The sequence below is a fragment of the Pleuronectes platessa genome, chromosome 12 (genome assembly GCF_947347685.1).
Source record: "Pleuronectes platessa chromosome 12, fPlePla1.1, whole genome shotgun sequence".
NCBI classification, from domain to species: domain Eukaryota; kingdom Metazoa; phylum Chordata; class Actinopteri; order Pleuronectiformes; family Pleuronectidae; genus Pleuronectes; species Pleuronectes platessa.
In genome coordinates, this window is record NC_070637.1 from 21,748,060 (window position 1) to 21,889,467 (window position 141,408).

A 141,408-nucleotide genomic window follows, 5' to 3' on the forward strand; every position below is an offset into this window, starting at 1 on the left:
GAGCAATATAATACAGCATAATACTGTTAAACTACTAATACTACTATTACTATAAATAATAATACTAATACTGTTATGATAAAAAAAATTGAGAATTAAATACGTTTAATGGTTTAAACACTTACTAACAATGAATGATATATTTATTGTGTGTTTTACGAATATGTTATATATTGTTTGATATTATTATAAATGTTTCAGTCAGAGACTAGGGAAGTCATTGTAATGTTTGAAATGTATCATGAATCAAAGCTAATAAAACATTTAAACCACATAAAAGACAGAGAATTAAGTAGAAAAGAAACTTCTTAACAATCATTACACTTTTTAACCACTAGGAGGAGCGGTTGGCACAACTGATCTCCAACTCCAGGTTTCTTGATGTGTCTAATATTTCCCTTTCCCTGTGTAAATGCAGATCTGATACAAACAGGATGAGTTGTGTCTGTGCCCGTGAGTCCCTGCTTTAACTGTGATATACCATTAGGTCTCATGCAGTCTGCAGGAAGACAGAGTGCTGTTTGTCTGTCTCCCAGCGTCTGACCCCGGACTGGTCTTAGTTTCTGTCCTGAGGTCTGGAGACAGCTGCAGGGCGACGCTGCCAAAGTGAGCAGCAGCTATCATTGGTAACGTCCCCGCAGCATTGATAATAGCAGCGTTGCCTTTTAGCGAGGGAATCATTCAGCCTCCATCAACAGGCTTAAAGGTCCAGAGGATAACACAGCAACGGGAGTTCATGTTGCACCGAGACTTAGAGAAATGAAAGTTTTATTTGTCAGTCTATTTCTGGTGCTGCCATTAGATCCAGATCCCCGCCTCCATTGATTATTGTGTTTAACATTTTAAAAGAAGCTGATTTGTTGTGGTGGTTGTATATCTTGTCACTCCATCAAGCTCGTATTTTTTATATTCAGGATACCTACCAGCGCAGCCAAATTACATAAGTATTCAGAGTGGATCGACTCCTTTCCAATCCGCCTGCAACACAGCTAAGGGGCTGTGGACAGTGTGCCTGAACACAAGGTCGTTTGGACTTAAACTGTACTTTCTTGTAGTTAACAAATACATGCTACCCGACTTGAAACAAGGGAGAGGTCTCACACAGTCCACGATCAAATGATAACCCCCTAACCCTCCAAGTCTGAAGATGTCTCACACAGCATCCCAATATATCTCCCTCCACTGGCGTCACCCATTCTAACAGCACATCCATGAATGGCTAGAATTGCTGTCACTCTCTATGTTTCATGTAGTGTGTTCACATCCTATTGGATAGTTAAGCCTAAAGTATGCATTCCTACATCACATTGTGTCCTTACATCTTGCCACTGGTGAAATACAAAAATTAAAGACGGTGAGAGGTAAAGATGGTTTTTATACCTCTCTGGAATTTAATTTGAGGTATTGGTGTCCCTAAGATGATATAATAGTGGTTTAAAGTTTTTAAAAAAGCTGCAATTTGTATATCCATGTCCTCTCTTATGCCTCTCTCTGGAGCTGCAGACAGAACAGGCTGTTTTCGCATGCCTCATTAATTATTTATGAACCCCTCCTCTGATTGGCTGACTGAACTTGGAGTGACACGCGACCAGGCCTATCACCGGTCTCATTCTAGGGCATTGACGATCTCTCTGGTAAACACAGCTGAAAGACACGTGGTTATGTTTGGATACAGCTGTAGAAATCAAGCCACATATTCACAGTCAGTTACACCAGTATGTTTCTAAATGGCAAGTCACATCGACTGATGTTTGTTCAAGTAGTAGCAGTTGGCTAATGTAGGAATAAGTCAAGAGTTTCAATATGGAGTTTCAATACGGAGTTTCAGTCCGGAGTTACAGTCCAGAGTTTCAAACCCGAGTTACCGAGTTACTTTCTGTGTCCATCACACAACGCTGAACCACTCGCACTAACTTACGGTCCATGCCATCAAGTGCAGACCATACAGTGAAAATGTTATGTATATCCAATTAAAGTTGCAAACATGGCTTACCCTTCCTGTTTCCGGTAAGTAGCGCTATCACTATCATTAAATACAGACTAAAGCCTGAAACATGCTTCTGCGACTGCGTCTTTTCACGCCGCTGTGGCGCAAGACTCGTTGTCATTCATGCTTCCCCAACCGTTGCGCGTCTTACAAAGCAATTCCGCGCCAGAACACTAGGCGGAGTAATGCTTTTTGTCGAAGACGACCTGAGAGACGCCTTCTTTCTTCTTCATCGATTGTTTATTTACATAGCTACTGCGGCTCCTTGTAGCCTTTTTCAAGCGGACAAATACGCCAGTCAGTGACGGGTTATACAAGTGGACATACTTGTTTCTGCCTGTATTATGGGGCATGAAACCGGAAATGCAGCTCCAGAAGGGATGTAGAGCAGACCAATCACAGCCTTGCGGGCTGAGTGAGCTTGCGGAGCTTTGCCGTAAATTTTAGAAAAGGGGGTCGACACCCGTCAGCACGTAAGGAGGGATACATAAGCACGGGAGCAGGGATACATTCTGTTGTCTTGGAGTTTTAATTTTCTTTCTTGGAGAATTGCTACGTATTCTCCACATAGGCTTGAGTGGAGAATACGTAATTTACCCTCGACACCCGACATTTACCGGAGCTAACAGCGGAGAAGTTCTTCAACATGGATGACATTAAATTAATCATTGAAGTGGAGAAGTAACTTGAGTTGTTGATTCTCAGCATATGTTGTATAAAGACAACACCAAAAAAGACACATGTTGGAACGCTGTTGCAGTTAATGTTGGAGCAACAAGTAAGTATATGCTTGAAAAAAATGATTAAATGCCGTTTTTACTGCAGGCTGATAGCAGCAGAAGTATGTGATATTATTAGTAATGCGCGGCTCTTTGGCGTCGCTTCCGCGTCCGGTGTGAACCCGGCGTAATAGATCTGTTCAGGTCAGTTTTTTTAGAAGGGTGAGCAATTTGGGGCTGATTGGACAATGCACAGTGGAAGAATAATTCTAATAAGTCTTCTTTGGCGAAGGATCAACCTTTGCCGCACCTCAATGCTTACATGGTTTGAGAAAAAGTCCCAATTCTGACCGTGAAGGTCTTCTGACTTGTCTGAGCTCATTTGAGCGATATATTGTAAAGCAGGAGCAGTGCGTCAAAGTATAAAACATGTCACTTCCTGTTGCCAGTAGGTTGCGCTGTGACGATGAGTCAATATTAACATATGGCTCTGATCAGGGCGGCACTGTGATTGTGTGAAAGAGGTTTGAGGCTGATCGGACAATGCACAGAGGAGTTATAATAAATTCCTTTTTTTGGGAGAATCGTCGAACTTTGACGACAAGCCCCGGTCACACCTTGTGACATAAGTTGTGTCTCTGGCTGTGTGTGGGAGAGCCCCTTGGCATGATCTACTGCCACGATCGGTTAAAACAGACAGAATTGCTGCATTTTAGGGGGCGCTGTTGATCCATTTTTCCACAACCATTTCTTATTGCTTAAGGATAGGTAGTCCTGACTCAAGTTTTAGAGTATTTTCAAGCCTTCAAAAATCGTTTTTAATCAAAAAAAAAAAGCAATAGGGCACTTTCGGTACTCAGTCCCTGTTTAATTTCATTTTAAGAAATAAAACCTGCACCATCGGCTGTATGTAAATAGATCTGCACACAATGTACAAAATGCAAACAATAAAAAGTGACAGTATATTGTAGAACTGTTAGAGGACTCACTGATGAAAGGAATAATGCTGAAGCTCCAGAGCCATACTACAGACGAAACAGGTGGTTTAGAATAGGCACTACAGCCCTTCAAACTTGAATGTTCATTTGTACCATTAAAAATATATTTCTAATTTAATGTTAAATGATGGCTTCAGCCCAAACATGGTAACTATATAATTAATAAATTATTATCAATTAATAATAGTATGCATGCATTACTGCACATATAATTATATGCATACAACAAAATGACCAAAGCTATGATTTGAAAAGTAAAAAAATGTCATTGTGCCCTTCAAGTCTTAGAGAAAAGATATATCAACTTCTTTGTCTTTTTATTCTTCTTTTTTCAGTTTATTGGCAGGTCGTCAACGTCATAGTGCTCTATCATCCTATACTGTGTTGGTGCAACGCAGATCAAAGGTCCTATTCCACCTTGGATTCTGGAACTTTTGATAATGTCGTAAAGACATCACTTAGACAATATCAAAGGCATCACCATGTCACATTCAAAGAGGAGGAATGACATCAAAAGATTTAACCTTGATATCCACCTGTCTATATACTAGACAAAGATAGATGGTGTTATGAGGTGATAGACTTTGCCGAACAAAGGCTCAAGTTAGCAGAGTTGACATAGTTCCAAGATTCCTCAGAACCCCTCCTGAAAAGATTACAAGGATGCCTGCAAAACAATCAACCGAGAACCTGTTCCACAGAAGGAACAACATCTCCTGTGTGAAACCACCAGACAATAAGGTAAACTTAATTCATAGCCTACTTGTAAATATTTAATACAACCTATTAACATGATAGTTTGAAGATATAAGATATTCAGATAATTTATTAGTTACACAAATTCCCTCTGTTTTCTGCACACTCAACCTTCATTGATCAACTAGAACTTTCAAAAAATCCAATTGGATTTCGGTTACATCCAGCAAGCTCATGCAGAATCTGGCACTAGGGTCCAGCGGAGACTCCCACTGAGGCAACCAATCATGCCTTCCCTGCAGAAAACACGAAATAGGAAACCTTCTGACGAAAGATTACCCATGTCCTCTGAATGTAAGTTTGTTTTCAAAATCCTGAGTTCTGTCTTCTCTGATTTCCTTATGAGAACATGAAAATGGTGATCTTTTTCCCCCATGTGCAGATGTTCTGAGGAATTTCGTGCCATATTTGACAAACTATGAGCAGACAGAGATCAGTAAATACAAACAGGTATGGTACCTGGGAAAGAGGACAACAGACAAGATTAGGTGCAGCACCCAGGATCCACAGTTATTCAACTTTGGCTTCGACACTGAGGAGGGACTGTACAAGGCAGTAAGTGCTCAAATCTTAACTGTACAAAATCAAACTATTGATCCATTCAATATACCGAAAAAAAATTTCATTGTAAATTTTTTGTTTTACAGTCAATTTTCATCATTTGTTTTACAATTATTTTAAACATCCCAGCATATCACTTCTGAAGCAGTATATACATGTTTAATCATTTGTTTTTTGTACTTATGGATATGCTTTTATTTATCTTTAATCCACAGATTGTCAATGACCACTTGGCCTACCGCTATAAAATCTTGGCAGTTATTGGAAATGGCTACTCTGGAGAGGTTCTCAAATGCTATGATTATAAGACCAAGCAGTTTGTGGCCATCAAAGTCTTTCGAAACAAAGACAGGTAAGGCAATGGAAAGCCAAGTCACGATGATGAAGGTCATCAGCGATATGTTTGAGTTAATTAAATGTTAGAATATGTTGTTATTTCTTTTAAAAACACAGTTGTTTTTACAGTTTCTCACTGAAACACACACAGTTACTTTTTCTCAGCTCTCAGGTGAATCTCATGTTCTTTTTGTGGTTAAGCTCAGTACAAATTGGTTGATGGACTTTGAATTGGTTATAGGACTGATAGGACTTGTAACAGTCCCTACAATATTCAGCACTCCCTTGATTTCTTGAGTGGTGGGATCCTTGAAGAAACTGTTTGTGTCCTTTTCTTTTTGTCATGCAATGTTTTATATCTTTTTCTTAGCATACTGATAGTATATCCGCTCCCGCCCCTTGTGATGCCTTTCTCCAAGGCACTTCTCTCCCCAAGCCATTCGCTTTCATGCTGCCTTTTTTTAGGGGTTGTTGGTAGTAATCCTGTGAATGTTTCATTATGAAATTTTCTATCCTGTTGCTGTAAATCAGGACGCTCAATTTTTCCAGCGTCTTCTCTGCTGGCCCATGGAACAAACACATCCAGAATGTTTTTCACGTCAATATGACTGTTGTCAAATTATCTTTGATGCTGGACTTCAGCCACTTCACTTGTGGTCTGTGGCCTTGTATCCTCTTCTCTGTAGAAGTCTGTGCCTGGCTGGGTTCCTGCTCTGGTGTCGATTGTAAAATTTCTACTGATTAGTGAAACTAATTAGTAGTATTACTATGGAGAATAATATAAATGTGTATTGCATGCACAGTTTCTGCGTGCATGCCGCCTGTGGAAACAAACAAAAGTACCACTCTTATAAGGCGGGAACTCGTGCTTTTGTTGTATATAATACTTAAAAAGGTTTTTCATGTCATATAGTCACACATATTATTCTCTGTGGTTTTTCAGCGTTCTTAAGCTGGCAAAGTCGGAAATGAAGGTTTTGAAAGCCCTGAAAGAGAGTGACAAGGATAACTCAGCCAACATCGTCCACATGAAGGAGCACTTCAACTTCCGCCATCACCTCTGCATCACTTTTGATCTCTATGAGTAAGTTCAGAACACATATTGTTCTCTGTGCAGTGAAATAATAAGCAATAAGCTTACCTCTCACATTCATTTTCAGTGGAGACCTGTATAGGGTGATGAAACGTAAGGACAAGCATCAAGTCACAGAGGACGAGCTCAAAGGGTACACTGTAGCCATCCTGAAATGTCTGCAGCTGCTCAGAAAGAAGAATATTGTCCATGGCGACCTAAAACCGGTAGGAATAATAGTTCAGACCTTGTAAAGTTATTTTAGCCACACTTCAACTGTTTCTAAAGAAGAAACAAGACAGAAAAAGTTTACCTATCAATGGCATCCATTGAGTACATTTACTGAAAGAATGTTCTTGCACCTGAACCCACTATATGTAATGGAATAGGTGTCACTACATGGAAACATGAGACACATTAGAGCAGTGTATGGTCTATTGACATTATGTGTTGTATTTTGCCCAAGGGGGGAGGCAAAGCTATAAAATGTCCAACATATAATGATTAAAAGTAAATCATACTGCAGAGGCTAACATTGCTGTGGTATACTGTTCAATTATTCCATGCATGTACTACAGTCTAGATAGATACTAGATAGACAAAGATGACAAAAAAGACGTGCAAAACATGAATGGGGCAGCTTTTGAAATACTTCATCTGTCCATAAATACAAAGTTAAAGAATAATTGTCCCTGTGTGTTATTTTTCAGGAAAACGTCCTGGTCCGCAAAAAGAATGATGAGAGGCAATCAGCAGTCATTGACTTTGGAGGGAGCTTCTTTACGACTGAAAGGGGTGAGAGAAATTTTGTAATGTTACAAAGTGACTAAAAATAAGACAATAGACAATAAAGACAACATTAATAAACATTTACCTGCATCTTCCTCCACAGATAAACCTCAAGTGTTCACTCTGAGCTACATGTCTCCAGAGCTGCTGCTTGGTAAAAAGTGCAGAACGGCCATTGACATGTGGAGCTTGGGTTGCATCGTAGCTGAGCTCCACCTCAGTCAGCGTCTCTTCAAAGGACCTGACACTCATTCCATCTTCAGCAGCATAATGGAGGTAAAATGCATCATTATTCCTTCCATTCAAATTGTTATCATATTCTTTTGACAAACGTGGAACTTCTATAAATGTTTGAATCGAAATTATTGCAGTTAATAGGTGTCCCTCCAGAAGAGCTGCTGGAAGGCTCGCCCCAAAGGAAAAAGTTCTTTGGTAAGCAAAAGAAACTTGTACTTTAATCTTCTCCTAGCTGCTTTTTCACATAATGTTCTCAGCATTGTAGGACATTGTAAAAATCACCTGCTAACCTCTCCTGGTTTTGCAGACTCTAATGGGAACCCAAGACGGATGGAAACGACACAAAAATTGAGGACCTCTGTGGCCAAAAAGCTGAAATCTAAGGATGCCGATTTCATCGATTTCATTGAAAGCTGCCTTGAGTAAGAACACTCTCAGAAACATGCATGAGGTTGTCATTGTGAAGATAGGCCTTTAAAGCAACACTATGTAAATTGTATTGAGCAAAAACGCCCTCTACAGCCACATAGGAAGATTAATTTGGTCTGGCCTTGTGTTTTTCATGTGGTTTCAAGGGGTTTTTATGTAGAGGGGAAAAAAACCAAGGCTATCAATATGTTCACCAGAGCTCTGATTGTAATCCAACTCACTGAACTGAAACACAACTGAACAGTGGATATTACTCATGATATAAACAAGGTTGCATAGTGATACTTTAAATATAACATTCGTGTTAATATAGAATTCGTATCTCATCCATCCCAAATTAGAATCTCTTCATTATGTGCATGAATCTCATTTTTTAGATATGATCCAAAAAAGCGCATGACACCAGACCAAGCCTTGCGCCATCCATGGATTGGGAAACTCTTCGAACCGAAAACAAGTTCTCGATTAAGTAAGTCCTTACTGCTTTCACACCTACAGCACTTAAATATGTCAGCAGCGGTTCTCTAGGGGGTGAATCCTGACTTAGTCATGCCCTGACTTTGTTAGTACCAACAGCAGGAAGACTTTGTCCAGTTCTGAGGTGTATGAACAAATATATGAAAACTGACATTCACACATAAGTGACGAGCATATTGATGTTGTAAATGCTGTGCCTAAGTGTTTTTAGATCAGTGTTATCTTAGTCTAATAGAAATACAATGTTTATTTACCCTTTCTTGTCCACTTCAACTCAGGTGATAAAGCGTCCATCTGCACAAAAATACCCATCATGCTGAGAAGGGAGAAAAGGGAACCCTTAAGGCTGCAGCCAGTCAAAAGTTTTTTATCGCCAAAGCCCATCTTTCAAAACAATCGTCAATTTCAACAAAGGGGATGCTATTGCTAGCATGGCACCTTGAGCACCAGAGTTTCCTCTTCCTTGGGCCATGGCCCAAAGTTATTGGCAGATGCCCAACAACTGGAGCCACAAACCAGCCAGCAAGACCACTTCGCTTGACTTGGAACAGAACATGATGTCAGGATTATGTCAAGTAGATGGACCCAGCAGCAGAGATGTTTAACAAAGCGTATTTAATCTAAAAATCAGAAACAAAACAAAAGCACAAGGAAGCTTACACGAGGCTCAGGAGATCAGGACAGGGCAGGACAGGAACGCAGAACAGAACAGCAACTTGGAACATAATCCACCAGGACGACCAGAGGAACAAGAACAAGCACAAGTACAAGAAACACTGGAGAAAAACAGGAAGCTAAACAGACAATCTGACAGAGGACAAGGGGAAGGACAGAGGCTTAAATACACACAGGGAAGGCAGGGGTAATTGGCCAAAGGTGCGACACATGAGGAGTTAGAAAGACAATCACCAAGACAGGAAGTGAAGACAGAAACAACCCACAAGGAACAGAGACTACAAAATAAAACAGGAAACAGAAAACACAGAGGCTGAAATAAGCACCTGGCGCTCAAAGGCAGAGTTCTGAGGCTCAGAAGGGCGGTCAGGAGCCAAGCACGGGAGCTCCTCAGGCGGGTGGTCCGAAGACCGGTCAGGGGCAGAGGGCAAGAGCTCCCACCTCAGCCCCGGACGTGGGGCAGGAACTGGAGCTGGCACCGCGAGGATCTCTGACGCCGGAACCAGAGTGGCGTCTGCCGGGACCCTCCGGCGTGGGACAGGGACTGGAGCTGATACCGCAAGGACCTCCGACGCCGGAACACAGGGGACGTCAGCCAGGAGTCTCCGGCGCGGAGCAGGGACCAGAGCAGATGCAGCGAGGACCTCCGATGCCTGAAGAGGAGAGACGCCAGCCGGAAGCCTCTGGGGCCCCGGAAAACGCAGCTCATCAACCAAAATTCTAAATAAAAAACTTGATCCTGAAACTAACTAATCTCCGCTGAGTCCATATCTTGGTCGGATTGTACTGTCAGGTTTATGTCAAGTAGATGGACCCAGGAGCAGAGATGTTTAACAAAAAGCGTATTTAAACTAAAAGAGACTTTAACTGAAAACACAGAGGCTGAAATAAACAAACTAAACTGACAGAACATGACACATGATAAGGGAACTTTCCCCCCTCTCGTGGACTGGTAACAAAACCAGGCTTATTATGCTAGGCTATGGACAGGGCTGTTTAAATTCTACCAGTGTGATGTTAATAAGTTTGATTTGTAGGGACGAAAAAATCGACTCAGTAACGAATCGCGATTCTTTTGAATGGCAATTATTTTATTTATTTTAGACATATATTTATTGGTTTTATACGGGGCGATATATGGGGGGAGGACCAACCTCACCACAGAGCATGTTGTCCAGCTCTTGTTTTTGCACAAGAATCTAAACATACAGTGGGGCAAAAGTATTTAGTCAGCCACCAATTGTGCAGGTTCTCCCACTTAAAAAGATGAGAGAGGCCTGTTATTTTCATCAAACCTCAACTATGAGAGACAAAATGAGAAAGAAAATTCCAGAAAAGCAAGGGCTCTTGCGCTTACGGGCCCGTGAAAATGCAGAAGCATGTTTCAGGCTTAAGTATTTACTCTGAGGTCTCTACGATGACAGGCTAGAATGTCTCCGGACCCAGAGGAGCTGGCACGACACAGCCTCAGCCATTAGAGACAAACCAGAACAAAGGGCATTGTCCACATGGAGTGAATCAAATGATTTCTGAAGGTAATTGAACTATTGCCATCGAGGTAAAGTCCCAGCCCTGCCTGCTTGTGTGGTTGTGACCCGACATAAGGTTAGTATTGACCTCAGACAGATGAAACAGTTTGAGTTGGATGTTCTGGATGTGAACCCCCCCCCCCCCCCCTCGATCCGAAGAGGAGCAGCACAGCAGCAGAGGTGCCGCTCGGATCCTATTTTTGGAGGAGCTATCAGCAACCCGGTGGCACAGGTCTGAGTGACAGGACAAGTGTTCTGCTGGACCCTCCCCTCGCTCTTTTGGAGCAGACATTCCTCAGTGTAAGCAGACACAGACCCTCCCTTCAGTGCCATCATATTTCTCTCTCCTTCTACCCCCCCCCCCCCCCATCTCTCTCCCCTTGGCTGTGATCGTTGGCCCCACTGCGGGAATGGGTGGGTGCACAGCAGTGTGTGTGTATGTGTGTGTGTGAGGGTGTGAGTGTGGGTGTGTTCAGGTGTGAGCGTCGGCCTCGGAGCTGCACTCAGAAAGAGAAGTCTGCAGCCGGACAGCGTGGCAGGCAAAGAGCAGGACAATCAGAGGGGGCCCTGATCGGTGACCATGGGGCCAAAGCACTGAAGGGCCCCCCAGACGAACAATCCACAAAACCAAAGAGGAACGGACAATAAACAAGATTAAGAAGAAACGCTTTTTGAAAAAAGACAGAGGAGAACAATGGTTGCAGAGGAAGTGATAATTTCCCTAGCCGGGGGAGCGCCATGGGGGTTTCGTCTCCAGGGAGGCGCGGAACATCAGAAACCACTTCAGGTGGCGAAGGTAAGACGCAGCAGGTTGCACCGAAACAGACCGTCCATGGTTTGCTGAGCTGGAAGCGAAAAGTCAAACGCTGCTTTAGATTCAGTCTGGTTCATGAGAGGTGATGCATCAGCTGAGATATATTAAGGTGGGAGATTTAAGGAGCTGTGAACAATGTTGAAATGGAATATTGGCGACTACACCGGTTGGTCTGCGGCCTGAATATGAGTCATGATCTGGTTTGAGAACTTCACGCAGGAGCGCGCTGGTGATTGATGGATGAACTTTAAACTTCAGTTGGGAATGTAGGACGACGCTGTTGCAATATCTGCTAATTATTTCTGCTTAACCTATTTAACTGGATAAAGCCCAAATCCATGGTGAAATCAGAGATTTACGAGAGGTGCTTTGAGTGGTTGAATGTATGTGCTACTGTCTATATCATGAGGGGCTTATGGTTACTTTACACCTATCAACCATGACCGAGACCTGATTTAGGCCCCTGAACCTGTGCATGTCACTGCAGGTGTCATGTTTAAACTACAGGTTCCCTGAGATTCATTATTACTACAGTAGAAACACACAGGTGAGCAAGACATATCATGAAAACCTCTTGTTTCAGGCTAAACTCAAATCATAGGCTCTGGCTTTGTGAGCGTTACAGACTACTTTAATTTGTACTTAAATATTTAATTTAATTACGTTCACAATGCTCATCAAACCTTTTCACAGAGAGATATTATTTCTCAATATACTAGTTCAGGTGCACCCACACATTATTCACACGTGAATGCACACACACACACACACACTTTTTAGTAATTGTCGACTGGGCAGAACTACATTTCCAGGTAGCTATATTTGGTTGAGAAGCAGCGGGGTGTGTGTTTCAGCCCAGTGCTCAAAAATCGACTTCATACACTATTTCTGTACATGGACGTCTCACGCCATAAAATGTAGATTCATACAGCGAGTAAATCCTGATTTCTAAACCTCTGTTGTGCTTGATATTGTTTAGTAGTTGAGTAATCATAAATAAATTACCCTGAGGTTTGAGTCTTTGGCCTTTAAATGTTTTGTACCCCCCCCCCCCACACACACACACACACTGTACAGTAATATTGTATATTGTTGTAGAGTGTTATAATATATTTGGTATCTTCAGGCCTGTTTTTTGTATTTAACACATTCAGCCTGACAAGTTTTGTATTGTCTAAGATTGTCAAGAATAAAAACGTATCTATACATTATAATCATTCAAGATATTCATATTCTACAAATTCATTTTCGGTAAACTAAAAGTTTCTGCTTAGTTTCCCATTTACTGGACAAGGGAGAATCTTAACTGGCTAAGAGGCTAATTTTCATTTATTAATCAAACAATTAAATGTGCCATAAATTGCGTTAATTTTACATTTAATACTGCCACCAGGAAAACAGTAGCCAGCTCCTCATCAACAGAAAGTTCCCTCTATAAAACGCTAATCCTACATCTAGTTGACTTGTGAAGAACGCGGTGGCACGCACACGAGAGAGCCACAGGACACGAATCACCTTCACCGCAGTGGACAGAACAACGTGCTCCTTCACCCCTGCGAGCAGGAAGGCGTGATCCTGTCAGGTCTTAAACTATATACCGTCCCTAACAGGTGGAGCAGTTCAGGGCTCCACTGACAGAGCCACTGTGTCAGTGCGTGTGTGTTTATTTATACAAGTTTGTGTATTTTTGTGTCGGCCGATGCCATGTGTGTGTGTGTGTGTGTGTATGTGTGTGTATGCAAGCATGTAAGGGTATTATTACTGTTATGACTTGTAACCACAAGGTGATTGACTGAATAAATAGCTGACATCCTGGACCACCGGCAGGCACAGGCCACTTTGAAAGGATTAGCTAAATGGGGAAGTGGGGATTTCATTACAGGGAAACCAGAATAGCTGGAAATAAAAGTTATTCGGCAAAAACAAAGCCAAAACACTTCCTTATCTCCAGAAAGATCACATACAATGAAAATCCCGTCACAGAGTGGGATCAACACAACACCTGCTTTCAATGTTTTTTAGAGGACTTGTTGACGTGGCTAACACAGACACCGTGGTCCTGACAGACCTCTGGCACAAATAGCAGAGCACCAAATGAAGATGGCCGCTGGCTGGCATTTCCCTGTACAGTGCATGAGAGCCCTACTTGAGCTGCAATATGTGGCGTATGTCCACAGCAAGATCAAGCTGTCAGGACAAAATCTGCTCCCTGTCAATCACTATCTCAAAGCTGAGGGAAATGATAAAATAAAACTGTGGGGAGATAAAGTGTTGATGTTTGCATGATCTGGCTGTAACTCTTCATATCAGAGAAATCGATGTCAGACTTATCGTAGCTCTGAAACTTGACAACATCGAGCCTTGAATCCTTTTTTTGATCCGATTTGAAACTTGCAAGTAGAAACATGAAACTTTCACACTTTGATAGGATAAAATAGAAAATAGAAATAGAAATACAGCAGCATCAAGCCTCAATAGAATCATACTTTATTCATCCCAGTGTTTTGCAGGGTTTTGGTATTGGTAGTATGTAAAACACCTTGATCTGCATTCAGCTGTGAAGGACACACAACCCATTGGGCCTTGGCTTGTCCTCAAGGCCTGGAGACATGACTTGAAATGTGTCCTTGAGACATGAGAGACTTAGAAGTTTCTTGAAGATCTTGAAGAGTTGTCTTTGACACCATTTGTGTAACTTTTTGCCTATGAGACAGTTTGAAACTTTGCCTTCTCCTGCTTGTACAGGTGCGTAAGCGCAGTAAGGCGTGCAGGGCGGGGCTACGGGAGGGTGACGAGCTGGTGTCCATCAATGAGGAGCCATGTGGGTCACTGTCTCACGCCCTGGCCATGAACCTCATCGACAGCTCCACTGGGATATTACACATCCGGGTCAAAAGGTCAGGAAGAGAAATCCACAATTAATTAATCTCAGCCACAAGTCTGACTCAATACATGCAGTATTTTACTATATACATATGTTTGATAATATAATATTCAAAAAATAAATCAGAACATTTGAGAACTTATAAGGTCCAAGGGCCATTTGGTCCCAACTATATTGTAAAGCCTCTGTCTTTTTGCAGGGCGCCTGTTGGTTTTCAGTCTGTGGTGCTTGTGACCCGTGCCCCATCTCCCCGAATAGACAAAGAGTACCGTGCTGCTCTGCGCGCTATGTCACCCTCCCACCTCCACCAGGCATCTGTCCGTGAGATCCACCGCAGCCGCTCCTCCCTCACCAGTGGCTTGACATCTCCACCTGGTAGTGAGGCCTACTATGGTGAGACTGACAGTGATGCAGATGTGGCGGGCTATGAGAGGCAGCGCCGGCAGAAACGCCGCAGCCCCAGCAACTCCAACCCCGGCAAGCCCACAGGACGAACCTCTGCTGAGGGCGGGGAGACATCAGAGATGAGCGGCTACGACAGTGCTCCAGATGCACACATTTACCCCCCGTTGTTGGACGGTAATGGAGGAGGTGGGCTACCGGGGGTGGCAAGGAGGGAGGTGATTTACCAGCCTCCTGTTCCTGGATTGTGGTCCTCCCAGACATCCACTGAGACCTCCTCCATCATCTCCTCAGCAGATGACCAGGGGCCACGGGACGGAGGGCAAGAGGAGGACAGTGGCTTCCTAGAGCCATCCAACGTGCCACTGGTGTCCCCTGAGAGGGCAAAGGAGGCTATGATGCTGAGCTCCCGCAGCCAACTAGTGCCTATGGTTGGTCCTCTGAGTAAACCCCTTGACGAGGAGCTCACAACAACCTACGTGGAAAAGGCAAAGCAAGCCAGTAAGTAAAGCTGAGGACCTGGTATGGTTTATTATATTTACCTTAGGCTATGTGGGATAAAAACTCCAGTGATCAAACTAGCAGCACTGAAAAACATCCACAACTGCTTTTAGGTATCAAGTGGCAAAGCAGAAACACTCTCATTTCCCAACTCCCCCTAATTGTTTCTCTTGTTGGTATTCTATCATGCTATTTTATAATATATTTATGGAAGAGCTAAAATATGATACATTTTTTAACATTCAGTTTGACAATTCACAAATAACATCCCAAATGTGTCGCTATGTTTCTGTCAAATGCACGAACATAGAGAGAACTGCCTCAATTGACTTGGAAGATGAGGCTGTAAGTCACAGATATATAAAGGAAGTCATGTCTTACTGTTTGAAGAGAGGTCAGATGTGTCAACAATATTGTGATGCAGCAACAAATACTGGCACTGACCAAGTATTCTTTTGTGATCTTGTCCATCATTGATGATAGGCCCACAAAGTCAACAGGCTCTCCTAAATTTACTCTTGTAAATCCCCCTTGCCATCACTGAGTGTAGTTTGAGTATTTTAATGTCCTACTTAGGAACCAAATTAAGAACTCTCTTCAAGTGGCAGTCCATATCTGCGTAACAGAATTAGGGTGCCTATGATAATCTCCTTAATACCACAACAGGTCAAGGATAAGTTGTGGCTGCCCTTTGAAGTTCTCCTTCCAGTCACCTACACCATGCAATTTTCCACTACCCCTGCAAATATTTTCAGTTAAGCTAGATGTCAGAGTACGTAAGCCTGTGCAAATTTAACCCACAACCTAGATAATGTGAGAAGCTGAAAGCTTGTTTGGAATTTTCCTGCAAGTGCTCCTGCAGCAAGATATGAGTTGAATACCTGTTGAAGGCATGGGGTTAAGGACAGATTTACATGCTCATGCTCATGCTCAAGACAGTTCTTGGTTTAAATGTTAAAGCTGTAAATTCAGACTTCTCTGACCTTGCGGTGGTGCTGACGTTATTTTTAATATGCAAGTAAACCTAATATCTATTGTTTTTTAACCCTGCAGAACTGAACCGAGGAGACACTGGGCAAGACAAACATGTTAAAGAAGCCAAAACCAAGTGTCGAACAATTGCATCCCTGCTGACTGATGCTCCCAACCCTCACTCCAAGGGCGTGCTGATGTTCAAGAAGAGACGACAACGCTCTAAGAAGTATACTCTCACCAGCTTTGGCAGTGTGGATGAGGACAGGTTCCAGGACTCCCAAGAAGAGGATGGGGCATTCCCAGGGAGTGAATCAGAGATTGACGAAGATGGCTTCTCAGCAGTTCCTGACACAACTTGGGATAGTGACTACTTGGATATGCTGGAGAAGAGGGCAACTGCAGGCACTGAGGGTCGTGGGGATGGGGCAGAGGATGCCCCGAGTCCAGGGTTGAATGACACTGCAGGCAAGGGTGCTCAATTGTTTGAGCAACAGAGAAAGAGAGCGGCTGAGCATGCAAAGAAGCTGGAGGCAGCACAGCCTCATGCTCCTCCACAGTTTCAAGTCCAAGACCAGGCTCAGATGTACCAGATGCATCAAGAGGTGCAGGCGCAGACGCAATCAAATCTTCAGCCTCAGCAGATCATACCACCAGGACCTGCAACCACACAACAAGAAGTGTTTGAGGCTTCAGGGCAAGCTGCTGTTGGTGTCCATGGGGTGGCCAACGAGGACCTATCCTACTCCGCAGTTAGTGCAGCTAGCATGGTGATGTCACCTCCACCTGTGGCACACAAACCTGCCACTGCCTCGGTAACTATTCTGACCAGTCCTGCACCACCAGCTGAAACACCATTACCAGATTTACCTGCTAGTAATGTTCTAAACAGAACGGCCCGTCCTTTCACTCCTGGCTTCATCAGCATCCGAGCTGCGACTGCCCCTGTGACGTTCCGACCACCAATCACAAAGACATATCAACGTCCCGCCTCAGCAGCTGTTGGGCCACTGCCATTCTCCACGGCCTCTGAACGAGCCTTTAATGTCCCATCGGTATCATCACAACCCTTCTTTCCTGGTCCTCCATCAATGATGTCCCCACCATCCTCTGTACATCACGGGCACTTTGGTCCAAAGCCAGAGGGTCAAGTTACTTCTCATCCCTCAGCCTTCTCTTCCTCCGTAGAGACAATGCAGTCTGCACCAGTCCCTACATTTCATCAGGCTTCATTTGCAACTATGCCCCGTCTGTCGATGCCTTCCATCCCACCAGCTCCCCAAGCGTTGATGGTTTCAGCCCCTGTTCCTCCAGTACACCAAAATCTTGGTCCAGCTGTTCCATTTACCCAAGTGCCTCCACATCAAGTACCAGTTGCTAAGTCAACTCCACCCCTATTCTCAATGGCCCCTGTAGCTCAAGTAGCAGTGGTCAACCAGCCAGAAGCAATAGCTCCAACCCCTGTACCTGGTACAACAGGTCGCACAGGAATCTTACTCGAGTCTCGGCGTCGTAGTAGCAACAACAAACCTATGTTCAATGTGCCAGAAGTCAAAAAGAACTCCCCAAATCCTGAGCTATTGTCCATGGTGCAGAACCTGGATGACAGGTTCACCCGACACAAATATGGCCAACAACCCACCGAAGATATCTACGATGCTGAAGAAGACACGAGTGCTGAGGCTGGCACGGGCAGGCTACCTCCTCCAGTGGCACCCAAGCCTCGGGTCCTCCAAGAAGTCCCACAGATTCTTAAAGCAGGGGGTAAGGGGGCAGAGCTATTCGCCCGCAGGCAGAGCCGCATGGGTATGTATGTGGTTGACACCCCACTAGAGACCCCTTATCAGCAGGAAGTGACCTTCCACAATGCATCCCGACCCATGGACCCTTCCCTCAATTGTTCCATTCCGTCTCAGTGGAAATATACCCCAAATGTCCGTGCCCCACCTCCCATTGGATACAACCCACTCCTGGGCCCCACCATACCCACAGGGCCCCAGAGGGATGAGAGCAAGCCAGACAGCCGGGGTAGAGCTGGCTCCCAAAAAGACGGCATCCAAGCCCTGGATTTCATGAGAAGGCAACCGTATCAGCTCAACTCTGGCATGTTTAACTATGGGGGCAGTGTTGCAAATATATCAGCCATGCCTTCTTACCAGGCCCAGAGGCAACAGCAGGGTGATTACTCAACAACAATGGTTGGCAGCTCATTGACCTCGCCTAAGCAGGTCCCCCTCAAAACAGCGCGTGTCTATGAGATCAAGCGATTCTCCACACCCACACCCATGTCAGCTCCCTCCCTGGCACCCAAAGTCATTGCACCCCGCTCCTCAACTACCCTTGGTGAACGATTGGTTTACTCCGGCATGACCTCCCCACCTCCTGCTCCTCTCTTTACACGAGCACCAGCCGCTGCCCTGGCTCCAATTCCACCTCACTCGCAACCAGTTGGACTTCCCAATCTCCCAAGATTCTCAGCCGCCCCTGTTGCAAACCATGTGCCCTGTGCAGTCCCTACACCTTACACGCCAGTAGCCTACAGCACTGGGCTCCAGGCAGCCAAGCAGTTCCAGAGTGCCCCTGAGCTCAGCATTCTGGCCTCTTTGCCCCCACTCAAGTCAAACTCAGTGCAGGCGCCCAAACCACGTTTTGTTGCCAACAAGGGGGGCGTACACCCCTATGTCTGGAGGCCCGGGGCAATGTGAGGAGCACTTAAACAGTCACTACCACCCCCTCGGACGTCTTCATGAATTATCATTTTGTGCTTACGTGAGCAGTCATTTATTGTCAAAAACTTAACAATTTTGGTAATTGGTTCATTGTAAAACAGCAATAAAATGCTACAAATGCATTGGCTCAAATTTCTAAAACATGGACATTTTTTGCTTCTCTCTTAGATCATTATAAATAAAATATCTTTGGACTCGTTAGTTCTAAATTCAGCTTTGAATATAAGTCAATGGTGTTATTCAGTACAACATAAAAATACAGTAACCTGTGTTAGAACATGAATAATGGTAATAGCTTATAAATATCATCAATACCTACGTGCTGTTCAAAATGCTGCTCTTCACATTTATTTGGCTACCAACACATTTACTCACACATTTATCCGAGTGATGATGATTGCAGAAACTATAATAATAATAATAATAATAATAATAATAATAATAATAATAACAACCTTAATGTATAGTCCACCGTATGCCTGTCCTGGGAGAGGTTTGTGTAAGGTTACTGGAAATCTCTTTCTACTATTGTAGCAGAAGCACCATCTGAACAGAGCCTGAACTGAATTATTCTTTGAAACTTGAAGGTTCTGAGAGATGAGGAGAAATTAAAAGGTTCTAACAATAGGAATGAAATCACTGAAGATGTATGTTAAAGTATGTTGACAGGTTGTGGCTATAAACCCTTTTCTTTGAACATGTGTTGTGTTATCCAGTAATTCATGATGTGCACAGGATGTTTTTTTAACAACTGTCTGTAGCATTATCATAAAGAGTCTCTAGGGGGGAAAATTATGCATAAGACTGAAATGTATTTAAATGCCTCAACTTGCTGTGGTACTACATGTGTATACACGGTTTAAATGCCATCTTTTTAACATGGGTCACATTCATTAAGTAGCTTTGGTATCGAGTGACACGAGTCAGTCACTCGATACCCAAGCTTCCAAACACCACTCATAGGAACACCAGAGCCTCTTTAATACCAGTCTGATCTTTGCATATATATGTAAATCCTTTAACTTTTATTAAACAAATCACACAGATGAAGGAATGTGTATTTTTGCTTTGTTTTATTGTGATGGGGTGCAGGGGTGAAGTTGAAGAACTGAGTGGCACCGGTGAAAGGGTTCATGGAATGAGAGAGAGGCTGTGGAGGTGGATGTAGGTAAGCCTGATTACGGGATGGGATCTCAGTTGGAGCATTTTAGATCACAGCCCGGAAATGCTCAAGGTCAGATGTAGTAAAACTGAGACTCATGATGGATTGTACATAGTTGTGATTTCCCGCAGCCAGGAAAAATCGAATCAAAAAGGGACGTGGCCAAGAGAGTTTGGCACTTGAAGTTTAATGGAAAAGCTGAAGAAGCTGATAGAAAGAAATATAAGTTTATCTGGAAAAAGGATAAATGTATTTATTGGTTGAATATCCGGAGACACTTGGTGTGTTTCAAGGAAACAAGAAAGAAAAGAATATGTTGTTTTCAGTTGTGGAATTCTTGGGGAGATGCTTTTTTAATTTTTACAATTTTTAAAATATATCTGGTCTTACCGCTTTTTTTTTCTTGTTTTCATATTATTGCTATGAAAAACGTAGTTTGTAGATAAAATCATGTTGATGTGTACATGATATGATAAATACACATTTCTGAATGTAGCTGGATTAAATAACACGTGTGAAAGTGTTTGTTTATTAATGCCGAGCAGACGTTTATACTGAAGAGGAGACAACATTTTTAGAAGAATAAAATTAGATGTGAAGTCTCTCCAGTTGTCTGACTTTACACTGCCTCCTGCTGTTGATTGTGTGATCCTGCACTTTTCTTTATCTGTACAGTCCATGCATGTATCAAATTGTTATATGAATAAATGAGCAGTGCAATAATGAGTCCGTATACTGGTTTTAATTAAACACGCACACACACATACACATTACTAAGTGTTTATGTAAGACCTCATGTTTAATCACAGGTCCTGAATTTATCAATTCTGAGTAGGGTTTTTTTTCACAATAGTTAATAAGGCCAATTTATTATTTTCCAGATTCATAAACTGTTTGATTCATCCAGGTATCTCATCTTTCTAGGCTTCCCTAGTGAGGTTAGTTTTTGGGGTTTCAGGCTTGTTTTGATAAATTAGCCCAATTAGCCTCATTGAGTCAGTATCATTTCTTACATGTGCTCATCAGTTAAGATGCAGAGAAAATCCAAATATGTTCACTTTGGCTGATGTAATTTTTAGGATGTGATTAGAAGAAGAGCAAAAAAACAAGCAGAACTTAATTTCAGGGGTTAAAGGAGCAACAGAAGCATCAGGGGAAACTTTGCAGACAAGCAATTCAAGGCCTTGCCACTAGAGGCAGGTTGAGTAACTTTGCCTTAAACATTATTTCATGTGTGAAACATCACATCCCTCACTTGTGTGTTCAAACCCTTGTTACTGAAGGTAAATGATGCATTATTATCTAGCGGAATTTCTTTAGGTGGCAGATTGAACCTCTTTGAGACGTCCTGATGTCCTGGACTCAGTCTTAGAAATACTTCATGCAAAACAACAGTCTGCATTAGACTGGTCAGTCTCCACTGGACTGCTGCAGTCAGAAGGGCATTTTATTTCCAGCCTCCACATTCTCAGGGTGTCTATATATAGGGCTGCTAATATCCAAACAGAAGAATATTTATAGTGACATTGACATGTTGACAAGTTGCCACTGTAATTGAGAATTTGTTCTTTATTTAACTGCTTTAAATTGTCGTGTCCCTCCACAGTCGACAGGGACTCACACAACACAGAATGGATTGCCTTTTTTGTTTCTTTGTGTAAAAGCCAGTGAGGTCGGATGTAAAAGTGAGAGTCATTCACTAACTAGAAAATGTTCCTTAGATTATTGACGGATCAATACCTGCCCAGATTCCATCTTGCAGGAAAGCACTTGCTCAAATGCTCCAGACCCATGACATTGATACGGTTGGATATGAGATGAAAAACACTGATAAGAACGACTGAAACACAGGATATGTAGGTTTTATGATCATATTTCTCTTTTAAATAAAAACATGCAAATATATGCAAAAGGTTTATGTCAGGGAACAAACTGAGGACAATCAGGACATGTCCTCTACATACTGTCTCAGACTCAGGTGGAGAAGTTCACATTCTATAATTATACATTATTTACCTATTTTGACTGTTTTTAATCCAACACTTTGAGACTGAACTATCTCAACTCTGTGATGGTTTGTCATGAAACATTATTCAGACGATATGAATCTGAGAAAAAGAATCCTTGTGACTCGGGTGATTCTCTGAATGCTTTGAGTGAAATGTCTTGAACTAATGATTTTAAAGTATTAACAATACTTTAATCTAACTTTAAAATGTCCCCCTGCTCTCCAAATGACTGAAGCTCCAGGGAATATACTGTATAAACATGTATTGTCTGTCATTGGCAGTGACCTTTGGATGCTCTCCAGTACTGTGAGACAGCTGTGAGACAGCTCTGTCTTCACATGTCCATCAACGTCCACTCACATGACGCCTGAGAGAAACTGAAAATGTGACAATGTTATGTCAGATTAGAGCAACGCAGGGAGGAGAGGAGCCAGCTCTCAGCCTGAAACACAAACTGGCAAGGCCCCAATACACACACACACATACACATTCCTTAATCCTGCACATGCACTGTGTACACACATACATCAGTCTGTGTATGTGTGTGAGTGTGTGAGTGTGTGTGTGTGTGTGTGTGTGTGTGTGTGTGTGTGTGTGTGTGTGTGTGTGTGTGTGTGTGTGTGTGTGTGTGTGTGTGTTTGTGTGTACCCCCAAAACACCCAAGTCCTTTGAGGTTATCTTATAGCAGAGTTCTGTTCCCTCTGGTTCATTGCTACTAAATATAGGCTTCAGAGCCATCTGTGAGAATGATTTTGCTCCCTTAATATCCCCATCAGCACTTTAAGCTGGCCAACAGAGACTTCTCCTCCCTCCCTCCCCCCCCCCCCCCCCCCCCACACACACACACACACACACTCCTCCAACTCAGATCCCTATTCATACCCCCAAACCTCACCCGCCGCCTCCTCCTCCTCCTCCCGTCTTGACACCAACTCTGCTGCCACCCTCAGCCCTGAGCCTCTGGACGATCTGCCATCTGAGTGCAGGTTGGGTTTGCACTTCTCAGGACTTGGTTCCAGCCACAGGGTCAGAGGCGCTGCGGGATTTGTAAACTTGTGATAAGAAAGTAGCCCCCGGGGTCTCCTCTCGTCTGTTTGATATTTAGAAGCCGGCCTCTCCTCTGTGGGATTACAACAAAATACCGGTGAGTGGACCTGCATCCCATCGACGTGCTTTGTTCTGCTAACCAACCAACAGCTTGGATTTAATGACTGGCTACAACAAGAACGGGAAGAGGCAATAAAGACATGCAACATATTCTCCATGCAGTCCTAAATGTGTGGGTTGTAGCCTGAAAGAAATGACTGAAGACTAAACCATCTAATCAGAGCAGATTATTACTTTGCTTTTGATTCAAATGCTTCTGATTCCACCAATAAATGGCTCAGTGAGTCACTTTGCTGCTTTTAGACTTTCTTAGGTCTTAAAGGGACCAAAGGAATGGGTGAATGTGCTGACCATCCCTCTCTGTGGGCGTTGCCGAGATTTTATATGGTGTCTCCAAACCATGATGGGGGGGTGGGAGGGGGGCTGGCAAACCTGATCGCAAGGCGTCCCTGAGCTTGTAATTATTTAGGGAATTAAAAAAAACTTGTCCAAAAACTCCCTCCGCAGCTGTTCCAGATCTCGCTGGTGTTTTGAAAGAGGTTCCACGCGACCTCGGCTTTGTTTTCTGGAGGTGCTCATTGTGTCCTTAAGGGTTGTGTTCAAGTCCATTTGATAGTCGAATGACGCCATCACACGTCGCTAAAATGTCTTGGCTGGAAACGGCTTTTAAAAATAGCTGCGGGGGGGTTGAGTTTCAGCCAGGGGATGCGATGTGATGTTTTGTCGCTTGACTGTGAATTAAAGACGCTCAGGGGTTTAAGTGCTTTCAGAGAGATTAAAATCACATTAACACATGAGTTAAGGTAAGAAGAAGACTCATATCTTAACACCAGGGAGGTTGTAAGAAATGTTGTCCCACAGTGACTCAGATCTCCACAGAGGGAAAGTATTGCTCCCACTCTCCGTCGCCAGCTTGTTCTTATGAAGGCCGCAGATTGGGGAATATGATCAGATTATATGAATAATGCCAAATGCGACTTCAGAATCCTGAGGCCTTCACTCTTACTGCAGCAGAACAAACCCTGAGACACCAAACAAACAGAAACATGCGTCATGGAGCTATACGTTTCCCTTGGGGCAGACATCTGTTTCACTGGGCAATGTGGGTAATACGAGGGCCCCGACCCTTTAACCTGAAAAATGAGCAGAGCCCCGTGCCGTCGCATTGAGATTCCGTGGATTCACTTTCACAGGCTGCTGATGAGCGTCGGTGTTGACGCTGAAGAGCAATACAGAGAAGTCGGTTGAAAGCTAAAACGAAAACACTCCTGTCACTTGATCCTTAGCGCAGATGATGTTTCCATTCCTTTGAAGAGGCAAATAAAGGGAGCATCATAGTTCAAGATGTTGCATTTAAAACACAATTTACTTATACTTTAACTTGTTTGCTATCAATATCTTTCAGTTCTCTCACATCACCTCCATCCCTGTTGAATATATGTTCAAAAAGTACACGGTCAAATGTTTTAAAGTAGTTTTTGCTCTTTATGTTTGTGCTAGCACCACATTTTTTTCCCCTTTGCCTTCCAGTCATGCCACTGGGAACACCTGCCCCACTGTTCAAGCGGAAAAAGCTCTCCAAGATCATCACCGACCTCTCACACATCACTCAGGATGGTAAGTCTGACAGGAGCTGATGTAAAAATTAAATAACATTTTTCATGTGGTTGTGGTGCCTTGCTCAACATAGCTTCTTTCAAGAATATACACATTATTTGCAACTCTGCAGTAAAATCCAAAACAGCTACATTTATTAAGCTCATTTGTAAATGTTTTAGTTCTTTGGATTTTATTTTCTGTACTAAAATTAAGTCACATCGTTACTGCAGAGGAGACTCATGAAGAAATATTGAAGACATGCTAAAACAATTAGTTTAAACATGTTATTTTACTGTGTAGTCTTCTGAGTATCGTTTTGTTTTCTCGTTTTCAAATGTTGAATCCATGTGTCTGGATGCCCCTCACCTAGAGTATGACTCGGAGCCGGAGGCCTCTGAGTTCGACCTGGGGAACAAGATCAGGAGTCCCAAAGACATCATGCTGGAGGAGCTCTCCCTGTTGAAGAACCAAGGCTCCAAGATGTTCAGGATGAGGCAGAAGAGGATGGAGAAGTTCATCCACGAGAACAACCCCGACGTCTTCTGTAGTGAGTCGATGGTGAGAGCCTGTAGTTCAAGGAGGAAGAAAAATACAAATGACTATAAGATCTTGTCTTGTCTGTAGTTCCCAGTGTGCAGTGGTCTTGACCTCCGAATTCCTCAGGTCTCGGTGAGGGGGGGGGGGGGGGGGGGTTGGGGATGAATCCATGCCATAATGAGACAGATCTGTAGTGGTGGGTTCATGGAGAAATATGCTTGTCAGGCATAATGTCAACAGGCTGAAACAAGGCTCATGAGCACAGACAAATGAATGAGCTGTTTAGAATGTGGAGGTTTACTTGGATAACATTTCTTTCAGGACAACCTCCAGAAGTTTGTTCCCTCTATGGGGGGTCAGATTGGAAGTGACATGATCACCGTCGGTGGGCATTTTGTGAGCAAGCAGACCGGTCATGTGCACTATGGAGCTCTGCAGACTGGAGGAGGACCCCCTGTGCCTCCTCCAAAGCCTGGAAGAAAACATGCAGGAGCTGGAGGAGCTGGAGGTGCAGGTGGTGCAGGAGGTGCCGGAGGAGCAGGCGGAGTAGGAGGTGGTGACCAAGGGAAAGACGGAAAAGACGGAAAAGAAGGTTCTGTTGGGTGGTCTCCATTAAAAGGTTGGTTAACAACATATGCTCTGTGATTATTCGATTTCGTTTGACTGATTAAAACAATAAAGATTTAACTTTATCAAACATTGAAGGAACTTAAAGAAATAATCTGACATTCAGGAGAAATCACTTATTCACGTTCTAGCCGTGAGTCAAGACGACATTTTGTTAAAGATGTAAAGTATCATTTTGTGAACATTAAAAGTAGTTTTATTCACTTTTAGACAAAACCGAGCTAATTGTTTCCCTTGTTTCCAGTATTTATGCTAAGCTACGCTAACTGTCTGCTGGCTGTAACTTCAGGTTTATTGAACAGACATGAGTCATATTGATCCTCGTTTCTGATCCTTAACAATGATGATAACTTACTTACATAAATGATCCTCTAGCCTTGATGTCTCCTCCACAGGAGGTGGATGTGATGATGCAACCAAGATTACTCTGAAGGGCTACATGTCTCCATGGGAGAAGGCCATGAAGGGGGATGAGAATCTGATAGCTACTCTCAAGGCGGGAATGCCCGGCCCCACCGACCGAAAGGATCTGCCCAAGTACAAAAGCTTCAACAGGTACTTTCACTCCGACCAGACCTCGTAGATGCTTTGTGACGGAGAGGAGCTTTAACAATCCTCTCTCCTCTCTTTGCCAGGTTTGCCATGCCCTTCGGTGGCTTCGATAAGGCCAGCCAGTTTATGAAATTCCAGATGCCAGAAGCCGAGGCGACCGAGCCTGAGGCCCCAGTGGTGTACCAACAGGAAATCGGATGCCGGCCTTCCTTCAACCGCACTCCTATTGGCTGGATGGGCAGCAGCGAGCCCAGCAGCATTCACATGGAGAACGATGCGGAGCACTTTGATGGAGAGACCGAAGAGCTGTGAAAAGATATTCATGCTGTGATAACACGCACTGTGCACACACGCAGGCATGAATGCAAGCACACATGTTAGCATGCACACACATGATAGATGAGCTTACAGTTCACTGTTATACTGATGAATTTGAATCTCTCAATGTGGATCTCTGAAAGCGTACAAGATGTATTTGGTTGTAGGGCAAAGAAACAAGTTTAGATCTTACAAGGAGATGAAACATCACACGTCTATTTATTAAATTGACTAGTGGAGTCTAATAACTCCTTTAATTTATCGGAAACGTTTTTGTTCGCGGTGAGAAGTTGCAGATTGTGTCGATGAGGAAAGAATGAATCATGTGAGAAGGATAGATTTATGCTATATTACTGTTGTTCACGCCATCTGTATTTGTTTTTACCCAGTGCCTCTTTTTGTCGTTAAGATTCTCTGATCTTTTGTTGGGCTATGAAAACGCTACAAACCTGTGGAATTCAGGATGCATGCATAGTAAGTTGCTCATTCATCAATCAACACTTTCTCCACAATAAACCATTTAAAATTAATCATGTAACACTTTGAAAATAAACCATGTATCAATCCTCTTGCAGAGAGGTGCAGTGTCAGGAGAAATCATTGTTTGTGTTTGAAAATTCTTATTTAAATAAATGCCTGTACAACCTCCAGCACTTGTTTTGTGTGTTCAAAATTGCACATACTTTGCATGAAATTAAACAAACTGATTTCATGACTCAACAGTGTTACAAAAATAACAAAAATCAAAATAAAAGAAGGAGCCTGGTGTCCAGTAGTTCAGTCGATATATGCTTCATATCTTAGAAGTTGATTAGATGGTTTGGTAGCTCTTCCAAGGAGGTTAGACTGTTTGCGTGATTGCCAGCAGAATTACAACAAAACTACTAAACAGATTACCACAACATCTGGTGGAAGGATGTGTTAAACTCTAATGAGGATTCGGATCAGGGCTGGATCCAGGAACTTCGCTTCACTTTCTTAACCATTGCAGGTTTTTTAATTACCTTCCTTGATGAAAAACATGTTCAGTGGATTTATATCTATGAGACTTTTTCAAATAAAAATCTGGATACCGTTAAAATAATGGTTCCAGGACACTCGAGAGCCATTCTAGTTGCTCCTCAAAGTAATTATAGTTTAAAAGCAGAATACTATAATAATAAGTAATACATTTTTACTTAAAATTGATAAAATTGAATTACTTCCCACCTGTGATTAATTATTCTATATTCTATAGTACCATAAACAGTGGTCAATATTTCCCTGACAGAGGCTGTGTTGTCACTCCGGCCCTGCTGGGGGCGGTAGAGCAGAATGAAGCCAGTGAAGAAGGACTGAGTCCCATGGAAACCACCGTGTTGCTCTGATCCAAACACAGTCAGACAGACAACACTCCCACTGACAGTGACATGAACAACAGTCCGACAGCAGCAGGTACCTCTACACCGTATTCCATCGGTTAGCTAAAGTGGCTAATGTTAGCTAACTCGCAACGCGCCGGTGTTGCCAGATTTGCGTCATAAAACCCTCATCTAACTCGGATTTGTTCACCTTTTTTTTACAAAACTAACTTCGCCGAATTCACCATCAACAGTTTATATTCGAAGTGCAACGTTGAACGACTCGTTAAGTGTCACTGATTTACTTTGATACCGAAGCAAACTTTAAAACTCGATGATTCTCAACCGAGTTCTGGAGCTGCAAGCCGAGCGACCTTTTTCCAAGCGAGTTTATTTAACGACGGACTTCAGAGATGAACTAATGTAAGAAAGTGTCGGTGACTGTGAATCTAACAGTGTCTGTATAGTGTCTGTGAGCTCAGAGGCAGCTGTAGACTACAGACTGCGATCTAGCGTTAAAGGGTTTTAAAGTTAAAATCTGTGGAATAATTAAAAAAGTTCGTAGACGTGAACGATCATAAAATCATAAAAGAAAGTTTCCCTAACCGGTCAAATCAATGAGAACCGATCATATTAGGTCCAACGTGTAGGATTCTGTGTATTTATCTGCAGAAATTAAATATAGTATGAAATATTATGTTTTCATTAGTATATAATCCCCCGGAATTTGGTGGAGTTGTGTTTTCGTTACCTTAGAATTAGCTCTTTTAAGGTCCTGATGAGAGCAGCTCCTCTTCTCTTCAGTCCGCCATGTTTCACAGAAAAACCCATTTCGTCTCAAAGTGGAGCCAGACAATCTCGAGCGCCCCCTGGTGGCTGGCTTCAGTTCAAGTCATTAACCCTGTAGTGTAGACTGCTGAAGAGCGTTACATGTTTTAAAGTTAGTCCCTGGATTAATTCCAAAAGATTTTGCCGGTCTAAACGATGTTAAAGACTTTACTTAGTTTCATGTTATTAGAAACTAATGAAAACATATTCTATATCCAATTTCTGCAGAGAAATACACAGAAACCTACACGTTGGGCTTTAGATTGATCGGGTTCTCATTGATTTGACTGGCTAGGGAAACTTTTCTGTACCATTAGGATAATTTACGAACTATGAAATTTTGTCGCTATTCCAGGGACTAACTTCAAAAACCTTTAACGCTAGATTGCAGTTTAAATCGATATGCTACAGTATTTTTCGCAAAGATCTGAGTCTTCAGATTTGTTTTTCTGCAGCGTTTGGTTTTATTTAGTTATTTGATTAAAGGAAGACATCTTGATTTACAGCTGAGACAGAAGCGAATGATCAAGCGTTATGGCGGCACCTTCTATTTACCGCTGTTCCACACGGGGATCACTACTGCACAGACTCTGGCTTCATTTGTGTGTGTGTGTGTGTCTCAATCATTCTGTCTTATAGGTGCACTATAGCACAGTGATTTTACCTGATGACGTCTAAGTCAAAGGCCCAGTGGTCCCCGCTGCCACGGACAGAGATCCTTGTGTACTGGGTGCTTTCCATTGGCTCACACCTCTACTCCTTCTACCAACTGCACAGGTTCTCCAAAGGTAAGGTGCATGGCCAGATACCAGTCTGTCCGTTTAGTAGAATGAGATCAAATAATAAAGTGAATTCCTGTTTTTGTATCTCAGAGCATGAAGCAGGGCTAGCAAGAGAATTCCAGCTGGAAAAGGGCCTACTAAAGGGTTTTAAAAGGGTAAGTGTCCTAATGTTGCATCTCAACAAGTTTTAATTTGAACTGTTTGTGTCAAAGTTTTAGGAAAGCTTTATTGTCTTTATTAATATACTTTTAAAACATGGCCTTAACTCAACAGGCTTCAGGTCTGTGTTTCTAAAACTAGTTGTTTTGGTTCAGGACCCATCAGACTTTGAGTGGAGCTTCTGGACTCAATGGGCCAAGAAGTCCTTACTGTGGACTCTGACTGGTCATGGCATCTTATCCAGATTCACCAGCAGCTTTTACCCAAAGGTAGGAAGCAGCTGTGAAATATACAGTTGTTTTTATGTGTGAGATATTTCAATTCAACACATTATTCCTGTTTCTCTTACAGCTCAGGGTGCCAGCGCTCACGATATACGGCCTCATGGCAGCCAGCGGCGTGTTGGGGGTTAAAGGTGTGAGTGTGCTGCTGGTGCATCTGGGTCTGACCTTCTCAGTGGCCCTGCTGCGAAAGCCCGCTCTGTCGTGGGGATGTAACCTGCTGCTGCTCTCCACCCTTCACATCCAGCCACTTCAAGAGATCCAGGTGGGCTGCAGTCACAGGATGAAACCGATATAGTAAAAGAGCCTTTCAAAGTAAAGTTAATGCTCTTTGAAGTTGAATCAGTCACATGGGCTGTACAGTCTGTTAATAAACCTTGCAAACACAATGCATTTACAGTCACCATTATTATTTGTTTCCACAGTTAAATTGTTATGTTAATTTAGATTCATCCGTAGTTGCACACACAATATACACAAAAACAAAGTCTGTCAATCAGTTTACCTCTTTTGATAGGTGTCCTATTTGCAGTGAACACAAGAGGGCGCAAGATACTAAAGGGACGTGCAGGTCTATTATTCTCTGGCTGGAGAATTTGAGTGGATTTTTTTTTGTAGACGATACAATCAAGCATATCATTTCTAGTGTTCCCTGATGATGAGACGATGGGAAAAAGCTTATTACCTTCCTCTATGAATTTGGAGATGATCATATTCTCAAAATCAAGCATTTGCTGCAGCCACATGACAGTGAGAGGAACCGCAAATGCATTTTACCTGACACAAGACAATGAATTACAGCCCAAAGAATATTTAAATCTGATTATAGAGACTTGCTTCCATTCACATCTACACTGGCTGCTTATTATGGAAACTGGCTCATCGCATTTCACCACTTTAAGGATGCTGTGACCTGTATCCTCCTCTAAAAACATATTTTAACTGCACAGTGTGGACAATTCAAGTGTAGTGGCAGCAAGGTAACCAAGCTCCAGTTGTTAGAGTCGATTTCAGAATGTGAAACAGACCTGACAGGCCTGTGCATGGTTTACAAAAACTACCTCCTCCCCTCCTGTGCTGTCACCACCCACACACATGCAGCAGCAGCAGCAGCACACAACCGACTACCTGAGTTCAAGCACTACTTCGAAATCATCGATATATTCCCAACGCTGCCGAGCTGAGCTCATTAAAAGTTGTATGGAGGATATGTTCTTGAGTATTTGGAGGAAGTGAATCTAAATTTAGTGCCAGAGTGCCACTATTTATAGAAGGATTCCCCAGAGATGTGGTAAAAATAATTGGCCTCCCCACTGTGTTTCTCAGAGAGGCTGGTACGAGACTGAGGAGGAGTACTATCTGCTGCTCTTCAGCGTAGCCGTCTGTGGTCTGCGCTTCATCAGCTTCAGCCTGGAGCACTGCTGGTGCCCCGCAGGCCGCGGGGGAGTGGTGCAGCTCTGCTGGCTGTTTTCATACACCTTCTATCATCCCTTTTTCTACAACGGACCCATCGTCACGTACAAAGACTACACTGAGCAGGTGAGAGTGACACATAAATTGCCTCTTTTGTTTTTCGTCTGGAGAAGCTGATTGCTGTCTCTAAGTGGGGCTGATCTCAGGTCAGGTTTTTTTATACAGTCGACACACGACTGGTAGTTCTGTTTTCAAAAGGACAGATACTTGAATTTTTCACATTTAAAGAGAAACAACTCCCAATTATTTGGTTTGTTGCTTCTTTTATAAAAACTTGTTCGAGGCTTGTTTTCACATCCCTCTCCTAGAGAGTTAAACGTAGAATATGTTACGTAGCAAAGGGTGATGAATAATTGTGATCCACTACGAGGGAACAATACAAACAATGGAAGGAAAGAACCCCCGACTGGCCAGCAGAGTGTTTTTCCTCCGTCATACTCTGTTTGCTCCGGCAGTGACGCGCAAAGCCTCGGGTAAAGTGGATATGATGCAATTAAAAGGCGATAAAATGAAACGTGGGTTTGTGCATTGTTGAAACGGAATGTGGGTAACATAGGTGAAGTTGTTTTTAGATACCTTAATGAAGAATTGTTACATATCCTCCCTGTAATGTATGAAGTATCAAGTGTTGATTATTGTGGATGAAGATTCCGCCAGCAGCCCTTAGCAACATGTTCACTTTCTCCTCCTGCAGATGCAGAGACCGGCCGAGCAGAGTGACAGGGACGGATCTGCTCTGAGATACTTGGTGCTCAGATCGGGACGGATCGTACTGTGGTGGTGCGTCGCAGAATACATGATCCACGCTATGTACATGCACTCCATCCAGTCTAACGAGACCTACTTAGAAATGATTCCTCCTTGGGCCTTGGGTAGGTATTTAGACTGTGGGTATTTTTAGCTCTCATGCGCAGCACAACATTGAGCTCCAGCTTTAATGTTTCCCCATCACTTCAGACTCACACACACACACACACACACACAAACACTCAACATGTTCACAAGATGCAGACTTTAAAAACATGTCTATCCCACAGGATTTGGTTTCAGATGAGCTGAAAACTGATTTACTCATTGCCTTTGATTCACGATTTAGTTTTTTTATGTGTGGATATATTTTATTTGTAGTTATTTATTCATTAATCTGCTTTTAAAGCACCTTTATGTCTTTGAGAGTTTTGGGAGATTTATGTAATTTATTCAAATCGCTGCTGTGGTCTATGAATAGTCTGATATGTGTGTAAAGCACTTCTTCCTTGGCTTCACAGGCGGTCTGGCCTTGGCCCTCGTCCAGTTCTTCTATGTGAAGTATCTGGTGCTCTTCGGCCTTCCATCCATGCTCGCTACTTTGGATAAACTGATTCCCCCAAAGCTTCCATCTTGTGTCAGCATCATGCACAGTTTCACAGGGATGTGGAGGTAAGATCAGACACTGGAACCCATCCCAGACAGTTACAGTGTAAAGTCCTAACACCGACCTCGCAGACAGAATTCCTTAACGCCTCAGTGGAAAAGCCAGAAAACCTGGAATCCTTGAGGGGAAAAGGCGCATTTACTGTGAAGTGCTTTAAGTGGAGTGCTTTGGCAATCAGATGCTGGGCACAGTGAATTGTCTCATCTTCTGTTATTACTGGCAATCAGTCCACTAGGTCACCTCCGCACCAGGAACATTAAATCTTTCTTTCAGACTCAAAGATAAAATGGTTTGTTCGTTGGCACTGATTCTGAAGCCTTTCACTTTTCAAGAGGTTTGTCGCAGCTTTTCGAAATCGAATCAGGAATCAAATGAAAACATGTTAAAACTACTTAATGCAAAATGTCCACCACAACAACTGTGTCTGAGGTTTAAATAAGATCTCACAATTTGTAAATGAGTATAGGACATAGTCCAACATCATAACAGAAAACAGTAACACTTCTTCACTGTTGGTTTATTTTGGGTTTGTTGTCACCTCACATTTCTTTGCACAAAAAGTGGATATTATAAAATGGAATGTCGAGATGATTTAACACTTTAAAAACAAAGTACAAGACGATGCAAGGTTTACACTGAAGGGGTCACGACTGCTCAAGTGAGTGAACACGTACATTCCAGTGTTTGTTACACAAGGATAAAGAACCTTGGTGAGCAATACCTCAAATATACAAAAGGTTTCCAGCAACACTACAGCATATTCAGGTGTTTACAACAACAAGAGTGTCATTTGTGTTTGCTGGTTAGTTTTTGTGGTCCTCCAGGATGCACATAACTTCCAGACAATGACAAATACTCCCATGCTGCTCTCAGCTTCCAGTTTATTAAGTACACCCAGTGAAAGCTAGTGCAGTCCTACAGTAAACCCTGCATTCATTCAGATGATTATATTACGTTAGTCTTTCAGCTGTATGATCATTTTGCAGGCGATAGTTTGTGGCGCAGGTGTTTCTATTATTTTGTCCACCTATTTATATCCATGAGGGGGGGGCCTAGTAACAGAAACATCCGTGTGTATAATGCAAAACAGAAAAACAGCACCACAAACTGCAGCCTTCAGAATCGATCATTTAATAATTGAAAATAATAAAGCAAATTCATCAGTGGGTACAAAATGCTTAACAAAGGAAAGGCATAAACCAATTAAAGTAATGTGAATGAATTTGAATATCCACAGCTCTAAGCAGTTTAACAAAGATCGATCATTCTAACCTTTTATGAAGGAAGGATTTATAGCCGGACTGTTGTATGAGACTGGAGTAGATTCAGCTACCTGTATCGAATTAATTGGTTAATTAGTTTATGAAAGTTTCAGTGGAAAATGTAATTAAATGGGATGGAATACAAACAGTGCATGATGGAACCAACAGGCTCATGCACACTGTGAAGTCGAGGTTCAGGCTCTGGGTTCGGTGTGGCAGTGACATCACGCTTCCTGTAGACGAGCTGGACCGGCGTGCTGACACTGATGCACTCCAATCCAGCCCGTGTGTGCTGAGCTGGCCGATGCTGACAACATTGATGGAATGCATAAAGCGGTCCACCGACAACATCGACCAATCCGTTCAGGTTTACAGCCTGAGGGGGGGGGCGACGACAAAAAAGCTGGGTTTTCTAATCTTCTTAATGACACAGAGCAATCGCACAAACACACACGCTTCCTACACACTCAGGCCCGGAGCTCAGGTGTGCTGTATTATGTAAATGACCCTTTTCTTTCTATTCCCAGGCACTTCGACGAGGGGCTGTACCGATGGCTCATCAGGTAAGAGCCACTTCACGAGCAGTGGACGGTCTAATTCAAATGTTAATGTGACCAAAAAATGGAAATGTTATCTAAATCGAATAATACCTCCTCTTATATACAAAAATGACTGTCTGGATATATAAATATAACTCCATATGTATTTATGTATATAGTTTTTTATCTATAATAATGGCCACTGTGACTGATAAGGTAGACAGGGTGGTCCACTCACTAGAGGGTTGGTGGTTTGATCAAGAGACTGAACCCCTGACGGCTGCTCAGACAATGTGTGAACAATGTGTGATGGAGAAAAAGGCTGTATGAATGTGTGTGTGTGTGTGTGTGTGTGTCTGTGTGTGTGAATGCAACTTGTATAAAACGGGAGTAGTACTATACAAACACAGTTCTATTTCCATTGTTTTATGTGATATGTTTGGAACAGAATTAGTTTCTCTCATATTTATTGCACCCCCTTTTCTGTGGGACATTGAAATTCTTTATTTTAATTAAAAGTTGCCATTTTTAGCTGCCTGGAGAATTTCTATTGAGGGAATTGTCCATTAATTGTACATTATCCAGGCCTTCTGTCTCCTGATATCTTCCTTATGTCTTTGCTTGGTACAAGAGGTGCTAAGTTTGGGGGAGTTGTATGTTACAAGTGGGCATTACATTTCTATAGTTGTATTTCTATCTATAGATCTAGAGATCGATGTAGATTAAAGTATCTGGAATAACACATGTAATCAAATTCTGTCTCTTATTTACTGCACACTTGTTGTAAGCAGCTCATTTCCCGTTGGGCATTAAATTTGTTGAATATTCTTTTTATTAAAAAAGGTGCCATTCTGCAGCTGCCCGCCCGCATGTGTCCTCATAATGGACAAAGGACGCCACATTTGCATGGAGGCTTTCTCATGATTATGAGGGCGCATGTTGTTGGTGAACAGTTCTTCTGTTGTGCTGCTGCTCCCGCACCCTGGAGAAATGCCTCCTTGTTTAATATGTGCATGTGTAATGGGAGCATTATGTGTCCGCTCACTCGTAGTTTGGACAACGCACGTTATTAGTTTGTCTGCTTTTAATGATGCACACTCGGCTGAATGCAGCCCATCGAGAGTTTATGGTCCACTTGCGAGACGTCAGTTGCTTTGTTGAGGCAACGCTGCAGCTGCACGGTTGTCAGAGAAGAGTGTGATATTCTGAGGAAATGTTCCCTCGTCTTGGTTATTATTTGCTAATGAGTGTGTGAGTGTGTGTCTGTGTGTTGTGTTATTTGGCAGGCATGACGGTGTGCGTGTGTATCTGCCTTTCTTCTAAACTCCTGAAGACGAGTTTAGAAGGAAACATGGCGTCCAAGTGGCTGCACGAAATCTGCCTAAGATCCCAGAATTTAAATTGCAAATGCAAGTTTCTATTTTAATCTGTGGCCCGTTGGAAAGTGTTTTCTCCCGCTTAATGGCATCACTCGCAATTATCGTTCTGCAGATGCAGGATTTGAGTCATGACACCCGTGACACAATGCCCCGCCGCTCCTCCTCGGGAAAGAGCTTCTAAAGAGCTTTTAATGCAGTTCTGAAAATCTGTAGAAATGGTCTGAAGAGGCCTAGATGAGCGTGTAGGTGTTAAATGATGTGCTCCGCATGACTCACTGACACCCCGTCTCTCTGGGCAGATAAGTGGCTCATTCTTCACCATTCCATTACGCTTTTACTGTCTGTACACCACCACTGTGGCTCTCAGGTGCTCTGCTTCACAAACATATGCTGCATATGAGGAGGAGCGTTTGATCCCGAGTCCTGTGAAACGTTAGCTGTTCATAAGTAAGTGGGGGCAGGGATGAGGTCGAGTGGAGCGAGGTCAGCTTTCAGTTTTGGTTCAGTTTGGCCTTAAAGCAAGAAATCTGAAAGATCAAGTGAACTGTGCCTCTGTAAAAGCTCTAACTCCAGTAATAATAGATGCTCGACCGTCTAAAGCCTCATGCATACATACATGCACCTATTTCAAATTCTGTTTAATGCCAATGCATTGTTCTCTCTGTATGACATGTATATAATGTGGAAAAATTATTATATATATATATATATATTTACAGCCTGACTAAAAAAGGAAGAGTTACACCAACAAGGACAAAAATCCATAAAGAATAAATTGTCTGACATTGTTCATCAATCCAAATAAACAATCTTGTTTTGTATCTTACAAAACTGAGAATCAAACTAATTCTAACATAATTCTCCTGTATGGCTGCCCCCCCCCCAGTCAGGTGTTGATTATTCAGGTTTTAATGTATATTCTGATTTACATCTGTTTGAAATCTCTCTGCATCTAAATGATTCACACACACATGGAGAGATGCTCAGTATGTAGAGATATTCTCCTCTAACGCTGGGACCTCTCCATCTGTCTCTGCACCTACAGCACTTTCATCCTCTCACATGGCCCGGCTGCTGGCCACTCTATTTAAGGCTCTGAAAATGCTGGCTCATCTTTCAGGAACATTGATTAGCCACAGGGTGGCTGAGATAATTAGGTCCCAGCTCAGCAACATGAGATGGATTGTGATATGTTTGTTGCTATGTGTGTTGGACTCATGTAGCATTAGAGATGCCCGGTTCCTCGGGGACGGACGAGCGTCTCACGATATCCAAGACAATTTCTCCTCATGACAGGAGCCACATTCTTTACTGATCACTGAGGGATATTATTCACATCAAGGGAGCGAGTATACAGCTGCAATTCTCTGATATACAACACTGTGTTATCTTATTGTACAGCAGCCAAACAACATGCATGTGTTATGTGTTAGATATTGGAGAAAATATTGGAATTTCACACAGCTGTCAATGCTCAGCTAAAGAGCCAAAAACGCTGACATCAGCAACAAACAAACATCTGTCCACTGACAAATCCTGACAAAGAAAAGAGGCTAAAACGTGTGTTAAGGGTTCGGTTCAACTCCCAGGAACCTTTTTGGAATCATTAACCCACTTGAAGGATTATTAAAGCCAATTTGGCAGGATCAGTTTTCCCAGGGGTGCCTCTATTTTTGCCCGTGAACGTCAGATCAATTAAAAATCAATGAACATGACCCTTTATATGACGGGAGTTCTTTGAAACCCATTGGTGCACAGCCGTGTCATTTCCAATCATATGTAATTTTATATTTGCAGCTGTGGTATTTTCCTGTCTTCTTTTTCTGCTTTTAAAATATAACTTGGATTTGTTTTTATTCTGATAGCGGATGTACTTGTGTGTTTCATGTGATATGCTGATGTTTCAGATACATCTATGTGCCGCTGGGAGGTGCACGACACGGCCCTCTGTCTCAGATCCTGTCCACTGGTCTTGCGTTTGGATTCGTCTGCGTCTGGCACGGGGGCCGGGACTACCTGCAGTGCTGGGCCCTGATGAACTGGGCCGGAGTACTGGTGGAGAACGGAGTCAAGTCGCTCTTTGCTTCGTCCTCTATTCACTCCCTTGTTGTAAGTTTGAAACCCAAAGTGTTTACATCAGTGCAGTGCAGCGAGCTGAAAGAGATTCAAGTTGTGTATCGATTTAATTCCCTGATCACTCTATTGATTCAGTTTAGAAAATAATAAATTACTAAATAAATGGGTCACGTCATTTGATTAAATGAGGGATGTTTTCCAGAGATGTGTTCTGTCACATTTAATTTGGGATTGGAAATTAAAAGATGGTATTGACACTAATGACATTATTGATTATGTTAATTGCGAGGGATCAATTCTCTGGGAAGCAAAGCAGTGAGTTCTCAGCATTAACACAGATATCTCATTATTGGAGTCTGAACCCAGTGTAGAAACATACAGAAACTGCATCATAATATTATGTTTTCTTGAAATCTCTTTCCCAAAATAAAGTATACTAATATATCATGATAAACGATGACGACTGTGTAATCGTCCTAGTTTATGGTCACACAGGATTATTGTACTTTGATGTTTTGTTGTTTCTCAGACACAGGAATGAGTTCTCCTTCATTCTACCTGTTTATCCACTGATTTCCCAGGAGCAGTATTTCTCTGCAGCGATGAGAAGGCGCTCGGTCGCTCTCCTCTCTGCCTTCTCCACTGCGATGCTCATCCTCTCTAATCTGGTGTTCCTCGGGGGGGGACACGTTGGCAGAATCTTCTGGAAGCGTGTCGTCATTCAAGGTAAGTTGCCCTCCGAGGCGCTCACTCAATGGGATTTGTGTGCGCCCTTCATTTTGTGGGATTGTTTCAACTGGCTCTCTCTAAATGAGTTACCAGTGTGGACCATCAGTCATTTAGCTGAATTGTGGGGCATCATAGATTTCTCCTCCAGTGATGGCAGCTAAAGATAGTTGGTCCAAAGCAACAGAGAGGCTGTAAATAAAATCATAAATAAAATATCATTAATAAAATATATTACCCTGATTAAAAATGCATCTTCATGCATCTGAGCCGGGAAACTCTCCCTAATACCGAGACATCTGGTTGCCAGAGGAAGATGTCACATGATGAGTCGCCTGAGCTGCACTCAGATCAGTGTTGATACATAATTTCATCATTTCTATCATTTATTATATATTCTATATAATATCCCTGTTGTTGTGTCTTTGTCTTCACCGACTCCTGAGGGACATTTCTGGATCTTGAGCTGCTAAATGCTCCACTGTGGTCACCAGCTAGTCTCTAACCTAATCCATCTGCTGTGTGGTGATTGGCAGGTGGAGTACAGGGGGTTCATCAATTCTATTGGTTGTTGAAAATAGCTGCATCAGCACAGGGAGAAATCCTACTCACACCGATGACCATTAAAACATCCATAAAGATGATTCTGTCAGCCTAGTCCTGGTTTTTCGTTACTAATGTTGTGTATTTGTGCAGCTGTAAATTAGACTTATATCATATCTCTCTCCTTGTGGTTTCCTTAAGGATTGGTTCTGCTGTGACCCCTGAGAAAAAGAGAAACGGTGTTATCTATAAAGTCTGAACACTGCAAAACCAAAGTTGGCTCCATTAGGAGTTCAAGCAGCTGAAGAGTGATTCTGCCGCGGATCCCGTAAACAGCCTCCAGCTGCTCTATCGTTTGACTCTTGTAATTTTCCTCCTAATGATCTGTTGTGAAACGTCTAAATTGGGCTTTTTGATGATGTTGTGGAGTCAGTGTAAAAACAGCAACTCTTATTATTTCCTAATAAGAAAATTCTGTGTTCACATTATTTTTTTTAACTTTATCTGCCAGCCGCCTGTTAACGAGTGAGCCCATGAGAGAACCCTGCTATAGATGATGTTTATCACACATGAGGCACGTGAGACTGGAAAAGTCCAAAAGAATCTGATCTCAGGATGAAAATTGAGATTGGAGAACCCTTGGTGATAAGGCCCGGTGCCGGTGAAGCTGCTGAAAACAAACACACCTGATTTCGACAGTGGGATTTGGACATGCTGTCCAGCTGCTCTATCCAGGAGCCGCTCCTCGTCTGAACGCTCTGGGGATTTACCTGTTGTTGTGAAAAACATCTGACCCAGATTTCTTCCTGCTTCATTTTACATATAATGTAATAATGGAAATTGTCGAGCCCCAATTCTCCAGAGTTCACGTCTGGAAACTGCTTTAATATTTTAACTTGTTGCTCATCTCCCTCTTTCTGTTCTCGACGATCTGGCTTCAAACCGTCGCTGCGTTCTATCTTCAGATGAGTATTTTCTCTTTGCATCTCTTTATGTGACAAATCTGAGCCAGAGCTGCCTGACACAAACCATTCTCCAGTCGTACAGTGACAGTAATCATTTGTGTGAAGCCTGGCAGGCTCGCAGCAGACGGTGCGTTCACATCCTCCTCCAGCGCTCCTGACCCCTTTCACACACGTTATACTGTCGACTCTGCGTAAATAACTTAAGAGAGACCTAAAAAAGAAAAGCAGGGTGTTTGAAAAGACCATCTCCGCTGTGAATTATTCAGAGCGAGAAGCTCGAACCAAACAGAGAATCTCCGTTTGCTTTTATGGTGATTCGCTCGGGCCATTAACGCACTAAAAATAGCGACTGGACGTGGCAGGGCGAGATTCAAATTGACCATTGGAAAAAAAACACTTTTGTAAATTTCCCACTTTTAGTGACTTCTTGCGTTTTTTTTGCACTTTTAAATTTAGATATAATGGATCCTCCAGAAAAGCCCGGAGCCGTTCCTGGTGTCTGTGCAGTGAAGCACCGGGGGGGAAGTCGCGGTTCACTTCATTAACATGAAATCAATGCCTTTAAATCAGCCTGTCGGGGGGGGGTTTAGTGCAGGCAGCAGAGTAATTGCAACCTGACCTCCGGTGAAATGTATAAGAAGAAATACCTAATCACTGCCTGTGTCTACACTTGTGTTTAGTGAGGATTTATAAAGTCTCTCCCACGCAGCCTGATAGTTCTAATGTAAGACCAGCTTCCAGTCACAGTGCTGAGTTGTCTCAGTATTAATGGAATAACTTATCATCACATTAAAGTATAATGGCTGCAGTGAAATCAGGCTGAGTGTTATGGACTCTGGACGTCCTGGGGTGAGAGGAAGAGAAGAACGAGGGAGGAACAAGAGGAACCCTGGATCTGGTTTTCAAGTCCAGACAAGTGAGGTCAGCTCACCTGTGAGTTCAGAGACTGTTGGATCCTTAAAAACTCACAAAAGTGTAAAGGTTAAAAAAAGCTGTGGCAGAGTCTTGTCTTGTATATGTGGGTAATGTAGAAAACGTAAGTGAGTTTCTGAAACTTTGAAGTAGCTTATGATTGCGACAAAGGGCTTTTTCACTTAATAAAAGATGGCGCCTCCACATCTTAAAATCTGCAGCTCCCGATTTTCCAAACCTGTGCCTCATCATGTTGTTACAGCCTCACCTCTTAAATAACAATATCATTATCAGAAAAAAACCTGTTTAAAGTCGAGGGAAAAGGAAAACGAGAGGAGTTAGGACCCTCTTTTCTTTTCTTAATGACCCTCTTATCTAATTTCAGTCGCAAAAATTCATTTAAAACTTGCGTTGTCTCGATTCTATTCGTGACCAATCGATACTTTCACTTCTATACGAACTTAGAAAGTGCAGCTGAGGATCTGCTGAGGTTCTCATCTCCACTCTGTTGGTTTGCTGACAGCAGAAGTTGGATGACTTTTGCTGAGAGAGGATCTACTTCACACTGAGGGTGTTAATGAGATGCACATACCTGCAAAGACAAAGCGCTGGGACGCCTTGGCTCGACGCCGCCGTTTGCCTTGAATGATGAATTCACCCGTCAGGAAATGTTGAATATTTCATACTTGTGCTTGAAATTGTTTCAAATAACGTCTCGTGTGATTGAAGTAGCATTTATAATTCACTTAAATTGACTGGAAACATCATTAAGGCTCTTTTTTGTAAGACAAATGCAAATGAAGAATAATGGACTTTAGCTTGCGGGCAAAAAAATATGAACCATTAAAATATGTCTTTGGAAACCAGAGCCCGGGAAACCTTCCTCTTCTGCAGGCGGGAAACTGACAGTACAGCCAAGCATGAAGCAGCCTGTGTGTGTCTGTTTGTGTGTCTGTGTGTGTCTGTGAATTACATTTTAACATGAATAGAAAAGAATAGACCATTCAACAGCATTGTGGGTGCAGGTGCAGGCTACGGACATAATCTGGAGGCGAGCCAGTCGGGTGGAGGGGGGGGGGTGCAGACAGCTGTTCTTACCTGCCTGCTCGGCCCTTTAAGGAGCAGCTATAAATAGAAAAACCATAACACAACACAACACAATACAGCAGAGAGCTGAGCAAACGGTTTCTCTTTGTGTCTGAAGCTCCTGTGGGAGAACGCAGGGCTCTGTCCATGGCAGCCACCACTTAGCTTTAGGGTTTTAATCTTTCTATATTTATAAACAAAACTTCACAGAAATTATCAGAATTATGGACAATTTGTGTAAATCTAAATATTCCCTGTTAACCGACGTGTGAATCCCTTCTCCTTTGATCTCAGGCTGGTCGACCGTGGCCCCCCCGATGCTCGCGTTCCTCTACTGCTTCGCTCACATCGGACTGGAGTGGACTTCTCAGCCGCCATGAGTCTCCTTGACTTTGAATCGCAGCGGGAGCGACCGGACAAAGCAGAACGAGTCCAGTACCCCCCCCCCCACCCCCCTCTGGCTGGTGGCCACGGAACCCGTCCCGACCTGGCTGAGGTGCAGCGGAGCAGCTGCTTCCCACAAACCTGCAGGACCAAGAGAGAACCGGTCTGCTGGGACTCACAGGATCAGTGTGGAGGGTTTCCTGTAAATGTGATAACTAACTGTGAGAGAACCTGTGAACTCCCGAGCAGTGGTTCAGATAAGTCACATCTTTGTGTTGAGGCGCGTTTTCCACCGAATGAGCTGCACTGATTCACTGTTATTCTGAGAAACAGGAGAATATGGACCTGGAATCAGTCCTGGTTCTGTGACTCTGATAGGATTTTGCTCAGTGGTGAAGTGAGGTGGATAAAATGCATGTTTGCTGTCGTCCTGTAGTTCGGCCACATGACGTGTGTATCCAGAGGCAGAGGAGGCGGAGCAGAGCAGCTGATCAGTGTCTTTCTCTGTTGAGGCTAATATTAGAAGATGTGTTGCTCAGAAGCTTCAGAGAGTTGAATTATCACAGTTTCACAGGAAAGCACAGTTTGGAGCAAGGATTTTTTTTTTTTTTTAAACATTACAATCTGTACTTTGTTTTGCTGATGTGTTATGAATCTATTTGCTCCTTCAAATGTTGACTTGTGTTAAAAATAAACAAACTGTCCATGTGGATACTGTGAGTTCTTAGCTTCTCAGCTCCATCGACAAACTATCTCAGTATCACTCTTCATGAGATAGAAGGTTAGCCTCTGCAGAAGTGTTTGAATAATCAATAAGTTGTTTTAATGCTAAATGTGCAGAATCCTTTCGTGAAGTTTCTCTACTTTACGTGAACTGAACATCTTTTGGTTTTTGGACAAAACACGATTGGATGATGAGAAATGTATTCTATCATTTCAAAGAGATAATAACCAGTGGATAGTGGATTGACTGATAACAATAATCTGGTCAAGACTTTATAGATATGAGATTCAGTTTATGTCCTGATGGGAGAGAAATCTTTCTTATTCTAAGCATTATCATCTGACCTTTAAGATACAAGACATAATCTACCCTGTAAGAGACTGAGTAGTTTGTGAGCTTTAAATAGTTAAACAAGTTTTTGGAATTTATTAGGAAACAGCTTTAAAGAGCTTAATAGTCCAGTTTGTCTTGAGGTTAGAAAGTTAAGTTGCAGAAATCATTTGATCCTTTTACTATTCAAGCTGCACAACAAGCTTCAGGCTGAGTTTGAAGTCAGAGGTTCCATCAGGGAAGTTCCTCATTGACTTTAAAGAACTTGTGTTGCCTCTGGTTCTCTGTTTGTTTGTTGTTCTGCTGCAGCGATTGATTGTTCCCAAGGTTTCTCAAGTTTCTCCATCAGTTCAGATCCATCTCACCTGCAGGAGCAGAGGTGGGTAAACAGCCTGTTTGTCAATAAAGCATAAGAGTATAATGAGGAGGCCTGTTGTTGTGCTTCCATTAGCTGATTCCTGTGCTCGGGATTATCACACCGCTGACACTAAGGAGGATCACTGTGAGCTGGGGTCAGCGAGGAATCCTCTTAAATGAGAACAGAACCCGGGGTTTATCCGACGTGAGACGCTCAGCGGGAGAAAACAACACCTGCTGACGAACCCTTTCTCTGGGAGACGAGCTGTGATCGCTGACGGAGCTGAAACTCACACCGAGGCCGAGGATCCTCACCGGGCTCCAAACAGACATCAACATACAAAATGTTTATTATGAAGAGCACAGTTTGTCACAGTTCATTACAAAGAGTTCCCGTTGTGCTTGTACATTTCTCATCCCGTGACATGTGAGCGTGGAGTCATGTGCATATTACAGAGAACACACATCAGAGCCTGAACTTCAACAATCATTGCAAGGTGATCTGTGCATATAGACCACTTTCCCCCGTTCCCCCCCCGTTTACAATACATATGTTTATAAATACCACTTGTAGTGATGAACCGCTAACGTGGATCAGAAAAGCCTCTGGACAGAATCATTCCAACATAAGTGTGTTACTTGTACAAGGTTTGTAAACTGCCACAGTGTGTAATGGCTGGACCTGTGTGTGTGTCTGTGTGTGTGTGTGTGCTCAGAGAATAACGCTTTCATCTCAACCAATGAGACCACGGCACAGTTTCTGTTACTTTATCATTGAATCAGTCATATGTTTGTTTCTTTACTTTATATTCATCCAGTTTTTGTATCTGCATGAGAAATAGAGAACAAAATGGTTATAATGATCATCTGCTTATAGTGAGATCTCTCTCTCTCTCTCTCTCTCTCTCTCTCTCTGAATGTGAGATTGCACCTACATCCCGTTGCTGTAGTTTATACTCTGCTAATACATATTATATGGTTTAATAACCAGGCAGCTATGAAGAGCTGACCACAAAAATATTTCTGTTTTCAAATCATTCCAGAGAAGAGGTTTAGATATGTCACACTGCTTTTTCCGTAGGTGGGGGGGGGGGGCGATATAATGAAGGCACAGTGTTGCATGCTTCTATAATAAAAAGATATTTTAATATTATCAATGACGTGTAGGTGCAGTAAGGTAAAAGTCCTTTTCACTTCTCTAGATATTTCCTCACTGTTTGTTTGTAAATGTGATTACACAGTTTGACATATTGCTTTCAATGATTTAGTTTCTGCATTTTAGAGTCAACCTCCATCCCATTTTATTAGTAAATTAGTTAAGTTAAGTTAAGTTCCCTTTACCTGATTTGATCTTTTTATAGATTTTCATTATGAAAATAATTTGATCTGGTCTGATCTAAAAAATGTAAAGAATTCGAAGAAGAAGAAAATTACACATTCACATTTAAATAGAACCCATCACAGAATTAAATAAGTTGCAAAATATAATTACAAATATCAATTATGTCATTCATCTGTGTCATCGGTGAAGTGAAACAGCATTTTGTTGTAGATCAAATTAAATTCTCTTCTTAACTTCATGTAACAATCGTGTGAAATTCATTTGAATCAAATAAATAATGATATTCAGTTTGCATTGTTTCAGTAAAAGTTAAATGTTGTTCCTCAATTTATAATGTGGTTAAATTGTGTGACATTCAGAGATTTACAACCGTCACGTCAGCTCCCAAAAGTTAAGCCAAATAATCTGGATCGCCCCCTGGTGGCTGGGTTTAGTATAAATCATAGACCCTGCCTCCTCCTCGTTAGCAGATGGGACGTGCACCACATTATAAAGTCAAATACATTTTTCACAAAGACGCTTTCTGTGATTTTTAGATCATACTTGTCACACTGGTGTTTGTTCAAGTTTTCATCTTTCTGGTAAATTAGTTTTTAATTAATTTGCTGCTATGAAACGGGGTCAAACGTCATGATTGACAGCTGCGGCTGACTCATGATTGACAGCTGAGGCAGACCTATGATTGGTGGGACGTCAATGATCACACCTGCACAGACTCCGACCCCAAATGACTCCAAACTTCAGAAGTGAGAGGAAATGGAGACATTTCGTCCATACAATATATCAAGCTACAGTGCAAACCCACAAACTGATTGATTCAGTGTCGTTGTGAGATATCAAACACATTTTCTTATCAGTTTCCAGTGTTTGCTGAACTCAGTGCTCCGTCAGACTCAGTCTCAAGTGGAACAGTGAAGTGATCATGTAATAATAATGTGAAATCTCCCTCTAACCCAAACCAATCCTCACTTTTGTGATGACAGGCCCATTTATTTTTAGTGGGATGAATTTTTGATGGAAACGAAGGAGACAGAACGTGTCGGAGGATAAAAACCTCTTTTCCTCTCAGCTTGTCTCTTGTCTCGTTGAGAAAGATGGAACGTAGGGAACATAAATTATCCATATGAATAATAAATATTATAGAATAGTGGTTATTGGTGCTTGCCTGTTAAAAGAGTATTTCTACTGTAAACTAAGGATAGAGTCGAGCAGGGAGCAGCAAAGCTTCTTCCAGAGGAGCCTTTGACTTCTGCACAGTTTTATGTTGGTTTAGGAAATAAAATATCATAAATAACTACAGTTTAAATCAGTGAAACAAAATAATACAGTATATGAATGACTCCAATTCATTTATTCTGATATTTATTATTGGCAATCTACATAAACTATCAATCTATGAAACTGTAGTAGATAGTTGATCTGTTCAGAAATTATAAATATTTATTAAATGTTATAACACTTTATTAATTATTGCTAAATACCAGAACCTGGGACTTTAATTAAAGTTTGAAAGCATCTTTTTATTGGCTTATTAGGCTTTTGTTGATTGTTGTTAAACAACTGATGATACACATAGATTTATATATTTATGAGGTGAATCATGTCATCGGAGATTTGAGAGTTTTTGAAAATTGTGGTAAAACAAAGTTTAAATTTCTAAAATGATGTTAAATTAAACAGAAAGTTGTGAAATTTGTAAAATAATAACTTTTGGTGGTTCCTAAGCATTAACTTGAGTAATTAATTGACCTCAGTTACATGTAGGTTTGCATTTCTTTTTATACATTTATTTATCAGGATCAATAAAAAACTAAATTAACCAACAACTACATTTTAATCCAATAACTCTTCACCAAACTTCTGGTTGTAGTTGCCCGTATGTAAAGTAAATGAAATAACTTTCAACTGATGATCAGACAAATTAAGCAATTTGAGGACATTCCCTGAGGCTCAGTGAAGTGGTTGTGATTGATTAATCGAGAAATAATCATTAAATATAAAAGATAATATTGAAGTTGTGTTCATGTGGTCAAGTGGTTTTCTCCCAGTTTGAAGACACATTGAGGGAACATGTGAGAGACCAGTGGATCAGAGGGAGGTTCCTCCAAATAAACAACAAAGAAATCAGGGACTGCATCAAAAACACTTTCACACTTTTGATTCTCAGTTTGACTCTCATATTCTGACGGGATGATTTTCTAACATATTAACTCGTGCATGCTAACGGGTGTAAACATGAACCTCAGTGGCCATCGGAAGGCAGAACTCACCAGTCCACATATCTCGGTTTGCTTCCAAGACCAAACCTCTGATGACTCGTTGACAGCTCGTTTTATTTTGTTTACATAAATAAATTATTTTTTTCAGAAACATGATGCAGAAAATGCATTCCTTACTAAGTTCATGTCAGTGTGTTAAATACGGGGCAGCAGCAGCAGCAGCAGCAGCACCTGCATCACCTAACTGTGCATCACCAAAGCTAAAATGCATGGCTGCCATACAATACATATATTCATATATATAGAGAAAGATATATATCACCCGCTGTAGTGTTTATATAAGAGAATGACAAGATTGCAGAGGAGATAACTGACGGCTGCCACACAAGTTAAAATTGCATTCCCGTTTCTCATGGAGCAGATTTATCCGCTGGTTTATGGAAATGATAAGATCTGCTGAGAGACGTCTTTGAAAAATCAGATTGCTTGGCCGGAGTTATCTGTTGTATAATTCATTATGATCCTGGCAGATGATATAATAAGAGAATTCATCAATGGCTGGAGGAGATGATTCGGAGACTGTTTCGACATCTCCCCTGTCGCTGTGAAATGATGCAAATGACTCGACGCGGCCTCGATTCATAAAATATGCTCCGTCTGCAATTTGCGGCACGCGTCTACTTAATGTGACATGCAAGGAATCTCATACCATAATAAACCAGTGGGTCATGCTGTTTCTATTAGAGCCTTCCGACAGGGACACGACTTCTGTAGAGACTCAAAACCTCAACCAGGTTTTTGGACTCAAGCTAAATTCACACCATTCAAGCTATTTGACCATTAGAGTGCAATGGAAAAATAAATCAAACTTATATACAAGCATTTTCAGTTTTGAACCCCCGAGTGCTCAGTGTTACCAAGCCCAAATCTGGGCCTTGACCTCAACCCGACGGTCCCTCAGTAGCCAACAGGTACGACCCCTACAACACAGGCCGGTGGACCTCAGAGACCACGCTGAGGCCTAATCTAAACGGGTGCACCCAGTGCAGCCTCAGCAATCCAAGTCACTGGATTCTAGCTGAGTTTACAGGAAACTGAAGCCGGATGACTCAGCACGTCCTTTCAGGAGAAGATATCCTCTTTGCCCAGTTCCGGTGAACCGGGTCTGGAGATGTCAAAGAGATGCTGCGGGGAGCCGGCACTCGACGGCCTGGCTTTGAGGAGCTGAAGGGCTTCTGACAGCTGCACCTCCAGCCCGGACATCCGAACGTTCAGGCTCGAGAGGTCCTCCTTCAGCTCCAGCTTGAGCTCCTGGAGCGAGGCCTGCAGCGTTTGCTCCTGGATGGGGTAGAAGGCGTGCCGGGTCTCCGGAGGCTGGACGGGACTGCGGTCCTGCGGCGTCAGGCGGAACTCGCCCACTTTGTCCAGCCGCAGGTCACTTTTGGTGATGCCGCTGTCACAGGAGTCCGTCTTCTTTAGAGACGTCTGTGATTCGTGCACTTTTGTCCGTTCGGGCAGAACCTCCATGGATTCGGCTTTAGACACTTTGGTCCAGTTGTCGGGTTTGGCCATGGACTCTTTGAAACGACCCCACCCTTTGGCTTTAACTGGCTCGGAAAGCCGGCCTCCGATCAGAGAGACGGGGGGCGGCACCTGTAGCTTCACCTTGTCTGTCGGGGGACATTTGGAGGGCGTTGAAGACGAAGGCGATGAAGATGAGGGTGTTGCCGGGCTCTCTGTTACAGTGACGATGCTGCTGGTGGGAATGGCTGTCTTGGCCAGCGGGACGTCCACGTACAAGGGGCCCTTCTCGATGTCGTGATCCTCCGGCTGCGGTTTTTCCGGCGTGGAACGAGCCTCCTTCTGCTGCCGGAAGCGCTGGAAGAGTTTTCGTACCGGGTGGTCGGGTGGCAGGTTCAGAGGGGCTTCGTTTTTACGCCTCTGCCGCTCCTCCTCCTCACGCTTCACATCACTGATCTTTCGGAAGACGATCTACAAGACAGTTTAAACATTAGAGGCAAAAACAAAACCAGCGTTGCAGCAGATCAATCAATCAATCTTCTCTCATTGTCGTTTGTTTGTAATGTGATTAAAATCTTGTTTAGGTAAAAATTTGGATACGAAACCCATTTCAACGTCAGGTGTGACTGGAGCTGTGAAGACACTGGTGTGTGTCTGTCTCACTGTGCGGCGACAATGCCTCAGAATGTGTGTGGTTTGTAAATGTCACTTTAATGAGCTTATTCCCTGAACACTGAGGGAAAGTTCACATCCTGCCCGTGGCTTCAGAGGGTGAAGACACACTGTTCGCTCCATCACCGCACAGCTGCTGATGGACAACTGAGCTCGGGAGCAGCAGCATCACCAGATGTACGACGATTACGATAATTCTGCCCTCTGTACGGTGTACGATCAATAATTCATGATGTGCTATAATCACTTTGAGACAGTGTTATCAGTTGTAATCTGGAGAGTAAAATATGGATCACATCTGTGTTTATGCATCTCTTCTAATGCAAAATCAGATGAAAAAAGGTTTTGTCTCTCGTTCTAAACGGCCTGAAACCTAGTCATACTGTCATTTGTTGTTACTTGTCAGTATAGATATACACAGCGTCTATAACAAGCTACTATATTTCAGCTTGTCAGATTTTATGGTCTCGCTCTACTTCTTGGAAAGGAGGCAATTAAACGTATTTCCATAAATGTCAAAGTATTTCTTTGACTGAATGTATTATGTTTTGGGTTTTCAAGGAAACCCAATTCAAAGTTACAATTGTCTGGGTAAAGGGGCACAGCTTTAAAAAATGAAGTATCTACTATCTGAGTGTAAACATGTATTGTTTATTTTATGATCCCTTTTTGTCGTCTGCTCTTTTCTTGTTCCCGAGTACGACTCTGAAAAGCAATACACATAAAGTCGTTCATCATAAAAAGGTAAGACATCCCACAGCTCCCCTCTTCTCTCGACTCAAACCACTTGAACATATTGTACGTGTGCTGCCTCCTTTCCTTCTCGAGTTGGAAAAACAGATTCACCAGCTCGGTTCCTGAAGGCAGCATTTAGACCCATCCCTGAATTTCCCTGCGGTACTAAATCCAGGCAAGACGAGGCCCCGGTGACTCGAGAGCTGGAAGCAGCAGATGAGATCTGATCTTCATACGAAGGCAATTCAATCTCACCGCTGCTCTCCGGGGGGGCTCACCTCCATGAATGAGCTAATGATTGGTAGCTACATCACAGCTGTTCGTTTCTCAATGATGGACGTGAGAGTGGCTTTCACATACGGTGACGGTTTAATGGAACCGTTGTATGAAGTGTGGTGCGTGTTGTGTAACATGTAGGAGCTCTGGCACCAGGTTTGTGTTTAAAAATTTTAATCAAATTAATCACAGGTTTCTATGGATTAATCATGATTAATCACATTACCGATTTTTTCGGAATATTTTTGTGAAAACAAGATTTATGACATTTAACTTTTCTTTTGTGCTGCAACTCAGCAGTTCTTCAGCAGTTATCATTGCTTTTCCATATGGAACATTAATATAATCTTCATCCTAAACAGAATTCGGGTTCCTTAGCCATTGTGTGGTTGAATAAAACTTTTTTTTTTAAATTAAACAGAAATTATTTGAGCTTCTTAGCCATAGGATGGTTGACGTTTTTTATATTTTTTGTCACACAACCATTAACCACACCATGATACAATCTAATGCCTCTAAAGGCCCTCTTAGCTACTCGGTCTTTAGCCAGTTGGTGAGGCAAACTAACTTGTTCAAATTCTCTGACAGTAAAGCTGACCGCTTCTTTTGCACAATGTGTCCGGCGAGTGAGTCTGGTTTGGCGCATTCCACTTGAACGCCCCTCGCGTTGCGCTGGTTAGGCGGGTATTGCTACGGTGAAACGATAACTTCTCGCAGAGTGTGCATATCACCTTGGTTTTACTGAATGTTCGATCTTTGTTTTTTTGGAACACGATCTTCCCGTCCAGAAGGTCCTCAGGTTCATCAGAATTATCCATGTTGTTTGTTTGTTTGAATGGCAGCTGCCGTCTGACAGCATTAGAGCGGCGACTAGTGCAGAGGCGGCGGAATTGGAAGGTCCTTCTGCGCATGCGTTAAATGCGTTAAAAAAAAAAAACGGATTAATCCTGTAATTTAATCATAACGCGTTAACGCGTTATTTTTCACAGCTCTAGTACGAATATAAGAAATTGTTTAATCATCAACATTAATTTAAGAATGAAGAAAAACTTGGCAGAATAAGTTCATTTCACTTGGGAAATATACTTTTTTCCTTTTTTTGTCCATGAGAAGAAGATCAGAGGAGGAAGAAATACCAAGATCCTTTAATTAAGGAGAAGTACTGAGACTAAAACTTAAAGATACTCGACTCCTTGTGAGAGTTCTGCCTTCAAAACCCGACTCAGATGAAAGTGAACACATCAGGGAGATGCTAAAGTTAGAGGACTTGTTCAAGAGGAAATGTCCCCTGTGAACTATTCATTATTATAAAGTACATTACTTTGTAAAATATTGATATTGATTGATTTATGCAGGTAAATCCATTGGTTCCTTTGGAGGGGCCTGACCTCAAGGTCACGATGTAAGTCTTGGGATGATTAATGGTGAAGGGAAGAAGAAGTAAATATTTCCGATACACATAATCGATATTAAACCATTCTCCAATCTTTGCTGTTATATGTGAAATGTTGCATGTTCTCAGTCCTTCCCTTGCTCGAGGCTACAGGCTAACAGGGATCATGTGTTTACTGTTGCTGCTCATAAGCTTTGGAACAGTTTCCCTTTACAAATACACTCTAATCCTCAGGCTATAGCTGATTCCCTCTGCTTAAGTCTTTGTGCTAAACTAAGCTAGCAACTTCCTGGCTGTAGCTTCATATTTACCCAGCAGGCAACAGACTGGTTTTCAATCTTCTCTTCGAACTCTGAGCAAGAAAGCAAAGTTTATTTTGAAAAAGGACGTTTCTTTAACGGGACCAGAAACAAACGGACAGAAATAAGTTTCTCGGGAGAAAGAGAAGAAGGAAGAGTGTTCACTGAAATCGTCCTCCCACTTTACCACATGATCTGTGGGAAGCACAGTTCAAAACCAGCACAGCAACTGGGACTCAGCACCAACATGAAAACAGGAAGCAGGACGCCCACTGAAGGTTGAAGCTCTTTCGTCCTGAGGCTAATTGAAGAGCCACTCACCCTTTTTCGCAGGTTATAAGTGAGCAGCAGATTTCTGGAGAAGTGGTTGGAGAAGGCCGTGTAGAACTCCAGCACCTTCTGCAGGGCGTCACGCTTGATGACGTGGAGGTCGCAGTAGGTCAGAGCTCGCACGTTGGCACAGGCCTGGGCCAGAGTCACCTCCTTCCAGAAGACGTCCCCGAAGACATCACCTTTACCTGCAGAGACAGAACAAGGAGTAAGACCAGGGGAGAGTTCCAAAAGCATCTGGTTAAAACACAGGGAAGAAATGTACAGATTATTATAGTGTCTTGTATATTCGTTGGAGTAGATCATGTTGGTTCTGTGCTTAAAACTCAATGACAGTCTTACATTTGTGATGCCTATCTTCTGGACCCTCAGACATTCTCGGAGAGTCCTCCAGATGTTTATCTAATTTGCTCTCTACCTTTTTGGGATGACCTTTGACCTAGGGAATTATCTCTGACCAGCTAATGGATGGGTGCAGCAGGAATGTTCTTGACCAATGTGTCTTCATGTTCGGACACAAAGGGGGCCTTTATTTAGTCAAAAGTCCCGTGGGGGACGTCATTTACCTGAAGTCATGGGCGGCACCAACATCCCTATATAAATGTGTGTAAGACCCCCGCACGTCAGATTTCACTATTTGGCTTGTGTATCTCCGGGTTTTCTAGATGCCCGTCTTGATCTGTAGTTTCTTGTAATAAATTTTATTTTACTGAAAGTAGTTGGACCTCGGATTCCTTCCCTCATCATCTACAACTTCGACAACAGTCTGCTGCTTGAAAGATACAACAGCAGCATTAGTAAAAGATAAATGATCAATAAAGCTACTCGGAGACATCAGGGACTATTTTGTCACTTTTTGTTAAGTTATCAGGATGTTTATTAACTCTGAGCCACTGGGAATCTGCCACTTTTAAACAATAGAGGTATCAAGTGAAATCGCAGGTTATGAGCAGATTATCTAAAGTGTGACTGGGAGAGAGGATCTCTTTGATAAGATGTGGGGCCGGCTCCTTACTCCTCTGCTCGATATGATAATATAACTTTGATGCTGATCATCTGAACATCATTTGTGTTTGGAACAGGAACTTGATAGTTTAAAATTTTACTCCTGGACTCTGCTTCTCTTTTTTCTTCAGAAAATGTCTCGACAGATCCTGAATAAACTCTTTTAATTGTCATAATTAAAATTTCAATATAAATGAAATAAATAAAAGAATAAATAAAGAGATAATTTAGCTGACTCATGTCATGTCATTTAGCTAAACCAGTGACTCATGTTTAATCTTGTAATAAGTATTATGACTCAATATATAATTTGCATGTAAATGAACAGTTTCTCACTCTGTATGATATCATCATTAATTAGTTCTTTACTAAAAACATCTGATGACTTGTTTTACTGGATGACGACCTGAACAGGAAGCAGTTACTTTACAGATATCGCAGCTAATAATCAAATTATCATTGATTTCACAGGAGTGACGGAAATCTATCACATTTAGAACTCCTCTACAGTATATTTGTACTGTGGAAGTACTAGTATTTGTCTAATTAACTCCTGTATTGTACGTGATATCCGGTCTTGTTTGTAGTTGGACTTTACACGTTGTTTCTGCTCCACTGTTCAGCCAATGGGAATTTGACTCATAGTGATAACTTCTAAATGGCTTCCGGCTCCATTACGGGCTCCGTCCAGGTCAATGCTTTCCACCTGACAGTCTGGTAATTGTTGCCAAGAGGAACCAGTATCGACGAAAAAAGAGCCAAGATGGTGTCACTGGTTCCGCTCGAGGACGCCATCAATTATTCACTAAATCAATCATTTGGAAAATTAAAAGCAGGGGGTTTTAAAAAGAAAAGGCTCCCGGGACTCAACCGGTCGGGCCAAGAAGAGGAGAGAGATTTATTCTTATCATGTATCGATAAACAAGATCGGCTGTAGGAGCTGGGAAGAGCTTTAGGTTTTGCTTTGGGACATTCTGCTGATTGGTCGCGTGTGGACTGACTCTGGAGGTTCTCACTCTGACATCTGCGCTCCCACCTGAGTGTCTGGAGGAGGCTCAGAGGTCAGTGGGTTCCTGGGAGCAGCTCGTTAGTCCTGCACATCGGCAGCGACTCCCTGAGCATTGAGCTTCGGCTGGTTAGAATGAGCCTGGACGGTCTGAGCTTGACCTGATGTGCTAAATCATTCGTGTGTGTGTGATTATTTCTCTGCACACGTTGACAATGACCTGCAGTCTGAATTGATTTTTGATGAAGATGAATGTGAGGATGGATTCAATAAAGCAAGAATCGGACAGTTTCATGAAGGTATAAAGAGGAAAAAGCTTTGTTCTGCTTCCACCTGAAGCTCAGAGATCTGCTCGTCATCAATTACTCTGTCAAGTTATTTACTGTTACACAACCTCAACAGCCGGATCATTCATTACGAGCCGGGCGATGACCGTAGGATTTTTTCCCGAAATCTAATATCATCTCGTTGGTTTCTGACACGTTGATGGAGCATCAAGCTGCTGCTGCTGTTGGTTTCCTTCATTAGAGACAGATCGACCACACTCCGGATCCCATCTAATTATCTGCTGGGTGATTTGGGTCATAAATGAATGTCTACGTCTTACACCTGCAGGTCATAAGCATCAGCTGCGGTTCAGGTGGATCACAGGTGTAAAGGCTGAATCGTTAAGTTTCATAATAAAATATGGCTATTATATTATATCATAGTTTGAGTTTTACAAAGCTTTTTATTTAACTATCTATTTTCTAATATATTTAAAACTGCACAAAGCCTCCTTGGTTTATTTTTCTCCTTTAATTTTGTCGTTAATATTATATGAGGATTATACTGATGATTGGTGGATTAATAAATTGACCTTGAGAAAATCTATCATAAATTTATAATGTTGAATGAGTCCTTTTACACATTTTTAAAGCAAAACTGACAATATGCTGCTTTCATTGAAATTGTAATGAAATATCTGGAACTGCAGATAATCTGAATACATCACTTTGAAGTTGGTGAAACTCTGATGGACAATTTAAAACTTTTTGGTACATTGTAAGAATCAACGATTTTCCGAGGAAGTAATCAAAATATGAATAAGTTTAGGTTTTTGTAAAGTCGATGAACTTAATGGCTTTATTGATATAATACTTTTAAAGATGAGAGATGTGCTTAACAAAGGAAATTAAAGAATACACAGAATGAAGCTGGACTCTGGTCAAACCGGACACAAGTTCCATCAAAGACGATTCCTTATGCCTTATGTGAACATTCTGAATGTGAAATGTGTTTACTAGATCGAGTTTAAAAGAGCCGATTGTTTTCCACGTGTTTCACAGAGGATTCAGTGTCTGTGACAAACTCTGGTACATATCCTCAGTTAATGACTCAGCAGAAAACGATCCCCAAGCAGCTCAGCCTTCTCTGCAGTCAGAGTTTGTAAAGTGCTGCCACACAGAAAAGTCTCCTCACACTAAAACGTTGTGAGGCGAAACCTTCCTGTTTGACCAGTGCAGGAGGCCAGTTGGACAATGAGATCATAAATTCAGATTTGAGCACAGAGGTGACACAGCAGCACCTCTGCATCTTCAACATTTGATTCTCTGTCACATTAAATCAAACTTTATATTCTGTGAAACTGGAGCAGATCCTTTAACGGCCTGACTCATCATAACATAACCAGAAGTGGTGAATTTCTTCAAAGGGTCTCAAATATCAATTATTTTGCAGTACAAAAACGAAATATATGAAAAAAAAATTGCATCTTGTGTCTGACAGCAGCTGAACTTCTCTCCTGCTACAGTTCGATTGTCTTCTTTCCATTTCAAAGTCCTATTTCATCTGTTACTTGTTCATTTGAAAGGATTACTGCTGGTAGAGGTGTTGAGAACTTCACACAAATCACCAGACCCCAAGAGTCCTGGTTTCTTGAAATTGCTTCAGCACGAAAGAATATGTATTAAATCCTATGAGTCAAAGAGGGGATTAGATTGAGTTCTCATTAAAGCACATGCTGTACTCTCAGAGATACACGTTTAAACCACCAGGATCTACTCACCTAAGATGGCCACCACCTCATCATCCTGGATGACCTCCAGAGACCCGGACACCACGAAGCAGAGGCTGTCCACGCTCTCTCCCCCGTGGTAGATGAGGTCGCCGGGAGCGCAGTGGATGGTTTGAAACTCCATGGCCAGAGCTCTGAGGCAGCCGTCACTGGCCAGCCGGAAAGCCGGGTGCTCTTTGAAGACCTTCCGGTTGAGATGAACACAAATATCGGCTCTCATGTCCTTCGGGCAAATCTGCAACACCTGGAATAGAATCCGAGAGCAGAGAGAAGAGCTGAGGATCCAGGACTCGGGCTCAGCTGGTTCTCTCTCAGGCCTGGTGAGGGGGAGACAGTAAACTGTGGCCTCAGCTGAACTCAAACACGCATGAGAATGTACTGCGTGTGTTTTTCACTGGGAAAGTCTCGATAACCGAACCCTCAGCTGCCCCAGTTTGAATCCAACTCTGTGGGAAGCTATGAGATCAATCCTCTCTCGCTCTGCCTTGTTAACAGCCGTGCACTGGGAAGCCGTTATGCAGAAACGATTTGATTCACTGGGACTCAGAGAATATTGGACTTGAATTCAGAAGCTCTGTCTTGTAGCTCTGTGTTTTGGTTTCTTCCAGCCCCTCAGGGAAATATGTGGAGCTTAAGCTGCTAAATACTCGTCTGCGCTCCCCAGCTCCTTGCTAACGTCCATGTCTGCTGTTCAGTGCTGAGACTCATGTAGTGCCTGCCTCAGAGTACATGCATCATTTTCAGATTCCTGTTTCCTCATAGAGAGAGAAGTTCAGAGAAGTGAAATGAAGAATCATTCACAGCTGAATAGTGTTGAAACGTTTGGGAACAGTTTGTACTTTTCTCTTATTTTTAATTTTGTTTCATCAGTGGATGTTTCTCTGTTAATTCCGGCCAAAACACTAAGTGTGTACTCGTTTTATTTAGTTTAATAAGCTTTCAAATCAAATCCAATCATCCTCCAATTAAATTCTAAAGTACCTTCCTGTTATTGTTCTCGAAGCTTAAATTAACTGTTACGAGAAACATGTTTTTATATTAGAAGCAGCAGATCTGGAGATGGGGGGGGGGGTCAGTGAACAGCTGAAAGTGTCCAGATATGTCTGTGAACGCTGTTGTACTGTGAAGGTCACATGGAAGCTGTGAGCAGGTCAGAGTCCGGCGGCTGAGTGTCACTGAGTGTCACTGAGTGGCAGCATCCTGTTGGAGTGCGTCTAATCACCAGGATGCTCGGCTCGGCCTTTAGAGCGAGTCTCTTTGAGGGCGAATGTCAAGCAGGGAGGGATTAGGAGCCATTTTTAGAGCCTTTAGTGTCGTCTGAAGACACGTGAACGATACACGGACACAAACAGATGAATCCTGGTTTTAATAAAGGCTAAATTTCTAGTTTTAAAGCGAGACATTATTCTATTTACATGATTGTATTGTTTGGAAAGGTGGATTGAAATTGGAATGCAGGGATATTAAAAGCTTTCTGGCTTCACATCAACCAGAGAGCTTTAAATGTTTGAATTTGTTCACACGTTCACATCCTTTCACCATCATCTGGGTTCAGCCGGACGCCTGCTGGTCACTGGTAATTGCCAAAAATTGCCAAACCACTGTCTGCTTTGGATAATAGCCTGTTTCATGTTTTCACAGAATCACTTTATTCCCCCAGAACAAACTGAAAAATGAATTTTATACAAATACCAAAAAGTAACATCAATAAAAGAAAATCCTTGATGTGATAGATATTTCACCTCAGTCTTCTTCATGGTGGAAAGGCTAAGGTGGCTACTTTTTCAGTAGGGCACTCATGACCTGCTCATATTAAAAAATTATTATAATAAAATCCTTGAGAGGTGACACCAGATATTTCAGCCCAACTGGAAACGACAGAACACAAGTAGAAGATGTGTGACGCACCTTTTCGGTGTCGATGCCCCGGGACATGGACCAGGTGGAGGCGATGTAGTCCATGACCCTCTCGCTCAGGCCTTTGGGAACCTGGTAGAGCTTCAGGAAGTCCCGGACGCTGTTGATCATCTCGTGGTATCGGTTCGTGTTGGCGTACATCTGCTGGAAGATCGTGGTCACGTTACCAAAGATGGTGGCGTAAAGCAGGGCTGGAGAGAAGAAGAGACACGGATCATTTCAAACACTGAAACCTCAAGGGAGCATCGACATCAACCTGGTTTTTAGACACTTGTATGGACCTTGTGAGGAAAATCCGAATTTGCAAAAGGATTTAAAAATCTCTTTTTCAGATGATCCAGAGGGTTTTGAAAGATTCATTCAACACCTGACAGTCCAGGGTCACGCTGCAGATTCTAAATTAAACATGAACAGTCTTTAACACGGAAATCAGGTTCTTTCAAGGACATAAAAACCTGGTTTACAAGGACGGACAAAGTAAGACTCAACCTGCTCGATCACGTGGGAAATAAACTTTCATATCGTTTCCAGAAAAACACAAATCAACACATCTCGTGCCAAAGGGGAAAAAAAAAACTATGATTACAGCTTTTTATTGCGTGTAGGCCTCCATTCTCGTGATATTTGTTATCGTGACAGAAGAATGAAAGACAGAATACAGAGGTGCGTCTGCGAGGGGCTCTGGAAGTTGAACTGGTGCAACAGCTGGCGTGTGAGCGCGGATCAAAGCCATCAGATGTCTGCTCTGTGTGGAGCTGTGTTCTCTTGGCACTGGAGCCCTAATTAGCCCTGCTAGGAGCGATGGAGAGGAAACATGCCAGCCACACATTTCAATTATCCTCAGATGATGACAGTAACCTGTGTGTGTGCGATTGAGAGTGTGTGTGAGTGTGTGTGTTTGTTTATTTCCCGGCGCACAATCAAAGTGTTGAAAAACAGCACTGGGAATAATACTAATTAAAAAGCGCTCAAATCTCCCCAAGGGCGAGGAGAACCACAACTTTCATCCTGTTTCATCCCCATCGCTCACTCCTGCTACGAGGGTGTCGAGAGCTGCAGTGAGATTTTTCTTCATCACGCTGAAACACAAAAGGAGGGATGTGTTCTTGTTTTGTTGCATCGTCTCAGCGCCGCACAAATCGCAGACGTCCGACAGATGAAGAGAGACGCTTTGACAACCGCCGCGTTTTTTTTGAAGTCGCCAAAGTTTTTCTGGACGACCACGACTTCCCAGCTCGACTGCAAAAAAAAAACGCTAACTTGTCTGATTGAGCAGAAAAACGCTGTCACAGAGGAAACTCAATCGGTCCCTGAGGAGCTCCAGCTCGTCCCCAACGTTCCTCCTCGACTCGCTGACTTCGCTCGGCATCCAGCAGCCGGCCCCGTTTCACACAGTTGTCAGAAACTCAGCCCCCCCCTCCCCCCCCCCCGGGCCATCAGTTGCTATAGAAACAGGACATACTGTATATATACCTCCCTCCCACGCTTCCCTGTGCCAGCTCTCCCCCCCCCCCAATCCCTCGTCACACTGTGATCTTCTACTGCCAGCACCGATCCACTGCCGATGGTAAAAATAGAACAGTATCAGGGCATCCATATTTGATAGAGAACAGCCGTGGTGGACTACAGTAGATCTCATCTACAACTCAATCCTCCAGAGGCCGTCTGCTTTCTGGATATTTACGCTTCGGGTTGATTTGTATCAAACAATAACAAAATGTAAAACAGATCCAAGCCTGCGGATGGGTTTTAACCAGTCCCCCCCCCCCCCCAACCCCCCGAGAATATATTCATAAACCTGAACAGCCAAAAGGTAAGAGGGGATGGGGGGGGGGGGGGGGGGGACAAGCATCCTCTCATCTCATCTCAGGGTTGAGATTGTGTCTGAATACAGAAAGTAGCAGGGAGGTGAGGAGTGGTTGCAGAGGGAGCACTGAGCTAAATGGATCTGGCGGCGGCAGCTCTTGCTCCGAGGCGCCGCCGCCTGCGTGCAGTCACACACGATGGAGCCGCACCGCACACTGTGTCACGAGACAGACACGCACACAAGACACCTGGTAAATGTTTCATACAGAGAAGTGGAAAGAAGTGCACGCTGGGAAGACCCACCTCTTTTTCTTTTTTTGTGCCGATTAGACGTCTTGTTAAATAAAATATATCTCAGTCACTGTTATTCATGTTTAATGTAAAAGTGGCTTATTCTGGCTGTTGTTGAACCACAATAGTTAAGAGACATTATGCATCATTATTCGAATGTCATTTTAAATAATAGATTTCAGATGTGAGTGTATTTGGAGACTTTTTAGATTCCCGACTCGTCGAGTGGCCTCAAAACGCTCGTTTAGATGCTTTTTATGAGTCGTTTCAGAAATAAACAAAAAACTTGTTTGAGTCACATCTTAATAATTCAGCAGAGTATCACAACAGACTGAGGGAATGAGTCTGATGCCGGCGAGAGTAACAGCTTCTCCTGTGTTGATACATAAGAGAAGACAATGGTGCTGATGAGACTGCAAAAAGAAATGTCTTAATGTCACTTTGTGTCTGTTCGGCACCGCCTCAGTTCTAAAGACTTTGTTCCCCTGGAAAAAACTGAATACACACATGTAGGCTCCTGATGACTTCTGCTTTATCATGTAAAAACTAAACTTTAAGGCTCAGGTCCCAGCTGACGTTTACCTGAAGCTAATTAACCATCTTTTGCTGAGATTTCCATTCTGATGCTCCAATTTCTAACTAAGTTGGTCCTGTCACTTGAATATAAAGCAGAGGCTACATGTAATTATAATGGAGGAGAAAATAAAGCTAACAAAGATTAATGATCCTCCTCACAGGCAAAAAGTTTTGGTTTTACAACTTATATCGAGCTCACAACTGAGCTAAGTGACACAACTGACCAACATGCGACTCCACTTGGATTTTCTCTGCATTGTGTAATTTACTCCCGTTGAGATTTTACTCAATCATTTTATTGATAAAGATTTATTGGCGGGAGAAGATCTCACTGTCCATCTGATGTGAGCTTTGTGAAAGACAGAAAATAATGCATTTTGTTGTTATTGTGTTGTTTTTCAGTGACACCATGATGGTGTAGCTGAAATAAAACCTTCAGTGAGGAGTTCTGACATCGAACTATCTTCAACCCGAGCAGATTATCCCAGGTGAGTTAGAGAGTTTGAAATATTTCTCAACTAATTATCAAGTTTTGCTTTTGCTCCTGGACGTCGGCGGCTCCATGATTCATTTATTCACCTCCTTCGGTGCAGTGTGGTTTTAAAGAGCATAGTTAAACTTCTCATGTTTCATGTATCTGCTGCATTAGAGAGAAGAAGGAGAGACGCCTTCACTTACATCCGATCATCATCATGGCCACGGCGAAGATCTTCTCCCCGTCCGTCGTGGGGGCGATGTTCCCGAAGCCGATGCTGGTCAGACTGGTCATGGTGAAGTACAGGGAGGTGATGTAGACCGAGTCCTTGTTGGGCCCGCCCTCCCACTTCCCCGAGCCGCTGGCGTTGTAGCGGTACGGCGAGCCCGCCGACTCGGCCAGGATGTAGAGCCAGCTGTCCTCCCGCACGATGTTGGTCTCCTCATCGATGATCTCGTAGTCGCCGATGCTGTACCTGGAGCACGGAGGAGCATCATGAGGAGGCTGCAGCTCACACAGCTTGACCACAAGAACCCCTTTCTGGAGGAGAGAGGAATCTATATCTGAAGTTGTGCCATAACTTTAACTCACGACTCGGAGTCTACAGCCAATTTGTTCAACGCCCTGTTGAGTCGGTTATTTATGAAACCTGTGGGTAAGCTTCCTGGGGGGGAAACCTCGGAGATGAATACAAATCTTTCTGAATATAAATCTGGGGAATGTCATGATGCAGCAAAAACTTCAGATTTTGTTTTCAGTTGAAGTTGAAGTTGTGAACACAGAAGAGGAGAGAATTAGTTTTTATCTTTTCTAGACGCCCGGGAGGTAAAACTCGACCCAAGAGAAGAGAAAACACACAAACTAAACAGAATTCTGTGAGATGGGATTTAGATTTTCTTATCACTACCCTGGTGATTATCAAATACAAACAACCGCCTCCGTCAGTCCGTGGCGAGCGGAGAGGGAGGAGGCGGCTGATGGGGGCGGGCCTGGCTATTCGCTGCCGTCACACGAGTTGGACGGTGGCTCAACTTTTCTCAACGCGACACCACCACGACTCCCAGTGTGACCATAGCAAACACAGACACCACACTGGGGGGAGTGGGACTGGTTTTACTGTCGTGTGGATTTTGAAGCAGCAGCAGCCTTATTTAATTAACTGGTTATAATGACTGGGTGAGAGAACCCCACAGGAGGCTTAAATAATGTATATCAGCCCGGATGGTCTCATATTAACACACAAGATTTGAAATGTGTGTTTGTCTTCCTGTGTGTAAATGAAAGTGTTAAGAATTTGTGCTAATCATCAACTATCAGACATATTTTTGTATGCAGGTCATTGTATTGTCGTGATGTGTGTGTGTGTTTCCAAACATAACAAACATGATGGAAACCTTATGCCTCCACCACACTGGCCCCCTGCAGAGGAGCTGATCTGATTAGACTTCACTGCTTCACACATTTACATATTAATGAAGGAAAAAAACAAATTCTCTAGAAAGCGCTGTAACTCTGTCGTGCAGGTTTTTATAGTAGGAAAAAAACACACACACAGGTTTAACACGTGAGCACAAGTGTGTGTTGACAAAAACACCAACAGCTAATTAATCCATTAATTAGGTTAATCAACGACCTCATTACATTACCTGGCTCTGCAATTCATTAATCACACAGTCAGGCACAACGTGTTGGTTTCATCTGTGTCTGTTTTACTCTTCAACAGATGTTAGACTGAGACACATTCTATATATTATCTATATATATCATTTTGAAATGATATTTGAGTTTCAGTTCGAGTTTGGTCACGTTGGCTTTTCTATATAATTGATTTCTTACATTTCACGTGTCTTAAATGATGGAAAACCATCAGGTTGGTGTCGGGTTCAGAGACAAAACTAGGATGTGTACTGGGTTTGTTAGGACAGAAAATTCTGGCCCAAGAGAAAGTTTTTAATCAAAGTTATACAGTGAAATGAAACTATGAATTTGTGATGTATAAACGTACCAGATGCAGGCGAGCCAATGGGCAGCCAGTCCGAAGACACAAACCAGTAGGACCAGCACGGCCGCCCCGTACTCGATGTAGTGATCCAGTTTGCGGGCGACCCGGCCCAGGCGGAGGAGCCGGACCACCTTCAGCGAGCTGAACAAACTGCTGATGCCCTGCGACGGAAAAACCAAAGAGGAGAAAGAGACAGACTTTAAAAACAACATCGAGAAACGACAGAAAGGAACAAAGTTTAAATACAAGTATATTCATTATAAAAAGAGAAACACTCTACGGCCCATTAAACTTTATACAATATTAATAAATAGCATCAAACAAACTTTATACAGCTATGAGGACTTTATAAGTGTTTATTACAGCAACTATAAATTATCATATCTAGAAATATTGCATATTATTACAGATGGTTTGTACTACATTATGATTTATTAAGTTAGAGGTGCCCACAGCAGTTATAGGAGTTATTTGTTTACAACTACATAATTGTGTGTTCATGTACTACATATTAATGCCACATGGAAAGTGTTATCAATTACACTCTCCAGTATATATTTGCAGCACAGTTTCACTCTTTTAGTTCTAATTATAGAACGTTTCACTAATGTTTTTCTTTTATTCCATTTTTCCATCTTCCTCTCTCTCTGGGTCCTTATGCTGCTTGTGTTTCATTATCCATGAGTGACTGGTTTCTGTAACGCTGCAGTTTCCTACTGGGATTAATTAAGCTCTTGCTGGATAATATTAACTTTGATAGCTCTTCATGCAGAGAAATAGGTGCAAGAATTATAGTTATTATTTACAATTAAACTAAATGATTCACGAGAATCTGCCTGAATAATGTTCTTCGTCAACATAAAACCAGCTGTGAACATAAAGTGATTTCCTCCGGTGAGTGTGATGACAGGAAGCAGTTTAAATGAACCAGTTTTTGTGTGATGTGATACGACCACAAGAGCAACACAACAATGTTAACATGCGCCGAGATGATTTAAAAAAAACATTCCCCTGCAATGTGATGAAATTCCACAACACACACATATATATACACAGTATACGTTACATAACCAGCAGCTAAATGTCTGCTCAGCTTAACAGTGCAGTGAAACACCCACTCAGTGATTCAAACAGACAACTGCAATCCCATCAGTCTGCTCTGCTCTCTGCTGGTATTGCGTGTGTGCGTGTGTGCGTGTGTCTGTGTGTGTCTGTGTGTGTGTGTGTGTATGTGTGTGGTGGTAGGAGGGGTATTGATTTTGCTAATGTGCTGTGGTCTGCAGTGCGAGCAGACCTACAACTGCAGCGCTCGCTGTCACTCGATCCGATCAAGCTGCCGGACACCTCGGCTTCACTAAAATCACTTTACCGACCTGAGCTCCAACAACACAATTCAATTAGCACTGCAGTGTGGTGCTGTGGAGCTCTGCTGCTGCAGCTCGACTCACAACGCACGAGTTGAGAGGAAAAGGTGCGACGCTGGATAGATATGGAAAATAAACAACACGTCATTAAAGGAATAGTTCAACATTTTGGCGTCGGGAGGAAGATGAGAGCTCGGCATGAAGACCAGAAAGGTTTTTTTAAAGTTTCTAAATTGTTACAAAAACCTCATTAACTAACACAAAGTGCATCTTACTGGTTTAATCAGTAAACACAGAAACCAACAACAGAAGTCTGAGCTGAGCTAAATGGGCCTGGAGGTGTGAGTCTCTTTTTGGCCATCAGCCCTCATGCAACTTTAATGACGCTGTTGTTCATTCTCAAACTGCGGAACACAATCTGATCGATGTCGTCTCCTGGCAGTGAAAAGCTTTGGCGGTGACATTTGTGACATTTATTTCCTGCATCGATGCGTCGGCCATCGTTCTCATCGAGCGCCGGGGGGGGGGGGCTTAATGCTGGCGCGAGGATAACCGTGGAAAGTGTGTGTGAAGAGATGAGGTCGTTGATGGGGGGGAGAAGTGTGTGTGTCAGTGGTGCATGTGAAAAATGGAAAAACACAAAACTGTTCATCATCATCATCATCATCATCATCATTATCATCATCATCATCATCATATTCTGATCAAACTGAAGCCTACTTGAGTGACAGCTCGGTGGTTCCAATTCTTCCCATCGCGTCCCATGCATGAACAAAGGCGGAAGAGGGAGGGGGGAGGGGGGGGCATGCAAACAGAACAGAGGGATGAAAAAGAAGAAAAACAAATACGAAAAAAAGCACAAGTAAGAGAGAAGACACTTGATCAGTGGTAAGCGATGAATTAAACACATGAGAAAAAAAATCAATAATCAGGCTTTAAAATGAAAAGAAGCATAAAAAAAAAAAAAAAACATTCTGTGTGCTTGTAAACGTGTGCAGTGACCGGAGCATGCAGGCAATCAGCTGTTTGCTCAGCCAATCAGGCGACAGTGTGAAGCGGATCCTTCTCTGCCTTTCGGGTCGTTAGAATCTGAAATGAGACGATAACTCGCAGATTCAGTCTCAAGGTGATGATTTTAAGATTTTGCCGAGAATAACTTTGAGGGCTGCTCCTCGCTAACGATCTTCCACTTCCCAGTGTGTAAAACCTGTTCGGGGGGGGGGGGGGGACAGCCATCAAAGTTATTCATGTCAGTCGTTAAGATCTGTAGAAGCGCCAATATGTTCTAGTGCTGCTTTCTAATGTTGGGCAATTTTTTACCGACCCCTCGTTTGCCCGTGGCCACGGAGTCGCCTCAAAGCAGTTTGGAGCGAATTGGAGTCGCTGAGTCGAGGCAGCAGAAGATGATCCTGAAGGTTCTGATGTCGGTTTAGAGACAATGTGTCCCAAAGCTTATCATAGGCTGCAATGATATGTTCATCATTGGCAATATTATTAAAGTCCAATATGAGCAGGAGGAAGAGTATTGGTTTGAATGTCCGACCTCTGATTTGAACCTGTTTGTCATTCTTATCCCCTACAGAGGTTAAAACTCACTCACTTCTTGTGCTTTCAGTAGTTTCTGTACCTCAGCTGTATGAAACAATATTTGGTATTAAAATAAATTCAGTTTAGGCTTGTTTTTTTCTTTACAGCACTAAAAAGATCAAATAACACCAGTCTGGTCCTTTTTGTAGTCGTTGTTGTTTCTCTTCTTCTGCCTTGTTTTCCTGGCCCTGCTGACCCCTGACTTCTTCTTCTTCTTCTGCTCGGACGCGTGTCAGCGTTTCAGATGCTGAAGTGTTGAAAAACTAGAAAGCACAAAAACGCTGGAGCTGCAGATACGAGCCTCGCTGACCACCGGGCCACAGCGAGACGTGTCCCCTCACACGGGGACGTGCTGCCCGACGGCCCCCGAGAGCCAACGTGCACCGAGCCGCTCGCTGTGTGACACTCTGCACGGTTAAATGCCACCACAGCACTTTGCACGACCACGTCATTGCAACAACACACACACACATCATGAGACACATTCAAGCACACGGAGGCGTCCGCACACAGTGATGCATTGATATAATGAAAACCAGCAAGTGCAGGAACCCAAGGATCCATTTAATCAATGTGTGTGTTTGTGTGTGTGTGTGTCTCTGTGTGTGTGTGTGTTTTCGGAGAAAGGAAATCAGTGATTTAAAGGAGCATTTGGATCAGATTCAGAAGCTGTAGTTGCGCTATAAAGCTATAAAGCTATAAAGTAAGCGTCAGCTGGATGTTTTCTGATTGGATTTCATCAGCAGATATAGAATATTTTAACATGATTACAATCTGAGAGGCCATTTGTTCCCATAAATAAAACTGGAGTTTTACATAGTCGAGCACAAACCTCCGTCGAGGCCGAACAATCTTACACACAAGTGTCTAAATACTTCAATGTATAAAAAAAAAAGGGAGCGGCCTGATAACCTAAATGGTTTAAATGCATTAATCATAAATATCAGCCCACTAAATATGCCTGATTTTCTTCAGATTAAAATTCCCTTAAAATCTAACAAAAAAGTTGAGAAACATCCTTTCACATATGAAGGAAAGTTCCTGAGGTCGTTCACGGAGGCCACATGTTTTTGTTTATCGGCCCTTATCACCAGAAACCTTTGAATCTCTTGGTCTCTCCAGGTCTTCATTCTTCATCTTCTTCATGTGCGGCTCCTCTGTACAACACCTGAAGCTCAGTGCACGTCCGACAGCAGCTCGAGGTTCATGTTAGCATAATCCCCCTTAATGATAAAGCGACAATCACATGTTTTCCCACGATTTAATCCTTGTGTCAGCTGCCGTGAGCTGTCACTGGATTCGGTGCATTAGTGACACAGCTGAGCTCTGAGGAGAGAGCCTCAGTTCAATAATGTAAACGCTCCAGTCCCAATTAAAATGGGCCAATTATCTCAAGATCCGGCCGCAGTCACTCCACCCAACACTCCGCGTCCTGCCTGAGATCAGCACGCACACGTTTTATTATGCTGCTCACTCAAACTCACTTTTTCACTGTCACCATACAAAACAACAAGCAGTGCAGCCGGATCTGATGTCGGGCTGCAGTGGTTATTAAATGTGGTCGAGTGCCTGCATGGAAACCTAATAACCTGCCGGCTCCGCTCAAAGGAATCAGCTCTTCAATCTTAACACAGTTAAAAACATGAGCAGGCAAAGAACAAGTCTGCATTTTTAGGAAGTTACACAAAACTACTGCATCTTTTAACTACAATTTAAAAAAACAACTACACACCAGTACTGGACCTTTGAATACTATTGTGTTGTGTCATTATTTCTAGTTAAGTGTTTATAGTTAAACTTTAAAATATCAATATATTTGCTGATATATTGGCGTTCTCTTTCCGCCCTAATATTGGTATCAGCATCAACCCACAACAATCCATATTGCTCGGGTTCTCATTAGCGCACAACAATTATCTATCACTAAATAAAAATCTATCCGTCCATTATCTACATCACTTGTCCTGTGAGGGTCAGAGGGGAGTGACCCTGAAAGCAGGCTTGGCCAATCCCAGCCGACCCTGGGCGAGAGGCGGGGTAAAGCCTGGACAGGTCGCCAGCCTATCACAGGGCCGACCCACGGGGACAAACCACCATTCACACTCATGTTTACACCTCAATATATAGTCTCCAGTCAACCGGAGTCCATCTGCATGTCCTCGGACTGTGGGAGGAAGCCCGAGCAGAAACTGACTCCACACAGCAAGGCCCACTGACCTATAAATCAACACATGAACTAACGGCTGATTAAATGTCTCTTCAGCTCCATCAATCATCGATTCATCCGCTGATTACTTTTGATTTCGTCTGTAAAGTGTCAGATAAATTGGCATCACAATTTCACAGACTTATTTAATCTGACCAGCAGTCTAACACCCCCCCCCCCCCCCCCCCCCCCCCCAAATATTAGATTTATGATCACGTGAGACAAAGAAAAACAGAATATGGTCACGGTGGAACATGCAGATGATCGGCGTGGAGATTTGACATTGAAGTGATGATTTGATTGAAACGGTTCCTCTGACGCCGTCACTCACCTCGTCCACGTTCTCGAAGGCGTTGATCACGTCGTAGGGCAGACAGGACAGCAGGTCGATGACGAACCAGGTCTTCAGGTAGTTCATCCGAATCAGCTTGGGGTCGGAGATGACCTCGCCGGCGGGCCCCACGAACGTGGTGTGGAAGTTCAGAACGATGTCCACCAGGAAGATGACGTCCACGATGCTGTCCACCACCAGCCACGTCACGTTGTTCTGCTTGGTCTTGAAGGAGACGTTGTAGGGCACCATGATGGCCGTGTAGAAGGTGAGGATGAGGATGACCCAGTCCCACGTGGTCTTGAAGAGGCAGTAGTGCAGGATGATGTGAGGCGGGGTTTTGGGCGTCTCCTGCTTGTACTGAGGGAGGAGATCTGAGCCGAGCTGCAGAACCTGTGGAGAAATGTCACGGGGAAAGTGTAGCGGCTCAGAGGAATGTGTTTTCAGATTCTATAAGTGGAGAAGAGTCAGTGACTGGTTGGTACCTCAGCTAAGCGTGAGTGCTTGTGGACGTTCTCTCCTTGGTGGACCGTGGGCTGCAGCTGCTGTAAGACTCCTCTGCTGCTCGTTAGAGCTCGAGTCAGTCGGGCAAACTTCCCCCAGCCTGAGGATCACAAACACAAACGCTATATGCTCAAGCTTTAGGTTTAAATTTAGAGATGTATTCAGGGAGGCAGCAGGCTCTTCTACACACGTGGGGATTCTTCCTAAGACTGAAGTGTTGTTTTCTTTTTTAAACAACCGGATTTCTCAAACCCTGAGTGTGTCCTCTGCATCACCAGCTTTAAGAGAAGGCCTCAGGTTTGTGTTCGGATAAGTTGAGGATGTCTGACTCGTTTCATCTGAAGAAGATTTCTCATTTAATGTTTTGGGGTCCAGTGGCTTCGTGTCGACACAGTGTGAAACCGACTGAAGAACCAACTGAAAGGTCAAATCATCCCTCAACAGGAGAACTGGGCTTCTACTGGGACGCTGCACATTTCTACTGTGGATGAATTACAGCTGCAGTGGCCTTTTCATATTTACATATGTTTCGCCAAAGCTGCAATAAGTCGTTACAGGTTCTGGATTCTAGGTTGTGAGGGTTTATATTCCAGTTTATATCCTGTGCCATTACTTGTTAAATTCATCACCCTGCTGAGTTTTAAATAAATAACTTTTAATGATACTGATCCATAAAGAATTACCAAATGCAAGTTCACAGATTGAGCATTGCAACCCTGTGGCACAGTCAGACTCAAGATGGACGATTTATTCCACGCATTCTGCTTCTTGTGGAAATCTGCTGCCCTCATTACCCACAATGCAACTCGAGTAGCCCCAGGTAGAGATGAGATCCAACTATTTCATTTTCAAGCTTCAAGTCTTCACACCCGACTGATAAGTGAGTGATTTGAAACCATTTATCAGACTTTGTGCAAACTGGAGCCCAAAAAAAGATTTTATACAACTTCCTCTCATATGCAAGATCTAAATAACAGATTTTCAGGGGGTAGAATCTGTGAAGTTCTCCTCAAAGTTAAAGCCAAACTATTTCAAACCGACCTCATGTGAACATTTGCTGACCTGCTGCTCCTGTGGTGGAGTTTTGCTTTGTCAATATCAGGTCCCTTTATTTCAGCCGCAGGGATTTATTCATATCTTCATAGGAATAAGGTATAACTGCAGCCACTTTCTGTTCCGGCAGCACAGACCCATGCTGGTTCTGGTCGCCCGCAGGCCATGTCGCCTGTGAGAGAGTCTGTACTGACGCCTGCAGCTGTGATGCTACCTGTTGATGCTACGATGACTCTCCACTGTGTGTTTAAAGTTTTGCTCTTTTGCACTCATGTCATGTTCTATTCCAGCCGTCTTCATCAGTTCCTGCAGTTATTCAGTGGAAACATGAATCGTTTCTTTGTGTTTGTGAGCTGATAACCTCCGTGATGTGGGGGGGGGGGTTTGATTGACTGGGTACTTGTCGGAGCAGATGCACAGCGCACAAGGTCGAGCGGTGATTTCCTCCGCCGCTCTCATTTGATGATCTCTGTATGAAAAGCTTGAGATCATTCGATGCCCTTATTTTAATCTGCGGGATGTTGAAGTAACTGCTTCAGAAAAGTCTTCACTTCTGACAGAGGGCGTGAGTCTGAACAAAGGGAACGTGTCGACTCTAACCTTTGGAGGAGTCGTCTTCGATGGGCTGCTTGAAGGCCGTTATGTCGCTGAACGTGCACAGGAACAGGACCACCTTCTCCTGCTCGTTCCGAATGGGCGCGATCTTCACAAAGAACCACACAGGCGTCCCTGGAAGTGACAGAAACAAGAACAACACACATGTTTATCTGAGTGTGCACGTAGCAGACAATCTTGATTGCACAGTGTTAAGTGAAAGAGAAACGTTGTGGAGAGTTTTCCAGTTCCCTGCACCACCTGCAAGCAGAGGGAGGTTCCACCTGCGAGAGCAAACAACCACACAGCCTCACAGTTTATCCGGGGGAAGGTTTTCCTCTGGACTGGCTCTCGACCAATTAGCACATTTCTACAGAGGTAGAAATGTTCTTGGCTGTGTTTGAACTCGGCTCAACATCTCACACGGGCTGTGAATACATTTGCATGACAAGAGAGTGGAACAGCACATTTCTCTCCTTCTCTTACACGCGGCTCACTCGATACTCACTGTTCTTCTTGTACATCAGTATTTCAAACGAGTTCATCTCATAATTCTCGAACGTCAGTCGCACTTTCTCCGTCGTGTCCTTGTCTGTGAGCTCCCCGAACATGAAGCTGGAAAACACAGAGGGAAGTGACAATTTGAATATTTAATAGATGGATTCGTTCTGCCACCAAAAAAAGACAAAAACTGTGTCAATATCTCAATGGGTTTGATTCTAACGTACACTGCCTCCTGAAACTGTGGCATTTATATCATCATCCTGTACTTAACCCTCTCCTTTAATATTAATCTGAATTTTCTAAAAAACAATAAAACTAGAGACCACAAAAGGATAAGCTATCCATCTACAAATTCCAGAAATCTCGGGAACCATTCATTTCATTGGCTTCACACTTGGTATGTATATTGTTATTGTTGGTGTGATTTGAACATGTGATACTTCCTGTGATGAGTAACGAGCATGATAAGGATAAAAATCTAACTTTTAACTTACACTGCCGGCATATTCCAGAAATCTCTCTCTGTCTGTCTGTCTGTCTGTCTGTCTGTCTGTCTGTCTGTCTGTCTGTCTGTCTGTCTGTCTGTCTGTCTGTCTGTCTCTCTCTCTCTCTGGGGTTATTATGTCTCCAGAATCTTTCATCTTATCAGCTTCACACTGGGCAGGTGTATTGAATAGGGCTCAAGGAAAGTGCAGTGTTCAGTTTGGTGCAAGTCGAAGACACGATACTTTCAATATGAATGAACCTTGAATAAACAAAGCAAGGTGATGCTGTTGTGATCGATATCGGCAAAATCCACTGACTCTTCAGTTTGAACAAGCAGGTGAACAGCTCTTTGTGCAGCGGGGTGTGTGGGGGGGGGGGGTTCTATGGAGCAGCCGTGCAGCTCCATCACCGTATGAGTCACTTTTACCGTTTCAGATAGAAAGCTGCAACCAAGCGTCACCACAGGCCAAAGAAACAGCCCCTTTATATCAAGCCTTTAAACTTTGATGTCCACTTAAATATGAATGTATATTTTCTAAAATATCATGAGCTAAAGACTCAGCTAATTTGTGAAGACGGGCTGATTGCTACGTGGATCTTCAGAGAGGTTTACGCTGCAGGAATAGGCTCCATTAAATATGGAGCAGGAGCAGATTAATGCTCATTGAAATGTATCCTGAAAGCATAAAAAAGATAAATGCAATCTGGTCTCTAATTGGCCAAATGCAAAGTACCGCACAAAAACCAATTAAACCCGGAGATGGGTCAAGCAACCATGAGCACATTTAACCGGAGACATTCATCTCACTTTGCTTATGTCTACCACCCCCGGTAGCAGCGTGTTCCAGCGTGAGCTAAATATAACGGAGTTTGTTGTGAAATACAAGAGGAAGGCTAAATTTAATGAGACTGCGTTGTGACACTGCAGAGACTCTTCAGACCAGCGCTCGATGGAGCTGAGAGGGATTTATCTTCAAAGGAGGAAATAAAAGAAACGCCTGGAAAAAAAAAAAACCCTCAATAGCTTTCTTGTCATGCATGAGAAAATTCCCACAGGTCTGTCACTGTATGTTCACGGGATCCAACGCGGAGAAGGAGTTATGCATAATTGAACAGACGTGCATCCAAATAAGAGCGGTTGAAATGGAAATAAACATCTTTGACCCGCGCGCATCCACAGTGAAGGAGGTTGAGCGATTAGAACCTTAAGGAGGAGTGAGGTCAGGTTTTAATGTTTGAGTCACACTCGACATCAAACAGCCACAGTCTGAATGTTTAATGCTTCATAATCATCGAGGCTCGAGAAGGAAGATGAATCTGTAGATTGCTGCTCCGGTGCAACGCAGTTCAAATACCGTTGATATGATTCAAGGTATGAAAAGGACAGGAGGGTTCGCTTTCTCATTTTGCCATCGCCATGCATCCAGCAGCTAACAATAAGATACACTAGGGATATGAGGCTAATGACAAGAACAATTGTGCAAAATGTTGGGATGTGCATTTCTTAGGTTTTAATTATCTTATCATCTGAATTCTGAAGCAGCAAACTGGTCTAATGTGAACCGACAAAAACACTAAGTCTCCTGCTGATTAATTACTGCTGCTAAACTTGTAAATAACTGGGAGTCATTGCCTGAAATGTATTAATCTACTAATTCCAAAACCTTCTGTTGGTTTCTGAATCACACATATCTCACAAACCATTCATCCTAACCCATCATGGACTGGGTGGAACGTGTCTTCTTCTACATCCTCAGATAAACAACAGTGACTTGGTCGCCTTGAGCAATTTGTCTGCAAATTAAAGGCATGACGTTTGTTTTGTTGCTGCAATGCTTTAGATTGAGCTGATTCACGGAGCTTTTATTTTGAAAAACGTTGAACTTGGATCTGCAGATTGTGTCGATTGCTAAACAGACCTCTGAGCAAATCAGGTTTAATTTTATGAAGAAGGTTGTATACTGTAGAATGTCCACTGCAGATAAACCAGGTAGGATGAACACAGAGTTTTCTAATAACAGCACACAAACAATAAAGAAGTGACAGTAGCCACAGTCCAGGCAAACAGGCTGGGTTAGAACGGGCACTATATATATATATATATATATATATAGGTTATACACACATTTAAATACCTACCAAAGATACAATGGAAGATTTTAGGAGTTTTCCTTCCTCTTATAAACACCAGACTCCCCTCGATGGAGCAATCCAATATAAGCCTTAAACTGTCTCACACTGTTAAATGTTTGTATTGGCACATGAACTGAAGCTTATGCTCAGGGAGCCGAGGGTCTGAATCTGTGAGAGCCGCAGCGCCGGCTGTGACACACACCATCTCCCACGGTTTTCAAATCTGGCAGCACCGACTGCTTCTGAGTGATCCCGTTAAAGTAGCGTTTTACTGACGTGTTTATTACAGGTACAATAAAAACACAAGTGCTGAAGGCGTTCGCTCCGATATGAGGACGACTCATTTGAAAGAATTTCTGTTTATCCCCTGATGCATTTTGGATAAAGCACCCGGGAGAGACTGTGTCCACGCTTCCCTGTTCCAGTCAGTGAAGTGGAGGCAGTTTCAGTTTGTACAGGCTGGTTACATCACAGATCTGCGTCTTCGTTATCGGGCTTCTGGTGTCGCAGGAGAAACTAAAATCTGCTGGATTCTCTTTAACGACGGGAATATCATTAGATCCAATGAGGAGTGTTCTCCTCATTTCTGTCAAAATAACCAAGTGTATGGTTTTAACTTCCCCCGCCGAGGGACAGTGAGAGACGCAGTCCAACCAGAGTCTCCCTCTCAGTTACGTCTGGTATAAATAAGGTCTCCTGAGAACCGGAAAGCTGAGCTGCTCACCACGAGTTCAGCCATCCTGCAGAGCGCAACACACACAGCTAATAATCGTTATTCACGTTTGAAACGATAGAGCTGTAAATCAAGTGCTCGGTGGCTCCTCGTGCACCACTTAGGTCCGGTTTGAAACATCCATCTATGGACTGACGTGGAATGTTGCACAGAGCATGAATCCTGCCGACGCCTGACGGTTCCTCTGGTTCCACACTGAGGCTGACATTTTGTGTTATTGAGTGAAATCTACTATCAGACAGGATATCGCACACACACTTATATCTCCCTCGGGATGTATTGTTATAAGTCTGGTGATCACGTGGCATTTTACCTAGTGCCATCATGAAAATGTCCCTTTTCTTCACACTGTCCATTGTCCTTGTTTTTAGGGGCATGGGAGACAGTGTATAACTTTTTTATGTGATTGTATTTTAGCTTGTGTACAGTAAGGCTCTATTTACTAAGAAACACGGATCCCCTACCTGCAGGTGCTGCTTTTCTGCATCACCTCTGCCCTGTGGTACCCAGACAGCTTGCAGAAACCATCATTGCTGTAGACAATGGGCCAGTCCACGATCTGAGCGTTTCCCAGCACAAAGTTGGTATCTGGTTGAGAGTGAAAGGGCAGATAACTTCAGATATTAAGACAGAAGACATGATACAAACACTTTAATCAGAGTTTGAGAAGGGAAAAGAGGCCGAAGTTATTCAAACACCGACAGGCCACAGAAGCATATGCTAGTATAAGTATAGCGAATAAAAAAGTTAAGTATATAACCTTGAGTTTAAAGAGAAAAAAGGTCACCTTCAATAACTTTGCGGAGAAGAAAAGTGCACATGCTGGCACTTGAAATCATTTACAGAGAAGAGAGAAAACATTGACTGTAGCATTAGAGTGATTCAGCGATTCTACCGGGCCCCAATTGTCCCATTTAATATTCAGTAGCAATACGATGGAAGTTGTCCTCACACCACAGCTACAGAACCTCATATCTGATTTGATTATCCTTCATCCTGTGTGTGTTTGTTTTAAAAATGTGCATTTAGCTTGTTATGTTGTCCCTCATCTTTAAAAAGATTCAGTGACCCGGCCGTTAAAGAGCCAACACACACTTTACTAAGATTTTCATTAGTGTCCGTGAGGGTCTACGGCCCGTTACACACTCCACACACACAAATGTGACCCGAGCACCAAGTCTTTGCATCTAAATATCTGCTTACTTGACTTTCTTACTAGGAGATGCTCATTAGCAGCTTGTGTTGTCGTCTTGTGCGCTGCTTGTGTTGAGTGTGTAAAAGGCCTCGTTAGCTGGTTTCTCTTGTGTTTGTTATTTGGTCCAATTTGCAGATTTATTATGATAAAGTACTCCTTCCTGGCTAATACTGTGTACAAATATTAATACCTGCTGTCGTCAGTTTTTTAAATGTCATGGATAACGGAGTAGATTAATTCTTATACTGTGCATTTTGCTTATTCAAATGTCAGCCGGCTTTCGGGTTTGGCTTCGAGCTAAACTTATTCATGGTTATAGTGTGAATAAATAATCAATGACTTGCATGTACATTTTAATTGCCCATGTTGCTTCCATCCTATTTTGTTAACGGCAGCAGTTTTGTAATTAACATTCACATACTGGCACAGACAAGTCTCCAATTAATGGATAACGCTTCTTACATTTTAACAGATGGTTTTATGATGTAACCATTATGAGTAAAACATGCACAGGTGAAGTACATGTAAGAAATAGAATATTCACTGTTCGCATAATTACCTGTTAAAATACCTATACATTTAAATATATATTTCTTATAACTTAATACTAAATCCTGACACACAAGGAGAATTAATGAACTAGTTATTTCATGATATTTAAACGTTTTATGACAGCAGGTATTCATATTTTTGAATGTACTGTAAAGAATACTTCCTCTTAATATCCACTCTCTGTAAATTGGACCATTTAAAAATCAAACACAACTCCCCTTCATTCAGTCTGTGATTCCAGAGCCAATAGGAACCAGGTTGTAACATTGACACTTGACGTGTGTATTGATTGATCGACTACATCAACTCATGCAATGAGAAACACACAAGAAAACATTCCAGCTCAAAGCCTTTGAGGGACATAGTGAGTTAAACTTTTTTTAAGAGGCAGTAAAACTTTGTTCATCGTTCACTTACTGAAAGTTTCTTTATTTTAGTTTCCTCAGAATGGAGTTCTTGAATAGGACGTGAATGAAATTATTCAAAACACAAAATACTTTGTGCTAAATACAGAAGTTATATGAACACGGTCTAATGTTTGAACGTGAGGTTGGTTCTAGTTGACTAATGTCAAATTTGAACCTTCAAAGTGAGCCTATGAGGCTCCAAAAGGGTCATATCGGAAAATACCACAATTATTTCAAGCTAATTAAGCAAATACCTCTTTGATCAAATTAGATTTGATTACTCGAAAATCGTATATCTAAAACGAGGTGCACCGATTTGGTTTGTTTGTCTGTTGGCACCAGGAATCACAATAAATGCAAAGTTTAGTTCCTTAGCAGGGAAGATATTATTGTACATATGTGACACTTATGTTTTTTCTGGAATATTTATTTTAGATTATTTTTAATAAATCGACTTAACTTTAGCAAAAGATATGAAAGAGCAGATATAACGGTTTTAAATGTTTGGGAATCTCAAGGCAAACCACCCTGCTATGCACACACATTACAACAAGGGGATGACGAAACACCGGATACAAAACACACACAGAGATTGTATACCACATGAAAACACACACACACACACAAACACACACACACTAAATAAAAGTTACAGTTAGAAGCATGAGAACACTGACAGAATATAAAGCATAAGACGTTCCATGCCAACGTGTTATTTTACAATGATCAGATGGATGTTACTCTTGTGATCAGAGAACCCTAAAGTCAAAAGCTCTTATCAGAACCGGATTTGTTCGTTTACTTCTGGTGATGCAACAAAATTTGGACAAAAAAAACACATTGACTCAGTCAAGTGCTTTGTAAATTAACAGCATTTGGTATAGAACATTACAAATGAGAAGTAGACTGTACACGAGCAGCACGCCAAACTAAACTTAAGTACCTGTCTGCTTATGTGACAGTGTCCAAACTGAAATGTGTGAAAAGAAAAAGGAGGTTAAGAGAATATACACAGTGAGAAACCTCTGCTGGATGTCAGACAACAAAAAAAAGATGGGAACGTGTCGACCGAGAGAGAGAGAGAGAGAGAGAGAGAAAGAGAGAGAGAGAGAGAGAGAGAGAGCGAGACAGGTAGAGCAAATCAGTAAAGCCTGAATGTTTCCTTCAGGCTCAGAACACAACAGTGAGACAATCTGTTGTGTGATCAACACAACAGGCTGAAGCTGTTCCTGGTTTTAAAGGCACATATTTTTTCTTATATTTTCTATCTTCTGTGATTTTTGTTGTTAACTGTGACATATCGGATACTTTAAATTCTTTGTGTCTTAGACAACTACTTAATTATTAATACGTTTTTGAATGGAAACGTCTTCACGATTCAGGAGATTCACGATCCAGGGGATTTCGGCCCAAACAAGCTTTTCATATTTTCGTTTTGGGTAAAATATTAGTGTGAGTTATAACAGTCATAAACGTTTGATGCAAAAACGTAAAATATGTCCCTCTTAAACCCAGAGGAGTCAAGGTACTGTATAGACAGAAAATACATATACTCGAGTAAAGTATAAGTACATTAAAATCATAAGCACATCAAGCAGACCTCCAGAAACTTAGCATAGAGTCTCGTTTCGATCCATCTAGTTAATTACAGGTCCAATTTTCAAGATTTTCCAAAACCAACAAAAACGTCCTTTGAGGTTTTCGTGGTTTTCTAGCAAACCTCATATTTTGCATGTTAGCTTACTTCGTTATTCCTGGTGAGAGTCCCAGACATGAACCCTGACGACTGGAGCTCGGAGGCAATTATTTGAATGAACGACTGGAAGTTAGATCCAAAGGAACGTGTTATTGTTTGTGAACGCCCCCCCCCCCCCCACCACCACCACCCCACTGTGTCTCTCACAAGTCGCTCCATTGTTTCCCGGTGGCATCCTGCAGATTATAATCCAGACTTCTTTCTAGCTTCAGATGGATTTACTGCTCACTAATCCATGGACCGCCCAAGGTCATGAGAAACACATATCCTTGTGCTTTTGTCTTTAAAGGCCGGATTAGTTTTTCCTTACAAGATGTTATACACTGTGGGGATTTAGATATCACACATTTATCCGAGGGAAGTCCTGAGCTGGGCAGAAGCTTTCAACATGTGCAGCAGAGGCACAAATAAACAGAGAACACACAAAGACACGTGTTGGTTTGTCACGTTCTGGCGGAACAAGCCAAAAAATGAAAATAATACCAAACCCCCATTGAAAAGAGAAAGACATCAGAGCTGGAGCATTTGAACTGGTGCACATCCAGGCCGGTGACAGGAAACAAACACCATCCTGTCTGGTGTCTTAACCCTCCAGTCTGTCCTGTCACCTCCTATCGGGGTCTAACACTGCAGAGAGGTCACATGGTTACTGACATGTCCCCAGCACATGATGGGCCCCCCCATCAGTGTTCAGTCCTCTGATCTGGTTAATTGTCTCCACATCTGGACGCCACACTGAGCACTAATTGGCGTAAATGACATTTGTCCTAGTGGTGTGACTGTTTAAACTACTCACTGTTACTTATGGTCTTTTAATAGCTTTTTCATTTCCAGTTTAAAGCAGAGATGTCTGTGTGCTGAGAGAAAAAACTTTTTTAACTGCCTGAAAATGATTTAATTTGTTTCACCATCGCTCATCAAAATCCTCGGGGTTTGGTGGTTTCACCGGCGAGGCCTCGGCTCAACGTGGTGCAGGTTGTTTTTAAAAAGGGTTCAATGTCCTTTCAATGGGTTTTATCAGCCACACAATTAAAAATGCAGAATAATAAATGAATGGCAGCAACTGAGCACAGCTGGATGTTTGAATAGAAAACTACAACTTCACTTATATCCAGATGTTTGACATTAAAATACATAATGAAAAAGTCTATCAGTTGAATTTCAATGTGTTTGTAGCTAAGTGCTCTCACACTGGAGATCGTGCTCTGACGGATATGACAGTTTGTTTTTTCTTCTAACACAATCTGCACCTTTATATAAAGACGTGAATACGTCAGTGTCCAGACTAGACGTTTCTGCTGTGCGTCATTTTTCAATTAAGACTTCCACTGGTCCCTAATTGTACATTTAATGATTTAATGAACCCAATAAGAAACAGGAGCTTTGTCACGATCTGAGAAACGAATCAACTCAACTAATTGCATTAATTAGATTTACGCGAATGATACGATTGTAAAAACCAACATGCAGCAGTTTTGTTTACTACGTAGTTCAATGTAGAAGATTTAATTAACTTTCTGTTACTAATTATCCTCCGTCATTTTATTTAATTTCCCTTAATTGGTTGACTGGTCTGACTGCCCGGTTCCTGTGCCTCGGGGCTGCTGTGTGAATGTTGGAATCTGAAGTCAGTAGATAAATCCTCCTTCTTACCGTTCGACCGTCTCACGATGTTCTCCAAAAAAGTATTCTGAGGGGCCACAAGTCCTCTGCGGCCCCCCGCCATCCTTCCTCCGGGCTCAGGCGGCAGGTGGCTCTCTGCTGCGGCCGCTCGTCTTCATGGCGTCTCGCTGGATGTGCGGGACCGCGGCGGCTCGTCGCTCCTCTCTCCTCCTCGGATGACGCCTCCTGCTCGGCCTCCTCAGCCTCCTCAGCCCGGCGCGCTGCTGTTGGCGCCTCTTTACGCACCTCATCATCCAGGAGAGGAAAACAACGCCGGGGCGCGGGGGTGGGGGGGGGATAGTCCGGTGCGCCACCAGCAGCCACACCTGGAGCTGCAGCGCCACCTGCTGGACCTAATCACCTTTACACTCACGATTACATCTACTCTATTCAGTTATCTCGTGTTAATAGTTTGTTGGTATGTGTTTTTATAGACTTGTATTTATTATTTATTATGGGGTACTTCATTTGTGTTGTTGTTACTATAGCTTTTAAAATAAACTTTTTTTTGTCTTGTTCTTGTCTGATCAGTCAATTGTGAAGCATCTTTAATTAAACTATAGGAAAGGAGCTGCACAAATAAAGGTAGCTAGGTATCTAGGAGGGTAGGTAGGAAGGTAGTTTAGGTAGGAAGGAAGGAAGGAAGGTATCTTAAGAAGGTAGGAAGGTAGATTAGGTAGGAAGGAAGACAGTTTAGGAAGGTAGGAAGGTAGTTTAGGAAGGAAGGTAGTTTAGGTAGGAAGGAAGTAAGGAAGGTAGCTTAGGAAGGTAGGAAGGTAGTTTAGGTAGGAAGGAAGGTAGCTTAGGAAGGTAGGAAGGTAGTTTAGGTAGGAAGGAAGGTAGCTTAGGAAGGTAGGAAGGTAGTTTAGGTAAGAAGGAAGGTAGCTTAGGAAGGTAGGAAGGTTGTTAAGGTAGGAAGGAAGGTAGCTTAGGAAGGTAGGAAGGTAGTTTAGGTAGGACGGAAGGTAGCTTAGGAAGGTAGGAAGGTAGTTAAGGTAGGAAGGAAGGTAGCTTAGGAAGGTAGGAAGGTAGTTTAGGTAGGACGGAAGGTAGCTTAGGAAGGTAGGAAGGTAGTTTAGGGAGGGAGGAAGGTAGCCTTTACTTTAGTAAACAATGTAAGTATTTCTTCCACAACTAAAATTCAAAGGCAAACATTTTATTTTTGGGTTTTAATAATTTTATGCCACAATTTATTTATTGACGAAATTGTTTTCTAACACTTATTCTATCAACATGAGTTATTGTGTCACATGATCTGGAGCAACATAACAAAGTTTGAGCCTCCAAAGTTTGAGATGTTAACTTTAATTGAATAAGATTATTTCTGTAAATATCCATATTTAACTTTAGTGCCTCAGACTTGTGTGTAGCAGATTAAAACAGTGAATTGTGATGACGTGTGTTGCCAAACTGAAGGAGAGAGAGAGAAGCTCCCTTCACTCGACCCGGGAGCTTTCTGGTTTCTGGAGGATTAATCACTTACAGTCGGGCTCTTGTTTCCCAGAGGAGCAGTGACACTTCTCCATGTGGATTTTGCCCTTTGATTCCTGCAGTAAAGTTCTTACCCTTCCACAGACAGCATTTCCTCCAGCAGCTCATTAATCCTGTTTAATTATTTCTGGACCCTGCAGTGTCCCAGTGACAGAGCTCATGGAAATCAAACTAACAGAACAGAAGTAGTTGGTTTAAGGATTACCGTTGGTTCCTCTGGTTATCTATCTTCTCAGTTTGGTTTCACCTGCTGTCACAGGTGGAAATCAGACCTGTTTTGGTGACACTTTAACTCTACCCCAAGTTTATCATTGATAAAAGGTTTAAAACATTATAAACTTTTGTGTAGTTCTGAGCAGATGTGTTTAATAATGTAATAGTCAACAGTTAATACTCTTCCTGTGGATACATGCAAGTGGAGGCTTGCTTATCTATAGTTTTAATTGTCATCCTGTGCTATATAAATGTCTCCAGACTTTATAGCCTCTGAATGATAGATTAGCCAAAAGTGTTTAAAGTCTGATCTTTGTATCAGGTTCTGCTTTCATATTTCAAACACAAAGCTTTTAAATAACTTCACTGATTGATCCTGGAAAGGTTCTGAAAAGCATGAGGCAATAATGATCCCCCTGGTTCTTCCTTTAGATCTGTGTTAGTGTTGTAATAATTCGGTGTCTGCGGCTTTGAGTGAAGCCATAAACACAGCAGCTCAAATGTCACCAGTCTTAAGGTTTCATAGACGGTCAAACTCCTGCACAATGTCCATCATGAGTCACCGGTTAGCTGCTTGTTTGTCCAGATAGTAAAGAATCACTTTATCACAGGTCCACATGAATCCATAAATGGAACAGGACTATTTACATGGACCTTTAATAAATGTATTCATTCTCACTTCAAAGGCTGAAAAAAAGGATTAAACTCTTAAGTCTCAGATTTATTTCTTATTTTTGTTACCGACAGTCTGAACCTTTTAAATACACACAATTAGGTGAAATACAGCAGAATGTAAGATTAACCCTGTGTAAATCATTTTGCCTAATACTTTGTTTAAGTCAGTTGCTGCAGATATTTTCAAGGTTTTTTCTCCTGCCAGCTCGTGAAATGTCCACAAAAAGATCCAAGTGAACCGAGGTGAGAATACAGCAAGAACTTGATGAGGGCAAAACTTCCCCTGAATGTTCCCGACATTTTCCCGTTGATGTGAACGCGTCTGAACAGAACAATTTCCTGCTGCGTAAAATGTCCAGATCCAATTTTCCAGAAAATGTTTGGAGTTCATTCCTGAAAACAGCTTGAGAAGCTTCCTCCATCAGAAAAACCACAAACTGTTTGCAGATTTGTGTTACGGAGTTAAAAACAGGTCATCGAAGTCTTGACACTTTTTCACGGCAGCCGTTCAGCCGAAATTCTGAGTCCCCTTCACATTGAAAACAAAGCAGAGCTCCCCCTCACACGTTAACAGGTTGTATTGTCACATAAGGACAGTCTTTGTGTGTAGTTTCATCGTTTTGCATTAACTCGACCACGTCTTGGTGATGTTGAGATGACTCAGGTGATCCGTTATGCGCTTGTGTTCTGGGAATTTGGTGAATTTGGCGTCCTTAATCTTGAGCCAGTTCTGGGCTCTGCGCTCGGCGGCGTGGCCGTACTCCTCCTGTGGACTCATGTACGGCCGGCTGATCCAGTACTCGTTCTCAGCCTCGATATCCAGGCGCTTCAGTGTGTTGCGTTTCATCTGCCACGTGATCTGCCGCGGCCGCCGGTACTTTCCGATCCACTGCTTCCCGGAGATGCCTTTCCGCAGCAGGGTGAGGGTGAGGAACATGCTGGCTGGCTATTTCTGAAAAGGTAAACCAGAGGGAACGAGATCAGTGATTGATGAAAGTCAGTCAATATCGATAATGATCACAATAAATGTCACATTATTATTCTTTTAAATTTTAAAGAAGGATTTGGGCTTTGGAATAGGATTGTGAATTTTAACTCTTCATAATGGGCAGAGAATAACAATGATTTAATGACTCTGAGGTAAAATATAACCAAATACTTGTGATATACCTTATGATCCCTGTTCTCATCCACACATTCCACTGCATCGGGCTCGACCATGAGTTAAAGGTCATCCGACTAATAAACTGGACTGAACTTTACGTCCGAGGTCGATTAAGTTACTAATTGTTTACCTTTGGAACAGTGTCGAGTCACAGGATGGTAAAACTTTACCGCCATGCATGACCATGACATCACATCAACCACCTCATCCTTTCATGGTTAAGTGGGTCACTGTATTCAATGTCAATTGTATACAGGAAAAACTGTTTATAGCAGCTATAATCAATACCGCATGAATGAGAGAAAACTGCTTGTTGTGATGGATCAACCGTAAACTGTATTACATATTGATTTCAGACTGTGGACAATTCAAGCTGGAGGTGCTTCTATGTGTTTTTCAGGCCTTTTTACAACAACTGACAGACTTTTTAGATTATCAGTGAGTTCCTTTGTAAGAGCATTGACGATTCAGAGAGAGTCAATTGTAATTTGATTGTAATTTCAATTGATCCGTCAAACTATTTAATTAAGTTATATATATGTATATAAAATATGTAATTGCCTTTGGGGTGCTCATAGTTTTGCAGACAAGGGGGAGATTGGTCAAATAAAAGTGTGTCACATTTACTTTTCATTTTTCAAGACAACCACCATTTGCTGGATTCAGCTTCAATAATGTGATAACTTTGTTTTTCCTGATCTTAATCGCCGTAACTTTAATATTCTGGGATCTTGGACTTTTATTCTGACAAAATACAAACTCTAATGTCGTCACCTGGTGATGTGATATACTGGGGACTGTCTACAACCATTTAGCAGTCATTACCCATTACCTCAGCATGCATGTGTAGGTGATGTGCACTGGTCAGAGCCCATAAACACAACAAACCAGGCATGTGTGGATCTTAACGTTGCATTTTCCAAATTTGCTCCAGAAAACATCTTTATTAATTTCATGATTTGCTCTTTATATTTTAGAGAGGCAGTGAAGCCTTGAGTTGAACTGTGGGGCCCAGATAATTGGACTATGCCCCTGTCACAATAATATTAATAATTAGAATTAGAATAATAATAGCAACAAAATAGAGGAACAAGATACAAGCCTATAAAATCTCCATAATGTGAATGAAACAGTTCGTGTAAACATTCAATCTTTATCTACACATGTTCATCCACATTTTGTATTTGTTTACTTGAGGTAAAGTTGCTCCCAAAGTATAAATATGACCCAGATTTAAAATGACATTGATAGAAAACGTGTGCTAACAGTAGCTTAGCTTTAGCCTAACGGTGCAGACCAAGGGCAGCTCGAGAGGACATTTTACTTTGCTTCATGTTCAGATACAACGAGGCTACGTATCGTTTCCTCACCTCCTCGTCTTCCTGGGATAGATGAGGATCCGCTTCACGCGACAGGAGGAAGAAGCGAGAAGATTTGGATCAGTTTTAAAGACACAAACTGTGGGAAATGTGTCAAGCAGCTGCTTCCTACAAGTCCACTTCCGGGTTAACTACAGGGAGGGAGAAGGCTCAAATGTGTTCAGATCATGGTTCAGATCCGTTCACGGGTATCTTTGAAGGAAATAATGTTTTTAAGAATCCCTCCCTAGAAACGTTGCACTTATATAATTTAATTCACCAATAGCAACACTTCATAAAGACAATATCACTGCATTTGTTCTGCATCCTAAAATTAAATAATAAACAATTTAACAATAATTAATTATAATTATTGGTCTTAAAAAACAGATTCAAACCAATGCAAATCGAATAAATATAGAATTACAGTAAACACAACTCCCTCTCTACACATTTGTGACATCCCATGAAATATCAATATTTATAAAAATAATTATATGTATAATATTTGTTTCAACTGCTTCCTACAAATAGTCCTTAAAGTGGTTTGTTTTTATTTATTTCAATAACATTTTACTACAAGTATTATATTCTTGTTCACTAATGTTAACTTGTCGTGTGTTTTGCAGGGAAACATAAAAATAGATTAAATAAATAAACTATTTGGGGGGAACTTAGTGTGGATGCAGCGTTTATATAAAAGTATATCTGTTCTAATTGAAATAAGCTTTTAAGTTTGCTCTGCTTTTCTGGAGAATCATCTTGTATTGAGTCGAGTCCGGTTGTTTCCATATAAGACAACAGATCAGTTTATCAGAAGCTGCAGACACATGATCCAGGGGAAACGTCACCGGCCACCTCCTCTCTCCTGCTGCTTGGTGTGTTATATAAACACCAGGCACTGGACTCACTGGAGCTCCTCCCTCCGTGCCTGGACTTGTGTCTTCCTCATTCCTCTCAGTTCGTGCACAGCTCTGCCTCCACACAGTCAAGATGTTTTTCCCCTTCACGTTGCTTTCGGCCACCACCTGGACTCTGCTGGCTCTGTGTGTCGCCCTCCTGTTTCTGTGAGTAGTCTCTGGATCAGGCTGGACACAGTCAAGCTGCCTTTATTTATTTACACTCCTACACAGATGAAATGAACTTCTGTGAAGTTGTCCTATCGTCGATCCCTGTTCCTGTAACATACACAACTCTTCCTGTTTTTAAATTGCAGGTTTGGCATTTGGCCTCATAGTTTTTTTAAAAAGCTCGGAATACCCGGACCAAGGCCTCTGCCCTTTGTTGGGACAATGCTGTACCTCAACAAGGTATCACGCGCACACACACACACACACACACACACACACACACACACACACACACACACGCACACACACACACACACACACAAACACATTGTGAGGATGTGTAAATACAATATATGGGATACTGACAGTAAAACATAATTCAAAAGTCTCAGTATCCTGACCCTCACTGCTCCACCTCTCTCTACACACTAGGATTGTGTCTTTTTAAAGGTTTTCACCAAATTTACTGTGTCTCCTTTTTCCTCACAGGGTTTTCATGAGTTTGATCGCGAGTGTCAAGCAAAGTACGGAGATGTCTGGGGGTGAGTCGCTGCTTCATCTTGTCAGGAGTGGAGGATAGGTCACAGGATGAATCTGAGAGCTGATGATATGATTCATGGGACAGAACTTGGACGTGTTTCGATTGCATATCATGGGAAAAAAATCAGATTTTTAGTAATCTTACATTCTTACCCTCGAAATATCCGATTTGTTTTGCCTGTTTATACCTCCTTGTGTAAAACTAAGTCATACAAGTAGAATGAAAGTGGAATCTGATAATCTGTGCCTCTTGTATTAGTGTGTTTATGTAAACGTATGATCTCTGTTATATTTTCTTATTGCAAAATGATCACCTGTAAAGAAACTAGATGGACAGATAAATACTTGTTTGATCCTAAGGGAAATGTAGGGACATTTTAAGTAACTAAAGACCAATAAATGTAATAGAATATTACAAATAAATACCTGAAAATTAGTAGTAGTAGTAGAAATTTAAATAAGCTGAAAATGGAGGTATGTCAGTAAAGTACAAATGAGAATAAACTTCACAGCACTTTGATTTTATTTTCAGTAAATGCTCATATTATATCTCATCTTAAAGAACGGGTTTATTTTGAATGTATAAGATGAAGAAAATACTTTTTTGAAAAAGAATGTGGAAATAGAAGAAGCTTGCTAATCCCAATATATAAATGAGTAAAGTATAATGCAAATATTAAATCAAGTTAATATAATCAATACTAACCAGGGTTTATTCTGAACGTAAACCTGCATCAGAACAATAGATATAATTCTTTCCTTATTATTCCAACATATTTTATTCTCTCTTTGAGACGTGGATTGTTTTATAAGAATACACTCATGTTTGATTTACTATTTTTGTGCAGGTTGTTTGATGCACGCAATCCAGTTCTGATGGTGTCAGACCTGGACATGATTAAAAGTGTCATGGTGAAGGATTGCTACTCTGCGTTCACCAACCGCAGGGTAAGAGACTCACTTCCTTAGAACTCAGCTCACTATCCCACTGCGTCCTCTGCACTTATGTAATAATAATAACAGTAGAGGTGAAAAGCTACTTGTGATAAGATCACGTGTCTGGTGTGGTGCAACAGCCTCTCGGGTTCAGGAGAGGCAGGTTTACAGGGACATTAAAAACAACACGGACAGAGTTCAAAGAAATCGATTCAAAGCCCAATTCAAATCAACTACTGAAAATGAGCAAAAGAAAAACAAACAATTTAAATGAGCAGAATAATAAAAAGAGTTTTCATTTGAAACATATTATACTAAAGCTGAAGTGCAGACAAGGCCGATTAGTAGGTTTCGCTATAGTCAGCTGGTTTGGATTTGAAGTAATGTAGTTTACACTCGCAGGTCTGTGATGGAGGATTACACCAGGAGGAAAACAACAGGAAATACTCTTGACACACACACACACACACACACACACACACACACTGACACACACTCACACAAATTGGAGAAGTAAGACAAAGAATGTTCAACCTCACAAACTCAAGAAAACCTCTCATGTGATCATTGATTTACTTGGATTCACTCTGTATTATACATTCCCACTTTACCCAAGTTTACACTGATTTATACGTACGATAATATTAAATTTACTCATATATATATTTTTGTTATTTTTTGTCACCACATTGGAGACATGTGGTTCTCATTAGAGAAAGTTTGACATGTGTGTTTTGTTGACGACAACACTCCCTTACACCCACACACACACACTGAATATCGCACTTTCCCGATTGAAGGAAACGCTGATTCAGAGTTTCCTCGTGTTCACAGGAAAACCTTTTTGAGGGAGAGATGGACGACGCGATTACAAATGTGAAAGATGACAAGTGGAAGCGGATCCGGAGCACGTTGTCCCCCTGTTTCACCAGTGGACGCCTGAAACAGGTCAGTCCATCACATCTGAGCTGTCTGTACTGTGTGTGTCTGTGTCTGCTGCACACACGGCCCACTCACTGAGAGAAGTATGTGGTGACACAAATTGTGATTTGACGGTTCAGAATATTGCCACTTTCCTTTCCATTCTATTTGTAGTCAATAATAAAAGGTTATAAAGTGTTGCTATAACAAAAGTATAATGATATGTATAATAATAAAGGAGTCACAGGGCAGAGGTTTGTGAATATGGGCTATTCAAGTAAAATTGTATTGATTAACAAGGGACAGAATAGGTTTTCTAAATATATCCCAAATAAAGGACCCTATTTTGAGTATTTTTACTCGGTGGTATTGATACTTTGGTTTGAGTAAATGATATAAGTACTTGTTTCCCGACCGAACATGACACAACCCTTCTTTCTTTAAAGATCTTTCCCATCGTGGCTCGCTACGCGGACCGGCTCGTGGAGAAAGTGGGACAGAAACACGAGGACGAGATGATCGATGTCAAACAGTACGTTATCACTCGGTCATGAATCCACGTCCCGTCTTTAAAAAGTAAAAACAACCTCTCCTTTTGCTTCTGCCTCAGACTGGTGGCACCTTACAGCTTAGACGTCGTGACCAGCGCGTCTTTCGGGGTTGAGTCCGACTCCATGAACAATCCCGACGACCCCTTCATCGTTCACATCAAGAAGATTCTGAACTTCAGACTGTGGCCGATCATGTTAATGAGTAAGTCCTCCTTCCACCTCCGATACCAGCTCGGCCTGGTTTGACCACTCCTCCGGTGAACAGCGCTTTGTCGTCCCCTCAGTGATCTTCGGTGGTCGTCTGGTGAAGCTGCTGAGGATTGAGATAATGGACAGACTCAGTACCGATTATTTCTACAACGTCATCAAGAGATTTAAAGAGCAGCACAGTGCAGACAAGGCCGTGAGTATTTTTACATTACATAACATTACATGTCATTTGGCTGACGCTTTTGTCCAAAGCGACTTACAATTATTACACTCAACATTTATGAGGGGCCATTTAGGGGTTCAGTATCTTGCCAAGGACACTTCGGCATGCAGATGGGGAAGAGTGGGATTTGAACCGGCCACCTTCTTGTTGGAGAACCACCACTCTACCACCTGGGCCATACCGCCCCTATTTCATCTGTCCCAGTGAAAATGAAACTACGGAGAATTAAATAGGTTATGACTAAGTTATATATTATATCTAGTTTATTAGTTTGTTTATCCTACAAAAGCGGCGTGAAACGTCATGATTGACAGCCGAGACAGACTCGTGATTGGTCGAGCACGTATATCAATCAGGCTCCATCCCCTATAGATTGAAACTGTGCAGAGACTTCAAATTATGGCAAAAGCTCAAGATGGCGGCGCCTGTATCATCTTTATTTTAGCTTCCTTTCCGTACAAAGGCAGAAAGTGGAGCTGCTTCGTTCATCTTCATTTACCGTCAACGATTCAGACATATTTCATTTTTATATTTTCAGTCCCAGTTCTCTAAAATGGTGCCTTCTCTAAAATACCATGGTGACATAATATTTGATAATAGAACTATTTTAACACTTATGGATTCAACAATAAGCTGCAGTTTACCATTAACAGAGCCAAGCTAGCTGTTTACTTCCAGTCTTTGTGCTAAATTAAGCTTAAACTGACTACATGAGACTGCAATTCATCTTCTAATCCAACCTTTCTCTCCAAACTGCTCCTTTAAACCCTCGGAATTCTCTTATTATCCACTTATTTCACCAATATTTCTGCCGATTCTCCCTGTGCTGGTCTAGGGGCGATCGGACTTCCTGCAGGTGATGCTTCAAAACGAGATTCCGGACACGGCGATCCAGAACGAGCAGGAGCAGCCCAGTAAAGGTTTGTTTCTCCACAGAGGGAGATTCGTCAGTGGGATCTTACAAAACACATTTTTGGACTTGTGAATGTAACATCTCTGGAACACCTTGTGGGAATGTCTTCAGATTTGGTACAAACGCTCGGTTGGACTCAAGGTGGAACTCATTCGAATTTAGTGGTCCAAGGTCAAAGGTCAAGGTCAGAGTGTCCTGACCGAACATCATTTTAGCCTCTGGGATATTACGTCTTAAGTTTGCCTCAAGGGAACCTCTTCAATCAATCTTCTGATTAGCTGTCACTTGGACTCTAAGATAAACTCATAAGATTCCAGAGGTCAGAGGTCACAGTGACCTGAAACTGGGATTCTAGTGTAATGGATGTTATTTTCAGACATTTCTTGTTGTGAACATTTTGTCTCGTTGTGTTGCAGGTCTTACCGAACACGAGATCCTTTCTCAGGCCTTCATTTTCATCTTCGGAGGCTATGACACCACCAGCACGACCCTCTCCTACCTGTTTTACAGTCTGGCCACCAACCCCGACGTGATGCGGACCCTGCAGGAGGAAATCGATGCCAGCTTACCGAGAGATGTACAGTAATTCATCAGTCTTATATTGTTCTGTGACTTTCGTTTCTTTATTTTTATAAATGAAGCTTGTATTTGTGCTGGTATTTCACCTCTAGGCTCCAGTTTCATACGACGACCTGCTGCGTCTGCAGTACCTGGACCAGGTCATTTCTGAGTCGTTGCGCTTGATTCCCACCGCGCCTCGGCTCGAGAGGATGTGCAAAAAAACCTGCCAGCTCAACGGCATCACCATCCCTGAAGGAACCCTCGTTGGGATTCCTCTGTCCCTGTTGCACAAGGATCCACGTTTTTGGAGCTCACCTGAACTTTTCAGACCAGAGAGGTAAATGTTCATTCTGTACACGATTAACAAGGAGGAGAAAGATCGCTCGCTTTCTTCTTCACTGTGAAACCATCGGCTGACAAATGTAAAAAGCACTGGTTACAAGCATCACTACAGGATACTGGTAAATGCTGGGAAGTTGTGTAACAGGAGATCAAAAGATGAAACAAGTCAAGGAAATGACTCAGTGCTGCAGGAACACAGTGTAACTGGCATTAAAGTATCAAATCAATTGGCTTCTCATTTTAGTTTATTCATAACATAAACTCCAGGTCACTGAAAGAAGATAATTATGACTTTTGTTATTGTATTTAGTGAATGTGGATATTTGTGGTTATAAGTCAACTCAAGACGGACCTTTTTTGTGCAGTCTGATTACGCATCTTTACATCTTAGCCTTTGTTTCACAATCATATCTATATTGATATTTTCTAATACTGTTATTGTATTTTAGTTGTTTATTACAGTATTTACTTATTTTTCCTTCCTTTGGTGTTTCTTCATTTCAAATGTATTGGATTTTTGACAGTGGAGTATTTGATTGTTGAGTTCATCTAGTGTGTTTGTGTGTGTGTGTGTGTGTGTGTGTGTGTAGGTTCAGTAAGGACAGCGGGGAGGAGATTAACCCATACGCGTACATGCCTTTCGGGCTTGGGCCTCGTAACTGCATTGGGATGCGCTACGCTCTCCTCACCTTGAAAATGGTTGTTGTGCGTCTCCTGCAGCATTACACCTTCGAAACATGCAGAGACACTGTGGTAAGAATAACAGCAACACACATACACACACACACACACTCACACACACACATGCACTTTCATGTTCACTGAGACTCACCCTCCTCGTGCTGATCTTAGATCCATTTCTCTTTTTAGATTCCTTTAGAGTACGACTGGAAGCTTCAGCCGAAGACGCCAATAAAACTCAAGTTTGTTCCCAGACAACATTAGTCGGAGAGGAAAGAAGAAATTGTGTCAAAGTTGATGTTTTTTTTTCACCTTTCGCAGCAACTCAAAGGACGACATGTCAAGTGTCATTTAATTCTGCTGAATTTATCAACAACCTACTTTTCTATAAATAGTCTTTCATCTTTATGTCTTTATGATTAAGAAGAACATTTCTCCTTTATTTTTGTATGATTCCATACATAACTTTAAGTATTTTGGTTGAATAAAAATCTAATGCACATTAAATGTACTTGATATCATAGCATCATCTCTTCTGTCTCTCATCTGATGAAACCCTGTTGAATAATATTGTGTTAAATAATTGTATTTGTCTTGGATTGATTGGTGCTTAGTTCAGGGCTTTGATCGGGTTGAGATAATCAGTAAATCCTGTTTACATGTCCGTGTCTTATTCGGACTATCGTTTTAATAATCTGAACATTTAGCTGCATGAGTATTTTAACTAACAGCTTCAGTTTTAAATTTCTAAATAAAAAACAAGTGAAAGTCGACGATCATAACCAGTAGAGTAATGAATGAAAACAGCAAAGACACAGTAATATTTCCAGATCTTCTCTTTAATAACTTTCAAACAATAGTATAAATCTGTTCTGAAGTCTCTGTGACAATTTACCAACAAACAGCTGAAGTCATTCTTTTTTTTTGGGGGGGGGGGGGGTTCTGGGGTTTCCTCATTTACATTCATAGCTCACACATGTGGTGTAATTAGAACAATTTGACAGGACATTTACTATTATCATTAAAACGACTACTACTCAAAGAACGAGGGATTCCATTGAAAATAAGAAATCTGTGATAAACAAATGTCCCTGTAGAAGAACTGAGGAAACACATTATGTGACGCTATGAAGGTTAAAGGAAAAACCTCAGTGTCTGTGTGAAGCAGACAACAGTACAGATACCAGCCACCAGATGGCGCCGACATTAGCAGTAAACAAGCGTGTGAGTCAGTCTGCGTCAGTGCATTCAAAGTAAAGTTTTCACATTCAGATCTACAAAGAAACATTTAAAATGAATCTCGTATCGAGTGAATTAGAAGAATGTGCTGGTTTACTGTGCGTCCTGCTTTAACACTGATTCTGTTTGGTTCGTTTATCAGAAAAATAAAAGTCCTGAAATGTGTCGGACGCTGAATCGAAATCATGTAACTGAAAAACATCCTGAATCCAGGGTTGAGGAGGAAGAAAAGGTTCAACGCTTAAAAGAGATCCAATCGGTTGAGGATAAGGAATATTAAAAGAGAAATAACTTTGAAACGCTGCTAGGGGGGGGAAGAGAACGTGTGTGTGTGTGTGTGTGTGTGTGTGTGTGTGTGAATGTGTGAGATGTGGAGAAGTGTGGCTCAGTTGGCAGGTTGTTGACATCATAGACCGTTTATAAAGATGGACAACATGACACCTTCCCAAAAAGTGAAGCCAAAGTGGCTGGAGGCAGTAAAGGTCATGAACCCAACCTCTGCCATGTTATTGGATGGGACACGGGCCGAATAAAAAGGTCAAAAGTCAATGTACACGTTAAAATACATTGATACCAAAGATGGATTCTGTCATTTGAGGTGCTTCTCATCACACTGATGTTTGTTCAAAGTTTGGTTTTAGAGGAGACGCGTCGTGAATCTGGATAAACAGTGGATGGCTGATACGAACCACTTACTGTATAATACAAGTGTGCAAACACAGGGAAACCGAGAGCAGCACAGGCTCATATACAAACATCTGGGCTGTAAACAAAAGCTTTTGTTTTCTCTAATCAAAGAGAGGAGTATAAAAACTGCACCGCCACAGTGCCCCGCTCTTCAGAAGCTCCACGGAGAGACCACTGCAGTAGAAAAAGCAGCGGCAACGCAAACGTAGACCGTGGGATAAAAAAGTTTAAAGGAATATATTACAAAGCCTTTTTTGAGTCCTGAGTTTATCAAACGTAAACAAAACAGACAAAAAGGCCAGAGTCCATAAAATATCATCGAAATACAATAAAGGATTTAAACAAACAGTTTCCTGCTTGTCGTCCGGTGCTCAGCCGTCCAGGGAAACAGGTAAAATCAACGGAGACACATGTTTGACACCTTTTTGGGACGACACGCATTGTGCAGCACACGTGGTGTTAACAGCATTAAGAGAGTTTGAGATGAGGTGCTGGTCTTTTTGGGAAAAGCAGCATTGTCTTGTAAAACCATCATTTGTTTCTTTAAGGTGATTAAACGAGATTGACACGATGATTTCAATCAGTTCTTCCAACGTAAGTATAACATAAGTATAATCTTTCAAAATAAAAGCTTGACATGAGTTTGTGATGCTTTAAATTAACACCAATGTGCGACATCGCTAACTGGACAGACATGAGGAGTCTGACCTCTGACCTCAGGTCAGTTAAACTTACTGGAGTGAAGACGAAACACTTTGCTTCCCACTTAAAGATGATGAACGCGCTGACCACTGGGAGCGGTCCAGTAAAACCACAGTAGTCCTCTACTGGTGGCCTCTGGGAAGCTTGTAGGTTAAGTACCTTGCTCAAAGGCACCTTGGCAGTTGCTACTAAGAAATAATTCACTATTTTATTTCGCAGGACCCAGAACCTTCTCGGTTATAAAAATCTTCTAACCTTTCAGTCACTGAACTGCAACCTAAATAATTAATGTGATCCTATTATTGGTGAAGGAACAACCGGTTATTAGTTCACAGGCTGATACAGGTTTGAAACTTGTGTCATTAAAGATGAGCTGGAACTGAACCCCTCCCAGGTGTGATGGGGATTTTCCTCCCATTGACTCTGGTCCTGGATCAGTTTATCTGTGTCTGGATATTGAGGCTGATTGTAGTTCTGGTTCAAGTCTCTCCAGCTTTCTGTGGTAGAAAAAGAAGCCTGAGGTCCCGACGCACGCACAGCATTCTGAGGAAAAGGGTTTCAAGTCCAAAATCCACCGGCTCCTTTCAACATTTTACAAACCAAATCATATAGAATTTATTTACCAGCCACAGTCAAATTATACCAGTGCTCGACGAGAGGTGAATTAGATGTTTATTGCATGTTTGATTTGATTGACAGCTCTCTCTGGGCCTTAAAATTCACCCGTGGAAGTGAAGGCTTCTCGCCCGACTGAGCTCAGAGCAGTTGGGCCGTTTTCATACATGAAATCCGTAATAATATCCGTAAAATCGGGTCCAGAAATTTTTGGGACTTTTCCTTTTACATATGAAACACACAGCAGGAGATTGTCCGGAACATTCGGATGGGGGGGGGGGGGGGGGGGGGTTGGTTTTACGGCCCTCACGCTCAAAAGCTCTCAAATGTCATTGTCTTGTGAAGTTTACGTCTTTGTTGTCATCTTCTCCGGCTGCTCTTTTTCTTCCAGTTTCCTGCCTGTCCAGACATTTTCCTGCTGCATTCTCACATGGGCACGCTCAGACATTTAAGGAAGGGGGGACTGGCAGGAGAAGGTCCAGAAAATGTCCGGAGCAACTGACTCTTACATACAAGCACCTCCTGAAAATGTGTCTAAAAGCAGCTTTAGATTATTCAGCTGCAGACCATCTTTAAAACGTGTGACGGGTGGTATGTGTTCCGCCCGTGTCAGAGTTCAAGGTTGAAGTGACAACCTTAGAAAAAAGTCAGAGTTGTGTCCATTAAGACGGGTTATTGGGACGTTTGGTTTGGACTCGTGGTTTTAAGATGAGCCAGACCTGCTCTTCCCTTTCAGTGTTCTCTCTTTCTGGGTTTAGCACCATCCATTAAATAACTGCTGGTAAAATCTACATGTGGCTGGTAAATGTTCCTAAGTTACGAAACACTTTGGTGGAGAAAGAAACCAGCCCTGTTTCCATCCTGCGCGGTAAGATGGCAGGTAAAATAATGAACGAGTCTTGAGGGGGAACCAGTGAATTGTGGGGGGGACGGTGTCAGCTGTGGTCAGCCGTGTTCACTGGGAGACGATCCAGCCTTTAGTCAGCGGCGAGATCTCCTTCCCCCTGAGAGGAGAAACTATTCCATTGCCCTGGATCATTGCAGGGATTTGGCCGATGTTCTTACCCGGAGCAGGGAGCAGTCCAGGACCGGACCGACTGTAGCTGGACTCATCAGCTATTCTGTTTGCTGACCACAGGTCCAGCCCTGTGTTTCCCAGCAGGATTCCCTACCGGCGGGGCTGGTAGCGGGAGTGACGAGGCAAGGAGTTGGGGCTGGAGGAAGATGAGGGCGAGCAGGGCGACATGGAGGCCAGCGAGGCGGAGGCGGCCGCGTCCTCGGCCTCCTCCAGCTCTCCCGCTCCGTGGAGCTCCTGGCTGACGCTGGACTGTAAGGCGGCCGGGGTCAGCCACTCTTTGGGCAGGCAGGTCTGGAGGAAGGGCACGCAGGAGCTGAAGTAGGCCAGACGGTTGACCCAGCGAGGGATCTCCCGGCCACACAGGATCTGAGGAGGAGAGAAGAGCAAAGGAGGAGAAAGAGGAAAATGTTATAAAACAGCTCTGGGTCTGTGACAATGAGTCGATTCATTGATTAGTAAATTAAAAGAGAAATAACATTCATAATGGACTAAAGGCTTAAATAAAACTTCACTTTCCTTTGTTCACTAAACCAAAGCAAACACTTGTTACTTCCTCCTGGTTTGTTCATGTTTTCCAAGTCAGAAGTCGTCTGAGGACATAATCAGACTTTTCTGAGTTCAGCTGAGATTTTAGTCGAAGGAAAACAAATCTGAAACCATGCATGTGTAACTTGAAAATACTTCCTGCCATTCTCTTGTGAGGTGACCCGAGTTTTCCAAACCTCGGGGGAATGATCTGACATTTCCTGACTTTCTGTGCCTTGAAGGAACAAACAGTGGCTCAAAGGACCAGCAGCTTGTACATGAGTTGGTGGGAGGATTGGATTTCTCTCTAACCTTCTGCCTTCAGCCGACCCACACTGTCATTGTGAGGGTTTATTATCACCACTTAGCTCTGTCAGTGCTTTTACAACATCTTGAGACACGTGGTTTCCCAGAAGCTCAGTGAGACAGTTATAATGTACTTTAATCAAAACATCATCACAGACGACAAACGTCTCGCTGAGCCGATGACTTTACGTGTTGCGTCACATCCCAAGCAGCCAACAGATGCTTGTAAACTATGTTATCGTGCAGCAACTGCTCTGTGTCAGCTGGAAGAAGATTCCTCACCTCAGTCAGAGATGAAGTCAACGCATATCACTTAGGCTCATGGACTCAGATGAGCACAGCCACAGCTCGGAGGAGAAATCCTAAATGAGCCAGAGGGAGCTGTGGTTGATCCACAAAACAATCTCCTGGTCTAGAGTTTGGCTTTAGCTGCAGGATTCACACCGGCTTCGTGTTTACACCCGTTTACATTCACAAACTTTCAAATCACCAACATGAGCTGTTCACCGCAGATGAGCAGACACCGAGCAATGACTCTGGATGAAAATCTCGAGACTAGGTGGCAAGAGGAGAGGCATCAATCGACCCTCAGAAGCTGCACATAAACCACGGAAAACTGCCCCTCAGGGAACATCTCTTCATCTCTGCTGCCCTTTAAGGACGCGATTCTTTGTGCAGTGGCATCATCCAGATAATCAACTTACATAATGAGACCGAACCAAAGTGTTAACAGGGTGCAGGGTGTCGATCTGTGTTTCAAACAGACTGAGGACAGAGTCGTGCACGTCACACATGCTCTCTGCACAATTGATCGTCACACTTGATTTTTCAAAGCTGCTGCAACAACCAACCTACGTGTTCCATCCTTTTCATCTCCCCTTTAAGGCAACCATATATTTTAATGAGGTGACAGCAAACATGAAAATTAAATCCTGCAGGCAGAATTGCTCCCCCCCCGGTAAACTGTGTCTCTGTTTATATCATATCACATGTTTGTGCATTTCTCTTTCAGAGTATCTTCAGCTGTGGTGTTTACTGTGTGTGAATATTGTTACTGTGTGTTTGTGTTTGTGTGTGTGTCAGCTGGCTCTGCGTGTCTGGGCTTGTATCAGTGTCCTAATCCCCGTCTCAGTGCTAGATGCTAACTGTAAGACTCCCTCGCTCATTAGTCACACAAGGATAAGCTGCTCGTAAGCACACACACACACAGACACACACACATAGACACACACGCACACACACACACACACACACACACACACACACACACACACACACACACACACACACACACACACACACACACACACACACACACACACACACACACACACACACACGAGTGTAGCGGGGGTTACACATTACTTCATTATTTTGGGGTGTTTTTGGACCTCATGTCAGGTAAGTTCAGTTGAGCCTGCCTGTGTTTGTGTGAGTGCTTGTGTTTTTGTGTGTGTGTGTGTGTGTGTGTGTGTTAATGTGTGTGTGTGTGTGTGTGTAAGTACAACTACCTCAGACAGCGCCGAGGAGAAGTGGTTGCAGTTCTTGTGCATGAGGTGGTAGGCGTTGCCTTTGTACTCCTTCCCCATCTCCTCCACGATCCGCTCCACATCCTCCTCTGTGAAGTCTGTGCTGCCGAGGACTATGGCTTCTCTGCAGAGGCAAGTGTGAACATTGTTACTGACCCACTTCCATCTCTACACAGTTTCACACATGGATTACATGGAATTATTGTCGCACACACTTTAATCTGTGTATTGTATTAAAGGATTTTTTCAGACAAACCTGAGAACACTGTCTTCCCTGTAGGTCCCTTGAGTTTAGTTTAACTTAAACATGAATTTGTTTTTGCCTATATCTTGCATTGTCTTACATTTTCACAACACTACTTGTGTAGTGAAACACAGTAAGAGAGAACAACTGCTGTTTGGCATTCGTGTAAAAAAACCTCCTTAATGAACGTTTTAGAGAAAATAACACAACTTTATATATATATATTCACAACACATTGATCTGTTCAATAAGCAGTTGGAGCGATCTGCTCTGTCTCTTTGAGGAGGGAAACATTTCTTGAATGAATGTTTCTCACTGGTATCAGACCAATATGGTGGATTTCAGCCTGAGAAAGAAACCTGGACATGGAGGCATTTTGTCCTGGATGATCCATACTTATGGTCTAGTGGCCTGCATGGAGACAGCAAGTGTGTCTGAGCACCATGTCTATGGGGGCGTGTCGGTATGTGTGTGTGTGTTTGTGTGTGCCACAGGGCAGATCAACTAGAGCAGAAGTAATACACTGCAGCACAGTAGCTCTGGGTAGACACAGACACACAAACACAGACCCTTGGCTGATAACTGGAACACACAAACGTATTGAACTCACTGTCTCACCACCGAAACACACATAGTTCAACTTCAACACTGCACTCGTGTGCACAAGCACTTTCATTTCTGCAGTTCTTATAAACCTACTTGTTCTCAGCTCAACACCTTTGTTTTGCTCAGATCACACGGGTTTCATTACCTCGTGCAGCCTTTTCTGTTTCCATTTCATTTACTTACATCTTTTCAATATGCTTGACTTTACATGTGCTAATCTTCATATTGAGAAACTGTAAATCCAAAAGTGATTCTATGCATCTGCTTCTATCCCAGTGTCTCTTTCACGTACAGTATCTCATGAGGAGTGAGTCATTTTATTTCTGTTCTGTCTCTTCTGTTCTCACTCCAAGACGAATCAGCTGCCTCACGAAAGGAGAGAAAAAGTGTGAAATTTAAAAAAAAATGTCTGTCACATGCCGATCTCTCTTTCTCTTTCTCGTTCTACTTCTCTCCCGTGTATTTTATTTTATCTCCCTTTCCTCCAGCAGCAGTTAACAGCAGTAGAACTCGTGAGAAGAAGACACATTAACTGACTGGGTTCACACAGAAGCTCTGGAGGACGAGCGTTTGACTCACTGGTCACGTTTAGTTCGGTGATGGCGCTTCCATCAAAATGTTCATCTAATGTGGAGCGGAGGTGATTTACAGACTGTTCTGTTGTCACTGTCAGATTGTGACTCAATACAACTCAACGCAATTACATCCGCTTTAGTCACCTTGTTACTGTAAATGCACGACAACAGGCAGCAGGTCAGTTCTTATCACAACCTTTTATTTTGGAAACATAAAAGGCAGATGAAGAAGAAGTCTGGGTTTCACAGGAGAAACCATCTGATCGACGCTGATCATGAACCAAGGGTTTTCTTGTTTTCATGACATTAACAAAACCCCCCTCCCTGGAGAAGACGTTCAGTCACTGAAGTGCAGGTCCATCCACTCACTGATGAACCGAAAGACTGAATCTTGCAGGCTCACTGACTGCTGACCCAAGTGTGACCTAAGGTATGTGTCTGTGTTAAAATGCTTTGTGTGTACACATGAGTGTCTTTGTCCACAGGGAAACACATCAACAACACAAAAGCAGCTGATGTGTGACAGGCAGGGCGGCTCGCAGCAGCATTATTTCATGATCAAGACGTCTTCTGATGAAATCAACATGAAAACAGGTTTCAGGCTGAAAGTCAAAGTCATATATCTTTCTTCTTAACTCTGGAACCGCAGAATCACACCTAAGCTACACAAAGTTTCACCAAATGCTTCAAACTTACTTGAACTTGAAGGTGTCGCCGAGTTCAGTGGCATCGCCGGGTGTGATCTCAAAGATCCCTGAGAATGGGTACGGGTGTCCGCCATAGGCAAACTCTAAACACACACAACACAAAACAACACATTTGAGCACATTATCAGAAAAACTCATCATAAGCAGTTGACCTGAAATGTGTGGTGTCATATAAATCTGTGTAGTCTTACCTCTTCCATAGATCTCAATCCCTGAGTGGAACACTCCGATTCCCATAGAGCTGGTGAACTCATTGATCCAGTACTGAGACAGAAAGAGACACAAAATAGGATGTTTTCAAATTATTTTTTTTTTATGAGAAGAAAACCAATATTTAGTTTGCAATGACATATAATAATAAAGAAGCTGGATATCCTCTAGTTTAAGAGGCTGCATTAGAAGATATTTGAACTCAATTCCCTATTTTGCTTGAAAAGGGACTGACTCAATTTATTGACAGTTAAAGTACATTCAAGAAGCAGATCACTGCAGAACTAAAATTCTAATTATTTTATATGATGTAACCTCCACTTGGAAACATCTAGAAGACTGTGTGAGCCCCACAGATGGCAGCTCCAGAGCCAATATCCATGTTTGGATCACGCTTGAAATCCCTCGATGGCTTGCTGTGCTGTGCTGTGCCAGCGAAATGCCTCAATGCAAACTTTCATTCAGCAGAAACACACGGTGGAAAAATCCAAACAGGATCCGTGAGCAGAATCGTGTGTAAACAGACTTAATGCAGATCCATAAAACCGAATTAACCTCCACTGCTTATTGTTCGATGACAGCCGCTGTCTCCTTGACACTCGACCACTCTGTGATCTGCTTGAAATAAGATCTGAGAGTCTCTGTTGTTTACAGAAGATCTCTTACACACACACACACACAGACAATAAAAAGACAGGCCCACACACAAACACACAGGACAGAGCGCTAAGAATCAGTGATCTGGGACATGAGCGTCCATCTCTTCAGTACAGACATGCCCTGGCCACAAGGTGATTGGCAAAGTTCGTTTGTATGAAAAATATCTAAATGTGCTGAATTGGTAAAATAATACATACATTACAAACAATATTCCACATTGAGCGACATGAATAGTTCACAGTAATAATGAATGGTGCTGGTCCAGTACCATGCTCGCTATCTTGACCTTTTGCCCTAAGGCAAGATGAAAAGTCTGGGGATCACGTAGGTTATCAAAGTTCCTACTGAGGGGTAAGCTAATTCTCACATTCAAAATAAACTGATCCATTGATCACATAAAAATATCACGTGTGTAAGTCTTTTCAAAGGCTGATGCGATGGAATCTTCTTCAGACAGAATTGAGACTAAAAAGGCGAATCAGAATGAGTAAAGGTTACGGTGAAGTAACTATGATCACTTCCTGTTTCGAATGCACCCACAGATGTACAAACTGTCCCCGGATCATTCTGAGACTGAAGAAATCCCTGGTGATTCTCCGACAGGCTCAGATTAAACGCCACAGTGATCTCCAGTTACAAGAGGACACCAGGTGGAGCGAGGATCAAGTTCTCTGCACAATCAGTCTCCACCTTCTGCCGTTCAGACTCCTACATCTACAATGCAAAACGTATTGAGGAGCCTGACAACCACCGGGAGCCATTTAACACTGTTACTCACACTTCCTGTCTACGTTTACACATGTACAGTATGTAACTGCACATTGTGTGTGTTGGCAGAGCTGCTGGTCTGCAACACACATATCTGCTTTGCATGTCGAGGGTTCAAACATTAACTGTGATCATAAAAGTAATGGGGACACTTAACTGACCTCTGGCTGTATGCATCACATTACAGGCCGAGCAGTTTTAATGACTTATTGAAAGTAAAGCCTGACAAATATATAGAAATATAGATATGAACCCTAATGGACATATCAGTGTTTATGTTTGCTGATATGCACCGATAGGAAAACCTTTATTTTACTAAATAAACGCTGCAGGAAAGATGTACATTTATGTTTACATTTTCTGAATTCACAGTCTATATACTTGGTTGTATTTGTGTTTTTTTTGTGTACCTAATACAGAGCTCTTCCCTGCTGGTTACAGACAATAACAAACTTGTAGGTCTTTAATGTACCTACAAGAGAGTTTATGCTGTCGTACTAAGTGAAGCTGGAGTGAAGAGTCTCCTCTGTGAAGAGAAGCGAACCCAGGATGAGCAGTGAAGTGACTGAAGGAGGAAAGTTAGACAATGGATCAAGGTTTGAATTCCTTAGAGTGGATTTTGCTCACGAGTGAATGAATAAGAAGGTTAAAGAAGGCAGAAAACAGTGCTGAGCTAAAACATGAAAACACTTCATTCATCAGCGGTGGCCTCACGCAGCACTCGTGGGTGGAACTGAAATGGCTAAGTATGGACTAATGTTTCAATAATCCCGTATTTCTCCGGAACAGTCGACACAGAACAGTCTTTATCAACTTGAGGTTGATGCGTCAGTGATCTGTTTCAACAGAGAACATAGTCAGGAGGTGACGCTGTTAACGGGACGGCTCCGTGTTGTAATACCACTACGAGAAAATACTGATGAACAATGAGTCACACTGTGACTACACCACAGTGTTGCATTATAAACCACACTTCACCTCCCATAGTGTAGATGACTGTATTTCAAACGTATAATACTGCAGATACACAGCAGTGCATCCACCACCTTAATGATCCTATAATTTCTTTGGGCAAGTAAATGATAGTGACCCATCACAGACAACAGAGGACCGCTGAGTCACAACATTTCAGGCTGATGTCTCACACAGCTACCTGACCTACATAAAGTCAGATGTGTTAAATAAAAACAAAAGGTTACAATGTCTCCCTCAATCTCTTCTGAGGATTATGTAAACAGTGGAAAATGCATTTCTGACATCCTGCCTGTTTCTGTTTTGTGTTTGTTTCTCTGAGCCAGGGAATTACATCTGTCTGTGTTTAGATCTGCTGGAGCCACAGACACACAGAAGCTGCTTTAGTCAACTGGATTCACAACAGTTGTTCTCAGAGAACAGCTCACGAGGTGGAAGCACAGGCCCACACGGAGGTTGTGACACTCGCCTCTGAGCCTTTTCACCTCCTTTCTCAGACATGACCCTCAGGAAAATACCATAACCCAATTTTTCAGACACATTTCAAGTATGAAGAATGCAGCAGGAGATTTCCTGGGTCCTTCTCAACAATGGGGGGTGGGGTCTGGGTAGAAGGGTAGAAGAATGATGACTAGATTCCACTGCGGAAAAGCAAAGTTGTTTACAACACATTGTTTTTATTCCGAGTTGACAATCTTTGTCTGTGTCTATGGCAACTTGTAATCATCCAGAGACATTTACATTCTTCCAGTTTCGTATTTTATTCAAACAGAGCCACTGGGAAAATGTCAGGGAAAAGCCTCGAGTTCAGTTCCTGTCTGGAAGCAGCTTATGTTTACTCCCAATCCCTCTGAGTGGAGGGTTAGTTAGATACTTGTAATTGCAAAAGCACGCGCTACAGTGTGAGTGAAAACCTCCACGTAGGATGAGTGTGTGTGTGTGTATGTGTGTGTCTGTGAAAACATTTTGGGTAAGCGACTCAGTGAGAAAAAGCGGATTGCTTCCCTATCTGTTCACAACACAGAAGGTTTACCCCCCCACTCCCCCCGGCAAGTGAAATAAGACTTTTATCTTAGCGCTCATTACTTCAAAGCCTGTTAAAAGCAGCATCCTCCACCTCCTCCACCTCCTCCACCTCCTCCTCCTCCTCAGCACAGACGATGAGATGAGTGTTTGTGGGAGCACGGCAGTATATCTACGTGTTAATGAATGAAATTAAGATGGACGAGTGGAGGGAGGGAGACACAGGGAGACAGATGAACGCAGAGGAACCGGGTGCTGCAGTTACATCTATGTAATATATTAAATCATCACAGCGTCAGGTGCTGCATTTCTGGGCTGTAGCGTTCCTCTTTAAGGGATTATCACCGCCGAGAGTGTCGAGCAGGATAATTAGCAGGGGAGATATTTAATGTCTTTAGCGTCACTGCTGCAGCGGGAACATGTAAACTGAAACCAAAGTGACAAACACACAGAATGAGGGAAGGAAACTGGGGGAAAGCCACAAATATTACACCTGTAATAAGATCAAACCACGATTAGGGTCAAAACTGATATAAATGTTATAATCGCAACAGTTAGTTAATTAAACAAATATCACGACTGATAGAAATATACTCAGAAGTTAGACAGAAGTGTGATAAGAGGCTCCCCAGCGACTTTGGCTGGCAATAACAATAATAATAATAACAATAACATTCAAGAATTTGGAAAGTGATATTAAAAACCCTTTAAACTGAATTCAATGCATTTTTAAAATATGATAATACACTATAAACTGTGCTAACGCCTAAACCTCTAGTATGAGTTTCTATTCTACTTCTGAACTGTGCAAGACTTTTAGAATTAGACAGTGCTACATGTTGCTTCATTACACTACACCAGCTGAATCTGTGGTCTCCCACAAACATCACAGTGAAACTACATACTGATTTATCTCATGTGTTTCGTTCAGCCTTGGCACACGTTACCTTGTAAAAGAAATGACTGCTGCAAGTCCCTGACAGATCCCGAGCAGCAGCCACACAACCACACAAAACCTTCCACCAACACAGAGTAACACAAGCCGCCCTAACGTCCAAGCACATATATACAGCAGCCCACGGTGTCCGGCTGGCTGGCAGACAGACAGACAGGTGGCGTGCAGATAATGCTGTCTCATTAGAGCAGCGTACTGAAGCACTCAGAGCTGGCCAGGAAATCCACTTAGCAGAGACGGGAGCGGGACGCAGGAGAGGACTCCACAGAATGGGAATGGTGGATGGAGGAGAGGGTGAGGGGCTGTCTCTGCCGGGGCCTGATATTCCTGAAAGTCACGTGACGTTATTGATCCTCGAATGTAAAGGGGGGGGAAGTTGATGTTTCATCAGTTTTTTTCTGAGTAAGGTGTTTCAGTGTCTTCTTAGAGGGAACAAATCCCACACTGACCAGCATGTCAGCCCCTGCCAACAACCAGGCTGTGCTTCAGCCAGGACTCACCAACACTGCTCACACTCACACAGTGTGAACATCTGATGATGGCACGGGGGGGGGGGGGGGGGGGTCCAGCAGGGTGGGTCCTGACCTCAGACATTATCTCGTCAGTGCAGTTTCCCTGACTTCCTTTTAGCAAAGAGACAGTCACCCAAACCAGTCAGTCAACTGTTCGGTAAGCCAATAACTAGGGCCCCACTCAGACCATGTAAAAGCACTGCATCGTAAAACATGGCCTCCTCATTCACTTCATTAAGACGGCTAAGAAAAGTATGGACTGTCTAAAAAATATATATAATTCTGGCTCAGGTTTTCTGTCGCAAATCCCAGTGTTATATGAAGATACAGCCAGGATTGATTAGCTTAGCATCATGACGTGGGTGGGTGGGTGGGGGTGTCGGCCCCTTATCGCCAAAAGCTCTCAAATCTCATTGTCTTTCCAAGTTGATATCTTCCAGTCTCCCGTCTGCCACGTGTGAGAAATGTCCTCAACACGTCCACTCGCTTGCTGTGATGTTTCCAGAAATGTTCCTTCTGTATTCTCACATGGGCTCTTACTCCCATTTTACCAGAGGGGGCTGGAAGGAAAAGGTTCTAGAAAATGTCCTGAGCAACTGACGTGGACATTTGTGTTCTCACACTCAGCCCCTTATGGAAAGTACAGGGGAAATGTCTAGTCTGAAAAACAGCGATTCAGCAGTAAAGTTTCAGAGTCAGTCCCCCAGCTCTCATTGGAATTGATCAGTGTTTCCGAATTGATTAAACGTTGACGTGAAGAAGATTTGGCCTCATAATCAACTTTTCTTTTCTGTAAGTCAAGTAATCAGCCAGTAGACACAAAAGTCCACTGGTCAGTCAGTGAGCATGAAGCCAATCAGCCACTCCAAACCCCCATAACACGGTCGGCCACTTGTCCGACACTACTCAAGTCTGAGCTCTCTAATCGATTCACAGAGGAAGCGTATAGAGGAAAGACTGAACCAGGAGCAGCCATCATCCCTTTGATTTCACTGAGCACCAGGACGCCACTGCAAACAATCCAACAGTCTGGTTACCACAGCAGCACGGGCAGGAAGAACACAAATATGCATGGGTGTGAGTCGATGTGCAAGCACATGCACAGACCACGGAATTCCTTCACTGAGCAAAATGCGCAATCATTCTCCCACTCTCGCATGCACACAAAGAGAACACACAATGAGCAACTGTAAAAGTAATTTCCATGCATGCGTGTTAGATACGTGTAGCATGTGAAGCTTCTGTTAGAGTGTTTGACGTGTGCAGAGGAAACCCTGCAGCAGTGAACGTGAAGGGAAACCAGAGAGAAAGATAAAAGCTCCTCAGTGGTCTTTACAGAGAAGGAACTAATGTGGACAGCAAGTCAAGTGAAAAGCCAAGAGGAAGTCAAAGAAGGAAGGGGGGGAGGAGAGGAGAAAGGGAGAGAGGGGGAGGAGAGGGAAGAGAGACTGACAAGGGGCCGAAGAAAGGAAGGTATAGAGGAGAGAGACCAGATGGAACAAATGCAGTAACTATATGGTTATATATGACTTTATTGTACCACTATTTTCTACCGATGAAGTGTACAGGTTCTCCCTGTTTAATGACCCTGTAGCCCTCAGTGTTAATCCATAAGAAACAGCCCCCAACGTTACGACCTCAGGCCTCAGATGATATATTGACCATCAGCTAAAAGGGAGCACAACAGCAATAAATCAAATTAAAAATAAACGTAAAGTAACCGGGTCTCTCTCTAAAAGGAGGAGGATCTTCTTATTGATCCAGGAAAAGAAATACATCTTCTCAGGTGTCTCTTGGTGTCTTCTTGACTTTTGAAAGTATTGAGGGATGGAACAAAAGGGAGGTTTTAAAACCCCAAGAAAGCACATCTCCTGCCTAAGCCCTGCCGATTCAAGTCCAGCTGTAAGCGTAGTCTGTCCAACACTGACTCTATGTCAATCAATGATTCATCGACGGATCCATCACTTTCTACCCGCCCCCCCCCTTCTGACTCACCCCTGCGTGGTGACAACACCATGACTAAAATTCTCCTTCTGAAACAGAGACGTGCGTTTCCTCCTCAGGAGATGAGACGATTGGGTGAAATTTGACCTCCACTTGTGGTTTAGCAGCATTTTGGGTTCAAACCCCAGTTTTTTTTCTATGACATCAGGCTGAAAGCGGGTTAATAAAAAACTGACTCTGTGGTGACCACGTTCTGCTGTGAATATTTCACTTGTGCCACTTTGCTGTTTTGGCAACAGCGGATTAGAAAGTAAACCGTGGACCGTTTTGGCTCAATTCCTGATACCGAAACTTGGTGTGTGTGTGTGTGTGTGTGTGTGTGTGTGTGTGTGTGAGTGAGCTAAGGGTTATTTCCAATTTTTAAAAAGCATATTTTAAACTCGTATTTCATGCGTTTGGTCCTTTTAGTGTTTTATCTTTTTAAGTGTTTTGAGGGTAAAGGTGCAATATTCAACTCACTTTTATTCTGCTTTATTATTCTGGCTCTTACACGTTATGTCCTCGTGTACTGTTTTTTTAGAAGTCTGCTACACACTGTGTTGTTCTGCAGCTGCTACTTTGGCCCAAGGAAAACGAATACAAATACACTTTGTGAACAACAAAGTATATTTAATTGGACTTGAGATTGTGCTGCTACAGGATCTGTGTGTTTCAACATCATCTGACACTTCAGGTCACTTTCTGCTGCTGATTCAGCTCCTCGCTGCCAGGTCCCATTGTGTATTTTGCTGCGAAAAGAACAGATGAACCAATCCCCTCAATGTGAAATCAAATGTAAATTAGCCGAGTTATACATCAAGGATAAAGGCCGAATTAAGGATCGACATAAGGTCATTGGTAAACCGGCTTCAGTCTTTAAGTATATTCTTTGTACCTCTGCTTCAGCTTTAAATCACCTGTTTTTTATCATGGATTTTGGCTGAACGTCCGGGGATCGTTGGTATGGCTACGCCAAAACAACACTGAACCGTTGTCCTTTGATAAAGTAGCTAATAATTAATGATAAACACCCATTGGCACCTCTCCACCTACCATATCATAGACGTTTAGGATGATCGGCTCGTTTGCCATCACTGGCAGCGGCAGCTTCCTCCCGCTACGTCCCTTCTTCTCTGCGGGTCTCCCTCCTCCTCACAACCCCCGCTCCTCGGCTCCTTTCCCCCCGTGAGAGATCCGAGCTCTCGCCCTCTCTGAAAATAGACCTCAGTCCTCCACCTTGGTTTTTTCCCGGCGCTTCCCACGACGGATTTTGACAATTCAGCCCCTCAGCCTGGTTTCAAATCGCGGCGGGTCCGAGGATGTGTTCCCACCGTCCAACATCTGACGGGCTTTGTCCGGAGCCTCCCCCGTCTCACAGAGCTCCAGCGGCGGCGGAGGACAGCGGAGCCTCTCGCTTGGCAGGACTGACGGACTCGCTAACCGAGGTCGGGCTGAAAAGGCGGACTTCGCACGGGGGGATGTGTCTTCCAGGAGCCGCGGTGACACGGAGGAGCTGTGATTTCATCTTCACCCACCGAGGACCAAATGATTTAGCAAAGCGACATGACGCGGAGATATTCAACAACGTCTTCCTTCTCCCTTGTTCTCCGCTTGCTAACGGTAGCTCCGGAGCTGGCGGCCGGGGGCAGATGCGGCCGCTGGGGGAACAGTGGTCCGGGAGGGTGGGCGAGCGGAGCGATGACTACCACACTCGATTCATCAACCTGCGGGCATTGTGGGTGATGTAGTTCGTATGATTAAAAAACAAAAAACAATATTCAATAATAATCATAATCTATATCTACACAGCATTTAAAAAATGAGTTTACAAGTAAAGACGAGATGTCACAACCACGTTTAGGTGTTTCAGAAACAAGGTGGTGTTCCAATTAAATATATTAATTATATTTCACATGAAAATTGTTTATAAACACATAATCAGTAATATGACGATAATAATGGAGGGAGATAAGTGAAAAGAAATAGGGAAAACTACTTTTTCAAATGAAATGCATGTCACTTTTATTCTTATCAACTTAAAAGTACATAAAAACAAACACTTGTTTAATGAAGTATTTTATAGCAAGTACCCTACTAAGCCAATATGATATCATTTTAATTCACTGAGCTGTATTTTTATTTGGTTATGTAGCATTTGCTTATAGATGTCAGTCCCATACACATGTTATATTAACCATTAATTATTCTCTGAGAAATCAAGAGAATTTAGTGAGTCGTCCATTATCCGAGTCTTTAGGTTCCTCCCTGACCCAAAACGGAATCATTCCACGAGTCCAAGTTTCGTGGACGTCTGTTCAGTTGTTTCTACAAACAAACACACAGGGCTCCAAATGTCACATCCTTTTTAATGGGGTTTTCCTGACCCATAATACATCTTTCCACTAAATTTTGTGGAAATTTGTCAAAATATTTGTTGGGACATTAAAAATATAACATGAACTACTTAAAATCACCATATTTTAAATCTGAATGGGCAGAAGCTTTGAGACTTGGTCCTTTTCCTTGAGGTTTCCACAGCAGAATTTGACGCACAACAACAACAACAACAATCACCTACAATATATCATATATTGTAAATTTATGTAAAAAGAACCTCTCCACAAAGTCCCTCTTCCTCTGAGACAAACTCATGAACCCCCCTGGTCGTTTTCTCCCAGCAGTTCCATGAGCGTCTCCTGGTTGGAGAACTCCTGCAGTGAAGAGTTCATCTCCTCCAGCAGCTCCTCTCCCAGCAGGAAGCTCTTGACGTCGTGCACGGTCATGCCGATCCGGTGGTCTGTGATTCGGTCCTGGGCGAAGTTGTATGTCCGGATCTTCTCCGATCGGCCTTTGGTGCCAATCTGGAGGAAGAGAAAACTATCACCAACTGTTTGGTCCATTTGTTGACATTGTGTTCTAACTTCTACGATGCTTTGTTTTTGCTTTGCTGCCTTTTCTTTGAGACGGATTATTATTCACACCACTTTTTAGCAGACAAGAAACAAAATTGCTTTTTACAATGTGTTAATTTATTCATTTTGCTGGTTAATTACCTTTTATTTCGATAGTAACTGACAACGACTTTTAGAGATAGCATTATTCATCAGTAACCACTGTATTTGATATTAACTTAAAAGTCTCCACTGGTAGATCAAACTATAAGTATCTAACTGTCTTCACCTGTACTTTACGCTGGTTGTAGCGTTTGCTGGTCACCTCCTCCAGCTTCCTGCTGTACAGCTTTGCTCTCAGGGCCTTCATGGCTTTCTCCTTGTTCTTCAGCTGGGATCGTTCCTGCTGACACTCTGTGACCACGCCTAATAAAACACACACAAAACAACTGTTTTGTGTGGCCATGCAATTTACATGTACAAACTAATCACTGCAAAAGGTCCTGACAACCTGTTTTCTCCAAAATGAATACAGTTTTGTAGGGTTGATTATTTAAATTTACATGAAATACTTTTGTATTTGCTGGATGGAAGTGGGCAGGGATCAATTGAGGTGTATTTGTGTGCACCAATCAGAGCTTGATGTTTCCAAGTTCTAAAATTAGATATTTAGCTGTTTTCCTGGTTGCATTTATTTACAGCACCATGGCTTCCTGTGTCAAGGGATTAATTGGGTACCATTCTTATGTGTATGAAGACAAAAGTCCAACAACATTATAAGTATTCCACTACAAGTTGTTTTACCTGTCGGCAGATGAACTATTCTGACTGCACTGTCTGTGGTGTTGACGCTTTGGCCTCCAGCTCCACTGGCCCTCATAGTATCTATCCGCAGGTCCTTCGGGTTTATTGTGAAAGAGATCTGAAAAGAACACGGAAACAATTATTATTTATTACTAAATTAGCAGAAGCAGAAGAATACAATTCTCATCCATCTGGCTGCATGGTAAATAAGTGTTCAAACACCAATGAGAAAGGAAGGAACCGTTAGAACAGGTGCCCTATTATAACAAATGAGGAAAACTTCCCCAAATATTCCCAAAGTAAGACTTTCTTACGTATTTGTGTAGATTGTTTGTTTCTGATGGACTAACATAGAACAAGCAGTAGCTGCCAAAATATAACAAATACTCCCATCTCAACTAAATAACTCTTTCTACCTTAAAGATCCATCACTTTTTCACTGCAATGATTCCTGTAAGAAAACAACAGATTTTGTCTGTGCCATACATCCATCCTTTTAAACAGTACCTCTGTGGGTTGGGGGAGGACAGCCACAGTCATGGTGCTGGTGTGCATTCGACCCTGTTTCTCAGTCTTGGGAATCCTCTGCACTCGGTGGACTCCACCTTCGAACTTCAATCTCTTGTAGCTCTCTGGGCCACTGATACTGGCCGAGGCGTGACGTAGTCCCCCTGAATGAGGAGGGTAAAGAACACCAATACTGGAATGTTAGTCACTAATTCATGATAGAGGGGATTCTTTAGAGTCTCACTGCAAACTGGTGGACATGACATTTAGTCATTTCATACTTTAAAATAAGTTATTAGTTTATAGGATATCAATATATACACGATATGCTGAATATTGCTGATGTTAGTTTTTATTTATTCAACTAGCTTTTTTTTCCCACACCATATCTTGGAGTGTTGTGTCCCTGAAGGCATTTGAAGGTTTTCTAGTGTTTTCCTCAGAAATTCAATAAATATTTTAAATGAAATAGAAAAAAAACATGGAGGTGAAAACTAAATGCGTGAACGAATAGTTTGTTATGTTTGGATTGAGCTGACCACTGACCTATCTCACTGGTCATGTGCTCCAGGACATCAAAGGACCAGCCGTGATGCTGAGCGAAGCCGTGGTACATGTCAAACACCTTCAGAGGAGAAGAGACCAGTCATCAGGCAAATACACAATTTTTGTATCTATTTTAAAGATTTTTGTTACTTATTTACTCTTCAGGTACTTATAATTATTTCCACACCTCATTAGTGAACAGCATGGCCTCCTGACCCCCAACACCAGCTGTGACCTCCAGTATGAGGTCGCTCAGATCAGCCTCCTCCTCAGGGATCAACAGATCCAGGATCTGATATGTGAAGCAGCAAATGGAAACATCTTCAGTTAGTCATTGACTTAACATTAGTGACGTATAGTGATGTATATTTACAATATCACTGAACTGAAAGGCCTCACTTCTACCTTTTGTCTAAGGTCTTGAATATCGTGCAAGCAGCCGTCTCTTTCCAGCTTCGCCAGCTCTTGAAGTTCAGGGTCTTCATCTTTCGGGAGAAACAATAACGGAAATTGTCGCAAATTACCTAAATGTTTACACCATGGGATCCAACCCGTTCATATATCTGATTGTACTGAACTACTTCATAGCAATAGTAAGTTGTTTTTCTTTTATTTAACTTGCATTATTTCCATCTAGTCAATGTTGCAATATACAATTACAGTACACAGGGATAGAGGACGTTTATCAATGATTTCTGACAACTGCAGCAACAGCAGTGCTTACATTGTGCCGTGGAACAAAGGGCTGTGCCTGAAGCCTAACCTGGGAGGTAATTAAAAGGTTTGTGAGTGCAACCTCTCCTTTACTCCTTTCCTTAATGACTAATATTGACATTGGTAGTTCAGATGGTAACTAAATTTACTGTGTAGGTACATTTTCTGTGTGCTTCCTTCTATAAAGTACAGATTGAGACACTTTGTCCAACCCCTTCATTCAATCTGTGAACTGTCCCTGTGGGACGGCAGCAGAGCAGTCTCACCTCTCAGCAGCGCCTCCGTCTCTGTGATCTCTTTGTGTTTGGTGTCCAGCTCCCTGATGCTCTGGACGAGAGGAGCCAGCAGCGACACCCTGCTCCTCTTGGCCCTCAGCTCCTCCTCGCTGCACCGCTCCTCCATCGCACTGTGGTTCACTAATGTCAGACATTCACTGTACTCTGCCTCCAGCCTCTTCAGGTACTCCTGCAGAGAGCCGCGGGCGAACAGCTCCTCCACCGACAGCAGCCTGGCCCCCAGCAGCGGTGCCCCGGTGTGAACAGTTCTTGCACCACTGAATCGGTGGTGATGAAATCCAACAGTTTGTCTGAGGATGTTTGGTGATTTTTGAACAGGATGTGCCAACCTATTGAAGACACACTCACTTCCTGTGACAAGAAGGGTCACAGCTCTTCTCAGAGCCATCCTACGAGCTGCTTCAGTCTGAGGCTTGACTGTAACACGACAGAAACATGTCCAGGTTCCACCAGCTATATTTTAATAAAATTTCATATTTGGTGGGATCCACGTCTCCAAAAACATAAACAACAACAAGATAAAACTTGAAACTCAGATAAACAGATGTTAATTAGCTTGTTGCTATTGAACAATCGATTTTACAGTAGACTTGGGACTGAACACTTTACTGACAGTTTCCTCTTCATCTAATGAGAGACCTTCAAGTCAGATAAAAAACTGTAGGACGCCTCTCTCACGTTTTTCCTGTCATCGGAAACATCGCTGTGACTAAAACGAACCTGTTTCCTGTCACGAATGTCTGAAAGGTTATTAAACGAGTCACTGACGAGGGTTGTTGTTAGAAGTATTGCTCCTTCACCACCTCACGCAAGGGCGCAGCCATATTGGATCTTCTTCTTCTTCGTCTCTGGGGTTAAACGGCAGCTTCTATCCACGGTGTTGCATTACTGCCATCTACTGGAGATATGTAACTCCTACAGTTTCTGATCATGTCCAATTTCCCTATAATATGATAAGTCTTTTTTAATTCAGTCCATCTTCCGGTCTATTCACATGCCCACTCAAACTTGGAGAGTGAAATAAATATGAGGGAATATGATACAAGATAAAGAAAATAATATAAGACCATAACTTAGAATGCTTACTTTATAAATCCGCAGCTCCCGGTTTTTATATATGTTTGCATTGGTCTTGAATCCCATTCTTCTGCAAAGACAACGATATATTAAAAGGGTTTCAATTGGTAATTTCGATAAAAACTCAGTTAAATTTAAACATATGCAAGAATACCAGAAGTAAAACATTAACTCAGGGCCACTCAGGGCCACTCTAAAAGACGAGGTGTCTGGATAAAGGAGAGATGCAGGACTCAAGGCCTCAGTGGATATTCAGTTTTGCTGATGGATATTTGCACATAAAATACACAGTAAGTGTTGAGCTGTCAGTGGCCTGCTGTGCCCGTCCTGCTCTGTAGTTGTAACTAAAATGACTCCGTGGATGTGTAAATTGGACATTGAATTTAAACAAGGGTCGATCCTGGAAATTTCATTAGAATAATGCAGTATGCTGAGAAGGTGTCAACCCCCCCATGAAAATAAACCCAGCTTCACACTTTCTGTGTCTCCTTGTCTCTGTCTGTCACTGACTTCAGATAGTTTTATAATCTCCTCTACAGTTTCACTTCCTTGTCTCCTTTTTATCTGGCATTGACGTCTGATGGAAATCTGGAGATACAAGAGGCTGGAAACAACAAAGTTATCTACGTGTATTTAATAAGGGGCTTTCTGCAGAAAGGATCAACACAGGGAAACCACAAGGGTCTCAGAGTGAAGATGAAGAACAGTCAAAAACACAGATCTTATATAGGAGGATTTAGGGCTGTCCTTCTGAACCAATCCAGAAAGGATACATGGGTGGGGGAAGGAGAGGAATCTAAACATTAGCAGCTGATTCACATGTGTTTCCTTAGGTGATAAGAAGACATCCACTCCTTCCTTTGATGGGTAATTAAGTAAAAAGTGGTCTCAACGTATTTCAACACTAACAGTGCCGAGCATAAAACAGCTCAAGTCTTAAACATTTGGTGTAGGTAAATACAAGTCATAAAAGTCTCTTACAAGGCTGCAGAAACTTACTATCCGAATACAAAATAGTTTGTCAACCATGTTTAGTTAATTTTTCTACTACAGACGTAAGATATCAAAAAGCACCATATTAGATTCTGGTAATGAGTTGACCGTGGATTTCTTCTGTGGCCTCTTTGCCTATTTACAACAATAAAATTCATGCAATAGTGAGAAGTTTAAATTGAAACACACATTCTAATGTAAACTAAACCAAACTACCACATCCCCCAACTGCCCCCTGTCAGGTTTCAATGAAAGAGTCCCACATTCCGGGCAGAGGTGTGAACTAAACAGTCCTGTGTCTCACAGGCCTTTTAGCATTTGCTTCCCACAAACAGCAGGATTACTGACAGACAAGAATTCAGCTCGGTCTCCTCTTTTTGAGCTTGCCTCGCTTGAATCCCAGTCACTGATACAACATTAAATGATGTTCTTTTAGGAGGATTTTAGTTTCAATTGGAGTATTTGTCCAAAATAACAAGGTGATGTGATCTGAAACAGAGCTATGAAGGATTATACACATTGTTCTATTTACACAGACTGTACTTCACAGTCTCAGGGGAGATGATGCAACACGTAATACGGGAGAAACTTTGAATTACATAAACCATTTTTGACCAATGTAAAGGACAATAAAGTTATGAGTACTTAGTGCTAATTGTAACCTTATCAATGCAACAAAAACTTGGAGACTGAATCCATGTCCCGAACTGAAGTATTTTCAAAAGGACAAAACAACTTTAGAGACAGTAGATAAATAAGTAAGTAAGTAAATGTGGTTTGTAAAGCATCTTTCAAAATCAGAGTTACAAGGTGCTTAGTGTATAAAACAAACATTAAGTTAAAAACCGGAAATCATAGAGTAAAATACAAAAAATATAAGAATTTAAACTTCAGAGAGGGCAAACACAATGGGACAACCAGGAATAGACCAAGTTAAAATACTTAGGAAATAGGTGAGTTTTTGTAAACAAACTTCTTCAAACTGTTGACGGACTCTGCATTTTTCACAACTAAGTGAAGACGGTTCCCACGGGCTAGGAGCCGAGACAGAAAAGGGCCCTGTCACCTTCAGATACGTCATTTATCATGTGGCAAAGAACATTATGGGATAAGTTTCTACATTTTCTATTGCTTTTTACATTCATCCGTCTCTGGGTTTCTTTTTTAGTTCATCTTCATCGGTGAATGGAATATTTTAAGACAAGATAAGATAATTTATAAGTCCCACATTGAGGAAATCTGCTGTATTACAGCAGCAAGACTCAAAATAGGCATCAGTGAGTAGTAAATAACATGCAATACTTAATGTAAGTGATATAAAATATAAAAATATGAATTGAATGAACTATGAAGATACTATCAGGCTTTTGAGTGATAATGATAAAAGTATTTTGCTGTCAATATCATTTATATAAAAAAAATTAGCGTCTCTTTTTATTTGTTTCCGAAACAATAGTTAAAACCATTTCCTATTTTGATATTCAGTTCCTCAATATTTTACTAATAAAGCCTAGAGTGTTCGAAGATTCGTCACTTCCGGATTTGAAGGCTTTATATCTGGTTGGAAAAAACATGGCGGGACTACGTTTATTAGCGTGCTGACGTCACTACCACCGTGCTTCCACCCCGGCTCCCATTGGTCGATGCTTTAAAGGGCCGAACCCCACCGCGCTGTGATTGGCTGGCGCGTTTTTACGCACGGATTTCAAATGCCCAGCAGCGCCTGGCGGATTCTTCATTTCAGCGGCGGAGCATCAGGTCACATCTCCGCTCGGTTCAGCGGGGGAACAGCTCAGGTTTACACCGGATAACGACACCAGTTCACGGTGAGACAGCTCGACACACGGCTCACATCCTCACAAGGCTCCACACTAACCGGGCTGTGGGCGACGGTCGCGAGCGGGAGTGACGGTGCTTGCTAGCTTAGCGCTACTACTAACTCCCGGCGTAAAGCTACGGGAATTGAATGTCTAGTGAACAAATCAACGTTAACTGCTCGTAAGTTAACGACATATTTACCACTGACACGTTGAGTTAACATAAAAAACGGAAGAGCTAGTAAAGAAAGCTCGCTTCGAATTACAAACTAGTGTACGCGCGAAAATGGAGGCTACTACCCGACTCTTTATGAATCCGAATATTGTCCCGTTAACCGCCATTTGATTGAATTACAACAAGAAGCCAATGTTGGAAACACTGACAGATGATTTTAAGGATTTTAGCTTCCTCTCTCCCGCACATTCAACGTCACCGCCGTTAACTTTCCGCCAAATCTCCACCGCCGCGCCAAAACCCGTCGTTTGTTTGGTTAAAGATCTGGCGGCAGAGTGTGTGAGCAAGTCCAGAGTTCATCCGAACATTTCAAATGAAGTCCAGTTGTATACGTGTCGTCTCAGTGTGGGTTTCTACCTGTTTTATAGCTAGCTTTGGTGCTCGGGGGAGCTAAGTTAGCTATGCAATGTGAGGAGCCATGTTGTCAGAAGTCTAACCCCCCCCCCCCCCTTTCTCTCATCTGTCTTCTTAATCCAGGAATCTCCACACATCCTGCAGGGTTCATCCAAAGAAAGCCACAATGAAGTGTCCTCGCTACGACACCACCAGAGTCTGCAACATGGAGAAGAGTGCTGATAATGTGGCTGCTGTCGTGGCCAAGGTGCCACATGTCAAGGCTTCCCCAGTGAAGGAGCCCGTCCCCATCAAACCCCATTTCCCACCTGCACCAGTGACCAGGGTGTTGTTCTCTCTCAACAATGACACCAGGCCGGTCCACAACAAGGAGAACAGCAGCAGCCGGGATCACGACAGGACCCTTGATGAGGGCCTGGAGGACAGTGGTTACCTGTCCCAGCACAACAGCCAGATTGATGAGCACCACGGGGATGAGGAGGACGATCACAGCCAGGGGAGAAGCAGATCCTCGCTGTCGCTCTGTGTGACGCACCAGGAGAGGACGATATCACCGAACAGCTCCCCCGCCAAATGTAAAGCAGGTCACAGGGTGGTGGCAGCTTCCACTCCCGTGGATCGTCCCAGGAGAAGAATACTGTCGTCCACACCCTGTGATAGTCACAGTGACCCCAACCTGCCCATATTGAAGTTCCAGCGGGCTGTGTGTGAAGAGCTCGCCAAGAACTACCGAAAGAATAAGAGGTATATTAACACACCTCTGTATTTTAGCTTGGGCATCAAATGGGTTTCCAGCTGTTCATTGCATCATTTACACTGGAAAGTACAAATTCCGATAAAACCCCTCAGAATCAACAACAGCCGACTCGTACTGTACCTGAGGCTGTTTAGTTTCACAGTGTATCTGTCAGGAAGGCAAACAAGGGAGTTACAGAGGTTTTCCTGTATTTCAGGTACGACTGGAGCATCGTCACTAAGGTGGCCGAGGACCATCTCTTGGATCGGGTGATCGGAGGCAAGATGGGACGGGAGTACGTCGACATGTTTGCAAACCTGCTGTCCAGGAACATGAGATGTATCCTGAGCAACATCCTGGCCCTGCTGGGAGACATGGACCTCATTAGGTACGATAGAAAAGACTCGACTCAGCTGAAATCACAATATTTTTGTGTGTGGTTCCATTGAGACCAAGTCAATACTATAGTATTCTATATCACGGTTGTTTTCTTGTCTATATTCATCACATCTTTACCTTCTCTGACCTTGCAGCTGTAAGAGAGTGAGCAGGACGTGGAGGAGAATCATCAGTGAAGATACCAGTACTACGAACAGGTGTCTGCAGACCGGGGAGTCGCTCAGGGTGAGGAAATACAGACGGCTACTGAAATTCAAGAAATATAACACAGGTTTTTTACAGGAATTCGTTATTGTTGTACCATCATTCAGATGAGAATACAGCCCATTAGCGTAACCTGTGGCCCGTAAATTAAGCCTCATGTTCTGAAACAAAACATGGAGCTAAACAACAGTATATCCAGCTTGTGGTTGCATGAATGCATTTCTCATACTTTGTTTTATTCTTTTTGTAGGAGTCAATGAGCTCCTTGAGTCAAAATGACTCTGGTCTGACGAGGGACGTCGGGGTGTCCAGGGTGGTGCTGTCCTGCATTCAGACCCGGGCCTCCAGCACAGTGTCATCATCATCATCCTCGTCCTCCACAAGTAGCAGGGTCCACAGACGGACCCCCCCCTCTCACAAGGGGAACACGCCTCATTCCGAATGTACACGCTTCACAGAATTCACGAAGGTGTGTTTGGATATCAGGGACTAGAATTGATGATTGTTTATATTGATTGATTTATTCACTTTAGTGTAATGGAAGAAGAGGAATGGCAGGAAATACATTTTAGAGCCGGGGACCATCACGATTGAAAAACTACTTGAATGGTTGCTGATCACTTTCCTATTGGTCTGTGAATTGATAACCTAGTATAGAGGGTGGCCTAATAGCTTTGGTGTGCTATAGCTTTTAAATACAGCTGTAAGAACAATACATTTCAAATTATGGGGAATACAGCCGTGTACAGCTCATTCTTTTAATTTCAAGCCCTAACAAACGTGCACATGTTCTTGTTCCTCTGTCCAGGCGGCCAGAAACCTGAAGCAGCACGAGTCTCTGCGTTGCTGTAAGCGCTGCGGTTCACCAGCGACACACTCCAGCGAGATCCAGCGGGCAACGTGCACACGTCTCAACTGTCTCTTTGACTTCTGCACCTGCTGCCAAGAGACGTTCCACGGCTCGACGCCCTGCCGGACGGTGGAGTCCAGGTCCCACTTCGTCACCTCCAGGGCGACCCCGGTCCTACCGGGTAGTGCTCGCAGCAAGAGGAACGTCAGGCGCCTATGACAGGTTTATTGAGTTTTTATGCATGGACAGTTTTAACTGTGGGGGGGGGGGGGGGGGTTTCTCTGCACTGCCAGTGTTTCGAGTGACTCTGGCTGAAGGACAGCCTGGGAGCCTGGAAGTGGCTTCTGTACGAGCACCATATAGTATTACTCAGAGCCGTGGCTCTACACAACTGAATCCACTGAGTGAAGCACTTGTTTACAAGACAACTGGGACAATCAACCAGAGAAGTGTCATCTGGCTAAAACTGTGGTCGTCTGTGAGCGACAAACAAATCGGATGCCAAAAAAGAAAGAAATGGAGCTTTCAGCTTTCTATTGTAACATTTTAATCATGTTTTAAATTGAAATGGATGTAAATGTATTGTATCGTCACTTTTAGATCGTTTTGTAAGATTATATATTTACTTTTAAATAAATGACGGGAAATATTTTCTGTAAATAGATCTTTCATAAAATTTTAACAGTTTTCCTGTTTCTTTATTTGACCAAGAACCGAAACCAGATATAAAGAAAGTCATGTGGGTTTTTTATTTGACCATGAAAAGGTGATTAGCTGGTAAGAATTGTTCTACTAATGTTAACATTGTCCAGAACAAAAGAAAAATGAGACATTTATTTCATTGATTTGTTAAAAAAATTTGAAACACTCAAATTATCACATTATCCCAGTTTGACAGATCTGATCCTGCACATTCTGCAGTACCACTCAATACCTTGAGTACAGAAATCAATACACAAAAGTGTTAATGTGTGTAAATAGTTTGGCTTTAGATTACCTCATGTCGCTTGAATATAAAATGTAAACCAAATTTCACCATATAATATATATATACTTTTATATATATATTCCTTCTAGATTTCCCAGCAACTAAAGACTTGATCTATCTAATCAAAGGGTAAAAGCAGAGTTTTCATTGTTTTAAATGTCTGTTATCCAACTGTTTTAATTCAAATTAAAACTAAGTTATTTTCCTATTTTGATTATCTGTGTTCGTCCTATTTTTGAAGCACGGCCATTTCAGCCCAGGTCTCATTTATTCCACTAGATGGCAGCGTTGATCAGGTTTTGAATGATAACAGTTTTATTGCAGCCGCAGAGAAAAGCCAACATCACGAGAGATTAAATCAGATAAGAGCAAGTTTCTCTTTCAGCCTCAGTCATACATTGAATCTAAGATACAATCATCTCATTACTAAAGTTCAGAAGATTTGTAGGTAATGTACAAACCAATGCAAAGAATGTTCTAGAAATATATCTAAGTACAGTAGGTGCGGTGAAATACTGCCTGAAGTACTTCATGAAGTATAATTTATCACGTATATTGAAGCTTGCATTCATCGACATATTTCATATACAATAGTACAATTATATATACATTTTACCTGGTTTCCTTTTTATTTCCATTTTGAGGCCCGTCATATAATCCATGTGTAAGAAATATTTAGCTTTATTTATGAGTTAAAGTTTCTCTGTCTCGTGGTAAGATCATTAAATTCCTCCAGACAAATATCCTTCAAATTAAATTGTGTTTATAAAGACTGTGGATCTAAATGTTGAAATCAAATAGAAATACGCTTTGGGACATTTTCATAAACCTCAAGGGGTAAAATTGGATCTTGAAACAAACCCAGCTCAGATCTCTGAGCGAGTACAGTGAGCTGCAGCTTGACTTAGTTCAAGGGAACTTTTGTGTTCTGTAAAAGAAATGCGACACAAAACTTTTTTAATGTTTCACAAGCAGAGTATATAAGGCACAGACTTTTCTTACAGTAAATCAGTGTAAAAACCTTAAAGTTCTTAAGTTATATCTTTATCTATGAAAGGTCATTGACACTCGGGTGTGATGCCCTGTGAGCTGCAGCTCCTGAGGTTCTGACACATCTGAATTTATCTTCAGGAAGAATCTAAAACACTCACCAGCTTTTGGGAAATTCCTCTCAGGATAAAAAATGGCCTCTGCCACTTTCCCCTTAAAAGAACAGTCATCACTTGTTTAGCGGAGTGAAGAAGCTGCGAATAGCATCACTGACCTTCCACTGTTACCTCTGACATTTGCAGTGTGACCCATTTGTCTCCTGTGCGTCCCTCCTGTGGCTGAGCTGCTCTTTGGTGTCTCGTGATGACACATGTAAAAGCATCCGTCAACTCTGGTGCGTGTGTCAGCTGTTGCGTGGGAATGATCCCTGTTCAGCCGGATGTCCTGTTACGTGGACAGATCTCAGGACAACTCTCAGATTGCAGCACAGTGTGTTGAGTTAACACAGAAAGGCCTGATGCCTCCCACTGGTTGTTGAGGCTGCTTGTTAGAGCTCCACAGAAAACACTGTTTAAGTTCTATAGACCAGGATTCACTTGTTTCTCGCAGCAATTATCGCTTGTCTGAGCATCATGTGCAAATTAAAATACTTTCCAGTTTCCTGTGTTTACTAGTTAGGACAGAGCACATAATGAAATGCACGTGGGATTTAAAGGACTCATCGTATGCCCATTTCACCACAGTTGATATGGTTCCTTGGGGTCTTAATGAAATGTCTGTAACATCTTTTGGTCACAATACCACAAGGAAAATTTAAAACAGCACCTTTTTACACTGTCTAAAACAGCCCTCCTCAGATTGACCTGTTTTGAGTGCCCCGCCCCCCTCTCCCCGGAGCCGGTGAGATGAAGGTGGGGGGTGGTCCAAGGCCATGTAGCGATACTATCACGTATTATTGGGTCGTAAACCCATTGGATGCACTCTAGCGTATCGTTTCTGAAATAGAGGAACCACAACAAATCGCGAGAGTTGTTTTTTTCCAGAGTTTTTGGGACGGTAGACATGCCAGATACCCAAATTAACGTGTAGAATCACTACTAAAGTGGAATTTTCATAATATGTCCCCTTTAATATAATGTTTAATGTGCTGCTCTGCCCTGTTACACATTTCTTACACAACAGTCACAATAAAACAGTTCACAGTTTATAACATTTATTATAAATAGCTATATAAAAAAGAAAAATACAAATGCAACCTGACACATAGAACTTGAATTAAGGAAAACATATTTCTTTACGTAAAATATGATAAATGCTTCTTTTCCCTCCTGAATTGTTTGTTAGAAATAAAACATTTGATAATGCAAACTGAAATGCCCATATGTGAGTGATGAATCACAGACATTTGTCCGGGTCTCTAATTTATTTCTTCTTTCTGGTTCATCGCTCTCCATCGTCTTGTTTAATGTACTTATTCTCAAACCTTTTATAAACCAGAGCAGCTCAATGTACAAGTTCACAAGCTACACCCATGTTTATGTCTTCTGCTGAATCTGAAATATGAACAATTGGGCATTAGCTCCTGGTGCTTGCTCATGCAGCAGAAGTAGAAAAACAAACAGCTATGTTAGATTTCTATTGTCATCCAGGGAGGAACAGTAACATAATTACAGATGTAATCAAATCATATAATAAAGATGCCCCTTGTTTTCACATAGTCTTGTTTTCATCCACAGCAGCTACATTTTAAAATCCTGTAAACAAACCTCCTCTTCGTCAATTCAGTACATTTATTCACTTGTATTTGTAAAGAGTCAAATAAGAACATATCTCATTTTAAAGCAATGGCATCATAAGGTCGATCCAGACACAAATGAAGATACGTGACTGTTTTGTCGGCTTTAAAAAAACAACACAAACGATACATGTGTTGGTGTGAAAGCAAGAAGAGCAGCAGGTTCTCCTGTGAGAAAGTGTCACGATGATGGAACTAAATGGACTATTTTGTAACACGTCAGAGCCGCTGATGTCACTGCGGCGGCGGCGGCTGATTAATCTGTGCTGTGGCCTTTCACTCCCTCAGAGACTCAGGATCATTTATCTGGCAGATTTATTGATCGGCTGCTGCAGCGACACACACATCTCCCACCCAGTGAGACCGGCTGCTAATTGTAAAAGGGCTTCCACGTCTCACTCTGTGTGTGTGTGTGTGTTTATAAATTGGTGCACAATGGAGCCTGGAACAGTGACACCTCCTGTGTGGTTGAGGCCTTTAGAGCAACTTGCATCAACATTTTTCCTGAAATGAAAAGCTGGAAATCTTTGTCTGTCTTGCATTTTATCTGCTCAGCATTTGAAGTTCACGCTTTTTCTGTTTATTAAGCAAAAAATAGCTCATTTGTGCCCAAGGAGAGAAGAGGCAGGGCGGGGGTTGGAGGGGGTGGGGGGGGTATGACAGGGCAACTTCCGGACCATGTGAGCATTTATGTGTGTGTGTGTGTGTGTGTGTCAGGTTGACGGTGATCCTGATTCACAGTGACGTCCACATGCCGATCGGCCGCATGTCACCAAAGCTGAACTGTAAAAGCCCTGAAATGAAGCTGTCACTCCATCACCTCCAGGGAAACGGGGGGGGGGGGGGGGGGGGGCGAGCAAGAGGTGAATCAAGTTTTCAAACTGAGAGAACATGAAGTTTATTATCGGCTGTTTCGGACTAAGATGATCCCTCATGTTTTAGTTGAACGATGAACAGGGGCCAGGAGGAGGCTGGGGCCGGTATCCACCATCCAAACCACAGTGAGGCTCAGGCAACATAGGGGGGGGGGGGGGGGGTTCTGGAACATAAGCATGGACCCACAAATGTTTATTTTCCTACGAGATCAATTTGTTCATTTAGGTAGAATTTGTTTTTGGTGATTAGGCAACGTTCTCAGAACCAATATAAAGGATACAGAGCCTAGATTCAGACACACACACACACACACACACACACACACACACACACACACACACACACATCCTGTGGTGATAAAAGGCTGCAGCACTTTCTCTATTTTTACTCCGTTTGGTCCATTAAGATCAGAGCAGTGATGAGAGTTAATGAATGAAGCCGCTCCACAAAACAGGCTGTAATCACACAAATGTCCTGGACACACACACACACACACACACACAAACACACACACACAGACACACACACACCAAACATTGACCAGACGACACATCTATCTGCCTCACTCTGGAACAGTCAATTAAATGTGCACACATAAAGACTCACACAGACATAGACACACACATGTGATAATAACTCATAGTCTTTGGACATATAAGGTTTAATCATGTTATGACCTGCTATTATAATGTATGACTGTACTTTTGTTTTGCAATCTTTAAATTCAGGACTGGATGTGGCAACACTATTTGTCTGTAATTATATAATATAATGAGTTTCTCAAAGGAAAGGGGGATTTATTCAAAATGAAGTATCACATTTTTTAACCCAAACATTACTCTGCCTTAATAAAAATGCGAAAAATTATTTTATTTTATTTCACCTCACAAGCCATCTGATTGAAAGCGATATTTTGCTGAATCAGCACATTCCTTTAAATCTGTCATTCTCGCAGACTGACACATTGGCTTCTAATTATAGGACGAGCTGGTCCTGGTGCAGCCCTGCAGAACATTGCTTATGACATTTATGAGTCAAATATCCGCTGCCATTTTGACACATGTAAACAAAGTGATTCACAGCAGGGAGAGCGAGCAATTAACTTCAATGCTGGAAAGTATTTGTTTGGAGGAAAGAGGATTGGAAACCTGTTTTGTGTTTGGTTTATTTCGGGGGCCTGCCTGACAACAGCAACAACAACTGAGAATATAACGGGTTCATCTGTAGCTTGAGTCTGAATTAACCTCAGTTACTGTGTACATTGTTTTTCAATCCACTAGTTTATACTCATCATATAAATATGAGCCTACATTGCATTTTGGTTTAATAAAGTTGGATTACATAAGCTTTGAGTTTATTATATGGTCAATTATTTAATTATTAGATACAATTGTTGTATATATTGTATATATTATGGGATAATCTTGTATATATGAATATGCGTATTTAGTTTATGTTAAATTCACATTCCACTTGCTTTTAATTCCTACCTCTCCGTGTTTACATGGGGACAAGGACGGTGATCATTTATAAGACATTGCAAGAGAAACTGAAACCTACATATTCCCCACTTTTCTCATAATAAAAGAAGCTCCACCTTGTGTTCATTAGCTCCATATAATGTTAATATTATAACAAATGTGTGAGGCATAGGATGAATAACCAGCGTGTCACTAACTCAGACAGGGAGCAGCGAACAGCACATGTTACAGAGTGTGGTCTGAACTTGGCAGATTGTTTTGTGAGGTCCAATGAGGTTAAATCATCTCTGGTTCTTTCAGGACGGTGGGTTTTATACTAAAGAGAGAAAATAAGAAAAAAACATTTTTAATAACAAGAGTGAACACAAACAGTCCATTCACAACTGAGCCTCTTCCACCACCTGCCTCCTCTTAGCGGAGCCATCACAGAGCAGAGCTGTGGAAACTCTACGTGGTCCGACAGAGAAATCTGCTAATGGTGCTAAACCGTGACGACACGACTGAAAGCATTTCTACATTCGGACCTTTGAACAACCTCACAACCGTCTGAAACTGTGAAAGCGGGCTGAATCCGATTGAAAGGTGGAACAGGAAATGTATTCTGGAGGCTACAATATCGGCTTTAATGTAGTTTAATGTTATTATTCATGTTCTAATTGTACAGAGAGTTTTGTTTCAATAGTTTGAATTATATGCAGTCATTTGTTTTTATTAAAGGCGAATACAGCTCCTAAAACAATGGGCAGCTGTTGTTTTAAGTGATCATGACTCAAATGATGGTCTGTTCTCGGTTCTGGAAATATTTCATGAAGACCTTATGAATAAAAACTGCTTTTAAAACTGAAAACTGGAGAAAATCTTTGAGCAATTGTTTCAAAACCATAAATGTCTTTGATCAAACCAAGTCAACACGCTACTGAGTGTCGCTGTCCGTGGTGCTGAAGTGTTCCAGCTCACTTCTCCTTCTCCCTTCTTCATTTTCCTCAATGAACATTTTATCGAATGTCTAAACAAAGGGAATCAAACAAACAAAGATCCCTTCACCCAGCAGGAAACCTTCCTATTTCAAGACTAAACACCCAGAACAATCAATTTCCTTTCAAATGAAGAGAAGTCGGAGTCCTGAAGTTCAGTGGTTGGCTCTGATGCTTCCAGCTCCACAACCCCTCAAGCTAAACCGTCCACCAGATTCACCCACACTCATCATGTGTCTGAATTGGAGGAAGCCCCCATCAGAGCAACAAATTAGGAAACTGTTTGTAAAGGAATACGGGCCGCTCTCATTGATAAGACTTTGCCGTAAAGTTGTTTTCTTTTTGTTTATATGAAGATATTCGGCGAATATATAATATTTGTTTCACTTTTGGCTGCTCACGTTGTCGATTTGAATGTGATATATGGATCTTCAGTTTCTAAGATTGAACGAAGTATTTTAAGGCCAAAGTAACACATTCAGCAGGGACCCAGAGGTTTTCATCTCAGTGTCACTTAATATAATGTCAACAAATGAAGGTCATTTGTTTCCTTTCGACATTTTGGAAACACTCAGGCTCAGACATTAACCGCAAACTACTGAAATCGTCAAACAATCAGCCAGACAAAACAACTCAGCTTTGAAAAATAAACCAACATCTTTTATTTGGTGAGTGGTGTACATCACTATATGCGCTACAGGCAGGTCTATGCACAGTTATAACTTCTTTGCTCTACATAGTGGATAGTATAAAGTGATTATATGCATTGAAAATGTGTCCTCCTTCCTCCTGTATCTATTTTTGAAATACAAATAACCACATTTGGATCCTCTAACACAACCAACTCAGCATTTAGATCATGATTGCACCATTGAAAATGAATGGAACATTTAACATGACAGATGTCCCATTTAATTGCCCTGTACATTACATTTTAAACATTTTTTTTAACATCCCAAAGAATCAATCAAATGCTCCGTTGTAATTACTGTATATGTAGATGGATATAAGTTTGAAATTTGTCTGAAAAGTAATGGTGCTGTATTGAAAGTTTATGGAAAAATTAGTTGGCAGAAAATGAATCAGAACCCAATCATACAGATGTTCTATGTAAAGTTAATTGGACAGATGTTTTCGATCAGTGCCCTGAAAATAGATGAAATCTCAATCGGTAAAATTTTACCCAAATCTCAAGTCAATCAAATTTGTCCATTGTAACAATTATCTTGAAAACAATGTGACAGATATGAAACGTAATGAAGATGTTTTGGGCTCCATTGAAAGTCAATGGATAATAAAAAAGTCTTATTATCATATTAAGAGTAAATTTGGCCGTGGATCTGTTTCAGTCAGTGATACAATCGTTTGCAGAGTAGCTATTCCAATAAAATAGAATTGTACAAGCATCATTAAATATTAATTGGACAAGTGCTCGACCGAAATTCTACGTAAATATTGACAAGTGATGCTGAGAATCAATCAGACAGAAGTTACAAATTAAACTTCAACAGGTCAAACTAATTTCACTCAAGTTTATTGGAACATTTATTCCATTAAAATTACTCTCAGGAAATATTTCCATTAAAAGTTTATAGTGCAACAATAATCTTGAAACAAAAAGTGACAAATATTACATTCATGTTTTATGTAACTATACTTCTATTAAAAGTTATGGGGCCATGCTCCAGTTGGAGTCAATAATTCATTTTGAAAGCTCATGGGGTCAGCGTCCCATTGAGGAGGAACTGGACATGTCGTCCTCCATTGAAAGCTAATGGAACATTTATGCACAAGAATTCAAATGAATTAAATATTGTTTTCCTATTCAAACAAATGTTGGTCGAGCATAAAACGAATAATCAGAACTAAATGCTGCTCTACGGACATTCAGATGTTTGACTGAAAGATAACGGGACAGATTTCCCTCCTCGGGTTTAACAGGACGTTGATTCCTTACAAAATCTAACAGGGCACAAATGTTTCCATTGAAAGTCAATGGAACAAAGTTGATCTGAGAAATAAAGTAAACTGTGGTCCTGCTGTTCATGTTAACTGTCACCGGACGCCATCTTCTAACGCTGATTGACCAAACTGTGCTTGGACAAACATGTTGCTCCATTCGGCCCTGAAAAAAACTCACTGAGCCATAAGTCTTGAGTGATTAGTATGGTGTGTATATATATACTGTGTATATACAGTGTAAACATGTACGGTGTGGATGGATAGATAGAGAAACACATCATCGTTGGTTCATTCGACTTTGACTGTCCTTTGGATTAACACGGTGTTGTTTTTTTGGAATGGGCGGTTTCATGAGGATGAGCTGAGGTATTCAACGCAGGCCCCTCCTCAAAGTGGCTGCAGGTAAAGAAGAGAAGAGAAGTTATTCATCTGGAACAAATCTCTGACTGAGATGAGATGTACTTATTCAGGATTGTTCAAATGTTAGGGTGTCCTCATGAGTTTGTTAACTTCTTATGATTAATGTGGACATGAATGTGTTTATGTCTCTATGAGGAGAAATCTGAGTTTCAGATTGAGGACATGTGATGGATGTGAAGGTTTTTCTGTGACTTCTCTGAAGAATAGTTAGGACATTGTTTTAGGTTTTAAAGTTCTAATTAGGTTTAAGGAATGTTCTAATATATCAATGAGGTGCATGCTTCTATAAGTAAAAGTGTGTATACGTGTGTGTGTGTGTGTGTGTGTGTGTGTGTGTGTCAGCACCCACCAGTTGAAAGTTGTTTAGGAGGTGATCTACATTGATGTCGTCGTAGCTCTCCTGGAAGGTGTTGGGTTCGTCCCTGGACTCTTCCACGTCGCTGGCTCCAGGGTCCTCCAGGCTGCAGACGAACAGGTTTGGTCCACATTATTTTTTTTTGAACAAAACTTTGAAAAGTATCTCAAACCATCAGGAAACATAAAGAAATGCCTTACAGGCTTAAATCACTCAAACATACATTACAATGATTGATTATCTGCATTTTCTGCAGAATCATTATATCAATGAGCAATTATTTTAAAATCAACTTGTTACTGAATGATACCACGGTTCACAGATAAAGGTCTCAGGGGGACTCGTACCTTCTCTTCCCCGTTAAGACTGAGTTCAGGTATTTCTTGACGGCCATCTGTTTGCGGAAGCGGCTGTAGTTGTCTGTAAAGATGGCGTCTGAGTGACGCTTGACTGGCTCCTCCATCAGCTCGTCACTGCACAGAGGAGAGATCAGGAGGAGGAAAGAGAAGAGTGAAGGTATGAGTGTCACCGCAGGTCAGAGGGCGACAGAGTCAGTGCAGATCAGGATGTGATTCATCGTGAGTATTGTGTGTGTGTGTGTGTGTGTGTGTGTGAGTGTGTCCCTCCTGGCTGTATAAAAAAACATGTAATGACGCAATAATGGCATAAATTAACCTTTAAAATGTTTGGTCGATTACAAAATGCATCATCAAGCAGGTCGGGTCCTTTCATTGTAAATGTCAGGTCATCTCGTCTGACACTAAACATTAAAGATAAAACCTAAACTCTTTCCTACAGCGCAACTTACATTTTCATTATTTATGAACGACAGATTTAAAAGTTTCAAAATGTGGTTTTTAATCAAACACAGTACAGTACCTAAAAATGCCGTTGATGAAATTTGGGGAATCAAATCAGATTTTTAACGTTTGCTTTATAAAGAACTTTGTGACAGTTCATCAAGCTAATTTTTGAATGTTTTGATAGATTTTTTTTCACCCTGGTAAAAGTCTTTCTTCACCGTGTGGTGGAAGGTTAAGGACGGAGGACTTGGAATTTTATGAAACTTCTTCATGTTTTCTACAACAATGAAAATGCCTCATATTAATCACCGTGTCAACTATACTTTTATAAATCATCGTGCATTTTTTTCCCATAACAATAACCCACCAAGTCAAACTACACATGAATTCAGCAATATGCATTCAGATTGACGTCATCAGGTCATTAGAGGAGGAGGCTGACGTTGGCTTCATGGATCTGAAACTATCTCTGAAGCCTCTAAATGTTCTTCTACTCCGGGTTTGTCAGGTCAAACTGTTCAATGTATGAAGCTTAGACCTGGAATTTGACGATATCCAAAAATTACAAACATGATTAACTTGTGACCTAAAAATCTGATGTAGCGATTAAAGCCAAAAATCTGCCAATAAATAAATGAACCCAACTCGAGGTTTTGCTTTTACGCTCGACTCCAAAAGCTAAATCCAGCCTCGTCCCCTGCCTGCCCGTGTCTCCCTCCGCCCTCCGGAGCTCTGCGGACGGGGAAGGTCACCTACCTGACCCGCTTCCCGATCAGAGACTCCAGGTACCTCCGCGCTGAGAGCTGCCCCAGGAGCTTGCTGTATCCGCTGGTGAACAGACCGTCTGCGTGTCTCGTCGGTCTGTACAGCATCACAGGACAGTAGCTGCGTTAAAGTCTGAGCACATTCGATGGATTACAACAGCTGCAGATGCGGAATGGACGCGCACCGGCTCCAGTTCTGTGGATGCCCTGGTTTGTAATCGGACTAGAAGGAGGTTTGGTTTTTACGCAGGAGACTTTTGTACTTATTCATCTAATTCTACTGATTACATGTAAAGTTTTAGCAGGTTTATTTAATAATTAGATACAAAAACAGGCTATTACCTGTATTAACAATCTCTTTTACATATTTTTTAAATAGATTATAGACAGATTATAGAAAGTGAAATACTTTGGCATCAGCTTGACTTAACGAGAATAAAGATACACAATTTAAAAATGAGCTATTTCTGACATTAGTGATAACAACAAGCATTCAAAAAGCTGAATTTGCCGTTTGAATGAACCGGAGCAGAAGTCAAAACCATCCACAGGTCTGGTTATAAAGCGCTCGGTGTTTTCAGTTTTTTCTGTGGTAGAAAGAACACAGGTTTGCCCTCACCTCATGGATGTGTATGGCAGACTCAGAGTCCGGGAGTACAACACACTGCATAGGGCTATTAGGAGAAGCAGCTGGGGGCCGGTCCGTTGTAACATCGCTTTACACCTGAGGGTGGAAACGTTGACTGGTTATTCTCCCTCCAACCTGAACACGATGAGCATTCCAGGTTCTTTCAATCGATGGAAAGAAGATCTGACACTATCCTCTCCCCAAGAACCCTGTGGCTTTTATACATTATCTTACAACAGTCAGGTCGTAAACAACTGGTGATTTGCTCTGCAGCAGAAAGAAAGAGTGGTTTAGACCCGAGGAGCCGTTTGGAAATAGATTCAAACTTCCTCACTGGCGCTGATGTTTGAACGCAGAAAATAATCCAATGCGTAATTACGCACGGCTCGGTCCTGGGCTAAACATTTTATCACACTTCGTAGATACTGCAGTATCTGCTCATTTTAAACGCATCGACGATGCGTTTAGAAAATTGATCTCTGGCAAACTTCTCGATTTACTGTGAATTCTGACAGAGGAAAGAAAAATACCAATGCGTAATTACGCAGAGCGCGGAGAGAATGGTTGGACATCTACCGTGAAGACGCTGCAGTTTAGCTGCTGCCAAAGACCAAAATCCAAAGTAAATAAGTAAAAAATGCTGCTTAAATTACAACAAGTAATTTATTCTACATAAAACTCAGCAACATTCGTCTGGAGCGCGTAAAAAAGTTCAAAACGATCGAGTGGACGCACTGTCTCAATTCAATCCTAAAAAAAAAGCTTAGATGTAAAAATGAAATCTTACATGTGCTCTGGAGAAAGTTGTCTGCGTTTGGCTCTTCCTCCAAAGTCCTGATCTCACTGTATGTCCACTGATGATCCGACGTTTCCTGACTGTCTCCTTCTGCTCGGTCTGTGGCTCCGCGCCTATTTTATACACCTGGATGTTTCTCACCGAGCAGGAGGGGACATCATTCAATCAGGGGCTTGAGACGTCAGAGGTCGATGCCTTCGTCATTAGCCTCGCTCACAGTCAGAACCAAACAGACCTATGGTGAAATTAGTGGGGAGTGTTTTTGTCGTTTTCTTCCAATTAATCGTAGGAATAATACATTTATACGACCAGGGTTGACTCATCTGATCATTTCTCGTCTCCCATCACATCAAGGGTCAGCTGCAGGGAAGGATGTGAGTAACTGGAAACTGGACAGGAACATACCAGATCCGAAGAGTGTAAGTTGCACTCAAAGTTTTCGGCTACAGGTCCAAACATCTCAGATCAAGTCAAGTTACATTCAATAAAACAAGTTTATCAATGAGATTCAAGAAATATAATATCCATGAAAAGGATACAGTACATTTCCATAGACCTTCTGTGAACAGGGAGCTTCTGGAGTAAAGCTGGTCAACTTTGGATGTTTTCTTTGGACTGTTTTATTCCTTATTATTTATTTTATTAACATATATACCGACCAAAAGTATGAATGTGGAGATAGAAAGTTCATGAATACATTTTTGACAAACCTCAGCTTTAATGTTATTTGTGCAAAGTTATGTCAATATTCTGTACGTTTTACAAGCCTCTTTTTCAGTCTCAGGTGTGCATCCATGGTACAACTGTGGATCTAAAGAAAGTTTTGCAAATAGATGCCCATTGTGTTTGAGAGTGACGTGTACAGATGTTTATCCTATGCAGAAAATCTATTGAGTGTTAAAAGGTCAAGAATTACCGTTTAATATTGTCTGGCTGTCAGATTGTTCTTGTTCTTCAGTTTCTTGGATGATATCAAATCCAACGCTGTCATACTAACACAACTATAAGGTTTCATGTGTTATTGGGTTATTAAACACATTGTAAATACATGGTATAAAGTTTTTATGTAAAATATAAATAAACCAGAACCTGATATTTGGGCTAACTTTTGAAAAGTAAGGTCACAGGGTACCACAATTTGAATGGCCCTGTGTGGTTATTGTGATAAAAATAGATCTGTGTGCAGTGTATTGGACTGAAAATACATATATTTTTCTAAAGCTTAAATTTACATTTCCTTTTATATCCCATGCATTGACATGCGATGACACAAATTCTTAATTCCCTAACAATGTAATCAAAATCCTGCTGCTGCCCTCCCACCCATTGGTTTACCCCCACATGTGAGATAAAGACATATTGATCCTGCAGGTGGAGGAAACACAATAACACTATGTTTAGAAGGTGTTGGCACGGTTTTATATTTCAGGTTGTGTTGGGCTTTTGTAAAAGACCACGCAGGACTGAAGTGTCTCCCAATCCACCCACAGTGTCCTCGATGAGGCCAGTTTGCTCTGCCAGCACAGCACATGAATTAGCTGTGATGTCGGCCGACACTCAATCCATCTGTCCATCCATTCATCCATCCATCCATCCATTCATTTGTCCCTCCATCCATTCATCTGTCCCTCCATCCATTCATCTATCCATCCATCCATTCATCTGTCCATCCATCCATTCATCTGTCCATCCATTCATTCATTCATCCATCTGTCTGTATAAAAACGATAAACGCATCAATAGATGGAAACGTAATATTTACATTAATAAAACAGTTTATTTGAAGACGTTTCAATTGATGTTTTATTGATTTTTATTGATACATTTTTACGCAGATGGAGAATATTCTGTCGATAGTTAATCCTGGAACTTTAATAATATTCATCATATTGTTCTGACGACAGTGATTTGACAAACTCAAGAGTTTCCTATTAACCAAAAACATTTGTCGTGGGACCGGCCTTATGTGGCACCTTAGAATTTCTTGAAATATTCTCTAAATTTACATTTGCCTGAAACAAATCAACATTTACCTTAAATTACATATTACATACTAACTTAACTAAGGTTGCAGTCGATATAATACCTTGATCCAAGTGCAGGTATTGTCTGGAAGAGGGATCCCTGCTCTGTTGGCTCTTCTTTAGATTTATGCCCCTCTCAACCCACCCCCCGAATGGCTGAATAAATTACGGCTGCTGTCAAGTGTTGTACAGATTGTTAAACTCCCTGAGATATATTTGTGATTTGTGAAATCTGACTTTTGTTCCTGTCGGGACATCTGGGTGTCTGAACACAGTGTCTGCACCATCAGGTGCTGAGCTCTGTACCAACACCTGCTCACTGAGGAGCACACAGGCCTTTAAACGTGGAGAATTTATGAAGTCAGTTCGTCATCAACTCCACATCTGGATAGAAAGATGCACCTCTGGATCTGACTTTCAGTTTTTAAGGGTTTTGCACTTCAGGAATCGCATGCTCACATAGTTGATTATTTGTATTTAAGTTGCTCTGATCAATGTTGTTTTATTAAAGAGTATATGTAGTAGAAAATAGATTAGTATAAAGAATGTACTTGTAATATGAAAGGTGATGAACCAACTCTGCAGCTATCTTAACGCCACAGGTCTATGTGCTCGTTCTTTGGATTTTACGACTCCCACCTTGATTGTTTTGGTTCGGTCTCAACTCATCAACCTTGTTTTTAGCCGCAGCGGACAGACATTTTCAGCCCCGATAAACACATTGTTCACTTCCTGTCAGACACGATCAGCAGCGAGCATGTGATGAACACATTCAGCAGCTCAAGAGCCCGATATAGTGTTCAGGAGGTGGTGGAGAACAAAACAGAGCTAAAAGGAGCAGGATTCATCAGACAAGACATCAAATTAACAATGATGTAGCTCTGCGTCTGATCAATGCTGAAAGATTGTTGCTGTTTGCCACTTCAACCCTATAAAAGTGGTATTGTGTTTCAGCCAGTGCTCTCACCTGTGTCCCGTGAATTAATATATTGATCGTGGTTTAATGTGTTGTCCATTTCAGATTTCTTTAGCACAGCAAAATGCAACACATAAGGAATTCACTGATATGGTTAATTTATGTGATGATGATTGCGTAGCTGATGATGGATTTTATTTGACCTCTGCATCATGATAACAGTGTCTCTGGTCTTCATGGGTCATTGAAATCTCCTCCCAGTCAGCAGATCACCCCCCTCTCCTCCCCTCTCCTCCTCACCTCTCCTCCTCTACCTCCTCCTCCTCCTCCTCCGACCTCTACTCAACCATGATGGCACCATTGGAACCTTAATGTGATCAGTCCAGAGAGAAAGTGGATTACGCAGAAGTCCATGGGAGAAGGAGCTGGTCTAATTGACAGCAGTGATTGGAGACAGATCCCTGCAGGAAGAGGAAGCTGATGGAGGAAACATCAGCGTTATTATGATGATGTTGATGGAATGTATGAAAGAGAGAAAAAAAAAGTTCCTATGGACAAATAACAGACTCGACTCTGTAGAGAACTGAAGATGACGAAGAGTATAACGTCTTCTATTTTCTTATTGATCACCACTGATACCACCAATAATTAATCAGCTATTTCTGTTACCATTGTCAGTACTTCTAATATCTCATCCACTTCTACAGATAAAGCTTTATACAAGACTTTAGTGGGATTATCTAATCTGTCTTCATGGATTTAATGTAAATATTTACGTGTTCTTAATAATGCATTTATTTGAGAGTTAAAATGTTTTTTTCTGCCTATATAATGGTAATTTTGTTTTCTTAATCGCAAACTGTAATTCGTGGTTGTTTCGTTTTATAACAAGGACATTTCATAATATTATATTATTAGTATATATATACTCTTTTGTACTTGCTACTTTTAGCCTACGAGTTATATCAAATAAAAACTAAATGTGTTGAAAATCAGTGGTGGAATGTAGTTTCAGGTCCAAACTGTGGATCTCTTCATGATGCGACACTTTGCATCACGACTCTCCCACCAGACTGTGTGACGAGGGGAATCCCCCGGCTCGCTGAGTGCCTGCTCTGTGCCACATTATCCAATTAGCAAACCGCAGAGTGACGACTCTGATGGCAGATTACTGCTGGCAGCCGGACCACACTCACCGAGCTCTCTCTGTCTGTCGCTCCCTCTTACAAGAGCAAAGGTGGAGCGATGGAGTAAAGACCCCGAGATAAGATCGAGACAAATGACCATAGAACAAGTGTGAAATAGAGATGGTATCCAAGACGTAAACTGAGGCAAAGATAAGACACGAGTGTGACTGAGGGAAAGTGATGGAAGAAAAAACTATTGATCAACAGTAAATTAGGAAGTTTTCAAGTAGGTTTTTAAAACAGAACATAAAGAATCAAGAAGATAAAACAGTGTAATTGTTTCATTCATTTATTTGCTTGCGGGGCTGTAAATGATAAGAATCAGTCTTCTATATAAACATTATAAAGGGTTTTATACAAACTACAGAGCCATAAAAACACAGAGCAGTAAAAGGTTATAGCTCAAAATAGGATATATATCTATATCTGGTCTTTTGCTATAGTGAGCACATACCACAACCAAAGCTGCCACAACTAAATGTGACATTTTACTCAGAGGAAAATATGTTTTCATCTTGATCAATAAATCCTCACTGGATACATGAAGAGACTTAAGCTCATGTGAGGAAAACTTTGAATGCCCCCTTTTAAAACAAGACTAATGAAGCAAAGAAGGAAGAAAGAAAGAGATTGAAGGAGATCTAGAAAAACTAAAGCACAAAATATGAATTAATCCTCCTGAATTTTTAAATGCAGTTCTACTTTGCCTTACATTTCCAAGGCTGACATGAAATCTGTGGATTCTTTCTACTGTGTGTGGATTTTTACAGGATAATGGCTGATATACTGGATCTACTGCAAACTGTTTTATAATAGAGCAAAACAATAACCCCTCTGGAAATATTAAAGGTTTGTGTGCGATATAAACTTTACACTAAAAATAGAATTTATAGAAAAATATTGGACATGCATCACCATACATAATGGTATTATTCCCGTAGCTCTGCAGCATCATACTAACGGTGTTTGTGCAGACGTGACAGTGTCATGTCGTCCCTCGGCCTTCTACACTCATCTGGAATGTCGTCATAGGTGCTGGTATCAAACAGGTTTCCGTCTCCCATGTGGGAAGACCGCTCTCCTCCTGGCTCGACGTGGACCCATCTGGGTTTGGTGACTGATTGCCTTTCCTCAACCAGAGGAGATTAGTCTGATAAATTACATCTCAGCTCCCCTGATGGCAGAACCTGGTTTACTGCGGCAGGAGACAGGTTCCGAGCTGGAAGTGGAGACAATAGGTCAACACAGCCGGATGAAATCTGGGAAATGAGCAATATTAATGTTGTAATGCAAATGACTTGTTTTCAACATAAATCTTGTGGACGCACAGTTTCCCTCTGTATGTGAAACTGGACAGAACTTTGTGGACATGCCTGACGGACTTAGTTTGTGACAACCGTGGTAGAAATTGTGCTTATTTTTATAGTTATGAAACTAAAACTGACTGGAAGCTGTTGGAATCAGCTGTAGCAAGAAGACCGTTATTCTGATGATTCTTGTTTTCAAACCTTATGAAATTAACATAATTTGTTGTGTTACGAAAGTTTAATATCAACAAGTGAAACTAAATCAAACACAACTATTATCGACCGAATCTTGATTCAGCTGATGAATCAAGATAAGACTTGTCCCACTGAGGAATTTAAATAAAATTGACACATCATCCAATACAAACCAAAAAATGCCTTATCACACACATGTTTCATCAGAGGTGGTATTAAGGGCTTTAAAGAGAAACTGCACACCTCAGGAAAATTGACCTTCTGCACAGGTGGTTCCGCACAACTTTACAAACACTTTGTTTCCACCGATCTGTCCGTGGTTTCAGTATTTATGTATATTTCATTTCACACAGCAACACAAACAATAAGAGACTCACTCCACACACTCATCACAGCCTGCATGTGTCCCTGGAGGTTCCTTTAATGGAGGCCTTGTGTTTGGTGTGTGGCCTCCTGTACGGATCAATTAGACCTCCAGAGCTCGTCATCACATCCTAAATTAACTTAATGCATAAATACATTTGGCCTGGATTCAGCCCCATGGCAGACATTACGTTCAGTGATGCCATCTAGAGACTTTAATTAGTGCAACACACATTCCCGTGTGTGTTTGTATGCGTCTCTCTATAGTCGTCTGAATTTCTTCATACTCTTCCCCGGCTGCAAATTGGGGACGGAATACAACTGATAAATAACTTTGCCTGTGTGAGAAGTCAGACGGACCCATGAACATTGGCTGAGTAACAAAACACTGAACACCACACAAGGGTGGAGACATTTCTCTCTTAGTGTGACCGAGCAGAGAGAGTCTCTATCACAGTCGACTGCAGTGCGTCACCACAGACAGATGCTCCAACAGTAATGAAACAGCACCTGTTATGGCAGGATGACTTCACCCAGAACACCTGACATGCTGCTGGAAGCCTGTTTGCATGTTGCATGTTGAGCTGTAACACTATTATCTTCATCTTCATGAATTGCAGATATGTTACTTCATCTAAATGCATATTGTGAAGATGTACATTCCTGATCACCTTCCCTCCATTGTATTACATTTTACAACCCAGGTGGGACTCGAACCCACAATCCCCAGCTTCGGAGGCTGATACCTTGTCCATTAGGCCACTGGGTCCCTTCTGGAGTGAAAATGTTTGCTAGAAAATGCGCATGAATCATACATTTTTTTTCACTTTTGATATTTAGTGCTCTTGCATTGGAATAAACAAACTTGACTCATGATGTCACCTTCGAACCTTGTCATTTGAAATACACAAAAGCTAAAGTGAAGAAAAATTATAAATGTTTTACTCCGATAACAATTCCAATCACATTTAACAGATATCATACTCTCACTGTTTCTCTCTCTGCCACACAAACACACACATACACACCCTGGCAGCTACACTGATATTGTGTTGGAGAGTTAACTCAGTCAGATCAATCCCTGTTGTT

At 42.2% G+C, this 141,408-nt stretch overlaps 11 protein-coding genes, 1 long non-coding RNA gene and 1 other non-coding gene across 16 annotated transcripts; 6 read left to right on the forward strand and 7 right to left on the reverse strand.

Annotated features, from left to right (window-relative positions):
• Positions 1-4,741: 4,741 nt before the first annotated feature.
• Positions 4,742-11,213, forward strand: LOC128453126 (dual specificity tyrosine-phosphorylation-regulated kinase 4-like). The gene is made up of 10 exons (XM_053435840.1): positions 4,742-4,754; positions 4,843-5,015; positions 5,237-5,373; positions 6,301-6,441; positions 6,518-6,656; positions 7,140-7,224; positions 7,322-7,494; positions 7,590-7,650; positions 7,763-7,877; positions 11,042-11,213. The coding sequence occupies exons 1-10, from the start codon at positions 4,742-4,744 to the stop codon at positions 11,211-11,213; spliced, it is 1,209 nt and encodes a 402-aa protein (XP_053291815.1).
• A 46-nt stretch (positions 11,214-11,259) lies between these two features.
• On the forward strand, positions 11,260-18,843 carry synpo2la (synaptopodin 2-like a). Its single transcript, XM_053436779.1, has 4 exons — positions 11,260-11,361; positions 14,125-14,276; positions 14,463-15,166; positions 16,220-18,843. The coding sequence occupies exons 1-4, from the start codon at positions 11,260-11,262 to the stop codon at positions 18,841-18,843; spliced, it is 3,582 nt and encodes a 1,193-aa protein (XP_053292754.1).
• A 4,078-nt stretch (positions 18,844-22,921) lies between these two features.
• myoz1a (myozenin 1a) lies at positions 22,922-27,404 on the forward strand. The gene is made up of 6 exons (XM_053437039.1): positions 22,922-23,182; positions 24,676-24,762; positions 25,115-25,302; positions 25,603-25,900; positions 26,304-26,463; positions 26,544-27,404. Exons 2-6 carry the CDS (start codon positions 24,678-24,680, stop codon positions 26,770-26,772), a joined length of 960 nt encoding a protein of 319 aa, XP_053293014.1. The 5' UTR covers positions 22,922-23,182; positions 24,676-24,677; the 3' UTR covers positions 26,773-27,404.
• Positions 22,961-28,947, reverse strand: LOC128453916 (uncharacterized). Its single transcript, XR_008341567.1, has 4 exons — positions 28,870-28,947; positions 26,264-26,766; positions 25,111-25,310; positions 22,961-23,158 (listed from the first exon to the last, which is right to left on the reverse strand). It is a non-coding gene; the product is annotated as an uncharacterized LOC128453916 (long non-coding RNA).
• On the forward strand, positions 28,097-44,010 carry hhat (hedgehog acyltransferase). Its single transcript, XM_053437038.1, has 12 exons — positions 28,097-28,212; positions 29,586-29,734; positions 29,819-29,883; positions 30,043-30,156; positions 30,239-30,433; positions 31,495-31,707; positions 32,336-32,513; positions 32,910-33,060; positions 34,845-34,880; positions 38,143-38,344; positions 38,893-39,037; positions 42,838-44,010. The coding sequence occupies exons 2-12, from the start codon at positions 29,614-29,616 to the stop codon at positions 42,921-42,923; spliced, it is 1,506 nt and encodes a 501-aa protein (XP_053293013.1). The 5' UTR covers positions 28,097-28,212; positions 29,586-29,613; the 3' UTR covers positions 42,924-44,010.
• Positions 44,011-49,021: 5,011 nt separating this feature from the next.
• Positions 49,022-81,390, reverse strand: kcnh1a (potassium voltage-gated channel, subfamily H (eag-related), member 1a). The gene is made up of 12 exons (XM_053436415.1): positions 81,318-81,390; positions 76,219-76,342; positions 72,407-72,513; positions 71,905-72,033; positions 70,233-70,351; positions 69,748-70,140; positions 64,263-64,420; positions 62,461-62,732; positions 59,101-59,300; positions 57,184-57,436; positions 53,117-53,313; positions 49,022-49,891 (listed from the first exon to the last, which is right to left on the reverse strand). The coding sequence occupies exons 1-12, from the start codon at positions 81,388-81,390 to the stop codon at positions 49,022-49,024; spliced, it is 2,895 nt and encodes a 964-aa protein (XP_053292390.1).
• A 2,348-nt stretch (positions 81,391-83,738) lies between these two features.
• Positions 83,739-86,381, reverse strand: mrpl57 (mitochondrial ribosomal protein L57). Its single transcript, XM_053436293.1, has 2 exons — positions 86,241-86,381; positions 83,739-84,657 (listed from the first exon to the last, which is right to left on the reverse strand). The coding sequence occupies exon 2, from the start codon at positions 84,640-84,642 to the stop codon at positions 84,331-84,333; it is 312 nt and encodes a 103-aa protein (XP_053292268.1). The 5' UTR covers positions 84,643-84,657; positions 86,241-86,381; the 3' UTR covers positions 83,739-84,330.
• Positions 86,382-87,117: 736 nt separating this feature from the next.
• Positions 87,118-93,760, forward strand: LOC128453104 (cytochrome P450 3A27). The gene is made up of 13 exons (XM_053435786.1): positions 87,118-87,295; positions 87,445-87,538; positions 87,788-87,840; positions 88,687-88,786; positions 89,609-89,722; positions 90,142-90,227; positions 90,306-90,448; positions 90,531-90,649; positions 91,515-91,599; positions 92,009-92,169; positions 92,264-92,490; positions 93,086-93,248; positions 93,366-93,760. Exons 1-13 carry the CDS (start codon positions 87,222-87,224, stop codon positions 93,438-93,440), a joined length of 1,494 nt encoding a protein of 497 aa, XP_053291761.1. The 5' UTR covers positions 87,118-87,221; the 3' UTR covers positions 93,441-93,760.
• A 2,934-nt stretch (positions 93,761-96,694) lies between these two features.
• desi2 (desumoylating isopeptidase 2) lies at positions 96,695-110,751 on the reverse strand. Of its 4 annotated transcripts, none has more exons than XM_053435790.1 (5): positions 110,126-110,751; positions 102,181-102,253; positions 101,979-102,072; positions 99,840-99,981; positions 96,695-97,863 (listed from the first exon to the last, which is right to left on the reverse strand). In XM_053435790.1, exons 1-5 carry the CDS (start codon positions 110,162-110,164, stop codon positions 97,588-97,590), a joined length of 624 nt encoding a protein of 207 aa, XP_053291765.1. In that variant the 5' UTR covers positions 110,165-110,751; the 3' UTR covers positions 96,695-97,587. The 4 variants fall into 4 exon arrangements, with proteins under 4 accessions (XP_053291765.1, XP_053291764.1, XP_053291763.1 ...); XM_053435789.1 differs by having other exon boundaries at positions 99,837-99,981; XM_053435788.1 differs by lacking the exon at positions 110,126-110,751 and adding an exon at positions 106,570-106,742.
• A 793-nt stretch (positions 110,752-111,544) lies between these two features.
• On the reverse strand, positions 111,545-115,667 carry mtrf1l (mitochondrial translational release factor 1-like). Its single transcript, XM_053435787.1, has 8 exons — positions 114,801-115,667; positions 114,226-114,305; positions 114,008-114,112; positions 113,821-113,899; positions 113,275-113,438; positions 112,768-112,885; positions 112,253-112,389; positions 111,545-111,933 (listed from the first exon to the last, which is right to left on the reverse strand). Exons 1-8 carry the CDS (start codon positions 115,216-115,218, stop codon positions 111,721-111,723), a joined length of 1,314 nt encoding a protein of 437 aa, XP_053291762.1. The 5' UTR covers positions 115,219-115,667; the 3' UTR covers positions 111,545-111,720.
• Positions 115,668-118,619: 2,952 nt separating this feature from the next.
• On the forward strand, positions 118,620-122,177 carry fbxo5 (F-box protein 5). Its single transcript, XM_053436424.1, has 6 exons — positions 118,620-118,726; positions 119,430-120,050; positions 120,260-120,430; positions 120,576-120,666; positions 120,896-121,114; positions 121,454-122,177. The coding sequence occupies exons 2-6, from the start codon at positions 119,473-119,475 to the stop codon at positions 121,712-121,714; spliced, it is 1,320 nt and encodes a 439-aa protein (XP_053292399.1). The 5' UTR covers positions 118,620-118,726; positions 119,430-119,472; the 3' UTR covers positions 121,715-122,177.
• An 8,771-nt stretch (positions 122,178-130,948) lies between these two features.
• vip (vasoactive intestinal peptide) lies at positions 130,949-134,447 on the reverse strand. The gene is made up of 6 exons (XM_053435841.1): positions 134,319-134,447; positions 133,523-133,627; positions 132,896-133,000; positions 131,684-131,809; positions 131,331-131,442; positions 130,949-130,957 (listed from the first exon to the last, which is right to left on the reverse strand). Coding segments are annotated over exons 1-6 (459 nt in total). The 5' UTR covers positions 134,321-134,447.
• A 6,568-nt stretch (positions 134,448-141,015) lies between these two features.
• trnar-ccg (transfer RNA arginine (anticodon CCG)) lies at positions 141,016-141,088 on the reverse strand. Its single transcript has one exon. It is a non-coding gene; the product is annotated as a tRNA-Arg (tRNA).
• Between the last annotated feature and the right edge of the window lie 320 nt (positions 141,089-141,408).

Bases quoted from the DNA above. Each gene is read 5' to 3' on its own strand.
- LOC128453126 (XM_053435840.1), top strand. The intron at 6,657-7,139 runs GTAGGAATAATA...GTTATTTTTCAG, and splicing joins TCCATGGCGACCTAAAACCG to GAAAACGTCCTGGTCCGCAA. The intron at 7,651-7,762 runs GTAAGCAAAAGA...CTGGTTTTGCAG, and splicing joins CCAAAGGAAAAAGTTCTTTG to ACTCTAATGGGAACCCAAGA.
- synpo2la (XM_053436779.1), top strand. From the start codon at position 11,260: ATGGTTGCAGAGGAAGTGATAATTTCCCTAGCCGGGGGAGCGCCATGG. The intron at 14,277-14,462 runs GTCAGGAAGAGA...GTCTTTTTGCAG, and splicing joins TTACACATCCGGGTCAAAAG to GGCGCCTGTTGGTTTTCAGT. The intron at 15,167-16,219 runs GTAAGTAAAGCT...TTAACCCTGCAG, and splicing joins GGAAAAGGCAAAGCAAGCCA to AACTGAACCGAGGAGACACT.
- myoz1a (XM_053437039.1), top strand. From the start codon at position 24,678: ATGCCACTGGGAACACCTGCCCCACTGTTCAAGCGGAAAAAGCTCTCC. The intron at 24,763-25,114 runs GTAAGTCTGACA...CCCCTCACCTAG, and splicing joins CTCACACATCACTCAGGATG to AGTATGACTCGGAGCCGGAG. The intron at 25,901-26,303 runs GTTGGTTAACAA...TCTCCTCCACAG, and splicing joins TGGGTGGTCTCCATTAAAAG to GAGGTGGATGTGATGATGCA.
- hhat (XM_053437038.1), top strand. From the start codon at position 29,614: ATGACGTCTAAGTCAAAGGCCCAGTGGTCCCCGCTGCCACGGACAGAG. The intron at 29,884-30,042 runs GTAAGTGTCCTA...GTTTTGGTTCAG, and splicing joins TACTAAAGGGTTTTAAAAGG to GACCCATCAGACTTTGAGTG. The intron at 30,434-31,494 runs GTGGGCTGCAGT...TGTGTTTCTCAG, and splicing joins AGCCACTTCAAGAGATCCAG to AGAGGCTGGTACGAGACTGA.
- kcnh1a (XM_053436415.1), bottom strand. From the start codon at position 81,390: ATGGCGGGGGGCCGCAGAGGACTTGTGGCCCCTCAGAATACTTTTTTG. The intron at 62,733-64,262 runs GTACGTTTATAC...TCCGTGCTCCAG, and splicing joins CATTGGCTCGCCTGCATCTG to GTACAGCATCGGCGACTACG. The intron at 59,301-62,460 runs GTAAGTGAAGGC...TCTTCTCTCCAG, and splicing joins GGCCATGATGATGATCGGAT to CCCTGCTTTACGCCACCATC.
- mrpl57 (XM_053436293.1), bottom strand. From the start codon at position 84,642: ATGTTCCTCACCCTCACCCTGCTGCGGAAAGGCATCTCCGGGAAGCAG.
- LOC128453104 (XM_053435786.1), top strand. From the start codon at position 87,222: ATGTTTTTCCCCTTCACGTTGCTTTCGGCCACCACCTGGACTCTGCTG. The intron at 87,841-88,686 runs GTGAGTCGCTGC...ATTTTTGTGCAG, and splicing joins AAGTACGGAGATGTCTGGGG to GTTGTTTGATGCACGCAATC. The intron at 92,491-93,085 runs GTAAATGTTCAT...GTGTGTGTGTAG, and splicing joins GAACTTTTCAGACCAGAGAG to GTTCAGTAAGGACAGCGGGG.
- desi2 (XM_053435788.1), bottom strand. From the start codon at position 106,686: ATGTGCTTGGACGTTAGGGCGGCTTGTGTTACTCTGTGTTGGTGGAAG. The intron at 102,254-106,569 runs GTAACGTGTGCC...TTTCTGTCTCAG, and splicing joins GCAGTCATTTCTTTTACAAG to TACTGGATCAATGAGTTCAC. The intron at 102,073-102,180 runs GTAAGACTACAC...GTGTGTGTTTAG, and splicing joins GATTGAGATCTATGGAAGAG to AGTTTGCCTATGGCGGACAC.
- mtrf1l (XM_053435787.1), bottom strand. From the start codon at position 115,218: ATGGCTCTGAGAAGAGCTGTGACCCTTCTTGTCACAGGAAGTGAGTGT. The intron at 113,900-114,007 runs GTGTGGAAATAA...TCTCCTCTGAAG, and splicing joins CCATGCTGTTCACTAATGAG to GTGTTTGACATGTACCACGG. The intron at 112,390-112,767 runs GTAAAACAACTT...GTGTTTTATTAG, and splicing joins AATAGTTCATCTGCCGACAG to GCGTGGTCACAGAGTGTCAG.
- fbxo5 (XM_053436424.1), top strand. From the start codon at position 119,473: ATGAAGTGTCCTCGCTACGACACCACCAGAGTCTGCAACATGGAGAAG. The intron at 120,667-120,895 runs GTGAGGAAATAC...TTCTTTTTGTAG, and splicing joins AGACCGGGGAGTCGCTCAGG to GAGTCAATGAGCTCCTTGAG. The intron at 121,115-121,453 runs GTGTGTTTGGAT...TCCTCTGTCCAG, and splicing joins GCTTCACAGAATTCACGAAG to GCGGCCAGAAACCTGAAGCA.
- vip (XM_053435841.1), bottom strand. The intron at 133,001-133,522 runs GTGAGGGCAAAC...GATGCTGTACAG, and splicing joins CTGCCATACACATCCATGAG to ACCGACGAGACACGCAGACG. The intron at 131,810-132,895 runs GTAGGTGACCTT...TCCTCTGTGCAG, and splicing joins CTGATCGGGAAGCGGGTCAG to TGACGAGCTGATGGAGGAGC.